General features: G+C 38.9%; 2 protein-coding genes and 3 long non-coding RNA genes across 9 annotated transcripts in view; 3 read left to right on the forward strand and 2 right to left on the reverse strand.

Moving 5' to 3' along the window:
* mid2 (midline 2) overlaps positions 1 to 4,436 on the reverse strand; it is a 123,529-nt gene extending 119,093 nt beyond the window's left edge. For both annotated transcript variants that reach the window (XM_058396682.1, XM_058396681.1), the window contains exon 1: positions 4,159 to 4,436. The gene's annotated coding sequence lies outside the window, so the exon portion shown is untranslated. The remainder of the gene's footprint in view (positions 1 to 4,158) is intronic.
* A 32,978-nt stretch (positions 4,437 to 37,414) lies between these two features.
* Positions 37,415 to 68,529, forward strand: tsc22d3 (TSC22 domain family, member 3). 2 transcript variants are annotated; one of them, XM_058396534.1, is made up of 3 exons: positions 37,415 to 38,108; positions 66,793 to 66,844; positions 67,197 to 68,529. In XM_058396534.1, exons 1-3 carry the CDS (start codon positions 37,795 to 37,797, stop codon positions 67,443 to 67,445), a joined length of 615 nt encoding a protein of 204 aa, XP_058252517.1. In that variant the 5' UTR covers positions 37,415 to 37,794; the 3' UTR covers positions 67,446 to 68,529. The 2 variants fall into 2 exon arrangements, with proteins under 2 accessions (XP_058252517.1, XP_058252518.1); XM_058396535.1 differs by lacking the exon at positions 37,415 to 38,108 and adding an exon at positions 66,225 to 66,519.
* A 13,024-nt stretch (positions 68,530 to 81,553) lies between these two features.
* LOC131357515 (uncharacterized) lies at positions 81,554 to 94,787 on the reverse strand. The gene is made up of 3 exons (XR_009205283.1): positions 94,684 to 94,787; positions 85,200 to 85,284; positions 81,554 to 81,573 (listed from the first exon to the last, which is right to left on the reverse strand). It is a non-coding gene; the product is annotated as an uncharacterized LOC131357515 (long non-coding RNA).
* Positions 88,786 to 94,252, forward strand: LOC131357514 (uncharacterized). The gene is made up of 3 exons (XR_009205282.1): positions 88,786 to 89,929; positions 90,429 to 90,546; positions 90,636 to 94,252. It is a non-coding gene; the product is annotated as an uncharacterized LOC131357514 (long non-coding RNA).
* A 4,017-nt stretch (positions 94,788 to 98,804) lies between the features above and the next one.
* LOC131357343 (uncharacterized) lies at positions 98,805 to 105,454 on the forward strand. 3 transcript variants are annotated; one of them, XR_009205252.1, is made up of 6 exons: positions 98,805 to 99,357; positions 100,301 to 100,441; positions 101,087 to 101,197; positions 103,723 to 104,472; positions 104,552 to 104,736; positions 105,363 to 105,454. It is a non-coding gene; the product is annotated as an uncharacterized LOC131357343 (long non-coding RNA). The 3 variants fall into 3 exon arrangements; XR_009205253.1 differs by having other exon boundaries at positions 98,840 to 99,357; positions 103,723 to 103,778; XR_009205251.1 differs by lacking the exon at positions 103,723 to 104,472 and having other exon boundaries at positions 98,872 to 99,357.
* Positions 105,455 to 144,179: the final 38,725 nt, after the last annotated feature.

The following is a 144,179-nucleotide window of genomic DNA, read 5'->3' on the forward strand; positions in this document are numbered from 1 at the left end:
GTGATGTGTATTGTAGTGTAGTGTAATGTTGTGTAGTGTAGTGTAGTGTAGTGTTGTGTAGTGGTGTGTATAGTAGAGTAGTGTAATGCTGTGTAGTGTAGTGGTGTGTAGTGGTGTGTATAGTAGTGTAGTGTAATGTTGTGTAGTGTAGTGTAGTGTAGTGTAGTGTTGTGTAGTGGTGTGTATAGTAGAGTAGTGTAATGTTGTGTAGTGTAGTGTAGTGTAGTGTTGTGTAGTGGTGTGTATAGTAGAGTAGTGTAATGTGTAGTGTAGTGTAGTGTAGTGTAGTGTAGTGTTGTGTAGTGGTGTGTATAGTAGAGTAGTGTAATGCTGTGTAGTGTAGTGGTGTGTAGTGGTGTGTATTGTAGTGTAGTGTAGTGTAGTGTAGTGGTGTGTAGTGTAGTGTAGTGTAGTGTTGTGTAGTGGTGTGTATTGTAGTGTAGTGTAGTGTAGTGGTGTGTAGTGTAGTGTAGTGTAGTGGTGTGTAGTGGTGTGTATTGTAGTGTAGTGTAGTGTAGTGGTGTGTAGTGTAGTGTAGTGTAGTGTTGTGTAGTGGTGTGTATTGTAGTGTAGTGTAGTGTAGTGTAGTGTAGTGGTGTGTAGTGGTGTGTATTGTAGTGTAGTGTAGTGTAGTGTAGTGGTGTGTAGTGTAGTGTAGTGTAGTGTAGTGTAGTGTAGTGTAGTGTAGTGTAGTGGTGTGTAGTGTAGTGTAGTGTAGTGTAGTGTAGTGTAGTGTAGTGTAGTGGTGTGTAGTGTAGTGTAGTGTATTGTAGTGTAGTGTAGTGTAGTGTAGTGTAGTGTAGTGGTGTGTAGTGGTGTGTATTGTAGTGTAGTGTAGTGTAGTGTAGTGGTGTGTAGTGTAGTGTAGTGTAGTGTAGTGTAGTGTAGTGTAGTGGTGTGTAGTGTAGTGTAGTGTAGTGTAGTGTAGTGTAGTGGTGTGTATAGTAGAGTAGTGTAATGCTGTGTAGTGTAGTGGTGTGTAGTGGTGTGTATTGTAGTGTAGTGTAGTGTAGTGTAGTGGTGTGTAGTGGTGTGTATTGTAGTGTAGTGTAGTGTAGTGTAGTGTAGTGGTGTGTAGTGTAGTGTAGTGTAGTGCAGTGTAGTGGTGTGTATAGTAGAGTAGTGTAATGCTGTGTAGTGTAGTGGTGTGTATTGTAGTGTTGTGTAGTGTAGTGGTATGTAGTGTAGTGTAGTGTAGTGTAGTGTAGTGTTGTGTAGTGTAGTGTAGTGTAGTGTTGTGTAGTGGTGTGTATAGTAGAGTAGTGTAATGCTGTGTAGTGTAGTGGTGTGTATTGTAGTGTTGTGTAGTGTAGTGGTATGTAGTGTAGTGTAGTGTAGTGTAGTGTAGTGTTGTGTAGTGTAGTGTAGTGTAGTGTTGTGTAGTGGTGTGTATAGTAGAGTAGTGTAATGCTGTGTAGTGTAGTGGTGTGTAGTGTAGTGTAGTGTAGTGTAGTGTTGTGTAGTGTAGTGGTATGTAGTGTAGTGTAGTGTAGTGTTGTGTAGTGTAGTGTAGTGTAGTGTAGTGTAGTGGTGTGTAGTGTAGTGTAGTGTAGTGGTGTGTAGTGGTGTGTAGTGTAGTGTAGTGTAGTGGTGTGTAGTGTAGTGTAGTGTAGTGTAGTGTTGTGTAGTGGTGTGTATAGTAGAGTAGTGTAATGCTGTGTAGTGTAGTGTAGTGGTGTGTAGTGGTGTGTAGTGTAGTGTAGTGTAGTGTAGTGTTGTGTAGTGGTGTGTATAGTAGAGTAGTGTTGTGTAGTGTAGTGTTGTGTAGTGTAGTGGTGTGTAGTGGTGTGTAGTGTAGTGTAGTGTAGTGGTGTGTAGTGTAGTGTAGTGTAGTGTAGTGTAGTGGTGTGTAGTGGTGTGTAGTGTAGTGTAGTGTAGTGGTGTGTAGTGGTGTGTAGTGTAGTGTAGTGTAGTGGTGTGTAGTGTAGTGTAGTGTAGTGTAGTGTTGTGTAGTGGTGTGTATAGTAGAGTAGTGTAATGCTGTGTAGTGTAGTGGTGTGTAGTGTAGTGTAGTGGTGTGTAGTGTTGTGTAGTGTAGTGGTATGTAGTGTAGTGTAGTGTAGTGTTGTGTAGTGTAGTGTAGTGTAGTGTAGTGTAGTGGTGTGTAGTGGTGTGTAGTGGTGTGTAGTGTAGTGTAGTGTAGTGTTGTGTAGTGTAGTGTAGTGTAGTGTAGTGTAGTGTAGTGTAGTGGTGTGTAGTGGTGTGTAGTGTAGTGTAGTGTAGTGGTGTGTAGTGTAGTGTAGTGTAGTGTAGTGTTGTGTAGTGGTGTGTATAGTAGAGTAGTGTAATGCTGTGTAGTGTAGTGTAGTGGTGTGTAGTGGTGTGTAGTGTAGTGTAGTGTAGTGGTGTGTAGTGGTGTGTAGTGTAGTGGTGTGTATTGTAGTGTAGTGTTGTGTAGTGTAGTGTTGTGTAGTGTAGTGGTGTGTAGTGGTGTGTAGTGTAGTGTAGTGTAGTGGTGTGTATTGTAGTGTAGTGTTGTGTAGTGTAGTGTTGTGTAGTGGTGTGTAGTGTAGTGTAGTGTAGTGTAGTGGTGTGTAGTGGTGTGTAGTGTAGTGTAGTGGTGTGTATTGTAGTGTAGTGTTGTGTAGTGTAGTGTTGTGTAGTGGTGTGTAGTGTAGTGTAGTGTAGTGTAGTGTAGTGGTGTGTAGTGGTGTGTAGTGTAGTGTAGTGTAGTGTAGTGGTGTGTAGTGGTGTGTAGTGTAGTGTAGTGGTGTGTATTGTAGTGTAGTGTTGTGTAGTGTAGTGTTGTGTAGTGGTGTGTAGTGTAGTGTAGTGTAGTGTAGTGTAGTGGTGTGTAGTGGTGTGTAGTGTAGTGTAGTGTAGTGGTGTGTATTGTAGTGTAGTGTTGTGTAGTGTAGTGTTGTGTAGTGGTGTGTAGTGTAGTGTAGTGTAGTGTAGTGGTGTGTAGTGGTGTGTAGTGTAGTGTAGTGGTGTGTATTGTAGTGTAGTGTTGTGTAGTGTAGTGTTGTGTAGTGGTGTGTAGTGTAGTGTAGTGTAGTGTAGTGTAGTGGTGTGTAGTGGTGTGTAGTGTAGTGTAGTGTAGTGTAGTGTAGTGGTGTGTAGTGGTGTGTAGTGTAGTGTAGTGTAGTGGTGTGTATTGTAGTGTAGTGTTGTGTAGTGTAGTGTTGTGTAGTGGTGTGTAGTGTAGTGTAGTGTTGTGTAGTGTAGTGTTGTGTAGTGGTGTGTAGTGTAGTGTAGTGTAGTGTAGTGGTGTGTAGTGTAGTGTAGTGGTGTGTAGTGTAGTGTAGTGTAGTGGTGTGTATTGTAGTGTAGTGTTGTGTAGTGTAGTGTTGTGTAGTGGTGTGTAGTGTAGTGTAGTGTAGTGTAGTGGTGTGTAGTGTAGTGTAGTGGTGTGTAGTGTAGTGTAGTGTAGTGGTGTGTATTGTAGTGTAGTGTTGTGTAGTGTAGTGTTGTGTAGTGGTGTGTAGTGTAGTGTAGTGTAGTGTAGTGGTGTGTAGTGTAGTGTAGTGGTGTGTAGTGTAGTGTAGTGTAGTGGTGTGTATTGTAGTGTAGTGTTGTGTAGTGTAGTGTTGTGTAGTGGTGTGTAGTGTAGTGTAGTGGTGTGTAGTGGTGTGTAGTGTAGTGTAGTGGTGTGTATTGTAGTGTAGTGTTGTGTAGTGTAGTGTTGTGTAGTGGTGTGTAGTGTAGTGTAGTGTAGTGTAGTGTAGTGGTGTGTAGTGGTGTGTAGTGTAGTGTAGTGTAGTGGTGTGTATTGTAGTGTAGTGTTGTGTAGTGTATTGTAGTGTAGTGTAGTGTAGTGTAGTGGTGTGTAGTGGTGTGTAGTGTAGTGTAGTGGTGTGTATTGTAGTGTAGTGTTGTGTAGTGTAGTGTTGTGTAGTGGTGTGTAGTGTAGTGTAGTGTAGTGTAGTGTAGTGGTGTGTAGTGGTGTGTAGTGTAGTGTAGTGTAGTGGTGTGTATTGTAGTGTAGTGTTGTGTAGTGTATTGTAGTGTAGTTGAACCTACAACAAATGCTTATAGTAGATGAACCCCAGATACAACTACAGTGCTTTCTCTCTCTCTCTCTCTCTCTCTCTCTCTCTCTCTCTCTATCTCTCTCACTCTCTCTCACACACACACACACACACACACACACACACGGTGACGTAGAAACATCAATGTTATCGTTTTCGCGTCTAAACGCATATAAGAGTCTCCTACCTTCTTCCCTCGCCGCCTGCGAAGTACACTTGTCTCGTATCTGTAGAGTAACGTGTGAGGTTACAGTGGCGCTCCTCCGCTCAGAAGTTTACTGAAAACGCTTTCCTTGACTTGAGCAGGGAACTCGAGCGCTCATTTTCCCTCGCCGTCCTCTAAAAACACACACACTGAAACTAAGCTGAAAATGAGCCCGTGCCTGAACCGCCCCCTCGCGAAGGAGCTTTCAAGTCACCTCGACGCAGTTGACGTTATTCCCCAGTCGACAAACTCCCACACTCTGAGCTCCCTGCGGGCACGTGACCCTCCGGCGGGAATAAAACTGTGCGCGCCACGCTCTCTCTCGTCTCTCTCTCGCGCGCGCCTTTGGAAATTACTGCGCTGTGGCGCAGCTGTGCATCATCTGCGATGCTTTACTGTTATACGGTTACACCGTGATGTTTCACACTTACATTGTTACACATTACAGTTACACCATTATAATGTTACACACTTACACTGTTACACATTACAGTTACACCATTATAATGTTACACACTTACATTGTTACACATTACAGTTACACCATTATAATGTTACACACTTACAATGTTACACATTACAGTTACACCATTACAATGTTACACACTTACATTGTTACACATTACAGTTACACCATTATAATGTTACACACTTACACTGTTACACATTACAGTTACACCATTATAATGTTACACACTTACACTGTTACACATTACAGTTACACCATTATAATGTTACACACTTACATTGTTACACATTACAGTTACACCATTATAATGTTACACACTTACACTGTTACACATTACAGTTACACCATTATAATGTTACACACTTACAATGTTACACATTACAGTTACACCATTATTATGTTACACACTTACATTGTTACACATTACAGTTACACCATTATAATGTTACACACTTACAATGTTACACATTACAGTTACACCATTATAATGTTACACACTTACACTGTTACACATTACAGTTACACCATTATAATGTTACACACTTACACTGTTACACATTACAGTTACACCATTATAATTTTACACACTTACACTGTTACACATTACAGTTACACCATTATAATGTTACACACTTACACTGTTACACATTACAGTTACACCATTATAATGTTACACACTTACACTGTTACACATTACAGTTACACCATTATAATTTTACACACTTACACTGTTACACATTACAGTTACACCATTATAATGTTACACACTTACACTGTTACACATTACAGTTACACCATTATAATGTTACACACTTACACTGTTACACATTACAGTTACACCATTATAATGTTACACACTTACACTGTTACACATTACAGTTACACCATTATAATGTTACACACTTACACTGTTACACATTACAGTTACACCATTATAATGTTACACACTTACACTGTTACACATTACAGTTACACCATTATAATTTTACACACTTACACTGTTACACATTACAGTTACACCATTATAATGTTACACACTTACATTGTTACACATTACAGTTACACCATTATAATTTTACACATTTACATTGTTACACATTACAGTTACACCATTATAATTTTACACACTTACACTGTTACACATTACAGTTACACCATTATAATTTTACACATTTACACTGTTACACATTACAGTTACACCATTATAATGTTACACACTTACACTGTTACACATTACAGTTACACCATTATAATTTTACACATTTACATTGTTACACATTACAGTTACACCATTATAATTTTACACACTTACACTGTTACACATTACAGTTACACCATTATAATGTTACACACTTACACTGTTACACATTACAGTTACACCATTATAATGTTACACACTTACATTGTTACACATTACAGTTACACCATTATAATTTTACACATTTACATTGTTACACATTACAGTTACACCATTATAATTTTACACATTTACATTGTTACACATTACAGTTACACCATTATAATGTTACACACTTACACTGTTACACATTACAGTTACACCATTATAATTTTACACACTTACACTGTTACACATTACAGTTACACCATTATAATTTTACACATTTACACTGTTACACATTACAGTTACACCATTATAATGTTACACACTTACACTGTTACACACTACAGTTACACCATTATAATGTTACACACATACACTGTTACACATTACAGTTACACCATTATAATTTTACACACTTACACTGTTACACATTACAGTTACACCATTATAATTTTACACATTTACGTTGTTACACATTACAGTTACACCATTATAATTTTACACATTTACACTGTTACACATTACAGTTACACCATTATAATTTTACACACTTACACTGTTACACATTAGTTACACCGTGATAATGTTACACACTTACACTGTTACACATTACAGTTACACCATTATAATATTACACACTTACACTGTTACATATTATAGTTACACCATTATTATGTTACACACTTACATTGTTACACATTACAGTTACACCATTATAATTTTACACATTTACATTGTTACACATTACAGTTACACCATTATAATTTTACACATTTACATTGTTACACATTACAGTTACACCATTATAACGTTACATACTTAACTTATACTTAACTTAACAGTTACAGCAATACATTTCTAAAACTATTTGCCTTCCAATACATGCAGAAATACCAGGAGTGAGAGCAACATTCCTGGAGCATTACATTGGGCCCTTTCCATCACAAACAGCTTTCGAAGTGGAAAATTTCTCCTTGGAAGATTCATGAAGCATGTACTTGGAAATGTACTCACTGTTTCCTATTATATAACTAGTGAGAGAGGACAAATATTGCACAAGTTTGTTTATAACCCAATCTGAAAAAATTAGAAACTATGTGGGAATAAACAACTTGTGCAATCATTTGTGCCCTTGGAATGCCACAAGGCAGGCATGAAAAAACCTTTCAAGCTGAATTCGTTCCGGAGTGTAAAGTGCATCACTCGCTGACACAGCACTGTTTGTTTGGGAAACTCTTGTGCAGCTGAGGGTGTTTAACTTCTCACTCAATAAATTCTAAAGACAGTACAGAGTGCATGCAAATTGGCCACAGTAATTACTGCAGGCAGTAGTTTCAAGCCTAAGGGAGAGTAACTTCACACTCTGTGCTGCGCATTAAAGGTAAAACCCTTCAAGATCTGTCCCTACTGTCTAAAGCAAACCTAATATTTAATCTAAACTACAGCTTTCAGCATTACATGATTGCATCAGCATAAAGACTCAACCACTCACTTAATTCCCACATTGTCTGATCACATGCCTGATGCAGTGCAATGTAAACAGAGGCGCTGCAAAAATAGAGAAAGGATTATGTTTAAGCTACATTAAAAAGTATAAGAAAGGTTTACATAGTGTATCCCTTGAGGGGATCTTGTTTCTCAGTGCAGTCACTGGGGACTCTTAAGGCTAGAGTGGGTGCATATTCTGCATAATCTCCAAATTTGCTCCAATACACCATATACATGTAATTAAATGTGTCTGAATAATCTCTGCTTTTCTATGGAGCAATGACACCTACAAACGTCAGTACCAGTCTTACCCTGACAGTCAAGTGTACAGGCAGAAGGCTGGAAGACAGTAAATATACAGTACCAACAGCATATGAGTCATTTACAGCTGAAACCCCCAGTGAATAGAGATTGGCTAACTGTGAGCTGTGAAAACAATAAAAACGGAACAAGTGGCAGAGGCTCTTCCTTTTCCAAGCTGCAGACAGAAGGAAAAGCCAAGGGTTGGACATTAAAGATGGCAGGAATTTCTCTCTGCTTCCTTGTGCAGAATGCTAAATAAGTAGCCCTAATTCCTGGAAAACAAGCCACAAAACCTCATTGTTTTCTGGCTCCTGCATCTGTACATTGTGAAAGCAAAACCATGATACAGCCCTGCACCACTTCACTCTCTATATAAATAGTAATGGTTTGTGTATGTACCGGTTTGTAATTGTTAGTGCCTGCTTTAGAACAGCAGCAGTAGTTTCAGATGAGCCAACAGCAACGCTTTCCCATGATGCTCATTAGTGCTCAGCTGTTGCTAGTAGAGCATGGGAAGTCTAGAAGTCATGCATCAAAAAGTCCATCACGTTTGGAGTTCATTCAGGGACAGTGAGACCATCAGGTTTTCAGCTAGAACCAGATTTGCTAGTTTTCAATAGTTGATGTAGTTGCTAAGAGCCTGTGTTCAGAATTTGCATTGACTGTTACTAAGAAAAGTAAAAATGGATCTTATCCAAATTCAGTAAAGTATTAGGTTTAGAGTGCTGCAAGCCTGTGGTCATGGCTTCTATTCAAATTTCTGCCAGTCATATCAAAAGATTTTAATTGCATATGAACTCCTTTAAGTCAACTATAGGAACGGAAATGGAATGGGTTATGTCAACAGACCAATGTCATTCAACTCTTTATTCAAATCCTTATTTTACCCTTTGGAAGTTATTACCAAAGGCCCTCTAATTTTCCTCTGTTTGGGTTGGGAAATTGCATATTTGGACTAGAGTTGGAATAAAAGCAAGAACCTCAGTGCATCTCAAGCAAATGTATAGGCAATGTAACTAGAGTGTCCAAGGATGAGACGATCTGATAAACGACATCAATTTACATAGCGATTAGGTTATCGTGAATCATTAAAGGGTTATAAATAGTTCATTGGGCAGATCCAGTAAGGTCTGTAAAATAATTGATGAAGTGGACCACAGAGGAGACATAATGGCTAATTAAGTCCTGATAAGCTCCGTTCTTTATTTATGGCTTAAGACACATTTAAAAGCATATTACTGACTTCACTAGATAGAGAAATATAAAGTGGAAGGGTTACTGTGTGTATATTCATTAGCGTTAAGACTCTTTCGAACGCTTACTCAGGTATCAGCATGAAGGATATGAGGGGTGGTCACTTGCTGTGTAAGCTGAAGAGTGTTAATTTGCGAGGTCCATCTGTTAGAAGATTTACAGTGGGGATATTGAATGAGTCGAAGAATGCCAGCTGCCTTCCCCCCTTCTTCCATATTTAATACAGGACTTCACAACATTCTGATCCCTCATACTCTCTTATAATCACCTCTGCATAGAAAACAGGTTTCAGGAAAAACTCCAACCCGTTATGAGAATTGCACAATGACTTGAAATTTATATTGAGCTCAGTGATAAGAGAAAGAAATAAAAGGATTACTTTTAACATAAGGTCTAGACTGCTGGATATCTAAAAATCCAAATAATAAAAGGAACACAAGGGTATTTTAGATAAGGAAAATGCTTTCAAAGATGCAAATGAACCTTTTTTTTGTTGCTTTTATCACTTCTGTGCAAGAAAATCCGAAGATCAGTAAAATGAGAAAAGTACGAAAATGAGACTACTATATTCATATATGGAATACAGGTGGTACTTTTTGATTTTATGTATTGATTTATATTTTCTAGACATACCGCCTTGGCTCACTCATTAATTCGTAAAATCAAGAATAACCCTGTTCTTTCATAGCATTATTCAACAGAGTGTGTGGAGACAGGATTATTATTTTATGACTTATACCCAAAAGGCTTTTGAGACATGGAAGTCCTAGACAGCAAGGTCAGGCCATACAATCACTTCTAATTATGTACTAAACTGCCTTTTGAGCAAAAGCAAGATGTAAAATAAGCATTTTCACATAGCAGTATTTAAAAATCCCTGATGGAATAGTTAATCTAGTAGCTAGCCAGTCTAATTAGTGTGACATTGTGACTAATGTGTCATTGGGATTAATGCAGTTTTACCAGAGGAATGGTTTTAGTTCTTATTTTTTTTTCTTGGGGAAAGGCATACTCTTGATTTTCCAATCAAATTGAGCCCGGTTATAAGACAAGATAATGTTAATAGGATTATTGAGTTTGTCTAATGTTTGGACCAGGCTACATAATGGTGACTAAAATGACAAGGTCGAATATAAATCTGCTGAAGCTTTCCATAATGTGTTAAGTTCACGTGTTGAGCTAGATGCATCCGGGAGATACACAGGAACTAATAAACAGACTGCTTTAGTCTCTTGGTACTAATAAATACCAAGGAAATGCATCCTCTTTACTTTGGCCTTGAGTCTAAATGCTGACTGTCTGGTCTGAATGCTGTCTTTTCGCGAACGTCTGAAAAACTCGTCTAGTTTTATGTGCCACACTTTTCCTCCTGTAAAGACATTTTACAAAAATAAAGGCACTGGTTACATCTCTGGAACACTGGGGGTGGGGTGAGAAGACATCCTGGAATGGATGGCAGTTTATCTCAGGGCATGTTCACACATGTTTACACACTCATTCCCGCCCAGGGGTAATTTAGAGTAGCCAATCCACCTACATGTTTTGGGGAGGTGGGAGGGAGAGGAAAATTCAGACGAAGCCCACTCTGTCATAGGTAGAACACTGGACAGACCTTGGAGCTGTGGACACTAAAGATGTGAGGTGGTAATACTGTTATTATGATATTTCTACATAAAATACGACAGTGTTATTCATCTAAAGCTAAAGCATTGAAGTGTGTGTTAGCTGTCTGGACCTTTTGATATTTGTGCTGTTATTAGGTTGTCTAATTAATCCTGCTGCTAAATTGCTTCTCAGATGGTATTTTAGACACACACACACACACACACACACAGGTTTTTCATTGAAAATATGATAATAATGATGTGCTGTAATAGCTGGAGGGATGCAGGATTTAAGTTCACTGCATCATTATAATGACCTGGAAAAAAAACCCTAATGTTCAGGAAATAACAGTCTTGTAGGGTATCCTGTTGGCGTGCTGCACTTATCATGCAAATATGCAATAATAATTACAATACATGCAGACAACTTCCTCCACCCCTTGAGGGTTAGGAGGAAAAATCCAACGTCTAGAAAATATTGGCAGTTATCTACTCAGGTTTGAAATTGAGGTCCTGGCAGCATTGAAATGAAATTGGGCTATATCATAACCAAATCTATCTCCCAAACATAGTGACAAAATCAGATGAGGGTGGAAGTGACAGGCTTGGCATCCAGTTTGGACACAGTTAAAGCAGACAGATGGTAAGCGGTCACCTAGCTCATTTACTACGGCTTTTCAAGGTCACTTTCCTAATGACTGCAAATCCCACTGGTCTCAAAAACTCAAGCAAAAAATGATCAGCACTTGCTTTTTTTTTGGCTCAGATATACCTGTGTCATGTCACAGCAAAAGCTTATATCAAAGATAAATTAATACTGTATGTGAAAAGATATAGAAATACAATAATTTGATGAAAAACTGAAAGGGTATAGCAAAAGGAAAACAAACAATTGATCAAACTTTTGAAGGAAATTCATTTCCTTGTAAAATTATAGCACAACACTTGAACACTTATCTTTTATTGTGCTATTATCCATGGTCATATATTTATTTAGGAATAAAACAATTAAAAGATTTTTATGTTTTGTTTTGATAGCGATGCTTTACACATAAACATATGTTTTTGTCCAAGTTGTTCGTCGACATCAAGCCATGTTTTGGGTTTGCTAATCAGACCTAAAGAGATCTTTTGTCAAATCTAATGTCTTTAGCCGTGTACCTGCTCTCTGGTCTGGTGCCTTTAGCTAGATAATCTACATAAATGCATGCAGATGTTTTCCTGACAGAGATCTGCTACAGAAATTGAGCTGAGTCATTTTTTCCCAAGGTTCATCCCATTAGACTCCATTTCCGGATCCACATCTGGACTGTGGTCTGCCTATCTGACAATACCTGCACTAGACCAGACTTTAAGATTTTATGTATATTTGTAAAACTGTAGAGAAATATATAACATTCAAATCCCAGATTACAGTATCAACCATAAACGAACATGCTGTGATGCTTCATCATTGTCAAGCACCATATGTTTTATACTAAGAGTTTAGTCAAAAGCTTTTAACAATATGTCAAAGCGTTCAAGAGCTTGCAACTGATATCATCCACCAGTTTAATTGGAGAACACTATAATTAGTCAGAAAGAATCACGTCTTCTACATTTCAGCAGTAGAAATCCTAATGAATATTCAGTGTCGCAAAACCGAATGATGAAATTCAGATAAAATGAGATCTGATTTGCACATTTTGTTTGTGCCTCCGGAGGAACGGAGTTTGGAAGCTAAACTTAATTTCAGCCTGAATCATTACTGCTCCATCACTGTGTATAATCGTCCCACTTAGAAAACAAAAGCTGATGTAGAAAAATGAATTGCTGGGGCTGAGGAAAACATGAGAAACAATGAAGCCCTCCTTCCTGATAGAAATCCTGTGAAATAATGATACCCCAACGGTAAGGTACCCAGAGGCTGATGAAGCTTCGATGATGAAGAATAAATCTCTTAGATGTAGTGTGCTAGTCTGAAAAGGAAATGGTTGGTTGACTGCCTTCTGTAGTTTGAAATGAGGGGCAATTATGTGATATCGTTTCTCTGGTGTGTGAAATGCAGCTTCAAGGGAGAGCATCTGTCAAGGAAACAAAAGACAAAGAAAAAAAAACTAGAAGATAATGATAAAAATATATCACTAGAAAGTGTTGCGATGTATGCATCAAGTGGGTGTGAGTTACAAAGGATCCGAGAAATCTAAATGAAGCATAATGAAGGTTTTCTGGTCATTAGTGATCAGACTAAACGAAATACTGAACATATCTCCAGTAGGTAGCCTGGGAAGACCTTTCACTTGTGAAATTTGAGGCATTGAAGTTGATTAATGGGACAAAAACTCAATTCTGGCTGTAGGCCAATGACATTTCCCAGATGCTGACATTTATATGACCAATGAAATTCAACTAACAGTGAGTAATTGCGATAGAATTTCTTTATAAATGGCAAAAAAACAACAACCAACAACCAAACAAAAACATTTCTCATATAACAAAGTGAAAGATGTCACATACAGTGGCCATTCAGAGTCTTCTATACTTTTCAAAGAGTAAACAAATCAGCACTATTAATAGCCCGAGAGAAGGAAGCAGTCTGCCAAATATAATCAATTGTACAATCTGCCGTCATTTCCCACAAACACCCGAGGCAGGAGGAAAAAAGGGCTGTGCGAAGAAACAAACTAAAAGACTCTTTGTTGTGGTGATCTGGGGATTTAGGGAAGCGTTCACAACTTTTAGAAGTGGTGCGAAGACTCAGGTACATGAATAGTGGGCTAACCCTTTACCACAGTCTGCTTTTATCATTGTTGGCTAATCCTAGCCAATGGACCCCTCGGGCAAATCGTAGCACCAACCAAAATAGATCTTCTCTCACCTCCAGCACTCCAGCACCATATACACTTTATATGTGTTGGCATGCACATGAACAAGTGCCTCTGAGCAAGGGCAACACAGCCTTCATGGATTTGTGTGGATTTTAAGGCTTGCTATATCAGAGGAAAAAGGTAATTCTGTGAAAGCACTTGCTCTCACAGCAGAAGCAGATAAATGGACCTCCTCACTATATTCTGAACCGATCCCCAGGGAGCAGTCTGAAATATCTCATCAAGCAGAGCAAGGAATAAGATAGACAGCGTTTGTGTTGAAAACTGACATGACCCAAGGTTTCCAGAGAATTGCTACTGCGAGAGCCGTGTGAGTTGAAATAAGGCTGTAGTTTGCCTGCAGTCAGGTTAAAAGCAAAGCTACAGAACAAATTCCCCCAAAACCACAGCAGATGTTCAGACCTCCCAGTCTCTTAGCTTCAATCTTCCTGCTCCTTCAGATAGGCCTGTCTAAGGGAAAGGCAAGACAAACACAAGAGGGATGTGTGGATGCAGGAAGCAGATATTTTCAATTGGTAAATGTTTTGAAAGTGGGAGGTAAGGGCTGAATACATATTCACTAATAAGCACTTATTACTGAGTACCTCTTCAAAATTCCAGTCAAATAGAAATACCTTCTGGGAAATTCCGTCCCTATATGTGTACTTTCAGTAATAATTCTTACCTAGACACACTTTTAAACACTTTTAAAGTCTTTGCAAATACTAAAAACAGGTTTTCTAGGTGTGGTATAATTATACTGGAGGTACACAAAGTTACTATATATATATATATATATATAAATGTAGTGTAGTGCACTAGTTTCAGCAGTAAACATCTTACTAATTCAATAGAAATGATTCCAAGAAAATATTCCCTTTAAAATTCCATTGAGGAGGCTTATGCAACAAAGTCCTGGATTTGATTCACTTCATTTGAAGAAGTTTTACTTTCCACTGTGGGTTTTCTTTTTTGTTTCAAAAAGTAAAAACCGAGAATGACCTAAAAATACTCACCAAATAAAACCCCCCCAGTCTCCCTTTTAAAATCATCTAGGCCTCAAAAGACAAATATTTGCCTTCCAAAATAATTTCTGTCTCACATTCTGCGGTCGAATCTTCCTGTTTCTTAAACCTGTTAAATGAAAAGCAAGAAGAAAAAAAAAAACACAAGATATAGAGGCATAACATTTATTTTAAAACTCTTTTCCTCTCTGTAGGATCAGGTAAAGGCTGACTAAATGTTCACTTATTAAACCGTATAAATAAAAATAACGAGTGGGATGAAGCAGGATCAAATTCTAATCAAGTGCTTTCTGAGAAATTTCAGTCTCAGTAATGTGTAATTTTCACTATTAATCAGTCTTACTTCTCTAGTGGCATGTAAACACTTCATTTCAGACGAGTATATTTCAGACATTTCAGCCACATGGGGGAAAATCATTAGAAAGACAGCTTACTAAGATTCCAGAAAGCGAATGCGAGAGAGTAGAAACAGATGGTTTTAGGAGAAGAGACTGATTTACACACCAGACCTGAGATAATGTGCACTTTTTAAGAGGTTGGCCACTAAGGAGATGAAAGGGAACCTTTGGCCTACAGTAAGAAGCACATTTGTTAACTGTCAGCCAACATGAAGGGTTGGCTCACACCCTGTGTGTTTAACAACGATCAAATATTCACATACTAAAAAACCGAGAGCAAATACACCGAGGTAGTTCAGAAACAGCGTGTCAGATCTAATTTACATTCTGTCCGTAGCTAATCCTCAGGCGTAATGTTGATGACTCTTCACTGGGTATGAAGGAGGGCAGGATCCTTATGGCCCTCTTGTAAGCAAAGGATGTTCTAGTTTGTTTGAGCATCTGCTTGTACATGTTGACACAGTTGGAGCTTATCATTGATGGGGCTAACAAAAAAAAACAACAAAAAAAAATCAGTGGTAGGCTGCATGCAAGTGGTGAATGTATACAAAAATCCAAAAAATAATAAGAGGTTAGTTGAATATTTAGGAATGAAACTGACATCATTACATAAAATTCTGTTCAAACAGGTCTTACTGGCCTGCTTAGGGCAGCACTTTCATTGTTGACATTTTAAAATAAAAAAGACTATCACCCTCACTCACACATACGTGCCTGGAATGCACATAAAGCACAGGCTCTGATACCCACCTGTCCTGTCTTTAAACTCTCTCTAGAATTTCAGTTATGGTAATGATGGAGCCCACCCTCAGCAGGGAGCCATAGAGGTCAGTCTAACAGCAGTCGCATGGTGGCTCTGGGTAACGCGCATTGAGAAAGAGTTACTTATCAAAGCACACAGGCGTCTTTGATACAATCAGTGCTAGCTCAACACTCCTGACAGTGTCCTAGAGCCGGCCAGCAGCAATTATCCTTCTGGGTCATAGTCTGCCATGTGTGTCTGTGAGACATCAAATATAGTCACAAAGCACATGCATGTTAGAAACTCGCTCTTTGACAAAAAGGTTGTAGTCTTCTGGCATTATCCAGCACTGACTACAATGCTAATTGTTTCTGAACCTTCTGCTGTGCCCGAAATCTCAAGAAGTTCCAAGTTAAACTATCAGTCATTTCTTTCCACTGTAAAAAAAAAAGTTAAAACCAACATAGACCTACAATACTCAATAAGTCTGTCTTTTTAATCACAACCAGCCGCCAAAAGGCAAATAGTAATGAATTAACTTTGCCTTTCAAAATAATATCTCAGATGTTCTATCTTGTTTTATTTCCTTTCAGGGAAGCACTTTAGCTCATTACTATTTATTTCCTTTCAGGAAGCACTTTAGCTCATTACTTGGGGTTGTTGTAGCTCAGTGGTTAAGGTGTTGGTCTGCTGATCAAAAGGTTGTGAGTTTGAGCTGCTGGCCCCCCCCGCTGGGCCCCTGAGCAAGGCCCTTAACCCTCAGTTGCTCAGTTTATTAAAAAAATGAGATGATTGTAAGTTGCTCTGAATTAATGTATCTAATGTACCCTCCCATTTAATCCAGGTCTTGGGACTGACACTGAGAGTTCAGTGGCTGGGTTAGCTCCCTGCCTGGGGATCGATCCTGGGCTGCAGCAATGAGAGATTGAACCATTTTACAATCCCTTTCCAAAATCCCTTTCCACATAAACTGTACATGTTTTTTTCTGCAGCAAAATTAAACAGAAAAGTTAAACGTAAACCTCATAATATAATGTTAACATAATATAAAGGTTTAGGAATGATTAAAAAAAGGACAATGTTGCACTATAAATATATATATATATATATATATATATATATATATATATATATATATATATATATATATATATATATATATATAAAAATCATCAACATAAAAACTAAAAATATGAGGAACCACTAATTGCATAATTACACAATTATGCATTTATTCTTTTTGTGCAGCATGGACTAAAGTAAAGGAAAATATGATGGAAAAAAATGAATGTGAAATCACCATTTTATTGAAATAGAAAATGGCCTAAACTTTCAGCTCAGACCAGACCATTGAACATCTCATCTTACAAATGTGTTAAAACCAATATAAATCTGTAACTAAAAAACAGAGTAGTTTGTTTTTGGCTGCTTGCTTTCTTTCACGGCTAAAAGCGTACGGATGTGAGGTTCCGTTTTTAATCCGGCGTACTGGTGTATGTGAACAACAGGCGACTGAGTCATACTTTAAATACATAGATACTGTAGTCAAGATAAACATTTCAGAGTGGAAGAGCGATGCACAACCAAAATATGACATATCGCATCAATGATTCATTCATTCCATTTTCTTTCGACTAACAGAACCAACTAGCCTAGAGTCACTTTGGGACCTTACTGTTTTGCTTATGCAACCAGTTTCTGTCATGTTATTTGTAACCGTCGACAGTCGTACCACTTTGTGTCAAAATGTATTCATCTTTATGTGAAGGGAAAACTGGTGTTTGTTTATATGGCCGTCGCGGTGCCACTTTCGTTTTCCTCTGAGAGAATAGCAATAGACAGAACCGCGCTATAAAATACAGTGCAATGGGAAGAATGCTATGCATAATTCCTGCTATGAATAATACAACCCGCTCTGAGCCTGGGAAAATGATGAGTGAAAAAATATAACCTTATTGAAATGCAACCTGAGCTGGATGATTTTCTGTGAGATCCATTACAGAGATCCTTCAGAGATCCACAGTAGGTGCTTTATCCTGGTCTGGGATGCTGGAAATTGGAAATTTTCAACTGGAAATATGGAGGAAATTGAATCACACGGGGAATTCACACACACACACACACACACACACACACACACACACACACATACACATTTTATAGATATCACAGTATTATGGGTTTTCCCCTTCACAAGGTGACTAATGTTAATGGAATAAGTCCACAGGACTAAATATTTGACTCATATGTCGGTGCATAGATACACTACTAAAATATTTATTTATTAACACCTATTTCTTTAACTTTAGCTTCATTTTTATCTTTATTAAGAGTAGCACTGGTGCTGCAAGGTTCGATCCTGTGTTCATGTAGGTTTTCTCTGAGATTTAATCTTTTCTCCAACCTTCAACTATAACAACAAACTATACACTATAGCTACTCTTAATTTGTTCTAGGTGTGAATGTGTATGTGTGTGTGTGTGTGTGTGTACATGGTGCCATGTTTCCCATCTCACATCTAGTATTCCCGGAATAGGTTCCAGATTCATTTTTAACCCTGACCATGATAAAGCACTTACTGCAGATGAATAAATGAATGATGCCATGATGACATCCTGTGACATCTTAATGGCTTGGAGGAATGCTGATGATGTGGAAGCTGCTGTATCTCCACAGGATGCATCATTCTTAATTACGCAGAATGCCACTTGCTTTTAAAGACTTCACCTTAAAGACCTCTGGAATAAAACATCTTAAAATCTTGTCTATTTCGGTAGATGGTGTTACCAAAAAAAAAACAAAAAAAACAAAACATTTGGGAAATGTTTCCCTCGATGCCATAGCCATCCATGAAGAGAGAACACATTAATTGGCCCGTCTGTGTAGGTGGAGAGTCATCATTCATTTCTCTCCCTGTCAGTCAGAGTAACACTAAACAATCGTGGGCGTTTGCTGGGTCATGTATACCAAAAAGGGCATTTGGCTTCCGTTCAAGTGTGTTGGCTTTCATTCAAACTGTGATGTGATGTTGCATGAGCAGCAGTTATAAGATACACTGGGAAAGCTACGTGTTGGAGGAAGCATGTGTTAGACCGATAGGGAAGAGCTAATAAGAAATAGAAACGAAACTCCCAGTAAACATAGATACAAACAAATAGGATTTAATAAACATTCTGCAAAAAAAAGTATGACTGAATAAAGGTTTAAAGACCAAATAGCTATTAAAAACTATTTCTTTCAAAAGTCTCAACCCCCAAGGACGTATCTAGGTTTGCTGCAAAAGTTTTCAAGCCTTTGCGACTCCTCAGCATGACGAGTGCATGTTGGTTGTGCTCTAGATTTAGATCAGTCGCTTTTAGATCTGTCACGATGCATCACGAACCCCCAACATCTCCCACTTAAAGTAAACCACCTCAGGCTTCTGATTTGAGCTCAGATTAGACAGAATCATAAATCTGACATCGGCTCTGACACCTAAGTCAAGCAGCTTCACAGCGTCCTTGGCTTTGAGATGCTTGGTTCTTCTCAAGGATTCATGCTGGTGGAACTAAATCAGTCATATCGTCTGTGCCCTGGAGGCCCCCTTTTCACATTATTAAGGTGGTGAGGCTGGGAGGTCATAACACTTCGCCTTTGGCTCAGAATAACGTCAGAAGGCTAGACAGTATCAATAAACCCTGTTTGAACCCAGGCAATACAGAGTCTGGGCATGAGCTGGACTTCATGAGGGGAAAGTGGCAAAGCTAGCAAATGGCAAAGGTCTTTCTCTCCATATCCTGGAGTAAACAGTGTCCTCTCAACATGCTCAGCATATTGATTTTACTTTCCGTAGAATAGAGATCAGTGTTGAATTTGGTTTAGGGAAATGTTCACATTAGATAAGGCAAGGAAATTATTAATTCCTCTTCAGATATTTGCATTCAGGGCTACAGGCACTAGAGAAAAGTAAACAAAGGATTTATTGTCTCTGTAATTAGATAGCTGGTGAACTGTCAGGCTAAATGTAGGTTTTAGGCTTTTAAATGAAGGAAAACATGACATTTAAATCTTCTTCCCGTACGATATGCAAAAGTCATTAGTCTTTAAAATATCTCCCGGACCACTAGCTAGATGAAAAGCATCAAGCATCACTCATTCCAGGTACTGAGTGGTTTTCCTTGTAAGCAAGCAAGCAAGCAAACAAACAAACAATTTTATGAAGGATGCCAATAATATAACTGTGTAAATATTAGATAAATGAAGCATTATTTTATTTTTTTATGTCAATCAAGCAAATATATTTTGTTTAGTGCAAATATTCATGACTACATCCTGTATAGAGATCTTCTGCAGTCTCCAAGAAATTCACAGCTCTGTTTCAGCGATAAAATATCAGGGAGTCACGTCTGAGATATTAATAAATAGTTTATGACTTGATGACTGACTTAACTATCCTCATTTATCAGCTGTACAGTTGATGGATAGGATAGTCAATACACCGGTAGTGAGGCAGCTTTATGGGCTCATAGTGACCTCTGCTGTCCAGCCTCGGGATTGTTGGTCACAGCAGGAGCCATTTATTTTTCTTTACACCCATTCATCTTACAGCATGTTATTAAAAACCTACTATAAATTATTCAAAAAATTCGAATGAGACTCATAGAAACAGCTATGAAGGTCTTAGAATGAGGATCTCGGGGAAGTAATGGAGTTTTTCATCTATTGAAAGCTCAAGGGGTGTTGAAAGAAGAAAATGTATATATAGGATGAGCACTGGTTATATATATATATATATATATGTACACAAAACGACCTGGCATATCATTATGACCACCTGCCTAATTATGTGTAGGCCCCCCATTTGCTGCCAAAACAGCCCTGCACTTTGTATTCTGGCAGTGGATCACACTCCCCATGTGCATCAATGAGCCTTGGCTGCCCATGACTCTTTTACCGGTTCACCACTATTTCTTTCTTGGACCACTTTTGATAGATACTGACCACTGCAGACCGGGAACACCCCACAAGAGCTGCAGTTTTGGAGATGCTCTGATCCAGTCGTCTATCCATCACAATTTGGCCTTTTGTCAAACTCGCTCAAATCCTTAATGTTCACTTGATGCCTAATATATCCCACCCACTATATCAGCCATATATGTTCATACAGATCAGTTTTGAGCAACCATAATAGATCATATCATATCAACTATTTGATAGATATAAGTCGATGTTCCACTGTATTGCTGGGCAGTATTGGGACAATGTGCTCCCCACCCACTTTAGCTCAGTAGACTTTTTCATTTCACCGAATGGTCAAAAATAGTAAATGCAAACCAACCAACGAACAAAAACCCCATGTTAATAAGTGCACTGCACTAAGAATCATGCTGCACAATACTTGCTCTACATTTTCAGTCGAGTTGCAGCAGGCAAGACATGGCTGTGATGGAAATGATATTAAACATAGCAAGCCATCCGGAATGTCATAGGAAGCACACTTGTTGTATCAAACAAAACAGTTAAACAAAGGTATGTCTAAAACTGCTAAGAATGAGGTGCTAGACTGTATGCTGTTGACTCTCAACTGCCTATTTTATCTAAAAATTCTCTACTTATTGATTACATTATTCAAGTGTGACAGCCTCCCAACTTCATTTTAATTGAGGTTGTGGTCATGAGCCTCTACTGCATTCATTCATTCATTCATTCATTCTTAATGCATTTTTTTGGTGTGAATAGATGATAAGAGTTAAGGGAAAATATCTTTTGATTGATTGCACCATAACTGAGTCTAGCCTAAAATGGGACCCACAATTTTTCCTCAGAATCTTAGCCGTGTCCATTTTTGGCCCACATGAGCATGAGATATGAGCAGCCAGCCTGAGTCTGAGAGGACATATTGAAATCATCCATCACACATAATTTTCTTATAATGGAGGTGTCTGGCTTTAAAGAACAGATCCATAAAATTGCCAAATATCAGAGGCCAGGTAGAACAGGACTCTTCCTATTAGCAGTGGAGAGGTTATAGTCGATTTTTACTAGGTAACTTCACACTTTCTTCAGCAGGGAAGCCAATAATAATGACGGACACTAAACATCATGCTTCTGAGCTTTCTCTTAAAGACACAGCAAATGCATATTTGTATGAAAAAGGTTATAAAATTCATAATATTAGAAAAGAACAGCATAAACCTTTTTTAAAAAATTGAATACAATGTTTATTCATAGTCTAGGTTAAAAAGATCCGGCAGAACCTCCTTTAGCAGCAGAAAGCTTCAGCAAACAGTTTCTGTTGCAGCTGATCTGACATGCACAACAATGAAGAGAAATTGATTTTCAGACCAAAGGTTCTGATACAAACCTATCTCAGTTAATCAATATTTCTGGAATTTACTGAAAGGGCAGCCTTCTACAACATGGACTACGATCTATCAACTAGATTAAAGTCTGGACTCTGACCTGGCCGATTATCTTTTTATTGTTGAAAAAATTCTGTTGTTAATTTCATTGTGCCTTGTTGCAATGTGTCATCCATTAACACATTGCTGGATGTCTCAATTTCACAAAATCTTGGCTAATGCTTGGAGAGATAAGACAAAACTTTTTCCTCTAAATGCACAATGCAAGGTTTGGAAAGAAAAAAGACTGTGTATTCTGACACCTTTCTATCAGAACCAGCATTAACTTCTTCAGCAATTTGAGCAACAGTAGCTCGTCTGTTGGATCGGATCACACGGACCAGCCTTCGCTCCTCACATGCATCAATGAGCCTTGGCCACCCATGACCCTGTCACCGGTTCACCACTGTTCCTTCCTTGGACCACTTTTGATAGATACTGACCACTGCAGACCGGGAACACCCCACAAGAGTTGCAGATTTGGAGATGCTCTGATCCAGTGGTCTAGCCATCACAATTTGGTCCTTGTTATTATCTAATATGTTTTCAGAGAGAAAGATTGTAATCCAGAGCCCATGTGGTATTAAGCATTTGTTTCCTCTGGATTCTCTGGTTTTCTCCCACTTCTGAAAAACATGTAAATATGATAGAAATGTTATAATAAATTGCCCGTAGTTGTGAATGTGTGTACCCTGTACCATCCAGGGTGTTTTCCTGGGAAAAAGCTTGAGAATGTTTTATTTGATGAAGGCAGCTACAGGAAGCCAGTGGACAGAGAGAGTAGCAATGCTATGGTGTGCAACAGGTTGAAAACAATCCACTCAGCTGGATCTCCTGCAGAAGTTGAATGACACTCAGAGGCAGACCTGCAAGGACCAAGTTGCAGTAGTGGAGCTGAACCAGCACCTGAGTGACCTGTGTGGTTAGAAATGGATGAATTCTTCCGATATCATGAAGCAGAAATCAAAATAAGCGTGTCAGGTTAATAATGTGAGAGGAAAAGGACAGCTGATTGTCCATGGCTACCCCAAGGTCACGTGCAGTGCTTTCATCCTCAATCGTTGTGGCATTGTTGCACACAGTGATCATCAAACCAGTTCCTGTTCTGTACAGTCCTTCCTTCAGATTTTTAAGACCCAATACTTAGGCTATAAAAACACTCTTACCTCTACCATTAAATGATGGGAGCATCGCCTCCCTCTCAGCATGGACACCATCAGTTTCTTCTTAATTTAATATATTTCTTATAATATAAATTTTCTTGCCTGTGTATTTTTTTCCTTCCATTTTCAGTGATTACAGGTTGTGTCATTATTTCCAGTAAATGTCTTTAGTTAGAAAAATGCTGATATAGAGTAAAGCAGTATAAAATACTCTGTAAAATGATGAAATGTTTAACAGCAAGACTATAAAAAACAAAGTGTGCTGTTAATTTGTTAATGTAAAAAGTTGTTGTTGATTTTTCAGCAAAAATAAATGTCACTCGATTTATGATATTGCCATTTCTTTAATTATTTTTGTAAATTACTGCTATTTCACCACAAAATACAGTATGAGCTACAGTATTTCAATAAACAGTACCATACCTTTTTACAATAATTGTTTTAGCAATCACACGGATCATTTGGTCTGCATATTTCAATTTAGCACAGGTTTTACACCAGAATCCCTTCCTGATGCAACCCTCCCATTTTTCATCCAGGCTTTGGTTCGGTACTGAGATTTAACTCTTCAGTGGCTGGGTTAGGATCCTGCCCAGGAATCGAATACAGGGCCATGGCAATGAGAGCACGGGATCCTGCCATTGGACCATCAGGAGGACATTCCCACATCTGACAGTTTTTAAGAAGCATAATTGAAGCAGACTTTTTGTTTATAATGCATAATCTAAACCGTTAATCTACCCACAGCATCTCTCTAACCTTTCCTCCATATTGAAGAGTGATGCTACTTAAAAATCTCTTTCTTCCTCATGGTGCGTTAGTTCCCCGTTTTGTAAACTACTCTGGCTAACATGCTGCAAAGAATGAACTAAACATATAACAGTAAAACTGCTCCTTGAGATTCACCTGTTATCAGTTTAGCCATTACTACAGTTAGGCCTAATTCTACAGATACACTGCAGTTATATGTGAAACCAATGAACAATACATATGTGTTATAAGAAAGAGTCACTTGAGACCCATGAGATTTATAATAAAGAGACTTTATTGAAAAATAAATAATTTATTAATTAAAAGCAATCATAAACCTATCATACTGTACATTTATTACAGATATCAGTATTTTTATACCACAGTGATTGCTCGAATCTAATTAAAAGAAGGTAAGTATTATTTGAATATATTTCAGTACTTTTATTTTAGTATTATTTTAATGCCATAATGTCGGATAATATTTAATGTTAACATTTATTACAGCACTATATTCTGACACTGTTAATGAACGGATATAAAAACAGATTTTTAACAAAGTTATTTGTTGTTGTTTTTAAGGAAATTAACATTAATGTTTAATAAATTAAACATCGTTATCGTTGATAAATCATTGTGGTATAAGATAAAGTTAGAAGGGGGTTTAGGGGGTATTTAGGGTTGATCTAAAGAAAATCATATATACATATTTACAACGATACATAAATTTATATTCATAATACTATGTAATAAATTTTTACTTTTTTCTTGTCCCTGGGAAATAAGTGTTATTTCCATATTCTTTGTAACCCAGATCAAGAGAAAAGCCATGAAAGTTTGGGTTAGTTTTGGGCAGTTTCTTTAGTAAAAAGCTAATTTTGAGGTTTTTGTTCTCTTAAAAGCCCAAACCCAATCTTCAAGGAGCTTAATGGGTATTTGTTTTTTATCATTTTCCATCAAGAGTAATTGGAAAATATCATTCACCACCCAGGAACAAAAATCATGTTCCATAGTGTAATAGATAATATACTATAGTAATAATATAACAAACAACATAGACATTAAATACTCTAGTGGTAATATAATAAACTGTATATACATAATATACTATAGTGCTAATATGCATAGCCTTACATTTTATAAATAGAAATTTGATTTCTATAAAAAACATGAATTCAGTACACTACACTGTAACATCATACTGTAAACATACTAGACATTAAACACTAAGCAGATGTATATAAACAGACTCATTTTAATAAATATTTGCTATAACTACTTTAACCTATTTGTAAACACTATAATTACATTAAAGACGCAATTATAAAAATGGTTTAAAGTGGATCGTTAATGCTAGAGATGGTGGTAAGAATTCCCTGGATACCTGCGTACGAATGCTGAGAGTTTAAAGCCATAACGTGACTGTGTGAAGTAATTTAGCATCGCTATAGGCTTGTAAAGGGGTGTTATTAAAATACAATAGTACAAGTGTACATGCACAGTCTGACATGTACAAGGCCAAGCAGTAGGAGGGAGAGAGGGGGAACGACGACCTAATGACAATAAAACAGACTAAAAGGTATCAAGCTGATTCTCACCATGATTAAATGGATAAAATACTTCACATAAATAAATAAATAAATAAATAAATAAATAAATAAATAAAGACTACAACCCATTGCAAAAAGTATGGAATCACCACTCTTGGAAGATTCAATTGTTGGTTGTTCCCAGTCAGCTGTGTCTAAAATCTGAACCAAGTACAAATCAAATGGGAAGGTTGTAAAAGCAAAGCATACTGGTAGACCAAGGAAGACATCAAAGCATCAAGATAGAAAACTTAAAGCAATATGCCTTGAAAACAGAAAATGCACAGCAAAACAAATGAGGAACAAATGGGCAGAAAGTGGAGTCAATGTCTGTGACCAAACTGTAAGAAATCGCCTAAAAGTAATGGGATTTACATCCAGAAAAGCCAAACGAAACCCATCATTAACATCTAAACAGAAAAAAACAAGGTTTCAGTGGGCTAAAGAAAAGCAATCATGGACTGTGGATGACTGGATGAAATTGATATTCAGTGATGAATCATGAATCTGCATTGGGCATGAAATTTATAAAGACAACTGCCTGAAGAAAACAGGCAAATTTCCACAATCATGAATGATATGGGGTTGTATGTCAGGTAAAGGTATGGAAGAGATGACAGTCATTACATCCTCAATAAATGCACAAATTTATATTGAGATTTTGGACACTTTTCTTATTCCATCAATTGAAAGGATGTTTGGTGATGATTTGGTGATCATTTTTCAGGATGATAATGCATCGTGCCATGGGGCAAAAGCTGTGAAAACGTTCCTTCAAGAAAGACATATAATGTCAATGGCATGGCCTGCAAATAGTCCAGACCTCAATCCAATTGAAAATCTATGGTGGAAATGAAAGAAAATGGTCCACAACAAGGCTCCAACCTGCAAAGCTAATCTGGCAACTGCGATAAGAGAAAGTTGGAGCCGGATTGATGAATACTGTTTGTCGATAGTTAAATCCATGCCTCAGAGAATTCAAGCTGTTATAAAAGCCAGAGGTGGTGCAGCAAAGTACTAGTGGTGTTTTTGTTTGGTGATTCCATAATATTTTCCTCAGAACTGAGTGATTCCATATTTCTTTCCTCTGTTTGATCTGTAAAAACAGTTGCAATTGACTACAGTTTTCTTTCTTTTTTATTTTTGTAAGTGTTTCATAAAGCCAGAAGGTTGGAATTTTAAATGAAAATAGTTTTGTGGCATGTCAACGATTGTTTTTTTTTCTACACAATTAAACAATTGAATGAACATCTTCCAAGAGTGGTGATTCCATACTTTTTGCCAGGGGTTGTAATACTAAAGCCTAACGGACAAATACTTACCACACATACCTACCAAATACCTAAATAAGAATGCCGAGCACTAGGAGGAGCTTCCTCAAGATCGTCCTCTTCATCCCTCTTTGTCTTTATCCCCTGGCACCGGAGAGGAGCCATGATATACCCTTTAAGAAAAGGGTGACCAAACACCGTGACTTTCAGGTTGAAATGTACACGATGCCGGGAAGCAGGAGGCGCAGAAGGGGATGAGCTTCTTGAAGAGGATGGTCTCTTCATAGGGGCTCGGCTCTGCGAATTGGATGAGCTCCTCGAGAACAATGGGCCCCATATAGGGGACAGGCCCCTCATAGGTGGTGATGGGCTTCTGTCACAGGATGGGCTCCACATTTCAACATCCTCACCTCCATCTTGTGCCTCCTCCTGCTGACCAGATGTGTGGTCATCATCCTCGTAATCGCTGAGCTCTGTGCTGTAAAAGAGCTCGCTCTGGGGAAACAGGTCCAATGAGGATCGCACTCTCCCTCTCCCTGTATCAGAAGAGATGAACAATGAGACAACATTTACATATCTCATAAAAGGAAGCAGAAACCTTTAGTTTAATAGCACAGTGTATGTTTTGTACAGCAGGAAAACCTCACTCTTAAGAAAATAAAGTATTTATACAAGTTATATTATTGTCACCTTGCTATAACAGCGCACACATCCTCAGTATTTACTGTTTAGCTGCATGAGTAGGAGTAGGGAACTTGAGCTATCTCGGCTTTACAGCTAGTAACAGACCTCATTTTTGTCCATATGTTTCCTTTTTTATTTCCTTTTGCGAGGTATAACAACAACAATAAGAACAACAATAACAACAATAATAATAAACAATTTTGTACAAAGAATAAATATTTCCTTGAATTTTCACCACCGGCTTTTTAAAGCAGATCAAATTACGACTACCGAGTTTATTATAATACCATGAATATTTCTTATAATGTTTTACTAAATGCTTTAAGGCTTTTAACTATTGAAATATTGTTTATAAAATCATTTATGTCCACTTTATCACATTTTTCTTTCCTGAAAACTGAACATTGAAAAGCGGTTACTTAGCAACATTAGTGATGCTAACTAGCCGTCTTGCTAATCTTCGCTAATATTAGTAAGAATATAATCCCAGTGTATGATCCTGGTGTAGGAATAGTAGTTGGGGGGGGCGCTGTTCCTACAGGACTCCACTATCACTGTCCATGATATTTACTACTACTACTACAAACTAATAATAATAAATTATTATTATTATCTATTTATCTCTGTGAAAACACACACATACACACACACACACACACACATATGTATGTATCCTGATTCTAACACATCAACTCTGAGGACAAAATGTTCACTTGCTGCCTAATGTGTCCCACTCACTAACCTGGTGCCATGATGAGATCATCAGTGTTATTCAATTCACCAGTCAGAGGTCATAATGTTATGGCTGATTGGTGTATGTTTTGTAATAGCTAAATCCTATTCCAGACTTTAACTTGCTGTGAAATGGTCTTAAAATGTCTGTTCTTGCAAGTATCCTAGAACTATTTTTGAAATTATTGTTAAAAACATATTTGTCAGGAGAAATGGTGTACAATTTCTCCTCACTGTTATGTAAGTTTGATTAGTCACTGGTAAAGGTTATTACAGCTAATAGAGATTCTCCCTAAGTCTAAGTGTTATGTTATTTGTATTTTATTAGTATAGGCAGAATGTGGTGGTCTATTATTATGGCTGGGATTAAGAACAGGCCACAATTTATGAGCAATTAAAGCAGAAATCATTTCTTAAGCTTTTTCTTCAAATAAAGTGTTCTTGAGAAACCACTTATGGTGTTTTAATGTGTGCTCCTGGCTTTTACACCCCGCAAGAATGCTCATACTTTTAAGGTGTATTCAATTATTGCACTGAAATGATATTGACCTTTATAACAGGGAGCATGAAAGTGTACAGATAGAGTCTTCAATTATGCTGAAGTTTTTATTCCTTTTTTCAGTTATCTGTTAAAATCATATTACATTACAGTGCTGTACATGATTATATAAACATAAGTCTATATTATATTTGGAAGCAGTACGTTTGGGTTAATTAACATCGTGCTGAATAAGACTGTTACTATTTGGATAACAGCATGGACAGTTTCATCCATCCATCCATGCATGCATCCATGCACCCATCCATCTAACTATCCATCCATCCATCCTTCCATGCATCCATCCATCCATCCATGCATCCATCCATCCTTCCATGCATCCATCCATCCTTCCATCCATCCATCCATCCATCCATCCATCCTTCCACGCACCCATCCATCCTTCCATCCATCCATCCATCCATCCATTTATCCATAAAACCCACCCATCCATAAAACCCACCCACCAATCCATGCATCCATCCATCCATTCACACATCCATCCATCCATCCATCCATCCATTCACGCATCCATCCATCCATCCATTAATCCATAAAACCCACCCATCCATAAACCCACCCACCAATCCATCCATGAATCCATCCATCCATCCATCCATCCATCAAATCATCCATCCATCCATCCATCCACTTTTTTTTCCCAACTTATCATACACAGGGTCATTGGGAACCTGTGGTCTTTCCCAGGAGAGCAAGGGAACCCTGTATGGGGTGCCAACTCACCCCTCCATACACAATTAATGCTATTGAGCCTACTTTTTTTTTTAAATCCCAGAAGATTTGAGAGAATATGTAAACTCCACACACACAGGGACAGAGGCGGGAATCAGACCCTCAACCCCGGATATGTGAAGCAAACATGCCAACCACTAAATGCTGTCAAATACACACAACTCTGAGTTAAGCCTTAACAACTATCTCTACAGTATGTTGAGTTAGGTTCATTTAGAAAAGTGTCAGTATATTTAAAGCGTTTTGAAATGATATAGTAATGTAATAAAAGACAACACAGTCAAACCACTAACCATTAAACCATTTCATTGGTGTGATGCTATAAAAATGGCTGTGGTTCTGCTAACTTTGAGAGCAAATGCATCCATTCAAGCAAGTACTCTACAACGTATGCCAAGAAAAGCAAATAACAACAGTAAAGAGGAATTCAATTTCAGACCAAAGGTTCTGATACAAACCTATTTCAGTTGATCAATATTTCCGAAATTCTTTGAAAGGACACCCCTCTACACCATGTGGACTCAAGGTCTGGACTCTGACCTGGCCAGTTAAAAAGCATACATTATATTTTCCAGTTTAAATGTTAATGCCTAATCCTAGAATTGTGCAAAAAAAGTGACTTTATGACACTGTATGTAAACTAAAGTTTGGGGAAAAAATGACACAAAATCGCAAGAAATTGCCTGACTATCCAACTAGACTTTTCATAATTGACATAAAATGTAATGTTAATTAAGAGAAAGATATAAAGTACTATCAGTTAAACTACAATCCTGATATATATCTATCTATCTATATATATATATACACTATATTGCCAAAAGTATTCGCTCACCTGCCTTGACTCGCATATGAACTTAAGTGACATCCCATTCCTAATCCATAGGGTTCAATATGACGTCGGTCCACCCTTTGCAGCTATAACAGCTTCAACTCTTCTGGGAAGGCTGTCCACAAGGTTTAGGAGTGTGTTTATGGGAATTTTTGACCATTCTTCCAGAAGCACATTTGTGAGGTCACACACTGATGTTGGACGAGAAGGCCTGGCTCTCAGTCTCCGCTCTAATTCATCCCAAAGGTGTTCTATCGGGTTGAGGTCAGGACTCTGTGCAGGCCAGTCAAGTTCATCCACACCAGACTCTGTCATCCATGTCTTTATGGACCTTGCTTTGTGCACTGGTCCACAGTCATGTTGGAAGAGGAAGGGGCCAGCTCCAAACTGTTCCCACAAAGTTGGGAGCATGGAATTGTCCAAAATGTCTTGGTATGCTGAAGCATTCAGAGTTCCTTTCACTGGAACTAAGGGGCCAAGCCCAGCTCCTGAAAAACAACCCCACACCATAATCCCCCCTCCACCAAACTTTACACTTGGCACAATGCAGTCAGACAAGTACCGTTCTCCTGGCAACCGCCAAACCCAGACTCGTCCATCAGATTGCCAGATGGAGAAGCGCGATTCGTCACTCCAGAGAACGCGTCTCCACTGCTCTAGAGTCCAGTGGCGGCGTGCTTTACACCACTGCATCCGACGCTTTGCATTGCACTTGGTGATGTATGGCTTGGATGCAGCTGCTCGGCCATGGAAACCCATTCCATGAAGCTCTCTGCGCACTGTTCTTGAGCTAATCTGAAGGCCACATGAAGTTTGGAGGTCTGTAGTGATTGACTCTGCAGAAAGTTGGTGACCTCTTCACACTATGCGCCTCAGCATCCGCTGACCCCGCTCCGTCAGTTTACGTGGCCTACCACTTCGTGGCTGAGTTGCTGTCGTTCCCAAACACTTCCACGTTCTTATAATACAGCTGACAGTTGACTGTGGAATATTTAGGAGCGAGGAAATTTCACAACTGGATTTGTTGCACAGGTGGCATCCTATCACAGTTCCACGCTGGAATTCACTGAGCTCCTGAGAGCGACCCATTCTTTCACAAATGTTTGTAAAAACAGTCTGCATGCCTAGGTGCTTGATTTTATACACCTGTGGCCATGGAAGTGATTGGAACACCTGATTCTGATTATTTGGATGGGTGAGCCAATACTTTTGGCAATATAGTGTATCTATATATATATATATATATATAGATATATATATATATATATATATATATATATATATAGATATATATATATATATATATATACACTATATTGCCAAAAGTATTCGCTCACCTGCCTTGACTCGCATATGAACTTAAGTGACATCCCATTCCTAATCCATAGGGTTCAATATGACGTCGGTCCACCCTTTGCAGCTATAACAGCTTCAACTCTTCTGGGAAGGCTGTCCACAAGGTTTAGGAGTGTGTTTATGGGAATTTTTGACCATTCTTCCAGAAGCACATTTGTGAGGTCACACACTGATGTTGGACGAGAAGGCCTGGCTCTCAGTCTCCGCTCTAATTCATCCCAAAGGTGTTCTATCGGGTTGAGGTCAGGACTCTGTGCAGGCCAGTCAAGTTCATCCACACCAGACTCTGTCATCCATGTCTTTATGGACCTTGCTTTGTGCACTGGTCCACAGTCATGTTGGAAGAGGAAGGGGCCAGCTCCAAACTGTTCCCACAAAGTTGGGAGCATGGAATTGTCCAAAATGTCTTGGTATGCTGAAGCATTCAGAGTTCCTTTCACTGGAACTAAGGGGCCAAGCCCAGCTCCTGAAAAACAACCCCACACCATAATCCCCCCTCCACCAAACTTTACACTTGGCACAATGCAGTCAGACAAGTACCGTTCTCCTGGCAACCGCCAAACCCAGACTCGTCCATCAGATTGCCAGATGGAGAAGCGCGATTCGTCACTCCAGAGAACGCGTCTCCACTGCTCTAGAGTCCAGTGGCGGCGTGCTTTACACCACTGCATCCGACGCTTTGCATTGCACTTGGTGATGTATGGCTTGGATGCAGCTGCTCGGCCATGGAAACCCATTCCATGAAGCTCTCTGCGCACTGTTCTTGAGCTAATCTGAAGGCCACATGAAGTTTGGAGGTCTGTAGTGATTGACTCTGCAGAAAGTTGGTGACCTCTTCACACTATGCGCCTCAGCATCCGCTGACCCCGCTCCGTCAGTTTACGTGGCCTACCACTTCGTGGCTGAGTTGCTGTCGTTCCCAAACACTTCCACGTTCTTATAATACAGCTGACAGTTGACTGTGGAATATTTAGGAGCGAGGAAATTTCACAACTGGATTTGTTGCACAGGTGGCATCCTATCACAGTTCCACGCTGGAATTCACTGAGCTCCTGAGAGCGACCCATTCTTTCACAAATGTTTGTAAAAACAGTCTGCATGCCTAGGTGCTTGATTTTATACACCTGTGGCCATGGAAGTGATTGGAACACCTGATTCTGATTATTTGGATGGGTGAGCCAATACTTTTGGCAATATAGTGTATGTGTGTGTTGTCTAGTTGCTGTATTACCTCCACAACAGAGTGTTAGACTGATGTCATTCTCAGCCTGTGACCTAGATGGCTATTCATATGTAACTCATTTGGATGTCAGTGTATGCGCCTCATTATTTCTGACTGCTCTAAGGTTTAGTACATGTGTCATTACATCATTACAAAAGCCTGAGTAAAGAGTTATCAACTATCTATTAACTGGAAGATCAAAATAAATAATGACAACAATTCCCCTCAAGAGGGCAGCAATGCTTTAATTACGCATTACCTTGAGCTACTCTATGCTTCAGTACTGCTTATATTTTGTACAATTCTTATGCTCACTGATTAGACCTTATGTGTATAACTTAAGCGAGCCCAAATGAATTTGTTTTGTTAAATTATACACAACCTCATATTTGAGAAGTTGAGTTTGGATAAGATATACGTATTTTCTCATATCAGAGCTAACAGTAGTAGTGAAATCAGTTAATCATTAATACTTTCTATTGTTTCCCTGTTGTTCTGCTTGAATAACACCATTTAATCTCATGTTTGTGAACAGAGGTGATGGTGATTGCTGCCCCTGCAATAAACTTTGGCATCCTAATTTCCAGCCCAGTCTCTTCCTTGTTGTTATTGTATCTGTGAAAAGTCTATTATTCCTATTTAGTTCAAAGTCATTTATGCAATCAATCTCCATATCGTCGATTTTCTTCACACTTATTTCTCAGGTGACTGAGGTCTAGAGGTCTTAGGGAGACTCTAACACACCTACACTAAATGCAGTGATGCCACTGAGGGTGAGTTAGATCATTCCTGGGATGTACGATTGTGCATGATCACATATTTTAATCTACAGTAATAAAACATATTTCATTTTTTTTTAACTGCAAAATGCTGAGCACTGTTTCTTTCTCTATTTTTGTTGATTATTGAGCTGTTCAGTGTTGACCTAAATTGTGAAAGACACTCTTTCGAAAATAGACCAAAGTACTCTTCTGATCAAGGCTGTTTGTGTAGATTCTGAACAGTCTCAGGATTCAAATTAATTCCAGAGGTTAAACAAAAACAATGTTCTGTCCCCCCTGGTTACTGATCACACAGTTTATTAAATAATAGTTATTTATCATGACCAATTTACATATAGATCTGGTTTTCTTATGATATGTTATTGAATTTTTTCACCCTAGTGTGTGCTTTTTTTTAGAGTGTAGCCTGTAAAATAAAGGCACTATATACATGCAGAGAAAAAAAATGGCACTAAACTATAAAACTCCTTGTCACTGTATCTTTTGTACTTGTACTGTGTATATTTGACCTGAAAAGGTGCAGGTAATACTCTAAAAACGAATTGAAATACAAAGAGTGTGGTCTAATTCTGTCTCATAAATCATTTTAAAGGTAATACAAATTACAATTTCCATGAAATAGATAAGGAAACCTATCGTCTTTACTGAGAGTGAATATATTTTAGACGGATCTGAGGCCGAAGCCGAGATTCAGACTGGACAACATGAGAATTTAGCCAAAGAAGGCCAGAAGGAATGGATGAGGGAAGGAATGAAGTTCATCATGACATTCAAATCTGCAAATGCAAAACAGATGCAGTGTCTGTGGAACAGACAGATTTCTATTGGAACATCCAGTTTATGTGTCTCTTGATTGCTAGCTGAATGACTGTCGAAAGGGTAGAAAGGGAGGTGGCTTTAATAGATGGATAAATAATCCTAGAGGCTGAGGACTGGGAATTATGTATGTGAACGGAGCGGGAACGAAAAACAGATTCACATCGACTCGATTATGTAACATTCGTGAGGAACACTATGTACTGTTTTTTTATATACACTGCTGCAAAAATTAAAGGAAAACTTAATCATCATAGCGTAACTGCATCTCAGTTAAACTTTAGGGGTGTCAATCTGTCCGGTTAGGAAGCATCAGTGATAAGTAAATCAGCTTCAATTGCTTTGGTGCAAATAAAAGTGACGACAGGTGCACTGGAGAGACAACAGCAAGACTCCCCTCAAAAGGTTTATAGGTTGTGGCCACAGACAGTTGCTCTCTCCTTATCCTTCCTGACTGACTTGTCTGTAGTTTTGTGCTGTGTTGGGATCCATGTCACTACTTGTAGCATGAGGTGCAACCCAGTCAGGTTACACAGGTAGTCCAGTTTCTCCAGGATGACACATCCATATGTACCATCTCAAGGAGGTTTAATGTGTCTCCTAGCAAAGTTTCAAGTGCATGGAGGAGATACTGGGGGAGCAGTTACATAAGGAGAGCTGGATAGGGCTGTAGAAAAGCAACAATCCAGCAGTAGTACTGGTATCTGTTCCTTTGTGCCAGAGCCCGACAAAAATGACCTCTAGAATGCAAATAGTAGACTCCTTTAGGGCAACATAAGGGTCCAACATCTTCTAGTGGAATCTGTGCTCACAGCCTAGCACTCTGCAGCTCGAGCCGCACCCTGAACACGTGTGACAGACGTGAAAGAGTCTAGAGATGCCGTGGGGAACATTATACTGCCTGCAACCTCATCCAGCATGACCAGTTTGGCTGTAGGTCAGTGATTGTCTAGGGAAGACAGGTACTATTAGGTACTGGGATGAAATCCTCCTCGCATTTGTCAGACCTTATGCTGGTGCAGTGGGCTCTTGGTTCTTCCTGGTGCATGACAATGCTGACTTGTATCTAACTGAGAATCTCTGGGACATTATATATTCAAAAAGCCTCCAAGGAGCACCACAGACTGCCGTCCTCAGTGATGCTGTGTCCTGGGAAGAAATCCCCCAGGACACAATCCACCATCTCAACATGCCCAGACATGAGTGCATACAGGCTTGTAAGGACCACATACTGTCCTCACTTACATTATGAGTCACTGTGATGATATTTATGAAAGTTGGATCAGCCTGTAATTTTTTATGTTGATTTTTGTGCATCTCGTGCATCAAGATATATATATATATATATATATATATATATATATATATATATATATCCGTCATGCACTGTGTATTCTGACACCTTTCTATTAGAATCAGCATTAACTTCTTCAGCAATTTGAGCAACAGTAGCTCGCCTGTTGGATCTGATCACACGGGCCAGCCTTCGCTCCCCACGTGCATCAATGAGCCTTGGCCGCCCATGACCCTGTCGCCGGTTCACCACTGTTCCTTCCTTGGACCACTTTTGATAGATACTGACCACTGCAGACCGGGAACACCCCACAAGAGCTGCAGTTTTGGAGATGCTCTGATCCAGTGGTCTAGCCATCACAATTTGGCCCTTGTCAAACTCGCTTAAATCCCTACACTTGCCCATTTTTCCTGCTTCTAACACATCAACAGTGCATTATATTACTGTATAAAACAGCAAAAACTTTTTTACTGGTGAAAGTATGACTCTCAGGGCTCCATTTCATCACACTTTATATAACAGTACACATTATTTCAGTCTGTTTTTACTTCACACACATTGTGCAATGTTTTTTTTTTGATATTCACTAGACAGAATAATGTTTTTGCCTGCAAATGTCATGAAATTTCTCCAGATAATCTCTAAAAAAAACCCACCCATTGCCATGGCTTTGCTTTCCTAATCCAGAGACTGCGTTCTTGAATTAAAGTTTAAAACAAACAGTGGTGTGTTCCATAAGGCAAACACGAATCATTTTCTATACCGAAAGACTGATCTGACGAAAATCTGTTCAGTGGCAAAGATACGCACCATTTAATGATCTTTGAATGCAATTCCATGAAGGAACTAAAGGATTTTTCCATTTACTAAAAAAGAAAACAAAAACAAGAAAAACAAGAAGAATGCTGCTTGTGCAAGGAATGTCCTCTCATATAAACATACCTGCTCTTTAAAAAAGTTTATGTATTTATATATTTATGTATTTATTACACACCCATTCAAACACAGGCGTCAAGGACAACAAATGGACTTTAAGCAGACGTTCTTACATAGACTTTGCTCTGTAGTCTGTTCTCACACACACACACACACACACACACAATCTTTGAAGGTTGAGCCGTTAATTGCTAGTACTCTAAGAATTTTACAACAATCAGCTGTCATGCAGCATTGCTTAAAGGTGCTGCATGTCAACTGGAATGGAAAGCCAGACAAGAGACTTTAAATAAACCCCTAAGACACAAAATACATGTGCTCACTGTAAGCATTTGTGTTTAAAAATTAGTGGAATACAATGAAGGTAAGGAGCACCAGTTCCAGTGTGAATACTCCGTGTGTGCGTGTGTGTGTTTGTTATTCTCTCTCGTGTCCCTTTCTGTTGTCCACCTCAGCACATGCAAACTGTTTTTTTCTCCATAGCTGACTGAGGTCCTCCCCTAATTTGTGATGTGAGTGTGTGTGAACAGAAAAGGGAGGGCCCTGTGCGTGCACTGAGAATCTCTTACCAATCACAGGAGTTTCCCCACCCTTTGTCGCTCTCTCTCTCTCTCTCTCTCTCTCTCTCTCTCTCTCTCGCAATCCTGCTTGTGAGCTGCTGTACTCACGCACATGGGCAGGGAAAAAAGTACAGGGTGAGAGGAGGAGGGGACAGAAAAGCTTAGACAGCTTCTGGTTTTGCTTTCAAACACTCGCTGCATGCCATATCACCTCCCCGTGCATACAAAACTGGCGTGGCACAGACACTCTCATTCAAACACATTCAGAGAGCAATCCCATCTACACAAACACACAAACACACAGCTTGTGTCCAGCCACCCACTCGGACGACTGGGACTCTGACGGAGAGCACCTGCAGGGAATTCTACACACTCACAGCCAAAACAGACATACGCCTGCTTCGCTGGAGTTTCAGAGCTGCCAGCACTACTGATTGGACGTGTGTAAGCGCATGTGAGAGGAACTGGATCTTCCCTGAATTTGGCCCAATGTCAAACGAAGACTGTCGTTCCCCCATTGGCCTGGACTGCTGCAGCTGCTGCTTGGATCTGGCCAATGAATGTGAGACAGAACCAGGGAGATCTGGACTTCCAAGCCTGGGAAGCCCGACCTCCATCAGTAACTTTAGACAGCTCCGGGACCAGCTGATCTTCCAGAACCTGAACACAGACAAGCTAAACACCATCATGAGACAGGACTCGCTGGAGTCGGTGGTGCGTGACCCCTGCTACCTGCTCAACGAGGGCATCTGCAACAGCAACATTGACCAGACCATGCTGTCAATTCTGCTCTTCTTCCACAGGTACACACACACACACACACACACTTTCCACACAAGGCCAAGGGCAGGAAATCAGTCACATTATCTCATGATGCTTTGATTGGCAGATTACAGAAGAGTTTATGAAAAGTCACGGAAATGAGATAAATTCAACACCATTTCTTTATTGTTTAATGAATGTTGAAACCCGACTCCTTGACAAAAGAATGAATTAAACACACCAAAGCAAATCAAACCAAATCTATAATCTCATTTCTGAGTTACAAGAACAAGCTAACTCAGTAATTAAACCTTCTAAAGAACTCTACTTTACTTCTTGAGGATATAAGTGTGTGGATATTAAACAAATAGTAGCAAAGTTAAATCCTTTACAGTCGATGCAGTCTGATAGCACTGTCATGACAAAATGTAATTGCAAATCTCATTATCATCTTCATCTGAGAAGCATACAGGCTTAATTACCGAGTCATTTACATAGTACAGCACACTAAGTATATAATAATTGGGTCTAAGGGTGTGAGTCTGGGCTTTGGGCATCCTTCCTCTTTATCCAGCAGTGTGTCTTTTGTATGAATGATGTTTGCTTGTGCTTCTTAACTACAGACTACAGTGAAAAGGTAATATAATGTAATTAGCAGAATGGTACAGAGAAGAAGTAATTACAAGGAATTACCAGTGAGGATTGGCACATATGTAATCACTGGCTGCATTTTTGTTTTTCCAGAAGCACACTTCCAAAATGAGTGTGAACTCCTTATTAAATCTGCTCCAGTCTGAAATGTTTAGTCTGCAAAAGGAAGGACTAATGGAGGTGTGAAACATGTTTTGACACTTGTTGAATAACTGATACAAGTGTCTGTCAGGATAATAATGACTCATGGCATTAGCTGCTGTCAGTGTACATTGTACCATTTGGCCTTCATATGTCTGTGCTTTTATGTCAGTTTGACAAATGCATAGGTGAAACTTTTAAAACACACCCTGCAGACAAAGCTTCCTTGAGGAGACATTTGGCAGGTCATTACATAGCGAACTAGAGTCTTTTTTGTATCTTTCCCCACTGAGTGACAATTGATATCACAGTGTACCTTCATTCAGCAGCAAACCTGAACAAGGCACATGTTAGATTTTCAGCAACAGATTTCTCAATCGTGTTTATTACCGATTTAGGAATTAACATGTAGCAAATTACTTATAGCTTGTAAAATGATTAATGGTTAATGTCGTGTGCTAGCTTATCACTTAATTCATACCACAAAACCTCCAGGCTAAAAGCAATCATAAATTCCATGATAGTTGGCTGATGAGAATCAGGGAGGAGTCAGATAAGGTGCACAGTCTTCCCAGGTCACTGATCCCCCTTTTATAGTGTTTGTATCGCTAAAAACATTTCACAATAACAACGATATTGATTTATGCAGGGAATAAAACACGACGTGGCGTGCAACATTGTTATCTGTTACCACCTGAAAGTTGATTATTTTCCAGCAACAAGCACGTTATAGCACGATTCATATTAAAGAATTACATAAATCAGATTCATTTATAGCTACGTTCATTGTTATACAACATCCGTGGAAAAATGTTTGTGTTATCATGTATAGTAAAACATCTATAAACACAATACAACAACCTCTCTTTATTTCTCTACCTAGGAAAAAACAATGCAGCTTGTCTGGTTACTGAGAAACCGCAACAACCTCTGGCCTAAAAATGCCTAAAAAAAAGTTTTCTGGCAGAAAACTTAACCATATCAACAATTAATCGCTGTTTTTAAATGGTTACTGACCCCTGAAGGGAAATTTGGGACATACCATACAAATCCCTGAGTAAGTTGTTACTATAGAAATTGTTGTTAATGTATTATGCGTTAATACAAACCTGGTAACTTGCACAAAAATTTAACCAACACCTTCTGACCAATCAGAATCAAGCACTCTGTGGTATTTCCTGATGAATCTCATAAAGAATCACTTCATTAGAGAAATATTTTAATAGCTCATGTTCATCAGTAATAAAAAAAAAGTGCAGTTATTTCAATTCATCGCCATTCTAACATACAGTGCTTTAAGATCTTTAAATTATTGCATAATAAAGACGCCTTTTTTCATTTTTCTTTTTCATTTATCATGAATTCCTCCCCTTCACATGTAGCACTGAAAGACTACAGTCAAACATGCATAATTGATTTTTTTCTCATGAGTTATGTATGAGAAATATGGAGGGTATATAAGACCAGAAACATGTTGCTTTCACATCATATCTCTATCGTTTTTCATGCATGCATCAGCAGTCGTTCCCAGTATTAGAATCAATTAGCCAATGTTAATATATACCCCAGTGCTTTTAGTCACCGTGTGACCAGAAAAGCAATTGCACCACAGCCGTGTTGTGCTTTAGAAGCAATGCCTGTTTTTGTCCACAATGTCATATTTTACACAGTCAAGCAGAAATATTTCATACAATAAGCCTATATAATAGGTCACATGTTTCCCAAGATGTAAACCCTTGATATTTTGTTAAAGGAGCACAGTGCTATTGATATAGCTGAGATAAAGGGGGTGTGTCTGTCTAAAAGTGTTTAGGACATGGAGTAACTGGGATTTTTGGCAGGACAGTTTTCTGGTGTCCTGTACAGGGAAGAACTCTGTGACCTATTTGTTAAAAACCAAACAATCCTGATGAGTTTATTTAATTTGCTGAAATCCATGTAAAGGATTTCACCAGAGATTTGGACTAGGGTGTTGTCATCTCTATGGCTGCACTATTATATTCCATGTAGTCTTTAAGTTGCTTCATTCCAGCCATCCCTTTGAGGATTATGTCTGGGTGGAGGTATATAAAACCTAAGCCTAAACGTTAAGATGGAGTCTATTATAAATGCTAATGCAGGATTAAGGTTAATACAAGCAGGAAAACACTTCTTGTATGCATACAGGTTACGCCTGTTCACTGAGACTGAGCCTCAGCTAACATCCTCAGATAACATCTCACTCACAAACAACCACCGTATTAAATGGATTTTCTATGTTACTATGTTGCTGAGAAAAGTCAATCATTATTAATATAATAGATTTCCATAACTTGGCGTTTATTTAATATTTATGGAAGGAGTCTTAGTCTTAGTCTTATTTATGGAAGGAGTTTAGTATCAGTGCATTGTAAGCATAAAATTGTCTTTCACAGGCTTTTTCCTTTTCACTTTTCAGCAACATGACACTCTGTTTTAAGAGTTATTAACTTAAAATAATAACTTATTTTACTTATTATTACTTATTTTAGTTAACATAAAATAATAATTCACATAGATTAGTGAAGAAATTACTATTCAAATCTACTGTAATGTGAATGCTAGCAGTCTCGCAGACCATCCACAACATGAAATGAAACTATAAATGGTATAAAAAGTAAAAAGTATGACGTTTATTAATACTCCACCCTGTTGTTATTTATTTATGTCCCACCGTGTATTTTTCCTTCCTTCAAATAGAAAAAGAAACAGCAGATATCATTCTTCCAGTTTTGTGAAGTTACTAAGAATCTGAAAAGCACAGAACGCAGCCACACCTGAACACAGCAAAACATTGTGTTCTCAGGCTTGGGTCTCAAGAGTAATTTTCTGGACTTCCTTATGTTCATGGTATCATTCTTTTCCAGTAGTTAACACAAAAATATGTCAGGCAGCCGCTAAGAAAGCACACATGGTCACTCATATACAAGGATAAAGGAAATCTGTCTATAGTACGAGTCAGACGTAAACAGGACAGATGCGGTTGTGTCTACAACACAAGCGAAACAAAAACAACCCTGGCACAGTGGCCTGCTTGGGGACATAAACTTTGTCTCCAGAGTAGGAGGGAGGGGACTGTGTAGGGTCATAAACAACATGCCAGACATGTAGAAAGACGACGTGAAAAGCCCAAACAAGAGGGCAAACAATTAACGACTGCAACACACGGTGTCTCTGTTTTTTTCTCATAATTTAACAACTAAGAGGTGGAACATGGAGTTGTGCAACGCCCATCAGTTTCTGTGTATATTGTTTTCTTTTCTCAAATTTATCTAGCCGAAACAGACTGAATTTGTGGTTGTATCAAAATGCTGGTGCTGCAATAGCCTATAAGACAGAAATTACCGAAGGATGAAACACATTTTCATGGATTCCTTTTAAGCCTGCGGGATATTTCTTGAAAGGAATATGGGCCAGACTACTTACGTAAATACTTCTGGGGTCAGGCAAGGCGCTTGAGGTTTTGGCTGAAGAGCTTCCCTTTGAAAGTTGTTTTGAGAAAGCAAGCCTGATCCTACAAGATAGGATAAGGCAGAGGAAATCTGGGCTTTGAGGACCCCAAGCATCGAGAATAAAGTACTTCCTACCTCTCCAATGTCCCTTAACCTGCTTGTATGCTATAGCCATCTCTTGGAAGGAGATCAAGTGAATTCATTTCACAAGTCACAGTGGCTGCTCCCAGCTGTGCAAGATCACACACAAAAAACGATGGGCAAGGGAAAAGCATAGTGTGAACAGAAGCACTACTTCAGGGAGGCTTCTCCTCTGAGAAATACACAAAGCTGAGACAAAGTTTTCAAACCTTCCTGTATGACCTCATACAAAATCAGAGAATGAATTAATTTTTGGATATTGAGCTATTTCCAGGAAAGGTTTCGTAAACTACACTTGCCAAATATGTCCCATTTTACCCATTAAATCACAAGATGCTACTGAAATAGAAAATTTAGCACTGAGACAGAGAAGAAATTGTGTGACTGGTTTCTTTATGCTAGTCTAAAAAAGCTAGTCTGGAAGCTACCAATTGAAATGTTAGTGACATATATATATATATATATATATATATATATATATATATATATATATATATATATATATATATATATATATATGATGAGGTAATCATTTAAATCTGGTCATTGCATTTAGACATAAAACAATTTGCTTGCATATTGGTTTCTACTAGTGTTGTGTGAATGAGAGTAGAAGTTTTGAATGGATGAATTGAAATACACGATGAAAAAATGGACATTTCCTAGCTGCATTTATGAAATGTAGACATAAACTAGCAAATTACTAAGGCTAACAATTACTAAAGCTATCTAGCACACTTTATCATTGATTGGACTTCAGTAACTGCTTTATCCTGGTCAGGATCATGATAGATTGGAAGCGATATCCCTAAAACACTGGAGATGTTGGGAGGTGGGAACGGCAAACCAGAGAACCTGGTAATGGGAAGAACATGTACAGAAACACCACACAGTGAGTAACTGTGAGGATCATATCAGAATGCCTGGAAGGTGTGAGGTGGCAATGTTTCCTGCTGCGCAAGCATGATGCCCCTAGCAAGAAATAACGCAAAACTGCCAGGAATATCAACATTCCTGCAAAATGTGTCGGTAAATGACTAAGAAAAGTACACTGAAATCACTTGGCATGGATTAAAAAACATACTGGCAAAGCATTGACATCAATGTCACAACCCAGAATTTGGTAATTTTACAACATGAGTGGAAGACTTATCTGGTATAATCTTGTAAATGCAGTTAAAGACAGCCCACTTGATCACATAATTGCTTTCAAAATAGGGATTATGATTTAACTCAAACGTTGACTATAGTGGGCGTAAGTAGTGGATTCGCATAAACTTGAACAGAGGTGTATGATATCGTTTTAATTGATAGGTTGAATAGAAGCATTGTTAATGACTCAGTCAGGGGCAGGGGCCAACTGCTTGGTACATGCTGCTCTTCTTCACAAAAGCAGTGCAATGGGTACTAAAAGCCATTGCTTACTAGGCACACCCTGTCCTGGTATTTGCAAAACCACCCAAAACATCTGACTCAATGGAATCAAGCAGATAATGCCAAGCTATTCAGTATCAATGCAATAGTTGCTGTAAGTGTGAATCAAACCATGTCAAATACCAAAACATATAGCTTCTGGGCCTGTGTGGTTAACAAATAATAGAGTAATAAAAGAGACAGTAGGAAAAGATTGACTTTTCTCAGTAAAGAAAAGTAAAACCATTTATGTATTGGGAACAAAACAAACCCATAAAACTTATCTATATACTGTATGCTTAATCAGATTAGCCATGAGGTAACAGCAATGCTAAGCTAATGTAAAGAGCCTAGCACTGCTAGCTTGTGAAACAGGTCAAGGATTTTTTTTTTTTGGCTTGAGAATACACAACGCAATCTCTCTGTTGGATGGGCTCAATGTTGATCACGGAACTAGTCAAAGCCTGATTATACTCAACGAATTGCCTTGAGACATGGCTGCCTTTGAATGCAAACATGTAGAAATCTGTAGAGAGCCATTGCAATCCTTTTCCGGTTGAATTCATTTTGCAAGACATTGCAAGATGAGAAATCTAGTGGCATATGCAGGTGTGTGTGTGTGGGGGGGTATATATGTGATCTTGTGAGTCTACTGAGCAAAGTTGCGAAGCCAGAAATTCAACAAGTTCAGAATACTATTCCCAGGGCAGCTAAGGAGGACTAAAGTGAGTTAAAACGTATCCCGAAATTTTCTTCATGCCCACAGAGAGTGCTGGCAGGAACAGCTGTGGACTGAAATAGCTCACCTTTGGGTTCAGACCTGGCCCAATGCCCTAAAAAGGCCAAAATAACTCGGCAAAAATCTGCACAGCTTCTCCACTAGCTTCTCCACTCTCCTCAAACCAAGTCAATACTGAATCAACCTTCTGACAGAATCTGAGCCCATCAGAAAATACAGTGCATCTCTCTCTCTCTCTCTCTCTCTTTTTCTCTCTTTGGGGTAATAATAATGGCAATGCGTTTATATTGTAATTTAGTCAAGTAAAGATGTGTTATGGTGCCACACCCAAGCAGAGTTTATGGAAAGTTTGGTCAAATCTGAGATACCTAAGGATTTGTTGATATTATCACCTCCCTGTTGCTAGTTTGACCAGTTCTTAGCCAACACCAACTTCTCAGAATGAAGCTGCTCAACATTTTCCATAGTGTTATAGCATTGACAATCTGCAGCACTGTTAACAATATTATGGCATTGAAAATGCCCAGTAGGATTATTCATTATTTTGTAAATTATGCTACAATAAACACTAGTGATTAGACATGCTAGCATGCAATATATAAAAGAATTAGAGTTAACAGAAGTGCAAAGCATAGGGAGGCTTCTCCTCTGAGAAATACACAAAGGTTGAAAAATCCCAGCATCCCTAATTCCATCCCCACCCTATGCCCATGGTCTCTGTCCACAATTTTCCACCACACCACATCTATCTACACACCACATCTTTGTCATGTATCCTGTAGAATTTTACTTTTATACATGTTGAGCACTTTGTTGGACAGTACTGAGCAAAGTATTTCAGATATTATTAATTTTTTTTAACTATAATTAATAAGGAATAATTATTCCTTTTTGGTTGATTGAACGGTTTATGTTTTTACATTTTTGTGAATCTACCTCAGGTGTATCCTTTATTGTATCCTCTAGCTTTGTTGTTAGAGTTAGTGAGTCATTTAAAAGGTGGTGCTTTACTGCTTTGCACGCAAATATATACGACAAGTCTCATCTCGCATATTTTGGATCTAATACATTTTAAAATTATTAGTACATTTAAATGACTAAATTCTTCAGGTATTGTTTCTCTGATATGATATTTTACATTTTGCATTTTATAACTATTTATGTGGTAATATGTTATAGCAGAGCCCTGTCACTATCCTCATTGTGGGAATATTTTTTTATATTTTGACCTCATATCCACTGAAGACTGATATTAGACTCTTAATAGGAATGGGAAATAGGAATATAAAATAAGTAAATAAATAAACAAATAAATAACAACAACAACAACAACAACAATAATAATAATAATTATTATTATTATATACAAATTTAGAAAATAGCAAATTCAAACACAGTATTTGATATAAATTTATTTCAAATAAATAATTAATATTTATTATTATTATATAATTATTAAATCTTTTATTTATTTTAAAACAGAAAGATTTTGTTACAAAAAAATTGTATGTAGTTTTGATAACTGTAAAGCTCCTTCCATTTTTATTATTTCACAAATTAAATAAACTATTTGATCTTTTCTAAAATATGCCATTCATAAACATGTCATTTTAAAGCACTTCACAGCTTTATCTACATATAGATCACATTCCAATAAGTAATGGCACTGATTTCACCTTAAGCATTCAATATTTTTAATATACAAAGTTCATAGCTCTTCATGGGTTCTACATAGAACTTTTTTTTTTTTTTTGAGATTGTACCGCAATCCTTATTCCTATTCCACTTTGTCAGCCAGTGGCACAATGGAAATTTGGATATTAATTTGTATTTCCAAATCACCATAACCAGATTTGTTTGTCTATTTGTTTGTGCTTTGTCAAAAAAAAAGAGAAGAAAAACCTACAAGGTTCATGATTTGACAATGCAAATAAAAAGTCTGAGAAGAGAAAGGAGAACTATTTGACCAACATGCAGACTGGTTTTTATATATAGCTCATAAACAAGCTGTTTTTTTTTTTTGTTTTTTTTACATTGATTTGAAGGCTGTTGCTGATTTTTGTTCTGCCTCTGAAGGAGTGCCACCTCTGCACTGCCACTCTTCCTCAGATATTTGCCTAGCTCATTTGTGGCCACCACGCCATCGGGAGTGGCTGTCAGCCGAGTGACTTACATAAGAGATAGTGGATGACAGCGAGTGCAGAGTGGTGAGCCGTGGTAAGGTGCTGCTCTGAATTAGTCCTATCTACTCACATTCAGGCAATGACATCTATTACGATAATGAGAGAGACTGTCAACAGCAGCCATCCCCCTTCATGGCCAAGCATAACCCAACTCCTGCAATCAGATTCTGTCCACCATGACCTAGATCCTGGTGCAAATGTGATCTGAGTGGCATTGTTAACAAGGCTAATGCAAATAACCCAATAATAAAAAGGCTGTATTTTTTAAAATAAAAATCTGAAATCCAGTGGTACCGTTATATTGCACACACGCAAGCCTAGCTAAAGATGAAGGATTGTTGGTGTCATGTTTACACTGTTCTAAGATTAATCCAGACAAGGCCCTAGCTTAGAATCGTTGTGTCCTGTCTGCATATACAGAGGGAGAAATGAATCATCCAGATATCACAGCTTATCCTTTGTTCGACTGGAGAGTTCCAAATAATGCCTCTCCTCAGGCGTGTTGTTTGGCAGTCAGAGCACTGTACCCCTACACAAGCACGTTACACAGTACTGAAACTTGCCAGTAAAACAGTAGGATCTTGCTCTGTACCTTTACACCGATGTCCAGGTCACTGCGTGTGCGCCGACTGCAGTTGTACTGTTGAGTCTGGCAAGCGAGATTTTCTTTTCTCCAAAACAGCCTTTCCTTGGTAAACAACTCTAAACTCTCTGTTTTGGTTTTGTGGCCCCTGATGGGTAATTACAGGAGCTTTTTTGTTTTATAAAATGCCACTCTCACGCAAAGGGTTGAGGCCATATGACAAGCACTGTGATTTTCTAGACTGCGTATTTTAGTTCATTTTCAGGTGGCAAGGGGTCATTTCTACACTATGGCAAACATCAGTTTGTCTAATAAAGCAATACACATGGCAATTTGATTTGAATTACCAGCATGTGGATTTGCATTTATACAAATCCGTATTTACAAAATAATAAAAAAAAAAAACCCTTCAAAATATAGATTTTAGAAACTTTAACAAAGACTTCACCTGTGTGTAGCGGAGCATTTTCATCGAAACATAAGCAGAGATCAATTTCCCAGTGAGTCATATGGGGTGATAGTACTACTGCTGCAACTCAGGCCTTACTTAATCAGTTTCTTACTCAGTGTTGCAACCCTTGATTACATTAGTGTGATGAAAACAAGAAGATGGGAAAGTATTTTTTTTTGCTTCCACTTGTTCAAGCATATACAAGATAGGTCCAGGCTAGGTGTGTCAGTGTGTATTTCTATATCTTTGTTTGTATATTTTGTATATATAAGAATGATATATGCTACCGAAACATCCTCATTCTCACTGTGGGTGCATCATTTGATATTTTCTGATCAATGAACATAAACAGTTACAGTTCCAGTGATTTAGAAATCTCTGATTTGGTTTTGTCCTTTTCAATAATCCATGCAATGCTTGGGCATGTAAGAATCTGTCCTTTCCTTTGCACACATATCTTCCATTGTGTTTACCACGGCTGTGGGAGAATAACGGGGAAGGCAGTTTTAGTTAAGCAACCTTTATGTGGCTTTACAGGAAACTATCAGCTTGTCCTGGAAACACCCTGTTTCATGCCTGAGCCAATCTCCTTTTGTGTTTGAAAAATGAAAACAGTTTACATCCCAATTTGTCTGCCTCTAAGTGTTAGACCCCACTAGACCTCTCACCTTTAGGTCTTTTTCTTGTAAGTTAGGATTTGGTTAATTGTTTTGTAAATACCGGATTGCTTTCAGACTCCTCAGACAGGGTCGTATGGAGCAGGCTGCTGGATTAAGAGCACCCTCTGCCAAATACAAGGGCTGATTTGATTTGTCTTTAGGCCTTACCCAGGTGAAAAAAATCTGAGCAAGATTCTGTCTGAGCCTCACTTTCTATGATTTATTTACTAAAACTGCTGTGCCACAGCTGCACTAGCACTAATCCTTCTACATGCCCTAGCACCTCTGCTGTTATAGAGGGACACTAAGTGCCATTTACCCAGTTTGTGGTGGCATTCTTTCCACTGAGATGTCATAGAGCAAATCATGAGTGAGGTACAAGTCCGCCTGCTAACATGGCAGCTAATAGGCAAATGACTCAGCAGAGCAAAGCAGTCTGGAAAACAGAGAAGAGCAAAAGAACACAGCTTACACGTCCTGCCAAAGAAACCCACATAGACTGCCAAGAAACCCAAGAGAATGAGGCCTGGAACGTGAAAGATTTTGCTCTCTGCCTCGTCCAAAGGGTTGAATGGATTCCACAGAGCAGGGCTCTTTCAAGATTGACTAGAGATAAAAGTCTTGTTTGTTGAGCGACTTCATTCACTTGCAGTGTCCTAATCCTAGGAGGATGTACTTAATGGTCATTTAATAGTATTTGTGCACTCAAAAAAAAAAAAACCCCAGAAAAACCTCGGAATGATTAGCATAATTTTACTAGTAACATTCTAACAATGAATATATTGAACCTCGCATTTCAAACAATTTAGCATCTGCTTCTTCTCTCTACTAATTCTGCATTCTCAGTGCCTGCAAGTGATTGGCTCGGGAAACGTCATCCCATGAGTTTGCCATTCATTTGCCGAAGAATTTTGTCCTCTGAGCAAATAACAAACAGCACCTTCATTTCTGGATCACTCCTATTTCCAAACAGTTCTTCTATTCTTCTTGTTAGTTAGACCTTCTTCTCTCCTACTGATTCTACAAAAATGAAAAATGATCAAATAAATACATTTCACAGTAATGTACTTGCTTTTCTTCACATATGAGCTCTCTTGATAATTTACCAAAAAAATTACACTAGTTGCCAGCTACTAAGTGCCAGCAAAATCTTCCCATGATTTCAACTCCATCATATATCTTATGTCAATATAAATTAATCTACATCGGTCTGTATAAGGTCATCTTAAAAATCCCTTTTACTTCAACAAATTGAACTCAACAATTTCTCATTGTCTAAGCTCAACACAATGCACTGTTGTATTTGCACAAAAGAAAGCAAATTGTGGTTAGTTACTTTCACCACCCCAAAGTTAATAATATCCCAGTATCAAGTTGTACTGCTTTTCTACCACAGCAATATGTTAAAGGTAACACAACATACCTTTAATCCATGTATAATTATGTTTAATCTTGAATGAACGGCCAGAGAAGAAGCACTTACAGGGCATTATAACTGTAATCACGGTCATCTTTCTTTCTTGTGTTTATGTTAATAAGGCTGAAAACAAAACTAAACCAAAAAAAAAAAAAAACCTTCATTTCAGGGAAACTGCAAAGCACTGACACTGGAGACTCCTCCCCTGAGCTTAAAATTAACATCGCTGTACAGAACCTTTCACCAGACTTTTAGTTAAATAACAGCACTTGAATGCCATACAAGTCCCCGTGATGTAGCTGTTACTATAGAACTAAAGAGCAAGTAAATATTATTACCCAGTAATTGTAATTGCTGTCATTAGAGCTGCTGTTACAGAAAATTAATCCACACCTTCCAAACAGACAGATTCAGCCGTTCTGTGGTATAAGTTAGATATAGTGCTTAGTTGATGTGGCGCTGAATAAAATCAATAGGCTTCTCACACAGCTTTCACTTGATGTCCTTTTCCTGTGCTTAATATCTTTTGTTAGGAAGCTTATGTTTATTGTCCTCCTCTCTAGAGAATTCCAATCCCCAAAATTCATTAAGTCAAGTGCGGAAGTGGTAACGAATTTCATATCTAAGCCACTCTAGACCCAAAGCTTATTAGCACCTGATTCTGGGTGCATTTCTTTAGAGATTCCTTCGTTGTTCCTTCTTGCCCAGTATGACATGTATGAAGGGCAAACTGTGAAGAACAGATTAAGGAATTAAAGTCTGGTCTATCAGCTGATCCAGTAATAAGAAGCTCATGATTTTCCATATGTCAGCATGTTCGTTCATGTGACGTGTGATGACTGTAATAAGGGATCAACACAGATTTCATGGGTACATGAAAACAAAGAACAATGCTCATCAAGTGGCGGACTCTAGTCTGGATGCAGAACCAAGCGAAATATTTCAGACGAGTTCTTGCGACTAAAAAAGGGGGGAAAAATGCTGACTACAGTTCAATTCAGCGGCTCTAGTTTTCTAAACATTAACCAGCTCGCGTTCTGTAGAAGATCAGTAGTGAAATGGCAACAGGGCTTATTTAAAAAGACAGAAAAAAACAAAACAAATGTGTAGCAGCAATGGAAAAAAAAAAAAAAACTTATATGATTATAAAAATTATAAAAAATTATAAAAATATAATTTTCTTAAAACCATAAAATTCATCAGGTTGTTGTCTAACATTCAATCGTGATTGTTGCTTCTGATATAGGAAGATTTAATGCACATGCTTTAGGGTGCAAGATCTGTTGAATATGTGCATGACAAAAATAGTTCAAGGAAGATTGAGATTAAGAAAGCTAAAGCGATAAGAATAATGTGCAGAATAAAATATTTACAATACACATAAGAAGTGGTCAGGCACCCATAATGCAAGATCACTGCATGTCTGGAAAATAATGACATTAATAAAATGCATCTAGTGTAGATTTGCTTCCCCTTTCAATTAATGTTTTCTGCAGTTTGCCTAAAGAACTGGGAGTACTGCCAAGTACACTATCAGAGGAAGCACAGCAGAACAACAGCTGTGAGCACCCTCGCTCCCCACCTCTTTCTCTTCCTTATTTTTTTTTATTTCCCTCTTTCGCTGTTCTCTCACACATGCAATGAAACACACACGCACACACACACAGACACAGACACACACACACATAAACACACACGCCCGTCAGACAGTGACACAGCACACCCTTCTCACGAACATTCACAAAATACAAGTGTCTGGAGCCTAAACGATGCGTGTTAATGACAGTAGTATTAGTGCTACACCCATTTTCAGTTGAAGACCTAACACCTCCTCAGGAAAATACGTCAAATTGATCCCATTTGTCACCAAAATAAATAAGCAGGTGCAGAAGAAATATTTTTGACTTGGAAATATTATAGCTATCAAAACAATCCACCGCACCCCCAAACATTGTGTTCAGGCGAATCAGTGTGCTGTGTGCTTTGGATCAACTTCACTCATGAAGGAAAAGAATCAACAGAGAATGCTCAGCAGCTTGAAAGCACAGAGCCTTAACTGCCACTTCCAATCCCATGTCTCAGGGGATCTGTCTAATAATAGGGCTTTTCTGTGTCTGCTTTCCATGCTGTCCTCATGTGAGGGTCATGCAGAGGCTCGTCCTATGCTTTGTTTACTTCCCACGTTGCCAGGAAACTCTTAGTTACCAAGTTTGTATATGGTCCGAAGTGCAGCGGTGATTGAGTCCACCTAATCTCAGAGTATATACTAAAGCTCAATGCTGGCAGCATTAGAAACATAAAATATAAATAGGCACAGTTGCAATACAATCCTGTATGTGATTTGCAACATAGAGGCAAAGGTGTGGATTTGTTTGCGATCACCTCATGTTGTGGTGTGTAAATGAATCAAAACAATATAAGACCACTCCTTTCAAGCCTATGATGCACCTGCATTGAAAAAAAAACCAAACAATTGGCTCATTTATTAATGAAATAATTAGTGTCACAGTATTAATATGTGCTGACAGGAATTTAGCCAGTGGTACACAAGGGTACACAAACACAGCATGTGTGTATGAAGACTGACAGAAGGATCAGGTGGTTGGGTTATAGACAAGTCAACACCCTCGATCAGTAGAGCATGCAAAAGCCAAAAGGCTGGAGACAGTGCAAACTTCACTTTGCCACAAGCAAACACACGGTTCAAGGCAATCTCTCCAGAGCTCCGGGGGGCATTCTGAATGTCAGTGCTAGAAGCCTAACACCTCTGCTCATGCCAGGAATAGCAGAGAACTAGACAAGCAGTCAAGCACTCGCGCACACGTGAAAGGCACGCTAATTACCTGGCTAGGCCAGACGGCAGCACACTCCTGTGCTTCAGGCTAGAGGAGCTTTGCATGTTGACACAGTATCATGATCAGCACAAAAAAACATGCACAGGGATGAGTGAACTCATTTAGTGGCTTAGGAACATCATTCGACTGGTGCACTGGGTGGGACGGCGGAGTTAGAACAGGGAGATAGGTGTTTTCATCACTATTATCCCAAAAGATAACTTTACCTCACAGAGTCTGTGCGGCTGGAAACCGGAGCTCAGGAGTGGAATGAGGAACAGTTCTCTTGTGTGCTCCTCTAAGATAAGGTGTTAGAATTTTGCTGTTGTTTGCTGGTGTTGGCTGATTTGTTTGACAAGGTCATTAAAAATAGACTATGTAAATACACTGGAACACTTTGGATGTGGCAAGTAGGAATTTCCGACATTGTATCTGGTTCATTAGGAGCCTCTTATTAATCTGTAAAAAATAAAAAACATATATAGTGGCTAAACATCGGCACAGTGGCTTAGTGGTTTTTAGTGGTCAGATTTGCTTCGCACTTCCTGGGTTGGGGTTTAAATTCCAGTCTCCGCCCTGCATGTGGGGAGTTTGCATGTTCTCCCCATGCTCCAGGTAATCAGGTTTCCACCACCAGTCCACAGACATGCGTTGTAGGCTGATTTGCATCTCTAAATTGTCCACAATGTGTGTGGGCTCAGTTGTGCTCTGTGTCTGGCCGGAACCTCATCCAGGGTGTTCCCCTGCCATGTATCCTGAGTCCCCTGGGATAGACTCCAAGCTTCATGTGACCCTGTGTAGAAGAAGAAAATACAGAAAATGGATGGATGGATGGATGGACACACTGGTTGACAGAAAATGTCAGTTTTACTTCCCCTTGTATCTGTTTCACCTCATAATGCTTCGGATTGTTAAAATGCATTATACCACAGCACTGCCGACCCCTCCAGTTTGACTGGACCAAAAAAAAATTAAAAAATCCATATGTAAACAGCGTTGATGGTGAAGTTTTGAATAACAGAAGATATTTATTTTGCATTCTAAATGTTGTTCCCAGTGCCACTGCTTTGTAACAGTTGTAAAGCTGTTAATTAGAAAAAAGCTGTGAATTTATGTGTTCCGCTTTAAGTCTTTGCAGGATCATGGGAACATGACAAGCTGCATTTTTGTGCCTTGTAAACTTCAAGAGAGAGTCAAACAGCTGGTAAGAAAATGACAATAACAGCAGCAACAACAAAAACAGCAATAATAATAATAATAATGTCGTATTTACGGAATATACGTCTGCTACAGTGCAAGTAATAACTTGTGGATGCTTGACAAGGTGAAATGTAGTTAAAAATGGACAAAAAGCATTGTTAATGTTGGGAAATTATTTCTAAAGTGCAAAGGAATGGAACTTTAACCTATAAGTTTCTTTCTTCTCAACTTCCTGGGTAACTGCTGAGCCTTATCACACCTCTCACCCACCCATGTTGATTATTTTTCTGTAACAGCATGCACTGTTGTGTTTTATTGCTTTCGTATTACTCGATAAGGACCTGTTACTGTCGAAGAAGACTTTTTTTTGCATTTAGTTTAAAACTCTATACGTTTGTTCATCATGATACATGTAGCTTTGGGCGGCTGTTCATTTTAAAGCTCTTTTAAAATGTCTGTGCACTGCTGTATTTCCTGGGGAAAAACAAACAAACAAACAAACAAATACTAAATAATACACAATATGATAAATATCATTCGATCTTAACCTCAATGACCTTGTGTACATTATATGTTTTTCGAGCGCTGGGAGTGTGCCAGCATTACCATTTCACCACATTTGTGTGAACTATCTTCAGTTTTGCAGCAAGTTCCAGATTGTTCGGTAGATAAAAATGACAGCTTGTTGGCTCCAAACTCTCTGCCTACGTGGACAAATCCTACAAATCAGCTACCTCCATCTCTGTTCTGCTCCATTTACCTGAACACTTCACTCGGGCTGGATGAGAGTGAAATGCGATGAGAGTGTGTACGTCACGTGCATTGTCAAACCTGTATTTGTGGCACGTTTTAACCAAACTGAAATTTAGGAAGCAAATATATTTTCTGCACACAAATGCACACACTGATTCATGTGCTGGCTAACATACCTGCGCACGCTGCTCACTAAAGCAAGCCTGCACTAGCGAGACGCAGCTTGTGTTTGGCTCTAGCCTGGCTTTTTCTTGGAATTTTCTTTCGACCTCAGATCTGGGCTTAAAGACAGAGTACATAAGAAAAGGCGATGAGGAATAAGTGCACTAAATCTGCCCTGCCTACAGCCTGGCATCCAAATTCTTAGCCTGAACATGTAGCCATGAACATTCTTACTTAATGCACTCACAGATTATTTGATTTCTTTAACCTATTCTGTGTGTGCATGTAGTGTATTGTCTGTGCTAACAATAAATAACATCTTTAGACCTGTGTTGTATAAAGAATAGATAAATAACAACTGTAGAAGTAATTGCTGTGGTTTAGAATGTAATAGACACAAAGTGTAATAATATTCGAAGCACAAAGACGACATACGACATAATGCATCCACTTCATTCAAGACTCCGATGTATCAAGAGTGTGTTGAAAAGTAATGGAAGTAATAAAAGCTCTGATGCGACTAATTAGAGGATGGATGTATCAGCAGTAGTCCCCCCCCAAAAAAAAACCCCACCACACTATCTTGGGGCTTTCCGTTTTCTGAGAGGTTAATTATTCCTTGCGCACATGAGGTAATGAATTCCTTGAATTGTCATTGTCTAGAGGCACCACAGGAAGCAATGTTGAATTTCAATACATTTACCCTTATTTTCAGGCCTCATTGCCTGCAACAAACAAAGCAACTCTCTGCCAGCCCTGTACCTGAGCAAATAAATGAGACACAGCGGGTGTGCGCCTGGCTCTGCTTGCAGAAGAGGCGTGCACTAATGAGTTGATTTGGGCACAGACTCTGTGCTGTGCTGTTGATGCCATCCGATCCACATGAGAGTGGATTCTCGGAAGAGTCGCATCCTCTGCTCTTGGCACTGTTTCCTTCTGCTAGGGCCAAAATAACACTGCTGCTTTTCAAGGCAGGAAAGGCAGTGGCTTTGTGATCACCCAAACAATAACCCCAAGACATGAACCATGTCTGCTTTAGTCTGGTTCTGATGTCATTCAGTTCAGGGTGAAATGAGGGAAAACTAGTATCTGAATGGCTCAATTTGTAGATTCTTTTCTTAAAAGAGAGAGAGAGAGAGAGAGAGAGAGAGAGAAAATATATCTTAGCAGATATCAGATATCTTGCATCCATGTAGAGCTAGGGTCATGGGGAGAGTGGAGTTTAGCCTAGAGGACTTGGGGCAGAAGGCAGGGGTCACCCTGAACCGGGTGTCAAACCATCGCAGAGTACAATAATACACACACACACACACACACACACACACACAAACTCTACAGACAATGCCAATCAGCCTACAATGCCTTAAGAGAGTTAATAATCTTATAATAATATAGTATTTAAAAAAATAAAGTATTTTCAGACTTATTTATTAGTAGAACAGACAGATTCAATCTACAGATCTCGAATTGCACCTCATAATCTTCATGTTTTAGGGCCGATTTACACTCTATGATTTTTTTTTTTTGTTATACACAAAAGTCCCACACATCACATCCTAAAAGATTTCTTCGGTCATGAGTTATGATCCGTGGTCCTTTGAAAACATAATGTGACATTAAGTGCCATTGTAAAAAAAAAAAAAGCTTTCACACAGTCAGAATTTTTATTTATTAAAATTTCAAGACTTGAGCACAGCTGTAATGCATTTCTTGAAGCCACCAATAGGATTCAGGCTTAGGCAAAACTCATAGGACAGCGTTACAGGGGAAATGTAAATGGCTTACTCACATGAATCAATATATCAATATATCAGCGTTGCCGAACATCATGCCTGACCTCTTGTACACTGAGTTTCAAAGGGACCATGCATGCTAATATACTGAAAAATATCCTTATTATCTCCTTAAAGGTCATTCTGCAAAATAGACTTCTTGTACCATGTTGCCTTTTTATAACTCACCCATGAACAGACCGCTCCAAATTCGCTTTTTAAAAATGTGCTTTCTCCAGGCATTGGATATTACACGTCTGCAAAACATTGCTAAGAGCTTGTTTTTGTTTATGTGAGACAATTTTCCGGAAGAGCCTGGATCACACTGCTTGATGACATTAACAGAATTTAGTTCTAGCCTTAGACCATTTTAATATTATTGCCTGGCAGTGAGAAAGCTTGTTATGTCCCCATCTATTATAGAATTTAATTTGAATGATAAAGGGTAAACAAAAAAGCACAGAGTAAACCTGGCTTAAGTTAAAAAAAAGTTAAACAGGACATTTCAGCTGTACCTTCCTAGCAGCTGGTGGATATAAATATGCACTAACATGGTTTAATGTATGTTCTGGCCATGCATGTTGTATGATCTCGCTAAGGAAAAATAGCCCTCTGCAGAAGTAACTGCTGGGTTTACAGCTTCCTCAGGCACTGCAGATGAGACTGGTTATATAAACCTGCCGTGACAATGGAGCCCACTTTCTTGAGAAGCAGCTAAAGCCCACAGGAGGCCGTTGTGTAACAAGAAACATGGATTAGTGCATTCGCTGAGCGGTCATGCGTGGGAGAGTCACTCTGGCATTTCTGCGCCTCTGCAGAAAGCCATGCATTATTAATTGTGCCCATTTAGGGCGGCATGGACACTGCTGCACAGCTGCACTTACATCTGGAACACTCTGTCTTCATACCTGAACATGGAGAGCTAGTTTATTCACCATGGATATGAAAGTCAGTAGACTCTTTCAACCACAAAAAACATCTTACTGTGAGCTGAGATGCTGATGGTGGGATCGATGACAATGACTGATATTATTGCCTGCACATAAGCACACCAGTTCAGTCAAAGAGTCACACCAGGCTGTGAAGCAGAACTCGCTCTGGGACACTAGGCAGATTGTGATCATGCAGATAGTGGCTAATCAGATTGGAAAAGCTCAGTGCGGTGCATCTTCATGCATTTTTGTTCTGGCTTTAAGCCTAAGGAGAAATCTTTTCACTAAAGGCGTGACAATGACGCAAAACTGTAGAACTGTGCAACAACAAACAGAGCCAAACTCAGAACAGAGGGTACAATCTGGAACATTTCTCCTACATGGTTTCATTCAGTCTGCAAAGATTATGTTTAGAGTTAGAAGCCATTAAATCACACAAATCAAACTGACGATGGTTTGTTTTCCGGATTCTTATACAGGTTGCATGGTTTACATGATTTTAAAAGAGCATTGCATGAAGAGAACTGCATTTTTAAAAATTCCAATTTACCATAATCTCATAGCATTTAACTACATTGTCCCTTATATCATGAATTTAGACACAAGCAGGTTTTGCTGTTGGCTATACCAGAAGAGACAAAAAACAAAAAACAAAAAATCAACGTCAAATCACTCAAATATATGGTAAGGCATTTAACAACTCGTTTTACAGGCATAAGTTCTTGGAATCATAATGATCCTTCCATGAAAGGAAGTAACTGTGACTTCAGCTTTTAAATATGACAGAACAGGAGCTTTGCAGGCTAAGGTAAGTCCAAAGATTCACTGCATATTGTCATATGACATGGTAACAAATATGTCCACACCTGGAATTCAGAACCAAAAGAATCTGAAGCATTTACACTGTATCCCCACCCTAGAGATCTGCCTTGAACTGTCTGCCTGTGAACAAGGGTAAGAAGACTCTTCTAAGGACTTGTCCTTCTCTAGTGTTTGGTATGTCTGTAATAAGGTGAGACCAGACACCGGCTAGCAATGGGATTCCCCTGGCTCATCAAGTGAAGAGATTTGGTTTATGTTGCTCATATCGCCATTGATTTAGGAAAGAGAGCTGGCTGCCTCTCAATCGCCCACTGTTTAACCTCGCAGTCTGTATTAACGAGCACTATCAGCCAGCCAGGTCTGTACTAGAGCTAGATGCGGGCTCAAAAAGCACAAAAGAGGGAGAGAAACACCCATGTACATAGATACAAAATTGAAAAGTTTTTCAGGTAAAATGAAAAAGGAAATTGTCTTTCTTTATGGTTCTCATAAGCAACTGCTTCCTCTTATCCATGCCCTGGAGATAAAGGAGCAAAATTGGCCATGCTGTCTGTGTGGGTGAGATGGTATTCACTCTTTCCTCTGTTAATCACGGTGACACTAGTATGTACACACTCATGTATGCGGAAGAGGGCAGATAGAAAAAACGAGGCTGACTGCGTTTACGTATCAGAAGAAGCACGTGTTAAGCAATTTTAATGTTTTAGTTGCTGATGGGTGGGAATTGGCAGGTGACCAAGTTGGGAAGGAAATTCAAAAGAATGAAAGAACGAACGAAAGAAAGAAAGAAAGAAAGAAAGAAAGAAAGAAAGAAAGAAAGAAAGAAAGAAAGAAAGAAAGAAAGAAAGAAAGAAAAAAAGGTATTGGATAGGCCTATGCTCCAAACCATTTGTGAATCGGACAAAAATAGTGTAGTGTTTTACATATAAACATTAAAGGTTCCCCCATGGAGACAAATTAAAGAACATTTGTTTAGGTAATAGTTTAAAACTTTTCCCTAAGATACTGTATTTAATATTTTAGCAATGTCTATGACAAAGTACTGCCTGTACACTATTTTGTAGCTGGAGTGTATAAACTTCATGTCTGAAGAAAGAGATATGTTGGAGCAGATATTAGAGAAGTAGCCATATGCTTCCTAAAGCTGAAGAAAACCGGTGTACTTGTTGTATGTGTCCATATGTATATGTTGTATGTCTCCATGTGTATGTGTTGTATGTGTAAATGTGTACGGGTTGTACGGGCTGTACGTGTGGTACATGTACACGTATATGTGTTGTATGTGACAGTCAATTCATTAAATACAGCCTTATAGAAATGTCCTCTACATCATCCAATAATGGTGCTATATAGAGCTATATCAATCCTGTAACCGTGGCGTATCACATGATCAGAGTTGAGAATTACCCGTGTGGGCGTGCAGGTGAAAGAGCTGGAAAATTACCTTATTAGTTCCTAATGATGGCCATGCAGAGACATACAGAGCACTTTCAGCATGTCTGTCAAGGCCAAATAAAGCTGCTTTCTGAACGATGTAAAGTCTGTTTACAGTGCACACAATAAACATACTGCTCATATATAAAGTATAAAGTGCAATAGAAATTAGCAGAGGAAACGTTTGTGCCCTTTTTTTTTCGCACATTAAAGCCTTTGCAATCTGGCAACCCACTTGTTTTTTTTTACTCTGTGTACAGGTTAAGCATACAAAAGAACAAAAAAACACATCTTTGGAATATCTGAATACATGATTTCGTCTGCAGCGTGTGCGATATTTTAAAGCTCGACTTATTACATCAGCCAGGCATTACATAAGATGCTTTGTTTATTTACTGAATTCTAAAACAAACACTAGGACAGTGAATGAAACGTTGCTGCAGATTGTGGAAATATTTGATAGGTTAGTATACAGTATCTGTATAATAGACAATTACGTTGATAGGCCATTTCGGGATGAAGAAAGCACTTTAAGCAGACATTATCCAGGTAAATCCCAGCTCTCTCGGCCCATCCCAATCGAACTAATAACCATACTCAATGGATTGAAAAAGACTTTTAATCCCCTGACTTGAATAGAGAGCACCTGTTTGCACATGTTTGTACATAGTCCATTAATTCTGGACATAGAACTATATTGGCCTCAGCAACAACCTTCTTTAGAGTATTATCAGGCTTTTTTTTCCGTTTCTGTTGTCTGGATTTTGCCTATTCATCCGTAACAATACTGTCTGGGGGCTGAGTTGAACATTAGACTTGAAAAAGTTGAAGCACGTCGTCTGGACACCTTGAAGGAAGGTATAATTATCCTGCACAAGAAGAGTAAACAGCTAAGATTTATGGAAACTTCAAGATAGGTATGACAAGATCTTCTTTCAAAGAAGAAGAAAAAAAAATCCCACAGTACAGGGGATTGCATCAGGCATGTATCAGCTTCTTAGTTACAGGAAATGAGGGCAGAAAACATACCTGGACTACTTCTGTAACCTTATGTGACCTTGTCATATAATCATCTGCTCAATTAGAATGATTAACTTGACATCCTGTCATTTGCTTATTTGCTGATTGCTCATGTCCGAAACCCTTCTGAATAGTTTTATTGATCCATTATATGAAGGAGTAGAGCGAAGGAGAGAAAGCATCATTGTCTGTTTTCTCTCCTCCCATTTAGCTGAGACAATGAGACACTTTCAGTCCTATCCTGACTGTTCCAAAGATCCTGCACAATACTGCCAGTGCCTGGCACCAAGATAGCATACAAAAATTTGACAACACGCATGTAGCCATGAGCTACAAGCCCCCTTTTTCACCTAGCCTATTCAACAGGAGGGACAGGCGGTAAGTGGTTGTAGATCATTCCTGCTGACAGCTGATTGATTGGTTGTGTAGGTGTGCAGCGAGGGTGGAAAAATGAGCGCTTGTCTGACTGCTCCCAGCTCAGGGTTGCAAAAGTGTTTGTCAGGGCTGTCGTTACCAGGTTTATTACCTGCTTAACCTCATTGCTGAAATCCGTGATGGATTGATCATGTGTTGATTAATCTTTATTTGTTCTATGTTTATTAAAGTGATGATAATTGGACAAATGGTACAAATATAACCTACAACTTGCTTTTAAGGTTGCGACAGATCACTTTTATGCACTCTAACATTAGAAAAGTGCTTACCGATGACAGTCATAACATCAGTACGTGTATTCATGCTCTAATGGCCTGCAATGTTTCAACAGACTACAGCTTCTTTTCAGTGTTGCCTTTTCTTTTTTTAACAACATCTATATTAGTCTTCAATAGTCTTGGAAGCTGCTACAGCAGCAGAGAGCATTTGTGTATTAGAGGGAATTGGAGACATCTCCACTATCCCATGGTGACAGGAAAGAGACACACTGTACTCTGTCCCACTTTAAACTTTACAGAGTGTCTTATTGTGCATCCATACAATTAACATTAGAAGGTGTTACACAATAGGGTCCAAATGTTGTTTCATATGTTTTTCCATATACTAATACACATTTTTACTGAGTTGATACTTACTATTCAACATTCATAACTTAAAAAAACATTTTTTAAAGCTGAAAATCTCAGTTTGTGTATCTTTAAGAAAATGTGACAAAAATTCTAGCCCATTTTTCTTATATGGCGTGGAATATGCTAATTCTGATTGATTACAGCAAAGGATCGGGGAACATAAAGACAGAATTTAACTTAAAAAAAATAAAAACATTTTTAAAAACAAATGAATCATTGAAAAATAATACTAAATTAAAATAAATTACATGGAAAAAAAAAAATTCTACCCACATTTGCATTGTTCTTATTTTCTGGTAAATAATGGACACTAATGAATTACAGCAACGTACATGAACAAGGTAATAAAAAAATTGCCAGAATTTAGCCACAGTTATATCTGCCACCATGCATATGATATCATCACCTCCATTTCAATAACTGACAAAATCATTTGACTTTTCTTTTCTCCTTACGTCCATGTGGATTTCCTTCTCTGGGTCTCTGGTTTAAGTGGATCGATTTGTCTAAACTGCTTCTAGATATAAATGAATTTTACGTGTGTATGTGTGTGGGTACATGGTGCCCTGGAATGGCCTGGTGTCCCTGGCATAGACTTCAGATCCACCGCAACCCTCACCAGAAAAAAAAAGCAGTTTCTGAAAGTGAGTGAGTGTATTAGGAAAAGATAAAAAAAAATAAAAACAATTCCAGTCCGGCTGTATGTAATGGTATATGCATTAAGCAGAAGCTGTTAGAGCGCTGCCTCAGCACATGACTACACCACAGCGGAGTGAGTTCTGTAATTATGGAACCATCACTCTCTAATTTTTTTTTTTTTTGTATTTATTCATATGAAGCTAATAAGTACACCAGTCCCTTTGAAGAAAGTTACATAATGTTGAGCTCACCACTAGTTGAAGATTTGTTCCTTGGCTCCTGCCGGGTTCGCACTGTGATGCATAACCTTACATCTCTTCTCATTTCATACGCTACACAGTCATCAACCCTCACCAATTAGCTTGACTGGAGCACTGCCGGGGTCCACAGTCCAGGAGAGGAGATACAAATCAAGCTGTATTGCTTTAAAATCCACCCGGACAGCCTCACGTGCACAGCTTCAAATTAAACATGACAGCCGGTTCATATTGCCACTAATAGGTTCTCCGACTTGTTTTGTTCGTTCTCTCTACATGGGATGGGTGCTGAGCCTTTAGCTGTCTTACTGTTCTCTGAGTTCACTTAATTAATTTGCTGATTCCTTAAGAAAACATTTTACCATCATATTGTACATCTAGGAATTAAGGTGCAGTCAGCTGAAGCGTCAATTTGGTTAGATGTACTATTTCAGTAGTCACACTCATTTTATTCTTAACGGAACATTGACCAAAGGATTTGACATGTTGGGAACACTGGTGGGCGAGGTGGGGGTATGTAAGGTCAGTCCATTGCCAGGCACCATGCACACACACATTCACACCTAGGGATCATTTAATAGCATGCATGTTTTAGGGAGATGGGAGGAAACTCAGAGGAAACCAATGTGGACATGGGGTGAAGAAGTGAAACTCCTAATTCTCTCTAGAGACCATGTAATGCAACAATGCTTTGAGCAATTCTTATTTAACATAACTGACAATATACACTTGCCTAAAGGACCAAGAGTTTGACAAGGCACAGCCATTTATATTGTCTGAATCGGTGAACTTGTAAGTGAAGGAATGCTTAATGCTATTGCCACGGGCGGAACTGAAGGTTAATCTTTAATCCGAATTCATCATTTCTCATGGGAAATGATCCAGCCGAATACTCAGAAAAACACCCACATACAAAGCTAATAAATTACACCTGTACCATCTTGATTGCCTTCTGATGAAATCCTGCTTACAGTCTTTCGTTTTGAATGTTATTGGCACCATTTTATGCGGTTCAAGTGGTTCCGGAAAACCGATGATGTGAATAAACTCCTTGTTTTCGCCTAGAACTATCCATCAATGACTGTTTCTCCAAAAGTCCAACCTACTACCAGCAAAACCTAGATTCCTTTAAAATATGTCATTGCTGATTGCTGAACATGGTTAATTGGTGCTATTTCATACAAAGTAATTCAGATACTTCCTCAATCCGGCCTTTAATGAATAACTTTCTATTTATCTACCTTCATTTATGCAGTATTCATTGTGACACAACAGAACTTTACACAATGGACACGCAGCTCCTTGGGCTCATACTTGGGAAATACTGTATTTAAATATGTTAGATGGTCTGAAGGAATGCCTCTAGATGAAGCGAACATATATTTTGCATCTTCAAGATATGGGAATGAAATGTATATTAAAAAATAGTACTTTTGCACAGTACCTGGGAAATTTGTGGTAGTTGAGACACACACACACACACACACACACACACATGTCTTTTCAGAGTCTATACAAACCATATGATGTATTCCTACTTTAGTAATAAAAAAAATTACAGAACATAAACATAACATAAATATATCAATGATTACATTACAGTGTATTGTATGAGTGAGTGCTTTGTCTACTAAAGATTTAATCATTGGTTAATATTTTTCTTTCCTTACATTTCTTTATTTGTTTGGACACTACTTTTATCCAAAGTGTCCTAGAAAGAAGATAAAGCTTCGATCTATAATCATTACACAAGGGCTTCAGAAAGACAGATGTTTCCACAAACTGACCAAAAAGCCAAGTGCAAACTAATTGTAGGAAGAAGAAAAAGAGCCACAAGTAAACACATGGGTTGGGGTGAGGGCTAGTATTCAGGAATGCTTACACACGAGACTGAGAGCAGCCAAAGTACAAATGGTACAATCCTTATATGTAATAACACGCAGTAATAATTCAATAACAGGCGGTTCTGAAAGTTTCTATACATAGGTGAAATGACCACTTTTTTTCTTCTTCTTCTTTTTTTTTATAGCAAATTTCATATTTTTTACTTTCATACTTAATTTATAATATACAAATATTTTTTTTCAGTTAGCCTTTTGAAGAATGCTTTTGACCGGAGAAGGAGGTATTAGTGTAGAAAAGAAAACTAGAAAGCAACACAGCTCAAAGTTCATTTAAAGGCATGCATTTTAAGTGTAATTACATGCATAAAAGCAGATGTGTTAACGCAAGATGGTCATGAGTAGGCGTGATGACTCTGTTTGTGTTTACAAAAAAATGCTAATTATATAGAGGATGTTTTGTGAATAAAGGAACATTTTGCTAAAATGTAGGGAGACTTTTGAGACACATTGTAGAGTAATATAGCTAAGTCACAGCCAGAGACTCTCTCTCTCTCTCTCTCTCTCTCTAGATAGATAGATAGATAGATAGATAGATAGATAGATTTCAAGAGAGTTGTAAGAGAGTTGCTGATATAAGGGTAATATTCATGTGATTTATCTTATTATACATTATGCATTAAGCAGTTAGACACAAGTGACTGGTGACATGGATATGTGACTGTTTCAGCATAGTGTGTGAGTAACATTATGGTGTTTATGTGCTGCAAAGCTTTGGGTATATCTTGTGTCTGATCTCTTTTTTTTTCCGGTTGTTGGGGTGGTACCGTAAATCTTTTGTACCTTTACCTTAGAAAGTGCCCCTTAAATGAATTTTCTGGAGTACTTAAAGTCCAATGTTGTGTTTATTATGAATTTAGAATCGTTTTGCAAATGATTTTTCCAAGGTATACCATATTCACTAGGTGAACGATGCATAACAAAAGTCCAAAAGTCAAGGATGCAGTCTGTTTTGGTTTATTTCATTTGTGAGAGCGTGTAATTTACAATAAAGCCACTAGATGCCGAGAACGAGCCAATAAACAGTCAATAACGGAGGCAGAAGACTGGGCAGATAGAAATGCATGGAAAATGTATTCTGGGAAAAATGCAGCGAATACATATGCATAAAATTAAATGCAAATAAACTTTTATTGGAGGCAAATCCTGCAAAACATAACGTGGCAAAATGTGGACCTATAAGATAGAAATATTATATATATATATATATATATATATATATATATATATATATATATATAAAACTACAAATTTGATATAGTTTGATAAGAAGTAGTTCAGGTAATATACATGTTGATTAATTGTGTTTTCGAGTTAGTCAGAGAGTTATTTATCTCTATAATGCACGCTTGACTTGTTTGTGGTTTTGTGTTCTTGTTTTTGACCCGTGGCTTCTCGCTGCCTGCGGTGTTCCTTGCACGGGTTCAGGGAGGGGTCAAAACCCGCCTGGCTCATTTACATAATTTATTCATGCGTCCCACTTGACGTCACTGCCTGCTAGTATAAAAGCGAGTTGCGGCAGAAATAGCAGCAGTCTGCCGACGGCGTTTCGCTGAAACGGAGTAGTGTAGAAGTAGCAGCCCGGCTTCTCGGGTAGCGTGCGAGCAAAACAGCCGCGAAACTTCACTTAGCCTAGTGACAAAAGTCGCAAAAGTGGCGACAAGCATTATCCAAAGCGGGTTAATCCTGAATATGAACGCGGAGATGTTCAAAACGCCAATGGAGGTGGCTGTTTATCAGCTGCACAACTTTTCCATCTCCTTCTTCTCGTCGTTCTTGGGAGGGGATGTAGTATCCGTCAAACTTGACAACAGGTAAATAATAACATGTCTTTCAACCAAGCGTTCATTGCTGTGCAGTATCGCTTTAGTCTGAAACATGCCTTTTAGTTCATTTTGGAGAACCGGTCAGTGTGATGGTCGTTCAGTTTCTCAGTATGAGCTCTCTGTTCTTATAGCCGTTTTATCCCATAGCACATATCATCCCAGCCTTTTGCTGATTTGCACACTTGTTTGCATCGCACACAGACCCTATGTTTACCCCCTGAGTACTGAGTGCTTAATTTTTTACTTTCTTTTCGTTTACAGTGCCTCTGGTGCTAGCGTTGTGGCCATAGACAACAAGATCGAGCAAGCAATGGTAAGGAGAAATTCCCCTGTGAGCATGAATGCAAAATAAATTCCTTTCCCAGGCTTGGCCATGAAAACAATGCATACAATCCATTATTTGATAACAATATGTAAGACTAGAACAGTCTCTCTCTCACACACACACACACACACATTGCACCTTGACCATCACATGATAGTGAAACTTGAATAGAAATCAGATCAACTGATAAAATTACATTCTTTCATTTTGTAAGATCCAGTTCCCTAAAGTACATTTCGTTTTGCGTTTTAAACACGAGAGATTTGCATTTCCTGTATGGTGATATCTGAATGACAGGAATTCTTCAAACTAAATCTTCTCCCCTCTTCTTTTTGTCCAGGATCTTGTGAAGAACCACCTGATGTATGCAGTCAGGGAGGAAGTGGAGATCTTGAAAGAGCAGATCAAGGAGCTGGCTGAAAAGAACAACCAGCTGGAGCGCGAGAACAGCCTGCTGAAGAACTTGGCGAGCCCAGAGCAGCTGGAGAAGTTCCAGTCACGTCTTCCATCAGAGTCCCAGCTTCCGCTGGAAACGCAAGGGATGGAGACGTCCGAGCACCGCAGCCAGTACAAAGGCTCGGCTGTATAAGTGGCTCTGCATTGGGGCGGGCAGAGCCATGACTCCCACCTGAAATGGACCTCACAAAGTTGTCGTCGTTGTTGATGTGCAGCTTCCAAACGAAGCTGGCTGTACAGACGGGGAAGAACCTCGACCCAAATGAAAGCCTCCGACGTTTCCAGGGCCTTTGCCTCTTCTGTAATACCCGACAATCTCTTCGGACTTATGCGGAAAAAGAGAGAGTGATGTAGGTTACAGTAAGACCAGACGACCGGCCGCGTGGAGGGCGAACCCGGCCTAGCTTTTCTCTCGCTGCCTATTGAGGACGAGAGGGGCTTGTCTGACAGTGCTGGTCCTGAAAAAAAGCACCAAGGGAACGTTCCCTTAGAGACTTGCTTTCAGAGTCACAAGAGCCCCATGTGGAGTTCTCAATGCTACAAGCTACCTGGGATTGCACATAGTCAAGCCTGTTGACTGTGCTTATAAGCTCACATTAGTGGTTTCACATGCACACATCCACAAGAGCTTATGTAGTTGAGCTGGACTTTTTGGTCCATGCTATTACATTTGGTGATTTTTAGTCACATGCTTCATAAGAATCTTTTGTATTCTTTGCAGACGGGGCTTGCTGCTTGTAAGGGATGTTCTGCTTTGGTTTTTCTTTTGAAACTGAACAAAATCGACTCTTGTAAACTGTTGATTCTTTTGTGGGGGTAGTGATGTGTATAAATTTGCTTAGATCTGTAAATTAGCACGATGTAAAGAAACGTGATGGATTGATGGAGCGGAGCAGTATCTGCTCTTTTTTTTTTTTGTTTTTGTTTTTTTGCATATGCACTCTTGATCTTGCCAGCTTGCTCACTGGCAGGACTTGTCTGTGTATTCATGTTGTCAGAAGAAGACAGCATGCTCTTGAGCTAACATTTCTAACTACCAAAGTCTCACTTCATACTCGCGTCACTCATGACCATGTTCATGTGGCGAAGGTTGTTTTTTGTTTTTATCTGTTTTTATGACATGAGTGTTGTTGCTTTCACTGTGTCCATTGAACAATGTTTTTAACAATGTATGGATACAAAATGCACATAGCAATAAACCTTATGTTTACACTAAATCTTTCTTGACTCTTGCTGCAATTTCTTAAAATTATTGTTAATGCAGTAAATTGTAACGTATGAATTTTATAGCTGGCAGCTTGAACAGTGACAATAACTCATACAGCATTGGTCATTAGCTTACATGGGTTAATATGTCTTCAGATATACTGTATCATGGACCTGTAATATTTAAGGTTGAATCAGTGAGCGCTTATAATTCGTAAATGTTGCATGTTTAAGAATTTCTAATGTTAAATGTTAAGAATGTTAAAGAAAGTCTAATAAGGACACCATGTTGATTCCTGTATTTAGATAGATCCAAAACCACCAGCTTGAGTGACTTACTAGCTTGAGAGATATACTATTATTTGAAATATGAATATTGGGCATGATCATTGATAGCAGTAATTCATTCTATGCCCTTTAGACACACTTCCTGCACACCATGATTCAGGCAAATGCTTAATATTTACCTCTATCAGTCTATCGTTTAGGACCTTATGCAATATGCTTGTGTAATAAGATCTGGATTGAAGTTGTAAAGTGTATATATACATATAAATTGCAAGAGCATCTGGTAGAGGTTTTCAGGAAATCAGCAGTAGGAGCCTAATATGACCTCTAGTGTGCGAGAGTCTCGCATCGCTCTGTTCAAAGCCGAGAAAATCTCAACACTGGCACATTTAGTGAAACTGGAGCAGTCTCGGGTTCCCAGGTGGCAATCTTCCAATCTTCCATGTACGATACAGAGCTTAACATTTCAGTGCAACTCCTTACAAGGAACACTATCCAAAAAAGGGGATTATAAAGAAGGTTATGGAGTTCAGCTATCTCTCGAGGAATGGCCACTGGGTGACTTTTCGTGCATGCAGACTTCAAATGAAATTCAAGTGAAATCTTCACTCTAGCAGTGTTGTGTATGGCGTTTGTCTCGCCATTTAGTATTGTTTAGTGTTGTAATAGTGCAACGTTTTCTCGGTTGCTAGCTCTGAAAGCAATACACATCCTTAAACCATTTCACGCTAGAAGTGCTAGAAGAATCCTTTATGTCCTCGTCGCTCTGTCCAATAATTCTTGTGATTAGTGCTTCTGGTCTAAATGGCCTAAATAAAACTGTCTGAAATTGGAAGACTTTCTCTTCGCCATATTTGTTCGGAATGTGACGGCTCTTTGGAGCGGCTGATGGCTTCTGGCCTGGGTGCTGTACCTCTACTTTAGCCAAGGAAAAAAAAAAGCAGCTTAAGTGTCTTATGCAACTCTCCAACATCTGGATGAGTATGATGTGGTGGAGAAAAGAAGAAAAGACTGCATGCATGCAAATAAAAGAGTTTTTTTTTGCTGCTAGACCGTTTAAATAGCTATAAAAGACATGTCAATAATAATAATAATAATAATAATAATAATAATAATAATAATAATAATAATAATAATAATGCCTAGTCCTGGGAAGAGAGAAAAATGCAGGAAACAGTAAAAGACATAACACGCTACATATTCGACAGAGTCATTTTGCAAATCGCTTATGCAACATCTCTTGTAGTATGCATGAAAATGGTTTCACGCAACCCAATGTTTTCACTTTTGGTCACCTCATGGACAGTATGAAAGTCTCTTTGCTGTGTGGAACAGGAGAGCAAAGGAAACAATTCACGTTCTCATTAGTGTCACTCACACCAGCGTCCTCTATACCCTATAGTCGGGTTTGCTCTAATTTTTGTTTGTCTTTTGCCTAAATATAGCCCTGAAGCAGGCCAAAGGCTCAATGCTGTGTAATGCTTGACATCAATGCATTGTAGTAAATGATGGGTGGTATACAATGAGTAAACCATGTTAGATCTTTCATGCTTGGTTCAGGCAGGTGCATCCTGTAGTGAAAAAAGAGGCATTTACATCAGGAAGGGGCTAATGTCAATGAGTGTATACACTGTACAAGTGATTGGCTCATGAAGCCCTGAAAAGCATAAAAGTTTTCTTTTTCTTTTTTTTTATTGCACAGTGACTTAAATCAAGAATTGCGGAGAAGCATCAAATAAATCTCCTTCGCGGCGGGATAAAAGTAAGAACATGCAAGGTTGCAAGTACCATGCTGTGCAAACACACAGAGTCAGGCGAGTCCGTCTCTATTTAGTGTTGAGAAATTCAACAAAGCACAGCTCCTTTCTACCTAACTGCAAACACACAGTCCTGTATTATTCTCGCTTCTGCTTTTCTGTGACTTTCATACACCTTCACGTGCGATTCACATGGCTGATAACATTCAGAAATCTGGTTTAAGCAAATATTTGGTGATAGATATCATCCTTCTATTTTATGCTCACAAGAGACTATTTTTCGGTTAGAAACAGAATTATTAGAACTGACCTTACCAATGCTTTTATATTTTTCTGCATTAAAATGCTTGTTTTAGCAAGTGTGGATGTGTTAATGAGGAAATAAAGATTTCCTATGAATTATACACTTGCCGAACTAGCAATTCCAGGTAGCTCATTATAACCAGTTCTAAATGTTACATAGGGAACTGTTAGAAATTTGCATTTGATATTAACATCCATGCATTTTCTGTACTGCTTATCCTACACAAGACTCTGGAGCCTGACCCAGAAGATTCTGAGTACAGGGTGCAGGACTCATCACAGGGCACACACTCACACACCCATCAGTCTTTGGACTGGGGGAGGAAACCGGAGAATCCATGGTAACCCCGAAGCATGTGGAGAACATGCGAACTCTGCACACACAGGGCAGATGCAGGAATCAGACCCCCAACCCCAGATGGTGCAAGGCAGGAGGTGCTGGCCACTAAGCTTCCGTGCATAACAATAACAATTTTAGGTAAAACTTTACCGAGCTAGTAGCAAAATGCCTAGCTACACCAAAACTACGAACATTTAGTTTGTGGAAAAACTGTGAAAAATTAACCATAGTAGTTTAAGTGTGGAATAAAATGGAAAATAAAATGTTTTTATAAGGAAAACAATCAATGCTAAGGTGGAGTGAAGTGGCCTGGTGAAAGACCCAAAAGTTGACCACTGTCTAAAAACAGTGTTCTCCATTCTATCGATTTTACATCACAGTGAACTGGCAGTGATTACAGGTTTTCATTTATTAATGAACAACGTGTTAGACTTGCTAACAATTCATACATTGACTGATTACAGTCATTGCTTTGCAATATTTGGAAGTTCCTGTTAACATGTAAGTTATGACATCAACAATAAAAACAGATTTTCATGTTACTGAGGAAATGGAAAGCACAAGACACACTCTGTCCAGAATACTTGCCGGTGATAGAAAACTGTTCCAAAGGGCTGACAGTGGAGACTTCTTCCATCTTATATAACTTTATATGAATAATTAATCAAATCAGTTGTCTCATGAAGTTTTTCATTGTCACCATTGCCTCTGGCTTGCTTATAAACATAAATGACAGCTTTTAACTTTGTCATTTTTATTCACATATTTAGTCTTTAGTAGTCTTCATTTGTCACATATACATTACTGCACAGTGAAATTCCTTCTTTGCAAATCCCATCCTTGCAGGGTTCGGGTTCTGATGATGAGAGGTGGGGATTGGGGGCCTTGCAAAAGGGCCCAATGGTGGAAGCTTGGCAGTGCTGTGGCTTGAACCCTGATCTTCCTATCAACAGCCCAGAGCCTTAACCACTTGTGAACAAGTTACTATAGGAATGGCATGTTAGAAATTTTGCTTTAATGCACACACTACTGCTGTTTTTATTCTAATGTGCTAATATTCTGTCCACGAACATTGTTGAACATTTAACTGCTGAGTCGATTGTCCTGCATTTTCTCTTTGTCATAATATCAAAGGATTCCTCAGCAGAAGGTGTTGGAAGGAGTGTAAATGTTTGTCATATTTTTTGTATGATAAGAGCCCTGTGTAGTCGGGAACCTCCCTAGTTTTGTTCTCTCCTGTTTGTGGTATTAGCTATGTCAGGAATGTAGCTAACCAAGAACATCTCTTGCTAAATACATGAGGCAGAATAAAGGCCGACAGCGTGAGCTGTAGGATTTAATTTAAAGCTGTAAAGTTCATGGTTCCACCACGAGACATGCACAGGCTGAGATTTAACCCAGAATGTAGTGCGAGTGACCTAGTGGTGGGTGAGGGAGGGTCAAGAATTACATAATACATTTGAGGGGGAGCAGGGTTTATTTCTGGACATCTCCCACTGTGTAACACACCTGTTTCTAACAATTAGACATTTTGCTTATCTGGGTGAGGCGTGCGTTCAGCTCTGAAGCAAAACTATGCAGTCTTTTAATCCAGTGTGTTGTAAGACAGTGACATGAACCCAAGAAAATTTCAGACACATGTATGAAATCCGAAGAATGCTTATGGATGGAAACATGCCTTTAATGATTACTGTCTTGCCACTGTGAGCCGAAGATATCTAACCTAACCTGTTCATAAAGGCAAACAATCAATGCAGTTTTTTTAATTAGTTTGTGTTGTTGTGATTCATAAGTGCAGAATATGAAGGCTTTCTGGCTTATTGAAAGCAAAGCATTTTTGTACTAAACAGAGGCAGGTTCAATATATCCACAGGTCAAACATTTAAAATGATCGGCAAGATTAGCTTTGAGAGCGGTGAGCAAAACGGTCAGAAGCTACAAGAGTTATCAGTACTTGTACTGTATAACATACATAATTAATGGTGCTCCAATATCTTTAGTTACAGTTATGTCACACCAGTGTTCCCAATATAAAATCCAGATTCACTTTGTAAAGCAATTACTGAAGATGAATGAAAAGAAAATGACTAATTTGACTAATCTTAGACTAATCTTATTTGACTTTACTGACTAGGATTATTTAAGATTCACAAATAAAATCTGGTCACGGTTGATCCAGAACCTCTCCCATGAACACTTGGTGTAAGTCTGGAATAAGTCCAGATGCACCACCAACCACCCACACACACACAGAGAGAGAGAGAGATTCATTCACACCTAGGAGCAATATTGAGTACCTACCAGTATGTTTTTGGGAGATATGAGGAAATTTGAGAATCTGAAGGTATGAGAAGAACATGCAAAACTCTAAACAGACATTAACCCTCGTTGAACTCAGGGCTACACTGGGGACAATGGATCTGTGAGGCAGAATCCATTTCATTCTTATAGTACACACTCAGGTCTGGTCTTCATTCACCTTCCTAAGACCTGGTGCACCAATGGAAAAAAAGAAAACAAACATAACACCAGCATAATACAAAGAACTACCTGCTGACAGTCTGTTTTCAAATCAGAGACTTGGGAAATGAGGGCCTTTGTCGTGACAGCTAATCCCTGTAAAAGAAATTCCTGCACGCAGTAGCTGCTTAGTGGGTCTGTATTACATACACCACACAAACACCAAGCTAGGAGAGGACAAATGCAGGTCAATCTCAGCAGCCTACACCTGACCTCCACAGATTGAAAAAGTGATATATTGTGACTAAAGACATGAATAATATTTGAAGAATGTCGTGGTTTCACAAATCTAGAGTGCAGATTGTGAGTAAGTGGAATAGAGTAGTCAGTAACTTAATGATTTTGGTCTTGCATCATGAAACCTTGACTACATTTTCAAGTACTGAATGTTCTAGAAACTTTTTATACACATTCTATTCTTTCCAATTTAGTGGACCAATGGTAATGAAATGATATAAAAAAAAAAAGTAAAGTTGAAACACATGTTGCTATTTGTTTCATTAGCAAACAGCAATGTCTGGTTTGCGTCTGGTCTCCGGTTATTGAGTAGAGTGTAGATTTTGGTATGGTCCCCCCATGTCCATGTGAGGTTTCTCTTAATTATCAGGTTTCCTCCCACCTTCCAAAAACATGCTAATACTGTAGGTATATTGCCTGCGCTAAATTCCTCTAGCTGTATGTAAGTCTGTCAGGGTGTGTATGGTACCCTGTAATGATGGACTGGTGTCTCATTTATGGTATATCCTGTCTCTCCAATGGTCAGGAATAGGTTCTTGAATAGGACCCGGGTTCCACCGACAAACCCTGACCATAAACAAAAAGTTGAATGAACAAAAGTTTGTTGGTGTCTAAACCTATATAAAAAAAAGTTTTTTGAGTGATTGAGAGTTGTATGTGGAATAGCTTCTGATAAACATACATTGTTGTAGGGCTATAAGTAGAACCCTGGATTTAGAAGGAAGCGAGCACAATGGGGAATAAAATTTGAGGTACTTTGAGGTACTTCCTTTTTAGTTCTCTCAGAGGAATTTAAATATCTCTCGGGAATTTCTAATGTGTTACTCTGGGATTACAATTTGTACACATTTTTCGAATGCCAGAACAAACTACACCAAGAATAAAAGTGTAAACATTTGATTCAGTACAAGGACAATACAAATGATTCAGTCTTGGTTTTAGATACTGAAGGCTGGAGGGATATTGAATGTTGAGAATGGTTGAAGTTCTATAAACACTGTTTTCCCACCACGAGCCTCAGAAGTTTACAGCTTTCATAACATTTTGTGATAATAGCAGCGTGGTACATTTCCATGGGAATCATCTGAAACCTATTTTCTAAGTCGCTGACGCCAGAGGAGATGATGGTGTTGGGAAATTTAATAACAACTCTAGCAGGTTGTTTTGGGTGGTGTGAGGTCTGAAAAACGTGGTTGATAAAATTGACCTCAGCTCTTCAATAATGACACTCATACACCACAGTAAAGGTTTGGTTACGAGGACGATTCAAGTGACATTATTTTCCAGTGGTTAGCCCATTCTTAAGAAAAACATCTAGCATTCAATTTGTGCCAAGATGCATGGTTATGTAATTGTGTTTATTACAGTTTGTGTATGGTGTTTGTGGTTATTTGGTCATCACAGCCGACGCATTTCCCTTATCTAGTAGTCCTGCAGTCGTCACTTTCCCACTGTTGTCTACACACCTCAGGAAACGTATGGTCATAAACAGGCCAGGATATGACCTCGAGGACAAGCTGTTAATAGCATATATTTTCAAAACAGCGGATGTTTCTCCTGCTACACCGTGTTTGGTGTTTTGTCTGTCTACTATCTGATATAGCTGTATAAATGGATGGATCGCTTTTTTAAGGACTGCACCAAATGTATGCACTTAAATGCGTAATGCTAATCTTATAAGGTAGATTTCAACACTAATACTAATGGCATAATTCCTTTTAAAGCAAGAACATTTTCTGTGTGTGTGTGTGTGTTTTAAGATATGTCTTATATAATAACTCTGAGCGTAGTTGCTGAGTAGTTTTAATAGACAGCTCTCTCAATCACTGTTTCCTAGCTAAAACAGAAAATAGTGGCTTCTATGGCTATTTATATTCGGCGAGACTGCTGAGTTCCTTGTCTTTACTCTGATCAGGAACTCAGCTTTGCCCAGCCAGTGGCTATTTAAGGGAACTCTGCCTGAGAGGGAAAATCCAGGGAACTGCTTCTAAACAATACCGAAAGTTAAGTGTAAAGTCATCTGGCACAGCTTATCTAGGAACCTCACAGAAGTCTATTTTCAAAACCTCTAGACTGGAAATAGGTACTCTAGCTCTTGTTTACTAAGTCTGATGATTTTCTGACTTTCCACTGGGCCAGTAAGTCACACATATTGCAACAGATCATCTTGTGTAGCATGGGCGGCTTGAGAAATATGGTGAAATCAGCTTGGGGTGTGAACAGGATTGACAAATCTTGGAAGGTTTCACTTGGGAGATCTTGAGCATTTCACATGACATTTGTAAAAGTAGTGGCTTATTATATTAGTGCCTATTATAGGTACCAAGAAGATGCAAATTGTAAACCAATCGCTCATCACAAATAATTAAAAATCTTAGTAAAGCACCACAAAAGTCTGGACCATTTCTCAACTGTAAGTATCTAGGTTAAAAGGCTGTGTGAATTAGATAGCTTGGTGTTTAATAGAAATGAGGCCTATGAATTCATTATGCATTAACCAAACAAGGTCACCTCTCTCGTTTAGTTTAATTCATACGACTCATGTTGTAGTTAAGTTTAGCTCTTCATTAGTTTGTGAAGTTCATATTTAAGTACTAATTCACATATTAGTACAAGATTATTCATCTACTGTTACTGTAAAGTGCCTGCATATGTATGTTAATATGTATAAAAAAAAACAACAATGCTGTAACCTGAGCTGTAATAAAGATTGGATTCGTGAAAATTTGAGAACTTAACTAGAAATCATTCATCCGAATGTGATATTCAAATAGAATGTGCCTGGGTGTACTGAGATGTGCTTCACAGTACAAAATATGCAAAGTGATAACGCACCACTTTATAACACAACACATTTGATTACAACGTGTCAAAGTTTCCACGCCCAGAAGGCTGGGGAGTGCTCTTTAAAACGGGTTACAGCCTGCCATTACGCTAACATCATGCTGTAATGAAAAATGTAAAAGAAAAAAAAAAGAAAAGTTAATCGCTTTGCGCTAACACACCTGTGTAACGTCATAGGAGTCGAGGCCTGAACCGAGCAGGTGTAGTTTACCGCCTCTATCACTGTGAATCATATAATTAGACATCACAATTATCACGTGCATTTGGAAGACATGTTTTTCCAGCGTGAGCAAGTACACAGTGTACTCAATAGATTTTATGACTTGTGGTATAGAGACAGTTGTAGAGTACATTGTGAGCGTGCATGCGCTATATAATGTGCAGGCATGCAGTTGCACACAATATTACTTATGCACCCTTTTCTGTACAAAAATCTTCACAAAAATCTTCATATTTACTTATGTCCTTCGCTCAATTTATTTAAGAAAATATTTATGCATGTAAATACAAAATACAAACAACAAGCAAAACCATCAACCTATAAAACTTTCAGTCTTCGCTCCCTCTAAGTTTGGAAGGTGTTTAATAAGGTGAATAAACACATTAGCGCAGCTGTTTTGCGCCAAGCGTGCAGTCGAGCTATTTATAATATGTCAACTCATGTCATTTAGTTTGATTATTTTCATTTCTTAAAAAGCCGAATAAATTTCCTAAACATGATCTGGTGTTTCCGTGGTGTTAAATGAGGTAGTGTGGCATGGCAAAACAAGCTGAAATGTTGTAAACAGCAGCTACAGAGAAACAGAACGTTCCAGATGTTGCACATGTTCCTTGGTTTAAAGACGTAATAGCTCAAGTTGTCATGTAATGCAAACAAACAAGTTCAAATCAGAAGGTTTGGTGAAAAGCTCTTGAAAGCTTTGCCAGTTGCAGACGGAATAATTAAAGTGTCTCCTACTGGATTTTGACAGATGAAGGAAATTTTGACAGGCCAAATATTTTACTGACTTTTTGACTTGCTGCCATAGTGCATGATGGACCTATTAAAGCACTCATTTGTGCACCTTTTATGTCAACTTTTGCAGAAAGGCAGGGACACCTGCTTATGTAATTACAGCCAGGCCCTACACTATGGAGAAATAAGACCAACAAAGGAAAGGAAAGAAAATGTCAAATTAATTGTAAAATGTAAAAATGTATTTTATTTATATATATATTACTTCATCAGGAATTCTTATTGATTTAAAAACATGCCGCATGAATGGGTTGGCTGTGATAAAATTGTGTGTGTGTGTGTGTGTGTAGTGCCCTCCAATGAACAGCATGTGTCACATCCAGCAGACCATAATAGCTAAATGAATGAATGAATGAATGAATGAATGAATGAATGAATGAATATATTGATTCATTAATAGATGAAAAGACATTAATTCTCATAAATAGTAAAGTAAAAGGACTGTAACAACAACAACAACATTATCAACAACAGCAGTAACAACAACAGCAACCCCATCAGCAATGACAGCAACAACATTAGCAATGATAACAACAGCAGCAGCAACAGGAAAAACATCAGCAATGACAACAATAACAAGAGCAGCAACAACAGCAACATCAGGGATGACAACATCAACAGCAACAATGACACCAACAGCATTAGCAATGATAACAACAATAACAACAAAAATCTCAACAATGACAACAGTAACAGCACCAACATCAGCAATGACAACAACAACAACTAGAGTAACATCATCATCAAAAATGTCAACAATAACAACAGCAGTACCATCAAAACAGCAAAACCATCAGCAATTACAACAACAGCGCTAACATTAACAACAACAACATCAGCAATGAGAACATTAACAAGAACAATACAAAAAAATAAGATATTACATATATTACTACTACAACTTCCACTACCGCTAACATAACTACTACTACTACTAGTGATACAGGTAGTAATATTGTATATACTGTAAATTGTCTATTACTTTTCGCTTCCCGTAATTAGCCAAAAAAAAAAAAGCACTGGGAAAATGACTTCAGAATGAAGCAAACACATTTATTTACACCAGGACCACCAAGGTATGCTGCAGTTTTACAGTTAAAATGAAAATTATTATGGTTGCTGTGTTTAAATGTGGCTGGGAATACACCACTGCTTGAGGTTTCAAAGCAACTTTAACAGTCCAGGATGACTGTTTTATTTGATTACAGCATATGTGCCCCTCTAAGTTTCACTCAAAAAACAGCTACTCATTAAATTTCTGTAGAATAATAAAGCGCATGGCTCGGGTGTACAGACTGCAGAGACTTGTTTTGGAAAAGGGTTGTAAAATTCCCAGCTGTTACTGACGACCAAGCTGACTTTATACAGGAACTCGTGTGCAGACACACACACACACACACACAAATAAATATATACATACATATATATATATATATATATTTATATGCACACACACCTTTGGCCACTCGTGAAAACAAACAGATACACATACAACCCTTTTGTGTTTATATTCAGTAATAAAATCATTCATCAGAAGTGCAGACACATAAATCTACTGCTCCACACAGTGTCAAGACAAATACTCTGGAACAAGGTTTAAGTAAATACAATGAAAAGAAGACTGGCCCTCTGTAACCCATGAACTCTCACCTACTTATCCCAGGACACTGCATTTAAAAAACAGTGCAGACTTTAAAACGTAACACCAAACAGCTGTTTATATTTTATCCATAGTCCATTTTAAACATTGTCATGAGCATAAGTCACAACCACAATGCTGAATCATTAAATGTGTCTGTTTATGTTCATCATTCACTTTACCGGTGGCTCGAGGGTCATGTTGACTTACATGAGCCTCAGAACATTATGTTTAACTTGCTAGGGTTTGCAAGCAGACAGCACTGAAGCAATGCAGACTGATAAGGTTAGGAAATGATCATGGTAGGGCTTTGAGGCTGTTGACTCTCCTGTAATAGAGACAGTGCAGAAATGTATATCTGCTGGAATGAACAAACACAGGCAGAAGTGCTTGGAGGGATCATATATGACACAGTTTAATCTACAGGAGAGCATCGTACAATCCTGCATTAGAGAACACAATAAAATATTGTTATTATAATAATTATTATTAATAATAATAGTAATTAGTACTCTTTATTTATTTAATCGATTGATCTATCAATTGATTGATCAGTGTGACAGCATTATATCAATACAATATCTCACCCTATTGTAGGGAGAGCACAAGCTCTGCTCTAAAGGTCATTCGTGGTCTATGGTCATGAGAACGTAATTGCTGCGCTTTCTTGGTGGAAGGGACGTCCTGCTGTCTCTCTACTAGCCATCAGCGACAAATGTGAGCTCATGTATGTAGAAGAGGGCAGCATTTCCTCAGAACATGTTACACAGCCCTGAACATGCTGAATTTGGCGTTTGGTATTGGGGGGGGGAAACAAAAAGATTAGAAATATTAATGATTAAAAGTTCCAGTGAGGAAAAATACAATATGAGTGAACACACTGAGACAGCATTTTGATAAACTCTTATTATTATGAAAAGGTTGAATGCAACAGGTTTGTCTTCAGAAAAGGGTAAATTCTGGGTTTTTTTCTGCTTTTCTGTTGTAGTAATTTACACACTCGTTATTCACTGAGATATTTTTCAGGCATTGGGAGTCTGGGAGTCTAGAAACTTTGAGCAATCATACAAATGTCAGTGAGTTTTAAGAAAGTCATGCAAAGACTGGCATGTGGCAGGAGCAGAACTGTCACACTGTGATTAATATTTGATGCTTAATATTTGTGATTAATAACTAGTGGCATCTAAATAACTAATAAAATTAAATGAATGTTAATTACAGTAATTGTTTTAAGTAAGTGCAGAAATTGGGCAGAAATAATGCATGCTATGTTAAGTTTTAAGGAACTAAAGTGCAGTAGACTAAACTAAAGTAGTATGCTTATTGCTTTGTAGAACACATCGTTGTATAATGTCTGTGAAGCCCAGAATCGAGATTAGAGCAACACACGTTCTCAAATTTCATCTTTCAGCCTGTCTGGATGCAACTTGAAACTGAAACAGAACAATCTGTATACAGTTAGGATGTCGGACAGGTTGTCCCCATAACCGGTCATAACACACACAGTAAATGGTGACACCTTGAACACACATTGATGAACGATCAGCGGTGACAGCTGTGTGCACATTTGGCCATGTGAAAATCTGAACCGATCAACCCGCGCAGTACATTCTCACTTGCCTACTTTCTCTTCAGCGTGGGATGCTTCCAAACTCTCTGCTTTGCTTCTGCATCACGCTTCAGATCATTTCTGTATAAACACAGCCCGGGTGATGCTGCTAGCGTAATTAAGGACGTCAACGAGGATAGCTACAATTAAGGAAATAGGGCACACACAGTAAAAAGTGTGTACTGACAGGTTAAACTTTAAACAAGTCAGAATTCAGGAAGTCAGAAGAGCCTGAGGGTGATGAACTCGAGAGATGAAACGCTTCACTGCTATGCTGCTGTACTGCTCTTTAAAGATTGTTGTCCCAACAGGTAAAAGAGGTATGGAACATAGTTTATCTATATCTATCTCATATCTATTTCAATGTGCTCATCCAAATAAGTATATCAGACACTCCATATAAACATATCAGAAATGATTTATTATAATTGTTGATATTGTGACGTTTTCTGTGATGAATCCTTTTTCAGTCTTCAGAAATCGTCCTGCACATTTCAGCTTTCCTAAAAACAAACATGTACAGCTTCTATAAGGTAAGTGATAAATAAACAAAGAGTAAAGATAACACAAGGGTTAAGACAAATTGCAAGACAAATATACATCATTTACAGCATTTACATGGGATTCTGTTGGTAAGCCCTGTTCCTGGTTGTGAGTATGAAAGCAAGTTACATTACATCCAGTAATTTCTTTACAAGACCGGATTAAGTGTGATGTAAACAGCTTACTTGGCTGGTAGCATGATAAACAGAATAAAGCTCTGTGTTAACACCCCGAAAGGAAAATGCTTAATCCCTTGCCTGCTTTCTAACAGAGCTTCATTGATTTTTTTTTTTTGTCATTATCCATGTTTTATTCAATATTGTGTTCTTCTTCTCTTCTTCTTAGACATCAGAAGACTATTCTTGATTAATCACTTACAACAAGCAGCCTGTTCTATTAAAGACCCATGTTTTCAACTCTAAATATATCTAAAATGCAGTGTTTTATTTCTTTTTTCAGTGAAATTCACTGAGGGCACTTTATCCCTGGGATCATGTTACACACAGACAGTTGGCGGTACACATCCCTTGCCCCTGATGCAGTCAGCAATGAGTGTGTACACACTCTGAGGCGTTGGTGTTTAGTGTACTGTGTCCTCAATCCATCATTCCATGTCAAAACTTTGCACGACACAAAGCAGGCACAGAACTGGACTGCCGGGATGAGCACAGTGACTTCTTTTAAGCTTTTGTTGTCAACAGAAGCATTATTTTTTTAAAGATATATAAGCATGGAGCGCTTGATCTGTGTGAGGCCTAATATTGTAATGCACCTATATGCTTACAACATGGCTTTAAAAGCAGTTCATCACTCAAAAGTGAAAAACATTCATCTGGCAACGCTGGTGGTTCGTAGGCTTTAAACGTTATTATGTTAAAGACCAAGGGAAAAGGGAATGTAAAGTGAATTTCTGGCTTCAAGAGAGCTCTATATTTCATTTTTATAGGAAAACACAATGACCTCTTACTTTTAACTTTACAACTTACATAAAAGGCTGATATTTTAGCAAAAGATGGCACAAAAACAACTATAAGCTTTCAAAGCTTTCTTCTCAACATGAATAATTTTCACTTATTACTTTTTTTTTGTGAAGTTCTGAGGCAGTAATCTTAGACTTGGGAGTGGCTTTCAGCCAAAACTGAACTCAAGCCTGTTATCAATCTGAGTCTTTATGCAAATATTCAGGAAAAAGAGCGTTGGGTTAGAAAATAGATGAAGGAGGTGCAAAAAATGGACTGGCATAGAGCAGCAGATATCTGTAAAATGCACACGAGCCAAACTTCGGTTTATTAAAAAGAAACGATGAGAATGTACAGTACAGTACAGTACACTTTATTTCTTTTTTATTTCATAACCTAAATCAGCCCAGTGGTTTAGCTTGTAAAGAAGTGCAGTAATAATGCTTTACCACTACTTCCTTCATCATTAATACGTGACTCATACCTTGTATTTATTCTATTGATGGGGTTTTATTACTAGTAGAAAACTAGTAAGCAAAAGATTGAGAGTGAGAATGGTTAAAAAGGAAGACTTGCACGAGCAGAGGATTGCATGTGGGTTAGAATTTCTACCACTTCATTTGAATGACATGAAATTAAATCCAACTTCACTGGCTTTGAATATTCACATTTGTAAACGTTCAGTAAAATGAGGTAAAAAAAAACCCAAAACAAAACAATGGAGGTATCTTCTGCACTTCTGTGTAGCTTGTGAAGATGTTACTGTGTCTGGGGTTAATTTGAAAAAAATTGATAGTGAATTAGTAAAAACAGCTGGAAAAGTAACATTTGTCAGCAGTTTGACCAGACATCTTGCCATATAAGGAAACGGAATTCACCAATCACACTGTAAGTTTCAGTTTTTTAATATTTATATAAATTCACATGCTGTTTCCTTGTTCCTCCTCTGCACCAAACATCCCGCCATAGGGGCTCTTCCGTGAATATGCTTTTTTTTGGTATGAAAGGGAATTTCCAGAAAACTTCCAGGTCCTTTTTTTCAAGGTTCGTCAACTCTTACTCATGATTCAGAGCAACATGCTATTTTTACTCCTATTTTAAGTGTTGAGTGTGTAACGATTCCCTTGTTGCACGTTGCAAATTCACACCTCCTCAACCAGCTCAGCAGTCGAAGCTGCAATTTGGTAGCAGTTTCCTCTTATTAATAAACTACAGAGGTTATAAACACCTATTTTTCTGTTGGAAATAACATGGCAGACCCTCCCAGTGTGACTGTATGGCTAATAGGAAACACTTTTTTTTCTTTCCAAGCTGCAGTATGATGGCTAGTTTCAGAAGGGCAGATTATTCCCATGCCACGGTGTTCTATTAAAGTGGTACAGCGCATTGGCCGTGGGGAAGAGGTGTAATGCACGTACATCCTGTCTGGACCTTATTTCCTCTCAAATAACCTCCCTTCACATCCATTTTATTTATTTATTTTTTCTTTCAGTGATGCAATGACCATATTAGGTGAACTTTTTTTGTAATGCATTTATAGGAAAATCCAATAGGAAGCATATTTAACTTTTACCTTTCTTTATACCTTTTGATATGTTATATACTGTATATAATTTAGAGTTTGCACATGTGTGGCACATATAATTATAAGCACAAGTGTCCTGCTGCAAATCTCTGATGTACAGCCTGTCATGCAGGTCTGTTCAGCTTCCAAAAACAACATATCTGAAGCAGGGAAGCCTCTACAAAGACTTCCTTGTAGCTCTGTATTAGCTGATACTGTGATATGAGTTAATAAATGAGGGTGCATGCTCTCAGGGAGTTGCCACTCATTAACAGACTGGACATATTTATGGTACAAGGCATGAAACAATTGGAGAGTCTTCTGAGAATGCTGTAATATATTATAGAGTAATATTTATGTTGCAACAGAGGATATTTTTCTTCCTATCTCTAAAGTAGTTCATCTTTGAATTTCAAATGATACTGAAGTATGGCTCATGTGTTGTTTGTTATTTTTATCCAACCCTGGCCTCATGAACTGCCCAGTGAATACAGATTTCAAATAATATATAATACTGTGCAAAGGTCAGAGATCAACATTTGTTTTCAATCAATTGGCTTGTTATTGAATTGTACGTCCAAAGCTCAATAACGTGTGTGTGCAATTCCAGTTCCAGAGAAGGACTAACTCACTTTGGACTCTGCTCTCTCCACTCTTGGCAAGTTACTTGTCTGCCATGTTCTCCTGTTTATATTGGCAGCAGCTGGTAGCTGATAATTTCTCCTGATGCAGTGATAACTCCTTGCTGATTTTGCGTAAGCCCTGACAAGTCAAATTGTGTTTATGAAAAGAGAATGGGATTTTTATTTATTTATCAGCAATGGGCTTGAGTCATGTGCCTAAAGATGGAAACACGGTCAGCACTGAGAGACCTGAGTGGATGTATCTTTCAAGAGCAAATATATGCTTTGCTTTAGAGATTAGAATTAGTGCAGTAGAATTGTTTTGTTCTCGGGGGGTGGTGTAGAACCAAAAATATCGCATAAGTGACAGATATCTGTTGATAAAGGCTACGAGTTCCCGTTTAAACTGAACCCGAGCTACGTCACATTCATTTACTCACCTTCAGTAACTGCTTATTCCTGATCTGGGAGCTTCCTGGACCTGGAGCTTTAAACAGGAACACAGGAAGTGCGGTGGAATACACCCTGGAAAGCACACCAGAATAGGAAATACACATTCACACACTCAGTCAGCCCTGTAAGGAAACCTGAGAACAGAGAACACCCACACCATACTCTGCACAGGCTAGACAGTAGCTCTGGATTGAAGGACTGAGGGTTGAGAGGTGAATCGATTGAGCTGTGAGGACACTGCTTACCCATCATGCTGCTGCCTACTACATTGTTCCTAATGATTAGAGATATTAAATAATAATATTCCTCATTACTGAGCATGAGAATGAAAGTTTGGCAAAGACTGGTGGTTTGAGGCAGGGATTTGAGATCTTTGACCCATCATGGTCAGAACGATTGATGTAAAGGGAGGATTTAATCACTATTCTGTTACTCACTGGAAAGCAAGTGTAAACACCCCTCAGTAGTTTTGCCTCTTTTTTTATAATGGTATTTCCCTAAAGTCAATGCACCCACTCTCACTGTCAGTGTCACTGCATTTACTGAATAATTCATAGAAGGAACTTCATTCGCACTTTAGTTACATTTTGAGATATCAACTGCAATTAGGGACTCTTTTAATAATGATAAAAAAAAATACATGTACTGTGCACTTCTGTCTGACAAACAAACAAAAAGTCACATCAGCATTTGGATGAATTTGTATAAAAGATTTCTCACACTTTTAAAAAGCAGCAGATGTGCACCTGACATCAGGGGGTTGCTTTAATTTGCTTTTATTATCTGCTTGAACATGCTGACCATTGATTCTGACCCCTTTAAAGTTCATGGGAGAGGTGAATCTTGCAGTGTTTGTCCGTAGGTGCAGAGCAACAGGATAACAACTGTGATGCCACTTAAGGTGACAGACAGAGGATATATCCTCTACGGCTCTTCAAGACATGCCAAGATTTGGTTTTTATAGAAAGTGGCACAAAGCCTCATTAAATCTGACGTGAGTGGTGGGATATGGGTGTGTGGGAAAAATCATCTCATGGGTATAAACAAAATGAAGCAGTTTTCCATGACTGGCCCAATGTCTATTTTATCAGCTGTGAGGTGCCTTTTTATAAATTTTACACTGTGATTAACTATATTAACTAATTCAATCTTTGCGCAGCTGTTGCAAAAGTTTATTTTTAGTTTTAAAACAACTATCTTTAGGTTAGGAACATATATCTGAAAGATGCTAAAGCCACCTGCTGTTTTTTCCCAGGACTCAAGGGAGGCAACCTGTGGCTTGATGCTAAGCCAAAAGTGTACATCCTCCTGTGATACACATCTGCGCCTAGCTGGATTGACCTCTCTGGCCACAGGCTGATACACTTCGCCCCAGGAGAGAGGCTGGGAAAAAGTCTTTTTTTTAAAAGAAAAAAGTCAAAGCTTGCTTCACACTTTCTCCATCAGCTCAACTGATGAAACCTAGCTTTCATCAGCCTCCTCTCGCCTCCCTGACTAAGGGCTCACTCCTCTGTTTACTTTCCTGTGGCTGCTGTTGCCGTGGTGACAGTGACGAGAAATCTTTATGTAAATAGCAAGTAAGGCAGGGAGCTGGAAACAGGGAGACATTAAGAGTCAGCACTCACTGAGTCATCTTGGCCTGCACTGATGTGTCTATAATTGGGCCTGTCTGATGTCTGTATGTGTGCTGTGGGATTAATGACTGTCACACATTTCACGTTATCCCTAATTCAATCTTTCCCTTGCTTTTGTCATTTTTGTTCCCTGGGGGAAATCATCATCATCATCATTATTATTATTATTATTATTATTATTATTATTATTATTATTATTATTATTATTATTATTATTATTTTATTTATTAATATTATTGTTCAGAGTTACAACAGTTGTTGGTTAGTGACAAAGCCTTTTAGCTGTTGATTCGTAGCTTGAGTCAGAGTATAAACACAGTCACTTGCTCTTTAGATTTCCAGAACATAGCGAGGCCCTGATCCAGGGACTTGAGCAGCTTAATGTACGGGAACGGCTGCTGATAGATGATCCTAATTCCTTTTGAGAAACAAAGCCACATAGCTCTTTAGCCAGAGCATAAACATACTATTCCCTATGGGCTCTAGAGGAACTGAGAGTACTTTTATGGTACTGTGCTAATGGGGTGATCTAAGGAGTACAGCGAGAGCCATTTTTAAGATGCCGGCAGTATGGGAGAATTTGATTACCGCATTGTTAGAGAGTTTTCTAATGCTGTTTCCTCCCATTGGCACAGCTATTAATATAGCAGACACTGCCAGCGGCTACTTGCTGAAACACGGTGCATACTATTGTCTCCGATTAAGAATAACAGGAATCATCTGAATGGAAAAAGGCATGCAGCTTATGTTGTTGTGTTTTGTTTTATATGTTACATGCAACAGATGGGCCCAAATGGAAAACTGACGGAAAAATAATCAACAACAACACATTACTTATTGAAAAGGAGGACACAAATTCTATGCCCTAGACTAGATATGATATGTGCCTGTTGAATTTTCCACTTGTGAGGACACCACACATACACACTGTACCTTATGTGTTTTATTTTTGTTGAAAAATATGTTCACAACATGTCCAGTTGTCTATTCTCTATAACAGTATGTCTGTACTTACTTAATTAATTTACGTCTCTTGAAGTAGTTCGCTTAAGCGTTCTTTAGCTACAACATTTTTCTCAAGAAAGACTTCAGAACAATTAACTGTTATCTAATCTTACTTGAACCCAAAGAAACTGTGGCATGTTTTCACTTCCTGAATGTAGATTGTGATTACAGGTGGCTCCGACTCAAACAAGAAGCAAACCCAATGTTAATTTGACTCATTATCATTTGGATCAGATCAGCTGAGTAAGCTTAAGCAGACCATGAAGGATCCTTATAGACTCAGCGGCCTTATCTGTATCTGTGTGTGTTCAGGAGACAGTTAGACTAAACAATGTAGTCCTTAATGATGTTTCTATTTTAGAAGTCAGCTATCAATTAAGGACACATGCACATTGGTTTAATAAGGTTGATGGTTTAACACTTATATATAATATAATAATGTAGCATGAATGCTGAAGTCCGGGACAGAACGTTCATCTCAAATACATTCTCACTACAACTTAGCTCACAATGCCGTGCCACGCATACCATCACTTACATAAACACAGAACATGATGTTTTTAGCTTGGGAACTTCATACTGTAGAGGAGGGATCTATCAAAGACAGGAAAGGCCAGAGGATGATAAACAGCCATCCCAACTTCTAGACACAAATCAGCATCAACTCTTATCAGTTAAGAAAATAATTTTACTGCAAATGACCTTTGCACCAGATTGAACTTTGATTATATTTTGGTAGGTTGTGGGATTGTGGACACAAACATCTAGCTGTATAGAGTATATACTATAATACATAAGTTATATTTACTGAGCTAGTCAGACTACTAACAGCATAATTAAATATCAAGAACATTTCCCACACATGCTGGTTAATGCTGGTTATCGTAACTGTTTTTCAAACCTGCTATCATATCTTCATGTTGTGTTTGATTTTTAAAGGTTAAAACTGCTGAGTGCTGGGTTGTGAAACACTTCCCTTGAGAACTGATAAAAAGCATGCACTTCTGCACAACCTCTTCCTACACATGTGGCCTAGAGTGAAAAAATACATCCAAGACAGCTCAACTGAGATGGAATTAAAATAATGATTTAAAAAAAAAAAAAAAAAGATCCATCCAAAGGAGGTGAAAATGAGGAATGTTAGTTTATACAAGCAATATTTTAAATTTGCATGCTGGTTATAAACATGAGTAATTCGATGCAACGGCTTGTTTTGATGTCAACAAGGCCGATCGGATAAAAAGTGACCCGCTGAGATGTCTGATTAATGGTGGTAGGGTCGCAGAGCAGACGCCAATATGCAATGCCATATGGATGAGATCACATGGTCAGGTGTCTTAAACTATGGCTAGCAATTATCAGTGTCAGCAGGGTCTCTGCTGGCTCGAGTGGATGCCACACTGACTCATAAACACATGTGCAGGCGGTTTGGCGCTAATAGTGTATGGTGTGTTCACTCATCTGTGTAAGAGGCCCTTTAGCACAGCTTGTCTCGTTCTAATTCAAGAGCTTAAGCTCGCTTTTTATGCCAGAAGCCATGACTGTACACTGTTACACTTTACACAGACTGAAGAACATATCACATCTTGCTCCATTTGCTCTAACACTCACTGAGTTTGTTCAGCAGCCTATAAATGTTAAATAAAAGGCCACTATTTGAATAGCGTGTGATGTCATGTTCAGTATTGCATATTGCATTCCACACTTTTCACATCTGATTTGCCCGATCTGAGAGTGTGATCTGAGTCACGAAGCATTAAGCGAGCTGACATACTTGTATTATTCATTAGTGTGGCACACATAACTGGCGTTGTCATTGACAACCGCTTGACAACAGAGTTTGTACACAGCGGTACATTAAGCAACGAGGCCAAATGCACTGAGGCAAGAATGTTTCCTGATCACAAGCTCATTGGTGCATGAAACACTTTCTGTTTCTCTTAAATGCATGTTTTTGGAAGAAATAAGGAATTTGGTTTGTGAGCCTAGACGGCTGAATAGACCTGCTGTACAAATTTGGGACTTTCCAGAAAACAATGAGGATCACATGAACATGTTGAGGAGCACATTATGAAAAGGTATATTTACAGCATTAACAGATTTTACATTCCTGCTATTATAAGCTGCTTTGAGTTTGTCCAAATAATACTGAATCGAATGTAACTGAATTAAACACACTATAGCACTGATATATGGAATGGCTTGTAAATTAAAGATAAAATCCCCGAAAATCCCCTTAAAAGGCACGGGACAAAAAAAATGTACATGCATGCATATGTACGTCTAGTCTAATCAGCTGAATCGTCATCTAGCTGGCAGAAGGACAGACGGATCTGCTGTTGCCATTATATGGATCGATTCTAACACAGAGAAGGCTGAATCCACCTTCAACCTATTGATCTTACAATAGAATATAATAAAAGGGTTTAAGCATTTAATACATGCTGTTTTACATTATAAACTCAGTGTCAAGGACAGGCTAAATCCATCCTAAGGGCTGTCTGAAATCTAACACACATGTTATTTTCCAATATCTGTCACAAAATCAAACAAAACAAAACACTGTTTGTGCACCAGTTACAGGATCATGCTGCAGGCAGGTTGTGAATGTTATTTCATCTTCACTCTGAAGAACACTTCTGGTGTTTCCTCGAAAACCTGCACGAGTATACCACAAACATCAATCTGTATGCAGGTATACATGGCAACCTCTTGTTTTACACTGCTTGTGGTGTTCTGTTAACACGCAAGCAGAAATAATTAACATGCTCATGTGTCATACAGGACTTATGCAGAAAGCATCACCACCTGACACTTACCCAAGCCTGGAAAACCAATTAAAAGTAAAAGAAAACACCAAAAAACAGCTACCAATAGCACGTTTACAGCCGATTGGAGAAACAGCAGTGATGGAAGGCTTCTTTTTTTTATTGCCCAGACAAGTGTCTAGACCTTCCCTTACATTCTGAACATTAAAATAAATAAATAAATAAATAAATAAAAGATTTGTCCCTTTTTTCTACATTTGCAGCTTGATTTACTACATGCCTGGCAATCAAGAGAGCAACTGAGCTCTGGAGAATGCTTTTTGAAGTGTAAGGAAATTCATTGCAGGTCGAAGGGCCAGTTCTGTACAGCAAGCCTCATTTGAATTATTTCCACACACCTGAACAGCACTACAGGAAGCTAATATTACAAAATCACCCAGTGGGAATGACAGCTGAAAACTGGTTCAGTCTGGCATAAACAAGGACATGTCAATGACACAAAGACGACTGTCAATTAAACATAATCACAGAGTATAAAGTCTGCATTAAACCAGATTACATCTTGATACCATCTAGTGTTGCTTGCTATCAAGACTGTCTGAAGGCCTGAACAGCATGTAAGACATGTAAAGCCAAGGGGATTTTCCAACCAAGTAGTGAAAGTGAAAGCACACAGTTACTTTTATTGTAAGCTGTTTTACAGTTTCATTTAAACTCTTCCCTGAAGTTTCACAAGGTGACAAGCTGTTTTTCAAAATAATTATTTTTCATATATTTGTCTGCTGGTTGTCCAGCGGCGGGATCCCGAGCTCTCCCTGACGTGGCCCCGGTTTGCTTCCCGGGCAGGGAGCTAACCCAGCCACTGAAGAATTAACTCTCAGTTATGGTCCCAAGCCCGGATTAAATGGGAGAGTTGCGTCAGAAGGGCATCCGGCGTAAAACCTGTGCCAAATCGAAACTTGCTGACCAAATGATCTGCTGTGGCAACCCCAAACAGGGAGCAGCTGAAAGAACAACAACATTTATCATATCTTCACCTTCCTTATAAGGTAGCAAGCTAATCCCTTCTGAGCACATGTCAAATTAATATAAAAAACCTTGCTTTGTGTCACACAATTCAGGTTTTTATACCATGCAACTTCATTTAACATCTAGATTTCTCATTCTTGAGTCTGATGATAGCATACAGAAATGTTGCATCATATTTGTTACTTGACTACCATCATATCATCTTCCTCCAATAGGTGTGTTATACAGGTTAAATTTATTTTGTAGGCGAAGTCCATCTACTGTATACAAAGCAATGACTAAGACATCCTTTCTATCCAACCCACTTTGAGTAGGTGGTACATTCAGTGACTGTATAAAGTGTGTATAACCTGTAGGAGGACATATTCTATAAACAGTAGCATGCTATGAGAAGCACATGCCGTCACCCGTGACATGATTGTGTAGTGGATAAACTTGGGTCTTTCATCAGAGCTTCCTCACATCCTCCACCAAACACTCCTAACAAGTGTTCAGTGGATCCACATAATGAGGACATCAGTAACTTCATCTCCATCTGCTAACAACCATCCTGAGGAAATACTCAGCACATCCAATTAATCTACTAACATCCATCCTGAGTGGCTATCCATGCTTCCATACCCTGGAGATCAGGGCTTTCAAACAGGCTCCTACAAGCCGTACAGATGAGATCATCATTGCTTTCACTCAGTCCCTTTCACACCCATCCTGATGTGGTTGTTTCGGTGGAAATTTAGGGTGTGGGGAGAGCCTTGCAATCTTACAAGATCTAGAGTTTAGCTGAACAGTATAACAGTATACTCTGGGGAAAAACCCAGTATAGATGAATAGTGTACTTCGGAGAAAAATATCCATTCTAAATGAACAGCGTACTTTCAGAAAAGACCTACAGTCTAGATGAAGAGTGTACTTCAAATAAATATCTTCATTCTAGATGAACAAAGATCTCCATTCTAGGTGACCAGTGTATGTTGAAGAAAGTTCTCCACTAAGTTGTAAAAATATCTTCAGTCTAGATTAATAGTGCACTTTGGGGAAAGACCTACATTCCGGATGAACAGTGTACATTGGGAAATGATTTATAGTGTAGTTAAACAGTGTACTTTAGGAAAAACTCTACAGTCTAGTTGAACAGTATTCAATGGGGAAACCCTTGAGTCATAGCAGGAAAGAAAGCCAACCATGATGACCAACCTCCTAAACTTAGTAGTAGCAACTACTGCTGAGTATAAGTTGAGGTTAAACAGCAACATCTCCATGGTTACTGATGCCTACCATTTTATCAATGGTTCCTGATGTGAGACTCCCAGGAGTCTTTGATATGCACATATGAAGTCTGTTACAGGAGACTTAAGGCACAAGAAGGTGGACAGGGTGTATTATTATACAATACAAGAAACTGTGTTTCATTTGGGAAGCTCATTAACTTGAAAAGAAACATAAATAATGTCAAATTAAAATAAGTAAGCAATAACCAAAACAACACAAATAAAATCTAACTGCAATTGCAAGTCAAAGACTGCAAAAATTTTAATATCCTCCACTTTGTCTATGTAAATTCTTGAATGTGGCTGCGCATTGATTCTCTTGAGAGACTTTCCGCTGTTCTTTAAAACAAAGGGCTTGCTTGAGGTCAATATCAGCGCCGCTATACGTAATGACTGTCTATCAGATTGTGTCTGTTGGTGTGGTCATATCAAAACACCGTTCTTTCTTTGTTGGCTAGGACACTGTTCCCATGGTGACAGGCTGTAGCTATAAACAGAGAGAGGAGGAAGTGGAGGAGGAAGTGGCTCAGCACAGATGACGCAAGCAGCCCGAGCTCTTATGTAGACCCACACGTAATCGGTCTACATGTGTTTTCCAGGTGTTGCAGAGTTTAAATTTTTAGAATGGATGGCTGACTACATTCATGCATAGAAGAATCTTGTGTATAGATGCATTTGGAAAAGGTTGCAAGAACCGAATTGCTTACAGTCGATTCATTTGAACTCACTTTACAGTTGATTCGTTTAAAGTGTTTTGTTTGCCGTGCCCTGGATTTTGCTCCTAGAGAGCCACAAGTTTCCAAAATGATCCAGACGTGCATGGAAATTATCCATAGCAAACACACACTCCTCAGTGTGTTAAACGGTCTCCCTCCTCCCTAAGCCCAGCTTCCTGTGTCAAAACGACCACATCACACCCAAATGCTGCGAGGAACATTTACTAAAGCCTACTCTCATGCAACCACTGGTTAGTTTAGGTAGAGAAGTCATGAGTTCGAGAAGCTGATTGGCTTCTTAGAATGTCATACCATTGCTACCCACACCCATTTTTGGAGTCAGACCCACACATAAGAGGATTATGTCATGCTTCTTTGTTATTTTGGGTAGGGTGATGGAGCTCACAGTGAAATCATTCATATTCACACCTACTTTCAATGGCTTATTTCATATGTTCTCTGAACAGGGCTGTAATAGTTAGGCTGAAAAAAACAACAACTAAGGTTATAGTTCAGCTAAACTTGGACACTGTTTAAACCAAGTTTGCATTTTTCAACCATGAATCACTTGCCAGTGAAACCCACCCAAATAATGGTGGAAAAATAAAGCCTGGTGTAAACCATCCTCAACCAAGTTTATTTTATTTTTAATTTTTTAATTTATATTTTTTTAATTTCACAGATCAAATATTTTTCCATAGTGTTTAAATATAAAAACCAAAACTATGTAGGATAAATTAAATAACCTAAATCAATGAAACAGAAAAGCTGCATTACATATATGTGAGCTGGAGCTTCATTACTTCAGCGTTAGCTGGTTCTCTATAAGTGCACATAAACATCTAGACTAGCCAAAACCAGCTAGATCTGGTTTTTCCTTCCCTTTGTGCCTTTGCTGAGCGAAACTGAAATCTGTAAACTGCCGCTAGTGAGTCAGAGCTACGTTACCAAGGCCTTTGTTTCCCAACAAGAAAAACATGCATGGCTAAGTGTGTCTGCGTTTGTAGTTGAGGGAATCCCTTATAATGGAAAAACACACATCATGTCTTACTTTTTCACTGTGCACTTGGCTCCTTTCCCACTAGCTCTGCCCAATAAACTCCACCCATGCTTAATATATCTCCTTCTGCGGCACACTCTGAGACACAACTGATGCTCAGAAGGGGAAAGAAATAAATCTGCTCTAATAAAGCAGCTCTGCTGTAGGGGAAAACAAACAGTCTGCGTTCAACAAAGGCTCTCTTTTAGACAAAAAATTGATTTGCATTAAGTTAATGTGTAACCATGCCAGCTGGACTTAAATGGAACTGAAAGATTAGGAGGATTTCAGAGAACAGAGTTAAAGTTATAACTAGAAATCCAATTACTGCACAAGGGCTTGAGATGTGCTGCATGTCTGAAATAAAAGACAGCAGCTCCAGGAAGTGCAGAAATATGAATAAGCGAAGCTTCAATATAATCCAGGCAGAAATGCCTCTGCTTGCTGACAAGCCTGTATAGATTACTGTACACAATAAAAACAAACTCATTAAAGGTAGGTGTTAGATTACACGCAAGCCCTGATGTCATGTCAAATACCTGGTACTCAGTTAATATGTCAACTGGACAGTACTGACTGAATTGCTCCTCATAAAAAAATGTCAAAAGACAGCTACCCCAGAAAAAGAGCATGCACTAAAACCATTGAGAAACATCTTGCACACTGAGTCAGTCAATTAGACCTGGACACAACACACTCCGTCCCCTTCAGACTGCACATTTTACCCCCAGTAATACTCTGTAGTCGCTTTCTCTCTTGTGCCACCACATGAAACTGTGTTACACACATCTTCCAGATGAACACACCCAACCATGTATGAATGAACGTCCTGTTTTTCACGTGCGAAGTCAGTCCCTATTAATCAGAAACAGAGCTCCATCTAAAATTAGCCTCCTAAAACCCAAACAGGTAGGAAGCCAAAAATAGTAGTGCTTATTTTCAGTGCCAGAGGATTTTCATCTTTAGTGATGGTCCACATATAGCCTTAATAGTGTAATTGCTGTAAATGTCAAGTGTGTGCCGGAAAAGATGTGTTAAAGTGTTGCTGCAAGTGTGGAGCACATTCCCACAAATTTAGTTCACAACATTGTGGTAAACTGCTCGGGCCAAACAAACAAACAAACAAACATCTCTAAATTATTAAATTATTTAGATTTAGAGTCCAGCAGCTTTGTTGTTACAACTAACAAACTAACCTAAATAATCTAAATAAAACGTTACATTTTCTTGTTCACACACACACAATTTTACCTTTGTGTCTATAAACAAACAAACAAGCAAACAACTAACTAATCTAAATAAATAAATAAAAGCCATTTTACATTTATTTGGATAAATAAAAACGCAATTTATTTGTCTATAACTAACTAACTGGCTAAATAGCTAACTTACTACAAACAATTAAATAAACAATTTAAAAGGTACTTTTCTTTTTAAACAAAGACAACTTTACCTTATGTGTCAGTACACAAACAAACAATGAATGATTGAAATTTTAATAGTTCTCCGGAGAACAATGCTTGTGTGAGAACGTCCTCAACAGAAACATTTAAAGTCACCTTAGTTTAACCAGTGGCACAAAACAAATCTGGACAAACCTGCAGGAAAACAACACCACGGACTGCAGCTCATTTTAAAACCAGTTATATCTCGAAGATCCTGATTGCTGACATGGCAAAGATAATGTACTTATTGATTTGCTAACAGTTGCCAAATTGTTAATAATTCACAGTGTTGTGTCCGATATATTGGCCTTACACAAATGAAAGACAACACTGCATTCGTTTTTCACCTATATAAGAACTAATGAAGCTTGAGAAGTAGTGTCCGCTTCTTTTAACAGCCGAGTCTCCTCTATTTTAGCTGAAATATTTCTGCTGATGCCTCACTGTTTTTCCTTCCTATGAGACCACAAGGCAGTTTCTTACGGCTGTTTTTTTCATTTCCACTCTCCAAGTGATGACGTAAATAACTGGCAATGTGAGGGGATTGAGATGTGGAAAAAGCCAATCTGTGTCTTATTTGCAGTTCTCTCCCAATGGGAAATGAAGCTCTATATTTAGTGCAAAATTACTGGGCAGTAAAAACACCCATGTAGCCCAGCAAATCAAGTTCCCATATTGCAGATTAAAATATAAAAACACATATAAATAAAGAAATGGCAACAATTTTCTCTCTAGATTGGCTTATGCATTAAATTCAAACAGTAAACAAATAAAGGGTTTTTATTCTCATACTAGAATTTGCAGGCTTGCAGATTTCTCTGTCTCAACCTGTTGAAACTGATAACAGATTTTCAGTGTAAAAATGGAGGAAAACACTGTTTGGCAATAATTGCAGCTTGAAAACTTGGCTTGGAGTGCATCAAGCTTGGCAAAAAAAAGAGTCAAAAAAACACTTAAGCAAACTTAGACTGTGTTGTTTGCTCCAGATGGAAGTTCAAAGGACGGTCACTGGCCCAAGCCCAAGCAAAGGCTGGGAAAAAAAACAAAATGTATTAGTGTGTATATTCAGATAGCATTTTGATTAGATGATTTGCTAACTGATCAGCTGAGGGACCTGAGTCTTAAAACTACTGAGCAATGCTATGTTCAAGCAGCTTTTACAAAAAACTATTGCTGCAAAGCTATTGTTCAGATATTCTGCCCATTAAACAATAAAGATTATGTTAACACCTTTTGCTCAAATGAATGCAGTTCATTCTCTTTTTATGAGCCTTCCTTAATCTGCTTCTGCATCAGCATAATATACATAATACCCGCTTTTTATGTAGTCTCACAAATGTTTACTTTTTTTATGATCTGGATGTGTGTAGTACACATTGATTAATAAATGAAAGTGAAAGGAAAAGGCTAGATTATACTATCTCTACCTCATCCTGTGTTTGACAGATGAGCTGATCTCAGCATCCTGAGAGGCCACGTTTCTCCATCTGCTTCATCCGGACTGTTTCCCATCCTCCCAGTATGAGTGCTGAGAGTTCACAATCCAGCTCATACTACCTCATACTACTACCACAGTGTAGAGAAGCAGTAAGAGCGAAATATTGCAGATACATTGCATATGAGAAGATTTCATATGGTGCATAAGGTTAAGGTGAAGACAAGCAGTCTTGGAAATGCAGAATGCATTCTCCTAATAGAAGCCTCCTCAATTTTGTAATTTGCCCGTTTCCTCCCACCAGCCAGTTCTTCCCTATCATACATCAGATATCAACCAGGAAGGGTCAAAGCTAACATATGCTTCCTCCGAGGCATGTCAAGGCCTTCAGTTGCATCTTTTCAACCCATAGCTCATGCTGCATCACAGCGAAACACAATTGGAAGAAAACATTATCTACCATCTTCCTCATACGAGCTCACAAACGCCCTGATTAGTTAGTGTCACTGTGATTGACGGGGGAAAGTGAGTATAACATCCCTCCCACCAAATAGAGCTCGGCCACTCTCAGTCTCCCAGTGATAGTGTGAATGATTTTCTGCACCATTTGGGAGCCATAAAGACCAAAAAAGATACTTTAAAGTACATCTTTTTTTTAAAAAAACACTTTACCATTACATTATAGAGTTCATTAGAGTGGAAAGTTGGAAATACCTGCCTGTGACAATGCATGCTTTTGAATATTTATAATTTGAATATTTTATCATTTTTTTCTGCAGCAATAAAACATTGGTCTGTATTTTGCTAATGGCTGCAGGCACCTCTTCTGAAATGTTTTTTCACCTCAGAGGCATCTCAGTGACGTCTTCTCTCACCACCTTTGAGATATATATATATATAATTTTACAATTTAGACTGTAGCAATACTACAGGCTAGGCTTAGATAAAGGAGATAGACTTGTGTGATGAAACTGGCTCAAACTGGCTTTGAGTAAAACAGAACAGGCTTGGAGGAAGAAACCTGGTGGAGCTGTACTATCTCATTTAACCAGGACATGAAGATTCTTATTATTCACATGACAGAAAAACCACTGATGATTAGCATATATTAAAGCATGTGCATATCATCTAGATCAGTTAGGAGTGTGCAGTTGGAAAAGAAGTTATAATTGGGAAACTAGCAGACAGCGTTTAAAAATTCATGCCATTCTCTTTAAAGGCTTATTCCAGTGTGGAACAGTTCAAGATATTCCAATTCACAAGAATAGAACAGAACATTGCATGGTCTCCCACTTAACTGAATATTTTCCACTGAAACCACTGGCAATCATGTGCTAGGCTGTTACAGAAACATCCAAAACCATTTATTGTGGTGGATGGCTAAGTTGAGCAGTTAGTCTCTTTTCAATTGTTTACTGGCTTCAGACCTGGATTTTTGAGATAATCCATAGCCTACCACCCAGAGCCGAAGCAGGTATTTCAGCCAGCTGGACCTTGTGTTTTGACGGTACAGGTGACCCTTGAACAAGCACATCAAACAAAACTACTTCAGCCAACTGTTTAAAACAGTTGGAATTAGTGGGGAAAAAAGAAGAAGTGTGTGCTGTGTAGGGAACTCCTGATGTAGGAGTTCAGCAGACACAAAGCCAGAAATGTTTAGAGTTAATCGTGTGATGTCAGCAGTTAGATATCCTAGTCATACTGATCAGGGTTTGATAAGGCTGCTGTTCTCTGTCACTTATCTGGATGTGATATCTAAGTTTGGAGAGAAGTGCAAATATGAAGTTGCTGCGCAACCCCTGATATGTGAGTAAATAAAATGAAGCATTATTGTGAAAGATGTTGTGTGGGGACAGGGTCTATGTAGATGCATTGGTTTTGTCTTCTTATGTCTTATGAATTCACCCCGTAACAGCTTTTACTAAAAAAAAACACACATTATGTTTCTGTGAGCAGTAATTACTCTGTGATTGGGTATCATTAAATCTTTCTGTTCAGAGAAACAGTGGAGTAGATTGCTTTTCAACTTTTCTGAACAACGTTTCAGACAACGGTTCATAAATGCGTGTATGTGATATACAGTGAGCAAGTCCTGTGTGAAGTTCAAAATGGGCATTTGCGTCACAGCATCTGTTTAGTAACCTATGCAGAACACAGTTTCAGTTACATTACTATTACTGGATTTAGTCACTGTTTCATCAGGTACAGCTATCAGGTCTGGCATCCTCTGACAGGCAGCAGCTCTGATCTTAGATGTTATTTACTACATACAGTACATATAGTCCATGGCTAAGGTAATTACACAGTGTGGAATTTGAGGGGAAATGCAGGTCATTTCTTGTCTTCAGATCAAATCAAAACCTAAAGAAAGGACATTTATCTTCTTTCTTGACCATGTGCCTTTCTGTTTAGTCTAGTCGATATCTTCCCAAAACAAGTCAAAAGTCAATTAGTCTATTCAATCCCTCATATAAACATCTATAATACACTGATATAATCAACCTTGCAATGCGCCATTCAGAATTTGCCGATTGGTGTCTTGTTTGATTTACATACATACATAATGCTGATCTACATATCAGCCACAACATTAAAACCACCTGCCTAATATTGTGTAGGTCCCCTTGTGCCAATAAAACAGCTCTGATACATGAAAGCAGAGTGTGACATGATGCTTTATTCTGCTGAAAGAGGTTTAAGGCATTTAGGGAATACTGTTGGCTTAAAGGGGTGTACTGGGTCTGTTTAGGTAGCTGATACGGGTCACAGTAACAACCCACATGATTGTCTGAACCTGAAGTTTCCCAGCAGAACATTGCTCAGACCTTCACACTGCCTCTACCTGCTTGCCTTCTTCCCATAGTGCATCCTAGTGCCATGTCTTCCTCTGGTAAGTGGCACACATGCACCACTTCCAAAGAAAATGTGATTCATCAGACCAGACCACTTTTTTTTTCCCACAGTCTAGTTCTGATGCTTACATACAACGGGTAGGTACTTTTTGTGATTTACTGGGGATCACCTACACACACACACACACACACACGCACACACGCACACCTGTGTCTGAGAAACTCATTTAGCGGGCAAGGAATCCAGAGATAATATCTGCAATGTTTAACAAAGCCCGAAAGCCACATCTGTCACTGCCTGCTCTGTACGAAAGTTCATTTTCGTGTATGTTAAACTCCTAAAGTTGCATGTTTTACACATTCAGAGTGTTGAGATTGCAGTTGAGAAAAGAGAGAGACCTATTTAATCTGTGTAGAAGGATTAGCAGGTAAGAGCTCACCTACTGGTCATAGAGGTAATTGCACATCATGGTAAAGAAGCCAAGCAGGGTGGAAACACTTTGCAAATCATTTGGTTTGCTCCATAGTTATTTATTTATTTATTTTTAAATCAGATTTATTGGTTTATATATATATATATATATATATATATATATATATATATATATATATATATGAAATAACAATAACTGTTATTATTAAATAACTGTGCGTTTTCTCATATTTATTTTTCTTTTACTTAGGAATGTCTGAGCTGGGGATAATGAAACTGTGGCTGTGTACTTTTAAGAAGGAAGCACTATCTGACACCCAACCCTTCCTCTTCCTGCAGTAGGGCACAATCCTTTCACATGGTGTGCTTACTGTTGTACCTGCTTAATGGCACTAAGCTGTTTGTTACACTACTGTTTATGATCAACTGAACTGATTAGATGTTCATATAATGTTGTGATTATGTTACATGTAATATTAGTTTCTGCACGCTGATATGTCACCAGTACTAATTTTCAGAATGTTCCAATAAGAATTTCTAATCAATTCCACTGAAATTACCAACTGCTCATATTTTCAAATTTGGCTCCTGGTGCTTTATTAGTTATATCATACATCGTAGGTGGAAATAGTAAACACTGATAAAGGAAACACTATCTAACACCCAGCCCTACCCCTTCCTGCAGTAGGGCACAACCTTGGTGTACATGGTGGACCTACTTAATTGCAATAAAACAGTTATGACTATATGAATATATAGAAGCTTGTACTCATAATATATGAGTATAAATAAGCTGTGAGTTGCCTAGGAATTTAAACCTTACTAGTTCATTCATTTGTCTACATTAACCACTTTATCCTGGTCAGGGTCAAGGTGAATCTGAATCCTATGACATATAAATATGAATAAATGTGAACATTAAGGTACCATTCCATATTTTGTGTCTTTTTGGGCCAAGCTAACATGTTACTTAACTGCCATACATATTGGGGTTCCCCAGCATCCAAATGCAAATGAATTTGTGTGTCTAAGAAACTCAATCACATAGCACTGAGGCCATGTCCTTCCTCACATCACGACAGAACTCCTGAGAGAGCATATGAATTTTGTAACAAGGCCTCAAAGACACAACTGTCATTGTGTGCTCTGTATGATCTACACAGTATTCAGGCAGGTGCGCCTGCATGTGAAGCAGTCAGACAAGCAGGATGTGTTAATCCAAAAGAAGTGAGTACAGCTGACAAGATTAGTGACTGCATGCTGGCAGAACAAAGGGGAGAAAGGTGAAAGGCAGGAAGGGGCTTTTTCCATGCAGCTGGTGGCAACCTCATATGCAGAGGACAGCCCCATGTTGGAGACGGTCACGTTGTGACCTTTCCTGCTCCCTTGAACGGAAAATGCTGGCCAACGCCTGCAGGGAAAGTAACTCTGCAGGTGCACCTAGGAGGCCCATTTCTCTCTTCGGGTCACTCACACATTCACACACGTGCTTTTGACAACATGCTGGCTGATCTCTTATTATGCTAAGAAATCAAAACAAAGTCATGGAACAAACTAGTCATAAGCCATAATTGAGTAGTGGCATGTTGAGAATGCCTTCGGACATAGAGTCACTCATCCTAAGCAGACAAATCAAGCAACAGGTAATTTGTTGATGGCATGCATGCTGTTTTTTCCATTGCGCAACAAAAAACAAGAATAAACCCCAGGGTTTGAACCATATTTGATTATCCAACGACCCGAGGGAAGACTTTAACTGGAATTGTTAAACTTATGACAATAACTGACTCAATCATTATTGTTATTTTGCATACAGAGTGCAGCCTCCGTTAAGTTCATTGAGGGCAATTTTTTTTTAAATGTTTTTTTCTGGATCAGCAGTGAACCTGCTTCAATTTTCTGTAATAAAAGGGACAAAAATGATTATTTGATTTTTATAAACATGTCAGAAAACCCTGAAACATTCACAGCTCTTAATATGTTGTGCTGCTCTATCCTGAAAAACAATGTGGTTGTAGGGGTGTGGAGAAAAACACTTAATTTGCACAGACAGTAGCATTAAAGGCTAACACTTGTTTTGCTCATTCAATTCCCAGGAACACTCTGCTTCAATATGAGAGAATGCATTTTATTTATTTAGTTAATTAATTGATTCAAAATAGTTAAATAGCGTTTCCCTGTTGAACTTACTTCAGGATCCCATGTCAATGCAGTCAGCAATTTTTGGGTGTAAATATATCTGTTTGTGCATTCAATCAGCCCATCCCTGTTTGTAGAAATAAAGGAACATTCAGCCGTTGCATATTGTGCGGTTTGTGTTGTAAATGTCATGCATTTCTTAAATGTTCCAGACGCCGTTAAAGTTTATAGCTCTGCTTTCTGTCTCTTGTCTGGCCTGAGTGCCCTAAAATTAGCGTCGGAAGTCAACTCTTGTTTTGCTCAGAGGTCAAGGAACGTTCTGTTTCTAAATAAGATGTAAATACAGGGACGCATGTTATTGTCAGTTACCTTTTTCAATATAAAAGAATGGATGCTCAGTTTTCCTGCTTTGCCATCAGGCAAACAGATTAATGTAGGGTTTTACAAGAATTCTAATGGACAGTCCGACCGTTCTGACCTGAGGCTATTTGTGCATATTTCGAGAACTAGACTTTGAGAAGGCAAAGAGATTACATAATACCATCGATTTTGAATTCACAGAAAATATAGCATTTAATATACGCTTACAAGTTAGTCCGATAGCAAGAACTGCTAACAATGATTGAGAACAGCGATATGAAAAGGCTACTGAACTACTGAAAGTTGAATCAGGCAGCAGCAGCCGCTGTGTCGTCAGGCACTGTACTACCGTTTAAAAATAACTCTCTCGCTTTTATACCTCCTCAGAATGCAGAAATTTATCACATGACAAAGTTTTCCCATCCCACCCAAGATGTGACTGAGTAGGTAACAGCATTGAAATCATTTTTGCTTAACCACAACTTCCCCCTATCACCGGTCGCAACTTCTGCTGAAACCATCTTGCAACTACGGGTGACAGCATTTCCTGTTGGAGTTTATTTTTGCCCATTTACCATAATGTAGGCACCGTAATCAGATGGCATCAAAAAATAGTATGAATGAGTCAAACGGAAAAAAGAGGTTTCTGCTGTGGGAATGAACAGGTCCAGGGCCAATGACCATGATGTTGATTTTTATTTCAAAAAATTAAGCAAACCAAGCATCTAGTTACACAGCAGCAGAGGAATTTACTCTGGTCTATGATACCATGATTACAAGAGTAAGAGTTTTCTCGCTGGGTGGTTTCACCCTGACATTGACCCAACCACTGGGTGTGATCCTTTTCTCAGCAAACACACAACTGTCACAGAAGAAGTACAGAAGCTCTACTTAAGAGAGCTTTTATTATGTATTTATTTATATAGTAGATGATATATACAAAGGAATAAATATTGACATGTGAAAGCTGTACAAATCGGTAGAGAGCTGTTATTTAATTCCCATATTGTATGTTTAACGAGAATTACTGAAAATCTTATATAATGATTGTACCTCAAGGTATTATGATTTTTCTCACAAGTAAGCCTCTGTGTTTAGAATGAAATCATCAGTAGACTGGGTTTGGTGATAAACAAGGTATTTTGATCTGTCTGGTTTATAATGAAACCATCTACACACTGGTAAACAAGTTAACACCTGCTGTTTCTCCATGTAGGAAGAGAAGGGAATATCTAATGAATATCTGATGACGAAAAGGGAATATCTGAGGAATATCTGATGACGAAAAGGGAATATCTGAGGAATATCTGATGAAGAAAAGGGAATATCTGATGAATATCTGATGAAGAAAAGGCAATATCTGATGAATCTAATATTCCAACTAACTTGTCAGATGTAATGGTATGTGTGTCTATTTAGTTACTTTCTAGTGTAAGTAGTCCTAAAAACTCCAGGGTTTTCAGCATTGAAATGTGTTTTGCTTTTTGATAAAGGGAGAAATTTGTATTTCGAGATTCATGTCCACTTCAGCCGAAAGACGGCCAAACTCTCCATTTAGAACCTAATCTGCGTACGTCGCTGCAAAACTTTTAAAGAATTATACCAGAGTCTCAGTCTCAGTCAAAACAGCAGAGAAAAAAGTTACTCACAACATTTAAACCAGAGCCTCATCGTGTTTTTCACTCCACTGATCTCGGATCAGGCGAACGTTAGTGAGAAAGCCGTCGCTGATTAATTCAGACCGTTCTGTTCTGTTGGCTAAATTTGCATGTTGTTTCTATCAGATCGGTGGAACTTTTTGTCCATAATAGTCTCTATCGCATGTCTAAGCGCTTTTCTCTGCTTTGATGATGATGTGAAAGTGCAAGAGCACTGCAAATGAACAGCATGACAACTAGTATCTGATCACAAAGTGCCAAATAGGTATCAGTCTAAATAAAAACATAACTATGTTTTTTTTTGGTCTCTAATTCATAAAGTAGAGACATCAGTGTATACTATTGCATATTATTATTTGTTTTTGTCAGAATTTGGCTAAAACCACAGCTGATGGGATTTCCCCAGACAACAATGTGACAGGTCCATCCATGACACGGTTATTGCACACGCTAATGTCGCCTTTGAAGAAGACAATATTTCCTGGATTGACAGATGTTAACTGCAGGCAGTTTCTTCATTTGGAAAACTCTTACGCATGGTCTGTTCTGCACTGTGATTCAGCTACTGGATATCAGACAGACATGTTCCCTGAGTCACTGGATTACGAATTATGAACACGCTATCCACGTTCACATTGATGCTTTGACCAAACCAAACAGACTGTATACTGGTCTTGTTATTTTATGTATCTGTCTTGTAGTGTATTGTGTTGTCTGTTTGCACTGTCTCTTGTTTTGCACTGTTTGCACACATGCACTTTATGTGAATAGGTCAATTTACATTTTAGCCCTTTGTCCTGTGTTGTCTTATGTATCTCTGTGTCCTTATGTAGCACCGTGGTCCTCCTGGAAGAACATTGTTTTGTTTCACTATGTACTGCATCTATATGTGATTGACAATTCTTGACAGGACTTGATTAAAACCCAGTCGCACAGTCCATGCTGGTCAGACTCTTACACGTGTGAAAAAATCTACAGAGAGCAGTACTTGTGCATTCCAGTACACTTTCAGGAGAATTGGTCCCTCTGATGAAGCATGCCATCTGTGGGTAGTATTCTGGTAGTGCAGCTCGGACCATGAATCCTCATGTGACCCTGGTGCATGCATCCACACATTCCCATGCACAACCTTTAATCTTGCACAATTTTGCACTGTACTCAGCTGGACTGACAGCTCATGAGAAAATGTTCTTCTGCTGTAGTGAGTTTAGTACTGAGAGAAACAGACCTACATGTGACTTTTGTTTTGATGAAAGCAATTGATCAGCATGTGCATTCCACCCCCAAAAAAAAGCAACAAAAACTAATTAACCTCGTAACTTTTACCCAGTGTTACACAATACAGATAACTTCAGGCTGTTTCCCATTTACATATAACACCTGGGTGTGCTTGTCTGAGTCTAAATGTTTTGGGTATTCTGTATTTCGATGATTCAAAGAACATGCTGTACATAACCTGTTTGTGCACTACATTTATTACATTAGCCCTGGCACGTAGCCCAGAGAGGTTGCGTGCCATCCCTTTTGAAAAGATTATTATCTCTATTTGTGGTATAGTGAGTGAAGCATACAGCTGAGCCTCAGACATGATAATCAGGCAATTGAACTTTTCCGTACTCTTCTGCTTGGCTGTATGTCAAGCCGCAATGTGGAAGCTGGAAAAGTTACAACAACAACAAAAACAACAACAACAACAACAACATCACCCCTATTCTCCCAGCCCTTAAATCCAGGATACTAACTGATTATTTAAACAAACCAGTGGCATATTGGTTTTCTGAGTGACACATTATGAACAGAAGGGGTTAAAACATGTAGGACTTCTGGCATACAACAGAATAAATGCAGTATCTTGGTCAAAACATTATTTTTCGAAGGAAACCGGTGACATGTCCAATCATATTCATAGGCTGGCGGGAAAAAGCAAACCCACATGCAGCCTAATTCCAATTTTCCTTGCAGCTACTATTATGGAAAAGTTGTAAGGAGGTGAAGAGGAAATGACTAAAAGTCATGATTTTTTTTTTTCTCCTATTGTTTATGAATGTGCCGTCATAGAACTTTTAAAAAGCTTTTAAAAAAGTGACCTTCAGGAATAACAACCAGAGCTAAATCTAGCTCTAAGTGGTATAAAAAGGCCTTGTAATAATGGAGAATTATCAGGAATTTCTTTTAAAAAATACAGGCTATTGCTTTTCTGCAAGGTTTTAGATATAGCCCCCTTTCCAGGACAAACAAAACTCACACAAGACAAATCCACAACAATTTCACACTATGTTACACATACACCTTTATTGTACTGTATTATACCTTAATATACTCATTGAAATTTTCCATACAGTACTTTTCCATATATAGCTATTCAATACCAATGGAAATTGCTACAGTAACTGCACTTTATTACTATACTTAAATTTTATTGCAGGGGATTGCAACATCCATAAGCTACTATCTTGGCATGTAGACTCATAGACTCCTTCCATCATAGGGCTTTTCCTTTCACTGAACTGAATTGCTTTGACACCCCTTCCCTTGAGTGTGTGTGAGTGTGTGTGTGTGTGTGTGTGTGTGTGTGGTTGATAATGTTGTATATACCATTTATCATGGATTAAAGAGTTAAATTAAGATTAAGGATTAAGAATAAAGAAAAGTTATGACATGATTATGTTATATATTACATATTCTGTAATATCATTTTTAATACTAGAAATGTAATTATACACTTTATGTTATGTTATATATTAAATATTTTTCTTATGCTAATCTTACGATAATCTTATGTAATTTTTTGTTTATTTGTTTCTGTGCTTTATCACATTTCTGACTGACTGGTCATTCATTTTCTATAAAAGCATGGCCTGCAGGACAAATCACAGTTTTATGTCGATGCTCATTCTCATTTTAATACAGTCGTGTTTCTATATTAGATTCCTAAAAGTCAGGACATTTTGCACCAAGACAGAGCACTTCTTGTTCCTTCGGTAATACAACAAGCAGCATTTTTCTTATATTTGGTAGTAAGACAGAAGAGAAGAGAGGCTAGGAAAGAGAAAAGAGGCTGTTGATTGGACAACTGTTTATAACTGTTACGACATAAGTGATTAAATGCAACTATAAACTGATGTGTTATTCTTTAATGACTAGAATTACTCATTGTTGGGGAATTGCTGTGGGATTAGATGAACCAAGGGAAATTGCGAATGCTATTCTTATAGCCGCATTCCTGGTCATGTTCACATATGGCAGCCATATACATTGGCACAGATTTGATTGGATCTTTAAAATCTAGTTAATAAGAAAGGAATGCTTTGGATGTGCTGTTATAGGAAAATTCTAAACTATACTAGTATCACATCTGTACTTATACCAATTTGTATGGCTACAACAACCAGTTATTGCTGTGTACAAGTACTACAGATCTAATATATATATATATATATTGTGGATTATTCATGGATGGGATTATTATTGGATTTAGCATTTCGATCAAATTAATAAGTATTAAAAACATCCATCTTAAGTGTTTTTTTTATGACTGTTTTTTGATGGTAGTGTGTTATACTGTTTACACCACTGCCAAAGATTTGCCGAAGACTGCAATGTTTAATGTATTAATGAATGACACATTTATGTCAAAGTTAGATTAGCTATTGAGTTCAAATTCAAAGAAGCAGACTGAAATGATGTGATTTATGTTAGATTTTGTTTGATTTCATATGAATAAAGCATCCATCCTAACCCTAACCTTAGTGCTTGTAACTTGTCTTATTATTTGAATCATGCAAATCTCTACACATTTGCCTCTAATGCTGACTTCTAACTGCAGTAGAATTCAGTAAAATCTGTCTATATATGTTTTGGCTAGGTTGCTATGGAAGATTAGGATTTTTGAGTTTATCACAATCCTCACACTTTGACATAATTGACCAATTAAGTATAATTTATCTGTTCTTTTCACAGCCCTGTGGTTAAGTATACAGTACATGACCCTTAGCAGAGGAATTAGTTCAGATCCCTTGCATGCATACACTCCTCATTAACTGTCACCTCAAGAAAGGTGCCTGTGCTTGTGTTAAATGCCAAGATAGCATGATGAAAATATTGATGCCGTTCTTGATAACATGTTTAAAAGCCTTACATATCTCAGTAAACACTGCAAGTGTACCATGGAGGCTTGGTGAGCCACAAACACACGCTACATAGGCAAAGATCTTGCAAAATGTGCATTTCTTTTCTACTCTTGTGACCTTGAGATTAAGGGCATGCTGTTCCCTGCATAACAAGCCTGTGCTGTATCAAGATCTTGACGGCATATGCCTGTCCTCACAAACGTGCAGACACAATTGTCTCCGTTTCAGATTGGCAAACAGAGCCTGGAGGTTATTTGAGTCTGCCCCGGCTCGTCTCGACAGCACAGAGTAAACACGTGACGCTTGGTTTGTTAGGATATAGAACACCATAAATGTGGTTGCTCTGCATGCATTTCTGATGCCTAATTATAGGATGTGAAAGCGTATCATCTTGGCATCTGTTACAAAGTATGTTCCCATCGTTAAATCCAACAGTGGAAACTGTGAAAATTGCTCGCTGAAAACGAGCTCTAAGGCCAGGTGTTTATTTCAGCACAGGCATGCTGGAAGTGTCATAAGCCAAACTTGGATCTGAGGGCGTACCTCAGTTCTCTAAGGACGTTAATCTAACCTACAAAAGTAATAGCTACAAGTGGTTCAACGTGTAATGCTAAATAGAGTGAGCAACATGAGACAAGTCATGGACCAGATTTACATAATATACTTTGGTGGAGAGAATAGAGTGAGCAGATTTACAGAGGAATCTTAGTTAATAATGCTTTGACTGTCCTAGCTATATCTATTCATAGTCTTGCTGTGAGACTGATGGTTCCTGGCTCAGATACTCTGGGTATTCACATCATATAGCTGGTCATTGTGTCTGTGCTTCATTAACAACTGTTCAGCTGAAAAACATCCACTGGTCTTTAAAGGTCCAGGTTCAATAAAACCTATGCAAATTGTAGCTTTTGATTCATTTACATTTACAGATTTTGGCATACACTCTTATCTAGAGCGACTTACATTTTTATTTCATTTTATTCAAGTGAGCATTTAAGGGTTAAGGGCCTTGCTCAGGGACCCAACAGTGGCAGCTTGGTGAACCTGGAACTCACAACCTTCTGATTAATAATCCAGCACCTTAACCACCAAGCTACCCCAGATACCAGATTCTAGTTCGTGGCTGATCAGAGTGCGACCTGATGGATTCTTCTGGCGTTATAAAACAAGATCTGATGCATTGTGCATTTTATGATGCATTTCTGCTCACCATGGTTGTATAGAGAGTTTATTTAAGTTACCATCGCCTTCGTCTTAGCTTCAACCATTCTCTTCTGACCTTTCTCAACCGTGAGGCACCGGACAGCTACTTGTTCATGACCTGTTCCTGACCTACAATAGTGGGGTGATCTGATACCACCCTGTTTTGTTTAATCGAGTGCCAAAGACTACAATGTACAATCATTTATTAATGATTGACATGTTAATAGTTCAAAATTAGATACAATGCTTTGGAACAAGTTTAAAAACAAGTTTAGTTCCTGTAATCACCGACATTATAACAACAATTAAACAGTTATTCCCTCACCAGCCTCTCTCTCTCTCTCTCTCTCTCTCACTTTCTCTCTCTCTCTCACACGCACACACACTGAGCCAAACACCAGAAGAAAAAAAAACTTCATGACTTTCCTGTGTTGGAAAACTTTGTAAAGCATTGTGACTGTTATAAGGCACTGACACGCAAGACTTCTTCCATAAACATTAAATAATTGTCTTGTAACAAAAACTTCCACATCGAGAATGAACCCATGCTATAATATAAATGTTCAAACACTTTGGAAAATGATAAGCTGTACAGTACTGTTGAAATAAGCTAAATTATCAATTATTAGTGTGCAGTCTAATACACTATTAAATACATTTATGTATATATTTTTTCCTGTGTAGTAAGTGTAGCCCTAATTGCTTACATCAACGGTAGAGAAAATGGGCATTTCTTTCATATACAGTCATCATATTTTGAAATGTTGTAAATATATTTATTTTATTTTATTTTATTTTCTATACCCTTGTGGTATAAGCAATTGTGTTTATGGACAAAAATTGTGTCACACTGTTATTTATAGCAAAGTTTAACTTCTTTCAATGTAAAGTGAGCAATTTTAAATAGTTTCCACCTTCATCATTCCATAATTCATCATCAGTGTTAAACAGCAGAAAATTCGGTTTAACTAGGATAACTGTTCTATGGTTTGATATCCGAGGCCTTAAGGCTAAAGCTGCCCAACCCTGGCTGTCATACAGCTCTGGAGGCAGTTATGTAAACAGGTGGCGTTTTGTGTGCCAGAAGCTGGTCATGGTCATGTTTGTTTGGGCTCAGAGTTAAGCCTAAACTTTCTGAGAACATTAACATGTGAGCATGCTTCAGACCAGCCATGCTTTGAGTAAACAGAACTGATGCAATGACTCTCATGTATCTGCGAGAACAGATTCATGGTCAGATGTGTTTCCATCAGTGTCTTTAAGATGTTCTTCTTGACTTGTCCAAATCCAAACTCAAATAACTACAGTTCCCCACACACACCATGTTTATGGATTTAACTGTCAGTGATCTTGTCATGTGCTGAAGGCCGTCAGTGTATGACAGCATGCATGAAATTGAGCCACAGAAATAGATGAAGTGACTACGAGTCATTTAATGGTCATTTATTGATATATCATGCGATACATGATATATATACACAAGTATATATTCATGTGATTTGACTGTCAGAGCAGGTGCCGTATTAGCTATCCAAAGAACCCTTGAGAAATTTTCCTTAAGTGTGTAATAAATGAAAACCTGTACGAAGACAAAGACTTCCTCAATAGACAAGCATTGTCTCAGGGGTAAAACCCAAGGCTGTAGACTTCACCTTTAAATGTAGGAAAATTTGCATTACTATTTAGTCTCAAAAGTGTTTATAGCTTTTTTTATTTTTGTATGTAAAAATATTTTCCTTTAAATGAATATGAAATGAAGAATTTCACAAGATTCACAAGAAAACACCCTAAATGTTTGTTGTGCTCTAAAACCTTTTCATACTGTAGATGTGTTGAGATGAAATCTCCCTTGCTGTAAATGTTCATGTTAACAAAACTGTCAGTGCTTCAGTTCTTAACCTCAGTTAGGCCCGCAATAGAAATCTGATAGTGCTCATGTGATTCCACTTCCTCTTAAATGTACAGAGCAGAAGATGTTTTTGTGTGAATTATGAAAGAAAACATGTTGAGGGGTTACTACCCAGCACATCACCTTTCTATGCCCTTTTCTAGATTGTTTAGAAATGTTGGGTGTATTTTAATGTATCTCCCTGTGTCTTTAGAAACCAATTCACCATGACAGATATAGAACAACTTCTAAACAACAATAATACAGCAAACCAGTGAAATGTGTAATGAATGGGATGAGTATGAATATCATAGAGAATTAGGCTAGTATACTAATGAGTTTAATAGGTTAGACTGATTGACAGCTGTTGAATTATTACACTTATTATATTTTAACCATTATATTTATTTCCAGGAAGTGCTTTATCCTGGTCTCAGTCATGGTGGATCTGGATAAGTATGAGGCAGGAATACACCCTGGATGGACTGCTGTTCCAGCTCAGGGCACCATGCACACACATCCCTTCTCCAAAAAGTGCTACTTAATGGATTTTGGACAATCTTATTGTATTTTATAGGAAACAATGTCTTGTTAATGGAAATTACAGAGGGTACACACACACACACACATATATTACATTATACAGGTTAGAATATATTAGTATAATCGTATAATTAGTATAATTATATCTTGTACTATAAGACAATTCCTATAGGAATCTTATAGGAAAGGATCCAAAATATGATGTAAAAGTTTCTTATTGGAATTCTTTAGGAATTTTTTGGACAAGTGATTCATGCACACATTCACTCCTATGTGCGATTTATAGTCACCAGTTCACCTACTGGCATGGGTTTTCTGAACAGAGGGAAAAAACCCAAATGGAAACTCTGCATAGACAGTGACCCAATCTCAGAAACACAGAGGACTGAGGCGGCATGTTAGCACCCACACCCACACCCACACCCACACCCACTGCAAGGTGAAATGTGAATTCGTCTTAAAAAATACAAGAAAGCTACATCATGTACTTTTCATGCTGACTCTTAAACCCTTATCATATCAAAACCTGCTTCGGTGCGCTAACCTTGGCAAACATTAGTACACTTTGGATTGCTTAAAGTTTGTACCTCATAAATGTGCTCTAAACGAGTTTCAACCATGCCACGTGTTTTTATTTTGACGGCGGTGGAGAGTTACTTCCTCCTCTCTGTGGTGTAGTAGAGACACAGTGTACCGAACACGAGCGCTGTTGTTTCGAATACAGAAACAGGAATCTGCAAATGATGCCATGCTTCTTGATCTAGACTGAGCATGCCATCAATTATCTGTTAATGTCTGTTTGCTTAATTGCAAATTTGATAAGTGTCAAATATAGTAAACAAGCAGACTTTAACCAAAAGTACGAATGGGGAAGTCACAGACATACAGGCACTCATTAAACTGTTTCTATAAATGACTAGATCTGTAATAAATGGGTGAACACTGTCTGATCAGCAGGAATGACTGTTTGACCTGTCTCTTGTTTACTTGTGGTTAGTTGGTTTGAATACATGTGTTGCTTTGTGTAACTGCAGGAATGCCCAGCATGGTCAGATATTGCTACTTTACAGGAAGATTTGGATCTACTCTTTTGTGGAATCAGCATCCATAAAAGACCACACACACAGACACACATATACACATGCGTACATACCCACACACACACATATACATGCACACACACCCGCACCTACACACTGGTTTCAGTCTGATTGTTTGACGAGGATGAAACACTACACTGCTGTTCCGTGTACGTGTTTCAAGAAATGCACTTGTACCCACATCCCCTCACCCACACCCGCCACAATGTAGTCAAACACAAGGTTCTGTGTACACCACACATTCAGTCTCTGAGATGCAAACACACTGCTTTGCACGTCTCTACTGTCATACGGACCATCACACACACATGAAGACTGGATGTCCAATGATAGCCTGTATTGCAGATTTGGAAAGGATTTTACAAAAAGTTGGATTTGGATTTGCCTAGCTATGATTTTGATGAGATTAAAACTCGAATGCATATCATTAAGTAAACAAAAGATTCTGTTCAAAACTCCAGTGCCTTCATGATATACCTAAGGCTTGCATGGGATGTGGATTTCATTCTGCCGATTCTAAAATCTGAACATGTTCACACACTTATGTCAGGATTTGGTGGTGAACTTGGCTCCATTGTGTGCCCTCTTGAATGAGTGGGAAGTATCTAAGAGTACAAAATGTTCCAGACAGAGAAAACAGAAACTAGGTCATGCTGCTTTTATGAAGTCTTATGCTTCCCCCAGTCGGACTTACGCGACACTGCAGCCACATGCTGACACTCAGGAAAAAAAATCAATTCATTCAATTATATAAACATTATGCAGGCGGACTGAAGGAAAACCGGGTACATAATTGAATTAGGTTTACAATGGCGGTGAGGAATAAAAAACAATACTGATACAATATGATATTATGCTACAGTCTGGAGGAATGATTGCTGAAAAGCTGAAAGCTGAAGAAACTGCATGCCATATCTGCATTTATTATTTCTGTAGAATAGGATCACCCTCCATATACCATTTATTATGTTCAGAATTACATTATTTTATTGCATAACACACACACACACACCCACAGATTTAGCATTCTTACACCAAGCCATAACTCAACCCAGGCTACACGCACAGGGAGCTGAACTCTTGTCATTCTTAACATCACCACATGATGGAGACAAAGAGCAACATTCGTTAATTAAATTGATTCAACGATAGCTCGTCTCTTAAAGGAAATATCACTGAACGTTGCATCCAACATTTATTTTAAAATGAATTTCTCATTTTGATGCTTCTTTCACTGACGTGTACTTTTACTTTGGTGAACCAGTTTCATTGCCTTCATTACCCACAATGCCAAATTGACTAGCCACTGATGCCAGTAGCATTTAGCCTTTGCTTCATTTCGGCCTTAAACGAGCAATGCAGCAGTGCTTTATTCCTTTAATCTGTCCAGCTCTCTTACTTCGTCATGGGAAAATGGTAAGTGGTTTTGTTTTCTGAGCGAAACCTAATACCGTTATCCCTCATGTTTGTTGTTGAAATTGTTTCTGCTGTTAAATGTCACTGTAACTGCACTAGCACTGTCTCATCAGCGCAGCACACAACTGCCAACCTCTCATGGGTATGATGAAAATACAGCCCTCAGCCAACAAATTATCACCAGAATTGCTGAGCCAACACTGATTTTTAAATGGAAACATACTTAATGTGTTTCATGATAGACTTTGCGTTAGAAAAAAAATGTTTCTGAGAGCATATTTTAACACCTTTAACTTCCAGGAGAAAAACTTAAACCCAATACCTACATTTCTCTTCAGTTCGTTTAACTCTGTTAGTGAATAATTAGGAGAAGTTACCAAATAATATGCACTAAGTTAAATAGCTGAAACTGAAAAACAGTGCTTTAAAAGGTTAATGCACTACAGTAGTTTCTCCCCGAGAAACATGAACTGTCTATATTGTTCCATCAGACTATTATAAACATGCCTTACTACATTTACATTTCTGGCATTTGGCAGGCGCTCATATCCAGAGCGATGTACAAGAGTGCTTTGAAGTCTCTATCAGTGAATACATTAGCACTGGTTCAACAAGTCACAGACTCGGGATACCGTCAGCTTAAAAACTGAGTTGATATTATTTTATTTCTTTTATCAACATACAACAATACATAAAACAAACAGGTTAACAGTTAAAGAAGTTAAAGGTTCACTGAAGCATTATAACTGCTGCTCATGACACCCAACATGCCTATATGATCAAAAATGTTAAATGTTAGCGAAAATTAGCTCGACAAAGAAAGTGTGTGCGAGGCTGCTTACTGCATGTCAGGTTTAAAAAGAAGCATTAAAGTTGAACCAGTTATAACGCTTCAATAAGCATTTGACTTTTAATTTCTTTTTAGTGCTCCAATGCCTCGCACTTAAAACCCAATATGCAGAAAGCAGCTTTGCCCACACTGACTTTGTCGAGCTAATAAACATTTTTGATCATATACATTAGTAAGGCATGTTGGGTGTCAATGAGCAGCAGTTATAATGCTTCAATGAACCTTTAACTTCTTTAACTATTAACCGCTTCAGCGGCTCAAATTTAAGCACATCAAAACAAAGACACGAGCGAATCAACTGGCTGTTTTATACAGAACAGCGAAATGCTTTCTGCCATTAAGACTTTTATTGAGGGTGCAAACATAAGGGGCTTTATAAAGTTGTGATTAGGCCTCAGTAGAGATGTAACTGAAGAACGAAGCGGTAATGTGTGCTAACAGATACAAATATAGATGCAAATAGGAGGCGCACTTTTTGTTTGGCAGAAAGGTTCACAAGGCATCTGTTTGAGAATAGAGTTGTACTTGGGACTACGACAAAACACACAAGTGGGCGTTTTTTTTTTTTTTTTAACATTTATGAGCATGAACAAGCTCAGAGCTCAGATATACAAAGAAAGAACTCTCATTAATTAAAACTCTCATTAATATGAACATGATTCGTTTACTGTGTTGCTTCATTCACCTTCAGACCTCGTCCGGGTCATGGTGGAATAAAGTAGTTTGTCTATAAATTCAGCCATTTTCTGTGCTGCTTATCCTACACAGGGTCAAAGGGAGCCTGGAATCTAGGGGACTCGGGGTACAAGGCGAGGGACGGGGTGGCAACCCATTACAGGGGGCACACACAGTCATTCACACACAGTGGTCAATTTAGAGATGTTAATCAGCCTACAGCACATGCATTAGGACTTTAGGAGAAAACTGGAGTACATCAAGGAAGTTGAACCCTAACCCATGAGGAGTGGTGGATACGTGCTAATCACCAAGCCACTATGCCCTTCAGCTTGTTTATTTTATGGGAAATTAAAATGAACTACATTATTAGAAGATGTCAGAGCCTCCTGGTAGTCCAGCGACAGGATCCCACGCTCTCATTGCTGTGGCTGGGGTTTGATTCCTGGGCAGAGTGCTAACCCAGCCACTGAAAAGTTAACTCTCAGTGCTGGTCCCAAGCCCGGATAAAATGGGAGGAAGGGCATCCAGCGTAAAACCTGTGCCAAATCAAAACATGCGGAGCAAATTATCTGCTGTGGCGATCCCAAACAGGGACCAGCCGAAAAAACAACAACATTAGAAAATATGAGATACAAAAAAACAGTCCTGGACATACACTATATTGCCAAAAGTATTCGCTCACCCATCCAAATAATCAGAATCAGGTGTTCCAATCACTTCCATGGCCACAGGTGTATAAAATCAAGCACCTAGGCATGCAGACTGTTTTTACAAACATTTGTGAAAGAATGGGTCGCTCTCAGGAGCTCAGTGAATTCCAGCGTGGAACTGTGATAGGATGCCACCTGTGCAACAAATCCAGTCGTGAAATTTCCTCGCTCCTAAATATTCCACAGTCAACTGTCAGCTGTATTATAAGAACGTGGAAGTGTTTGGGAACGACAGCAACTCAGCCACGAAGTGGTAGGCCACGTAAACTGACGGAGCGGGGTCAGCGGATGCTGAGGCGCATAGTGCGAAGAGGTCGCCAACTTTCTGCAGAGTCAATCGCTACAGACCTCCAAACTTCATGTGGCCTTCAGATTAGCTCAAGAACAGTGCGCAGAGAGCTTCATGGAATGGGTTTCCATGGCCGAGCAGCTGCATCCAAGCCATACATCACCAAGTGCAATGCAAAGCGTCGGATGCAGTGGTGTAAAGCACGCCGCCACTGGACTCTAGAGCAGTGGAGACGCGTTCTCTGGAGTGACGAATCGCGCTTCTCCATCTGGCAATCTGATGGACGAGTCTGGGTTTGGTGGTTGCCAGGAGAACGGTACTTGTCTGACTGCATTGTGCCAAGTGTAAAGTTTGGTGGAGGGGGGATTATGGTGTGGGGTTGTTTTTCAGGAGCTGGGCTTGGCCCCTTAGTTCCAGTGAAAGGAACTATGAAAGCTTCAGCATACCAAGACATTTTGGACAATTCCATGCTCCCAACTTTGTGGGAACAGTTTGGAGCTGGCCCCGTTCCTCTTCCAACATGACTGTGGACCAGTGCACAAAGCAAGGTCCATAAAGACATGGATGACAGAGTCTGGTGTGGAGGAACTTGACTGGCCTGTGAGTCCTGACCTCAACCCGATAGAACACCTTTGGGATGAATTAGAGCGGAGACTTAGAGCCAGGCCTTCTCGTCCAACATCAGTGTGTGACCTCACAAATGCGCTTCTGGAAGAATGGTCAAAAATTCCCATAAACCCACTCCTAAACCTTGTGGACAGCCTTCCCAGAAGAGTTGAAGCTGTTATAGCTGCAAAGGGTGGACCGACGTCATATTGAACCCTATGGATTAGGAATGGGATGTCACTTAAGTTCATATGCGAGTCAAGGCAGGTGAGCGAATACTTTTGGCAATATAGTGTATATCTATTTGAGTTATGAACATGAGTGACATAGCTGAGGTTGAGGAACTCTCAGAGGCAGAATTCACACACTCGTGCTGACAGAACCGGCATTTATACCACTTTTTTAAAATTAAAAACAGACAAAACATCCTGGATTAAGCCATGTCCGCTTGTTTACATTTGAATAAACATTCAGATATTTAAAGCAGTACACAAATACAGATACAAATAGTGCTATTGCATTACATTCTCGGAGTGCTGAAAATGCACATCTCAGTATAGCATCTCCTGGCAAATAAATAACATGGTGCATCTTTGTGTGGTTGACCTGTTTCTGCAGTGGCTAGTGATGCAGATCGTGATTGAACATAAGGGTGTGACAACAGGACAAAGGGCTCCTGGTGTTGCAGAGCGAGACACGGTTTGTATTATTATGGGCCGTACAAGCATTGGCCAGTGTATTCATTAATCTGATGCTGTTTTAGATTTTGCCATCAGATTTCCCACTGATTCTTCACTCCTTCTGAAAATGCACGTTAGGTAAAGTTAGAAGATTAATCTAGGTGGACACTATAGAAGCACAAAGTGGTGCCTGTGTAGCACTCTGGTTTCTTTCAATATTCACGAGGTTTCATTTTATATTCTGAAGTATCATTCAATATTCATTCAAGACCAAACCCTTAGACATGTATATATACCCTTAAAAATTCAAATGGCTCGTAACCTACAGTCTTGGATGTTTTTCCGAAGCTAAGACCCTTTTTACAAAGACCCTGTGTGTTGTAATTGTGTCTCCAAGTTAGCAGTAATAATAGATATTCCAATAATCTTGTCATATTTCGGTCGTTTCTGGGTCAGAATTTGACAGGGAGAAATTCATAGCAAAACTATAATGAATTCAGAAATTACGATTACTGATCAGAAGTTGCTCAAAAGCTGCTGGTTACTTAATTGCAGTTGACTGTCTAGGATACAGTAGAAGGGAAATGATTTATAATCGAACTATCCAATATCACCCAAATGATTGGTTCCCCTTTTAAATCTGGTTCTCTCAAGGTTTCTTTCTTATGTATTTTCAGGGAGTTGTTCATTGCTTGCTCATTGGGGATATATTTAAAATGTATAATTATATGTATAATTTCTATCCTAAATATCCTAAAGATATTTCAGTAAAGCTGCTTTGTGACAACATCTGACATTTTAAGTGCTATAAATATAAAAATGAAATGAATTGTACAGTTTCCACCGTACCAAGTCCCTGAGAATGAGCTGTTACTATAGATAAGTTTTTAATATGAGTATTAATATAAACCAATCATCTTATCTCTCTCTCTCAGATAAGAAGAGTGAAGATACCGTTGAGAATATCACAGAAAACCTGTCAGTTGTCTTGTTTCATTTATTAATCATCTATACCAAAGTGCAACAGGTTGAGGTTATTACTGTACAGGATTTTTATAACAACAGAGATGTTTCTAAGCAATTAAGTTCTAAATTGTTAAGCAGTTAACATGCTTTATTGGCTCTCGAGTTCTCTCTCTCACTCTTTTTTATTTTCATATACAACGCTTTTCTGTCAGTTCAGTGTGACCTTCCTACCATGCACTTGTCAGTTTGAGTAGCTGTGGATTTACACTATGCTTGCTCGCTCTATTTTTACTTCATGCACTCGATACTCCGCACTGCAGAAAATTAATGAGTTCCAGTTTCATCTATTAGCAAATCTTCAGCTGTTCCATGTCCTACACGATGCCAGAGCAATTGATTGCTAATTCAAGCTCTGACCGACATTAATCCTTCAGCAAATTGGAAGCCCAGGGGCACTAATTCACCACAAAGGCAGTGGCTATTTGCATCTCCAAACAGAACCTGCAGTGATCTATGGTGGCTACATGACATCCTGGAGCATGATTAATTCCCCCCCACCGGAGGACACAGTGAGCGAAATAAAGCAGCGAAATCAATAGTGCCTTTATTGATAGATTTTGCCAAATAAATCTGACATTTAACTGTTATCACAGGGAGGAAAATATAACTCTCCAACAACCCGGTTATGCTTTCAGAAAGGATGGGGGAAGAGCAGGAAAATAAAGAGGAAGAGGTCTGTCAAATTACCAAATGCTGCGTTCCCTGTTGTAGCATTCTATTTGCTGAGCTGAAAAGTGTCTGAAATCAGGTTTGTCCAGGAGAAAGGGCTAGTCTTCCTATCGTGGCAGTAATGTCTTCTAGGGAACATTAAGCCATCACATCGGTGGCTGCGGCACACTGCTTTGTTGAGAAAGAAGCTCACTGCGTGGGCTGGTGATTTGGCCTTGGCTTAACAAGGGAGAAAAGTGGGCCCGCAGCTCTCGGCTTTTAGCTGCTGACAACGGTCTCACGTAAATGGAGGCTCTCTTGTCCAGTTTGCAAACAGTGCAGTGTTCATCAGGCAGATAATGTCTCCTTTCCCCTGACTTGCTCTGCAGGCTCTTTTCTTACCTCTACTTCCCAACCAACTCAGTGTATTCCCATCAGTAACATGCTGTACGACTGGACAGCAAGCTATGGAGGACATGTTGCGCCAGAATGGATCAATATGCAGGATTCCATACACAAAGCTAAGCTGACAGGTAAGACTCCTAGAAAGCAGTGCGTGACCTTTGAGAATACAACCTGAAACATCTCCTAACTCTGCCAAGTTAATGCTGACAACCCACTGTGCCTGCACTCATGGATCATTTATTTTCCTGGACAGTACCAATTGGAGAAAAGGGGTTGTACTAGTAAACAAAGTCAGGTCCATCAATTCCAAAAACCCCCCTGGGTCACCCTGATGAGTTCTCTCCATTCTGCCTTCTCCACTTACTTTCACATCTGTGGTATCATGGTCTATCAGTGGCTAACCAAAGGTTATTCAAAGAACACCGAGGATGTCTCCTTGGATTGCTGTCTTGCTTAAAATCACTTTTCCAGAGTGCTCTCTAGCGTCTTGCATTAGCCAGCTTTCAATTACAGCCAATGGCTCATCTACATACTGCACAGGGCAAGGATCTGCTCTCTCAGCCTGTGCTATTACACAGCAGCCCTGACAGGAAATCCATATGTGTCCGCTGCAGCCATTTAGCTCCCACTTCTCTATTTGCAGCGTGAACTTGTGTGTCGTTTCTTTTGTGAAACCCATGATAAATAATTTAAAGAAGAAAGCCTTATCTGGTGGCAAGGTTACTGTCAAAACATTCAAAAACACAACCACTGGTGCTGGATCGATTTCTAAATCAGCCATTGGGCAACCTGCCTATTATTTTTGTACTGTTTACCTTGCGTTAGCCTCATTTGTGGCCAAATGCACTCAGCTTATTATGCCGTGTCTCCATATTTCTGACGACTCGCACAGCCTTTTGAAATCAGACGTTTCAAGTCAGAGACACTTTTTATTTTTAATGCCTACACATGCAGCTAATGGTCAACAGGGGGCAATGTGACCTACAAAATTGAGTGTCTTTTTGTCCTCCAACAGGCTCAGTCGTCTTGTTCGAAGCAAAAAGAAAAAAAAAAGACTGCATTGCATTTAGGGCAATTGTGTAGCAACAGCAGGATGAAATGCCTGTGGATTTACAGCAGTTTCTGGCAGTCTGCATTGTATGCCTCAATTTTGTTTGGACAACCTGCTCTCCATGTATAATTAACGCTGATACAATTACTATTCTTTATGTCTGTGGACATGCATAAATATAAACTGGGGCAGGCTTTGTGTTTAGAGAGTATTTGTGCAAACTGTCTGCATTAATACCAGTCTGTAATGAATAGCTCTCATTGCTCACTTCAAGGACAATCAAATTTATATTCGTGCTTATTTTTACTCCTTTTACCGTGTGCTTGATTTGGCAGATAATTAGCACTATGAAGACTTCTGGCGGGCTGCTCTTCACTAATTCTTGCACTAAATTATCAGCCCCCCAAAAAAAGGAGGATTTAACAGATTACCACTTGTCATTATGCAGAGCAATAATATTTCGCCTACAAGCAACCTAAACTATATATTGGAGAGATTTACTTTAAGAAATGAGTTCTAAATTTTTGCTAGTTCAATGCACAGTAATTTAATTGTAAAAGATTTAAACCATTTAAACAATTAAGGCATTGATTTTTCAGATCTTTAAACATCTCTCAGAGGTATCTATATAGAGTGTGTATATCTAAGTAATGTCTCACCTTGTGGGATAGAGCTGGTCCCTATGATGTGAGCTACAGCTTTTATTTAAAGAAATACAGGTTAAGGTTAGGGTTGGGTTTGATTTAGTTCTAGTGAAGCAATGATTTGTGGCATTAATAATTGGTTTCCGTAAGGATAGCAAGACAAAAATATGTGTGTGTGTTACCTTTAGTTTGGTCAGCAGTCACACAAAAAGACACTTCCTACCAAGATATTACATTCTCCCTTGTGACGGCCAGAGTACAAAGGAACTCCATTTGAGTTTCTGAGAGTCGAGATGCAATTAGCGTCTGGTTTTTGCATGCAAATTGAATTACTTGTTTCTCTGGGACCTTAAGACCTCACAGACATAGGCTATTCCCTGCTTGTCCCTGAAGCAATGTGGGTCTGGCAGCATTAACATTTGATAAGAGGAGTCGTTTACAAGTCCCAGCTGCCTGCGAGACGCAGACGGTGACCTTTCAAACCACTGTAAATCTCAGACCTTTAAGACGTACGCTGTTCTTGTCTATGCCATCTGAAAGTTTCCTTTATTCAACCACCAAAAGCACAGAGGATTTTTTTTTTTTTGGTTGTTTTGTTCGCCTTTGTTTAGATAAGTCTTGCCATAATAGAATTACTTCCTGGACAAATCCAAAGAAACTCCTGCTGCACAAAAATGTTACTAATGTGCTATTATTTCTTGTATGATAAATTTGTTGTTGATACGTTATTAGGTTACATCTTGCGAAGGCATTTGTTTGCCTTTGTACTGTTGCCATGGAATCTGTCTCTTGTCAAAAAGAGGGCTCACCTAGTAGATCTTATAAGGAACATTAGGAAGCTCATTGTGGTGATTGATTTTCATAACTGGCCAGTTGTAGATCATCCTCCAGCAAATCCTGTTTAATCTAATTGGAGTACATTGTAAAACACTCTGCTCTCACAGAGAGAGAGAGAGAGAGAGAGAGAGAGAGAGAGAGCATGTAAGAGGAAATAGAGTCTGAGCCCATGGCAAAAACTCTGAATTTGAATAAGCAAATAATAGCAGCTAACCAAGAAGGTGAAAAGAACATCGCAGCAGCAAACCATAAAGGTGTGACTGATACCATTTACAACATGATGACTTCATGAGTTTATTAGGAATATAAGCAGTCACATGCTGATTCTGAGAATGTGCTAGATCCAATTTGAAAAATAGCACCATGCAAGCGATAAGGTGATTGTTGCCATAGGAATATGTAGGTGTGTTAATTGGTACATTAGTGAACTGGAGATGCCACATGCCCTTTACAGCACATGCCATGATGAAAACTCCATAAATACTTTTCGTTCAGCATCATACATGACGGAGCTACAGTTCATGTATATTTACAATTCCTGTACTTGCAGGAAAAAGACATGCTGAGAACTCCAATATTCCTGCTGTCCACAGGATGAACCTGTATCCTACTTTTGCAGTTCTCTCTCTCTGTCTCTCGCTCGCTCTTGCTTTGCCTGTACTGTGCTGAATCAATGTGTGGTAAAAATGCTGGAGCCAAACGTGTGAATTTCACACACTCTGTGCGTCAGACAAATAACACCCAGGTTATGACATCAGCAGTTTCCCTCCTATTGAAACTGTCAGTGTTGAGAGATGCTCCGTCTTTTCCTTTCCCTGCACACCTCTGGCAAAATGGAAATATTTATATGACTGTTCAAGATATGGAGAGTGTTCTGTATCTAGTAGGAATGGATCAATTGTCCCTCTAGTTGTTAGGAAAGGAAAGCATCCTCTTCAGTAATTAGATTCGTTCAGTTACAGTGTTTAATTTCTTTACCAATTTCATTTAGGTGTTGCTTCTTATTATTATGTCATAAACCATAAACACTTCATTAGTGTACTGTAATCTCTGGAGTCTTCAACTACAAAATAGGGAAGGTGATCTGGCAACAAAGGCTGGTTTTTGCACTCATTAGGCATATTATTAAGATGTACTGCACGATATCAACTTGTAGGTAGACAGTCGCTGGCTGTAGCCTTTCAATTAATTAATTCATTCATTTGTAACTGCTATATCTTGATCAGCGTCATAGTGGATCCAGTGTCTATCCTGGGAACCCTGGGAATGAGGCATTCATACAGCCTGGATGGTATTCCAGTCTATTGCATGGTACCTCACAGTCACACACTCATTAACACCGAGGGTTAAGTTATTAAGCATAGCCAATCCATCTTCTGCCATGTTTTGGGGAGTTTGGGAGACCGCAGAACACGAATAAAACCCACATAGACGCAGGGAGAACATGTGGAATGGCAATTATTTTCAGTGCAGCAGTAACAGGTGTGATAGTGTGGCCAGCCTAAAACTGAATTTTGGCTAGAATTTAAGCACCAATGAAGGGCTATAGCATAATTAACTTCGATGCATTTGTGCCTGGCTAGCTATACAGTATATCTACAAGGGGGATAAACAAAGTGTGTAATAATGTGGTCAGTAAGAGAGACAGTGTTTAATTACACATGTTACAGTACAACACAACACAACATGCCAGTGGCACTGCTGTGCTGAGAATAACCCAACACCCAAATAATGTCTGGTCTACAGTGGTCTTTTTCCACTTATAGTGAGGGTCAGATAAATTGTACAGAACAAAAAGTTGGCAACAGTCAGTGATCATGTGCCTATATGGTATGTTTTGCTGATAAAATGAAAAGCAGACAATTGAATATTTACACTTCCTGTCTAATATTGGGGAGGCCTAGCTTTTTGAAAGCTTTTACATAAATGTGTCAGTTTCCATTAAGAATATGGAGATCGATTGAATGGAAAAGCACCTTTAAAGACAAACAACATTTGCACATCACATGGTGTGTTTTTGCAATATATATCTTCTTCACCTTCGACTTTATTAAGGACACCTGCACACTTGGTCAATCATGCAATTATCCAATCAACCAGTCATGCAGCAGCAGCAAATAATGCATATAATCATGCAGCCACGAGTCATGTGCTTCAGTTAATGTTCATATCAAACATCAGAATGTGATCTTAGTGCCTTGGTATGGTTGTTAGTGCCAGATGGTTTGGTGCGAGTATTTCAAAAACTGCTGATCTCCTGGGATCTCATGCACAACCGTATCTAGTGTTATAACAGGATGACATCCTGTGAGTGGCAGCTCTACAGGCAGACATGTCATTGATAAGAGAGGTCAGAAGAGAATGGCCAGACTGGTTTGAGCTGACAGGAAGGGTATAGTAACACAAATTCATTCTTTACCACCATGGTGAGCAAAATGGACATGTTTAATTTGGCTACAAAGGTAGAAGAGCACATCAGGTTCTACGCCTGTCAGACAGAAACAGGAATCTGACTAGCGGGCACAGGTTCACCTGAACTGGATAGAAGATTGGAAAAAATATGACTTGGTCTTCAAATATAACTGCATGAATAAGAAGGTTATCCTAATAAATTGGTTAGTGAGTGTGTATTTTATGATATTTACACTATTAATCACATTTATTTCTGCTTGTGCATTTCAGTGGGCTGTAAACTGTCTGGACTTGTGAGTCATTGCTGTGTTTGCTTAGCCATTTTCCGTTTTGTTTTCTTCTTGCTGTTTTACTTGACTGTTGGTTTTACCTTGTCTGATGCCAGACCCACTATTGTACCAAGCTCCTAGAGGAGATTCTTCGGTCTGCTGCCAAACAAATGACTATTACTTTGACATATTTGCTGTTCCTCCTATACTGTTGGAGGTGGTGTTATTGGACTGAGCACCACAAGGACAAAGTAAGAACCAAAGGATTTGTCCAACAAGCTTTGAACACACAGAGAGCTGTAGTGACACTGGAGTCCTAATGTAAAGTAAAATCTGTTTTCAGAACACACAGCTGAGACACAAAGGCTGTCTACAAAATTTATTACAACTACAAAGAGAGCGTGGGGATGCATAATTCATAAAGTACTCTGGATATGCATGTGGTAAAAAAAATGAATGTAGTGTAAGATATTCTATGGACTGCCACAAAAATCCACTGAAAGGATAGTGTTTTTAGGATGCGATAATTCTTTGGCTGGGAGCGTAGTCACGCATTCATTAAGAACGATATATTACCAGTTCCTGGCATGAGACATCCAAGAGAAGGCCTTATCCGAGAGCAGGGAAGATAAGACTAATGGGAATAGTCTGATATATGAGACTCGATAGGTGTGATGAAGGAGGATTTGGAAGGGATATAGCTAGATAGTGACATGACATAATCTGTTCCCCTTCATATTGAGACGGTAGTACTCTAAGCCTGCTCTGATGGGCACAAAGCTCAGACAGCAGAACACGCTGGAGATCTGAACCCCAGCTGCGCGTACAGCATCAGAGACTGCCTGACACGCCATGTGGAGATGAACATAATCACCTTGTCATAAAACAGCAATAAGGGAAGTATGAGCAGTCATCTATAGAGCATTCTGCCTGCAGCTCAGTAAGAGGCTTTGTACATGTGGTTGACTGCATGGCAAATTCGATTGAAAATGAAGAGTAGGAAATATGATAAAAAATAATACAAAATAATCTTAATTTCCTCAATAAAGGGTTGTTGGAAGCATTTCCTCATCGATTTTTTGGCTGCAATATGAATCAATGAGAAATAAATCTACAAGCTTGGCGTTTCTTGAATTCGTTTCTGAAAGTGCTTTATTTTTGGTTCTGGTAAAAACTATCTCAATGTAAAGCCCCCGCATTAATGAGTGGTCAGGTCCCTTGATGGCTGCTATAGTTGGCAAAAAGTGCTGAGTGAGCGAACATAGCTCTCTGAAATATCTCTTACTCGAGCAGGAGGAAGGCTTTGGATGCTCAGCTCCAGCTCCCTGGGCAACTTTGCCTGAGCAACGGCTCAACAAGCCTTTTGTGCCAGCCTCTCTTTGACGTGAAGCATCTCCGACCACAGTGAAGCCAATTAGAGCTGTGTTCTTGAAAGAGCAGCAATTATTCTTTTGCACGACATGCATGGCTCCTCACGTTCCACCCATTATTATCTCCTGGCTCCCCCTCTGCGAGGACCTGGCAAACTGTTCACGCATCCCGACTCCTGCGAGCTTCACTGAGCCTGGCTGTCCAACACTGCAGTCTGATGCTGACAGGGCAGAGCTAAAATAGTGCGCGGAATAAAAGCGTGCGGGCGAGCGCGGCAATGAAAGTGCTGGTTTCAATCATAGCCCCCTGCTTACTCGCCAACGATGTCTCATTCAAATGCATGGTAATTGCTTGTCTAATGTCAGAGCACAAAATCATCAGTGCATTGGTAAGGTCAAGGAACGGGACTCAAATGAGCTGCTGCTGTTCTAATCTGAAGTTGGAGGTGTTTTGTGGTGACCATTAGAAAGGCATGCACTAAGGACTATGTAAATCACCTCTAAAAACTCACAGGAGAAAAGCTATCATTAAAACAAGCCATGAATAGATATTGCAATGAGAGAGGCCATAATAAGCTTTGTCCAGGCTTGCACGTTACTCTGCATGGATAATCGCTGTGGCAATTATAAGTCACTGTAGGAGGTTCTCCAGCACAGCTCTGGGAGCCCTATCCGCCGCAGGAGCTCACTCCCCCGTGGCCCTCGTATTCCATAAACTCTTATAAGCAGACAAATTTGGTGCTGAAGGTCTCCTGTGATACGAGAGTTTTGGGAAATGCAAAGCAGCCTGTTAATGCAGGATACATCCCTGTGAATCAATCAGATTCAGCATTATGGTTCAACTTATTTTTGAACAAATGAGCCAGCCATGTAGAATTCGGTATTCTGGTTCTAATGAAATTTCTCCTTGCTGTCACCCCTGTGCAGCTCTTATTCCATTCTTCATATCCCATCTTCCAATTTCTGCATGGCATTCCTTCAACCATAGTCTGTAGTCATCAATAAAAAATCTCTTTCCTGCCTTCTTGATGTTATGAATGTTAAAAAATCATTGTAGCCCTTGCGTTTTTCAAATCTTTTTCAAAGGAAGCTCTATTCTATGATAATACCAAGACCACATACTGAAAATAAAGGAAATTTCGATGGCGGTAAGAAGCTGCCTTTCTTTTTTTGTGCAGTACAGGAGGAACAAAGTTTCATGACTGAGCAATTCGGTCCTTTCATCTGGGCCCGAGACATCTTGCTGGCTTTAAATTTGTACACGCTACACTCTCCCTCTGGCTGTGCACTAATCCCAGAGAGGCGACGCTGGAGTCTTCGGATTTGTGGATACACACACCCACGCAGTCTCGCCTCTTTGACCTGCCTGAGCCGCTGTTCTATAGAGATGCTTCTCCTCAAAAAGTGAACTGCTCTAGCCAGTGGCTCTGACCCTGAAACCCAATCATAGGCAACACAGAGCAACAAAACATTCCCAGGGCTGTCATCTACAATAGACACACAACCGCAAGACCTTGTTTTACAGCACTGTCGTGATAATCAATAAGAGGCTCGCCAGCTCCAAGGTCCTGCTGCGGCACATTTCCCATTCGCTTGCTTTCTTTCTTTCTCTCTGACGCTTTTTTTGTCTCTCTCTCTCTCTCTCTCTCTCTCTCTCTCTCTCTCTCTCATCCTCACTGACTGCCACTTGCTCTTGAGAGAACAGTCTCAAATAAATTGATTTGATGGTATTGCTGATGTCGGATAACGTGAAAAAGCCCAGTGGAAGCTGTCAAGGCGGACCTAATCAATCACTGTGCCACCAGTGTATTTATCTGTCCCCCACCCTGTTGCAACAGTGCTCTACAGAAATAATTGTTTATTAGAAAGACTAATCTAGTTCAGAGGGCCTGTTCACACGCCGGCCACGGCAGTGTCGGCACAAGGAGATGGAACGCATTCGCCAGCCATAGCTCCACAAGACGGATTGCTTGAAACACTTAGATAAGAGAGACAGTGCGAAATAAGTCCCAGGCAACTCGCTGACACAAAATAGAGTGGCATCAGCCAGGCCTGTCATACCACAGCTCAAATAAATTGATGCTCAGCCTGTCCAATGGGGCTGCTAATTGTGTCTTCTTTTACCTGGAAGGTTTTGTCAGCGTGCATCTGTCATTTATGACATCTGTGAAATGACAGTCTTCCAGGTGTGGAGAGAGGCGGATGCCGGGTCACAGACTCCATGGCATGGTGACAAGGGATGTGCTCGCTCCCAGCCATCACTTCATTAATCTTGAGCTAAGATGTAAATCCCAGTGGCTGTTTGTTTAAGCCTGACTGCTTTCTTGTTTTGCTGAAGTGTGAGTGGGACAGACTTCTTGCTCCCGCAGGGTTTGATCCCACGCCGTCTGCTGATTCAGGGACTTCAACACACTGCTGCTGAAATCCTAGTTTCATAACGTGTCAGCGCCAAACCAAATAAAGCTATTCTAATGCTGCATTCTGCTTTGTTTGCTTGGGAAAGGCTAGGAATACGAAGGAATCAGTGGCTGATGATGGAACGGGACACATAATTGATTTATACGAGGAAGTGAACTGACTAAATAGTAGGACAGAAGATGTAAATGGCATTGGAATTACATCACAAATAAACTCAATGAAAATCATAAAAAACAGAAACTTGATTCTCCTTGCGTTATGAATTTATCTTTCCTTCATTAGTCACACTTTAAGCCAGAGTCCTCAAACATGTAGCATGCAAAGCTTTGTTTTTGCGTTGTTGTTGTCGTATTCTGGTAGTGTGTACTTTAGAATTAACTTATTGCTGCTGAAAGAGTTGCTATATATTACACTGCATGTTTATTGTATTGCATGATGTTCTGTAGCTGTATGCAACCAACTATCTGACAGTAGCACCAAAAATTAATCCTACACAGCAAACTATTACAGCATATTAGGTCTTTTGGGAATGTGGCCGTCTGGAACACTGACAGCGTGTTGCAAGTGCCTGCTGCAATGATACATGACAAATAAATAAGGACTAGGACAAACAATGAGGAGGTCTTTGGTACACTACCTGGACAAATTATTATTAAAAGTAATCTTACAACTTTTTTTTTTTTTTTTATGTCTCATATGTAAGGTGTTACCTTAGAGATGCTTACAGTAATGGAGTTGCGAGAAAAGGCTGGTTAATCTTCCTATCACCTTCACTTGTATTAACATTGTTAAAATAAAGTGCCGATGGAGTTAAGAGAACAAGGTGGTTATTACTTTGCTTCTTATCACCTCTGTGGAAATGTATAAAACATGAATGAACATTAAAATATAGTGCAAATTTGCCTGTATTCTGAATAATACTTCATAACACTTTTAATTCAAGGGATGAACAGAAACGCTCTTCACGATGGTGAAGCACCATTTCCCACAATTTAGTATGCATTAGTTTTAATAGTTAAACCTAAGGGTCATGTTTAAAACCCTGCATGACAACTGATAAAAACCTACATAAATATTTGTAAGACTTTATCCCAACAAACTGCTTGACTGCTTAACTTTTATTTCATAGCAAAGTCAAGATGATGTAGAACACTTTCCAGGCTGCCTTTGTGTTATCTGACTTCTAGTGGAATGACTTAAATAGCTTAGATGGCTTACTAACTTATATACTGTAGCATGTTCAGCAGAGATTGGGTAAAACTTGCAATTAATCACATGATGTTAGGAAAACAGGGGAACCTCCAGTTTACATGTTCTCCCCATGCTTGAGGGGTCTGGGGTGCAAAGACATGCACTATAGACTGATTGGCGTATCTAAACTGTCCATAGTGTGTGAATGGGTGTGTGAGGTTGAGATTGCCCCTGACCTCATGCCCTTATTCCTCTGGGATAGGCTGCAGGTTTGACTTGAGTCTGTATAGGATTAGTGGTGCAGAAATTGAATGGATGTCACAGTCACAGAGCTCTCAGTGTTCTGAGTTTTCAGTGTGACCATTTCTTCTTTCTGGACCTGCCTGATCCATCCAGACACTGTACCCCTGGTTGGAGTCTCATCGTTTGGTAGTGCTAACTGCTGCTGGGGATAGATCTGCATGGACAGCCTGTGACCCAAGGGACTGCTGTGGATTGAACCACTTGGAGACTATCATGCCGTTGCCTCAGTCAGCATTCGGCAGGAAGGAATTAGTGCTAAGTCTATAATAAACTCAGAATCTACACTGACCTATTAGTTACTCAAGAGCTCTTGGTTGCTGTTGAAGAAAGGACATTATCAACATTTATATTAATTACTGTCCAGCGTCACCCAAATGAGGATGGGTTCCCTTCTGAGCCTGGTTCTTCTCAAGGTTTCTTCCTCATATAATCTCAGGGAGTTTTTCCTTGCCACCGTTGTCCTCAGGCTTGCTCATTAGGGATAAATATTAGCGATTATTACCTTTAAACTATATAATTTTGTCTGTGTTTCTATACTTCTGTGAAGCTGCTTTGAGACAATGTCCATTGTTAAGAGCGCTACACAAATTAAAATTGAAATTGAAAATGTCAGCAAAAACCTAGGGGATGAGATCACTATTATGTAATGTAATATTTCGCAATGTAAGACTAGGACAGTATTTGTACCTGAGTCTGTTTATTACTCCACATTTTCATGTCTCTATCTCTATTTGGATTTACACCCAAAGTGGACATTTGTGTGTGTGTGTGTGGTGAGAGGGATCATGCAATATTTTGGTTTGGTCATGATGTCTTCTTACAAATTTGATTTCTGCAAATATAAACAGACTAGTAGTCTAAGGGATAGTTTCACATGTGCAGTTTGGTGTGAAACAGAGCACAGTTTGCATGAAAAATTAATAATGTGAAAGCTGTCATGTAGACCTGGAACTGTGCCATGATTCCCGTGAATGTGAGCACAACTCATACTCGGGTCGGCACTTGTTCAGGAAGTCAAGTACCTTGCATAAGTGTTTTAGATGATGATGACATCATTAGTTTCCTCAACACACATGCACCACGAGTGACACGGGAACTTTGTGCTTCACAGAAGAGATGAGGTTCCTTACTGTGCATACTGTAATACACCAAAATAATATTACTCTGTGTTCCCCATGTGTGTTTGTGATGATTTAAGGTGAATGCAAATGCACAGGTGTGAGTCTGAAACCAAACCCACACTCCAGGGAGCACCAGGAACACTCAGAATCGGATCGCAGCACATGTGCTCAGTGTGAAAAGCATTTAATTTAAACCATGACACTTACCTGACAGATAAGGATGAACGAATGAATGCTGGAAATGCATTGCTCACCTTCACCTTAATGAATGTGCTCTACTTTTTGTCCTGTGAGCCTTTACAATTCACCCACATGAAAGTAAAAACCTGCACCTCTTGCAACTTTTCTGTTGGATCTGTTTGATCCTAGTCGTGATGTTTCAGTCAGACACTGTATGTATCTTCCAGCAAAAAAAGAGAGAAAAGAAACAAAACGAAAAGAAAAGAATAGTGCTCCTCTTAGTAGCAACTGCATTTGTAATCATTTATTATTGATATTGTTATATACATTATCCTACTGTGTTTGTAATCATTATTCATTATTCATATTTTTAGATTACATTACCATTATCTAGGTAATAATTTAGTCAGTGACATGTTAGCTTCTAAAATACATTTCACTGTAGGTTTAAACCCTTTTGTCCCCCAGAACACTGTTCGATTCAGCTAGCTGAATGGAAATCGACTAAATCAGACAAAATCAGTATAAACAAATAAATTATTTTATTATTTAATTTGAATTAATTATTCATTGCAAGCCTGATATAAAATTAGCCAGGACATTAATTGGCCGTTAGCTTTCAGTGTGACACAATTTACCTGTGTGTACACAGGTTGAAGATAACAGCTTCATATCTTAGATGCTTATGAAAAAGCACTTCTCAGAGAGCAGAAATGGGTTTGATATCACTGTTTACTTTGAAGACATAAACATTTAAGTGGAACCGTTCAATGAATATATTGCCCATAGTAGGCTAAGTAGAAACATGAATACTTATGAAAAAATACAAGGCTCAAAGTGTTTACTTTCACCACCACTGTGGAACGTAATATGACAAAAATTTCAACAGTGAACACGAGAACCTCCAAAACAGCCGCAAATTCCATTTTTTTTGGCCTCCGGTAAAAAAGAGTTAAAGAGATAATCTATCTACTGAGCAGATTCATTAGCTTGCTAATTTATCTATAAGTGGCTGTATTATGTCTGAGTAATTTTCTAAGATTAATGATAACTTTGTCTTTTCTGAACTATTGAAATGACCATTATGATGAATCGTGATGTGTGATTGGAATTTGCAGCAAAATATATTCAGTGTTTGTTGTATTGGATCCTGAATACAAGACATAAGAAGGTATGGGAAGCAGATATCCCCGCATCACACATTCCACTTATTTTAAATGTCAGTGCAACTTTTTGCAAGTATAAATTTGAAACATTTAGAGAGAGAGGTCTGCAATGGGATGTGGCCAAGGTTGTACTGACATTTTATATCAGTGCCTGAACAATTATGCTTAATTTTGGTTCGAGTTCACTATAATTGTGTATAATGTTTGAGAGCAGTACTTTTTTTTTTGCATAGAGAGAAGGATAGAGACAGAGGGAGGGAGGGAGGGAGGGAAGGAGGGAAGAGAGATGGAAAGGCAGAGAAGAAAGGAGAGTGAGAGAGACAGAAGGACGAGTGGGAAGGGTGGTGGTAAATGGTGCTTCATTTTGCAGTAATTTACAAATCACAGAGTGGAAACAAAATTAGATTAAGAGGGTGCGTTGAAGTGGACCTGCTAAACATCACTATTAATTATCAGTTTGTCAAAGGGAAAGGGCATTTATTTTCATGGCAGGAGGAGAAACAATGATTGTTCATTTGGTCTGGATGGGGCTCTAGTCATTTCTCAAATGAGTAAAAGTTAAAGGCATAAGTACAAAAAACAAGCATTCTCTGAAGTTCCTTGATATCTACATTAGCAATAAAGGCAATTAAAATTCCCTATGAACAGAGGGTTCAGAGAATGGGCCGAGCCTTCATAACTCATAGCAGACATTAATTAACAAAGGATTATAGAAATCAGTCATTTAAATCATGTAAATGCAGTATATAGTGTAGCAGTATATACTACACATATTTCAGTATTACTGATGTTCTAGTCACAGACGGTGTAAGAGATTATACAGATTTAAAGAAAAAAAATCCTCCTCTGATGTTTTTGTCATCCTGAGATTCTCAGATGCTTCACAGTGCTAAAAGTCACTGAGAAACTCACTGCAGCTGTCAGAGAGATGGAGATTTCATGCTGACAGCGCGGTGAACTTCTCTGCAGTTTAAAAAGCGCAGTGTTGGACCATCCAATTCCAGTATCAGCTCAGCTCATTAAGGCCCAGTAGTGCAGCGAGTTGATGGGGGGTGTGGGGAGAAGAGGGCATCTAGCTATTCCCAAGCGTGGGCATCCGGAGGGGCATCTGGCAGGGTGATGCCCCGGGTCAGGCTATCTGTGGATGGAGCACCACGTGGACGGGATGCTGTCTGCTGCCGACAGCTCATCATTTATCACTGCTGAGCAGCAGACGTCAGGTGGGCGCGTGATTAATTTCGCTTTACCACTTTCAGAAATAAGCACTATAAATCATCTTAAGCTCCCTGCACGAGATATTCGGCTGCGGCCACATGACAAATCTTTACCACCTCTGGTAGCCCATATAATTTTTTGCAACTGCCACATGTTTCTTTTTCTTAAAAAAAAAAAAGAAAAGAAAAGAAAACAAAAAACAAAAAGAAAATGATGGGCAGGCAGACAGAGTGACAGAAACAGGCGCAACGATTAATAAAACATGACGGCTCCAGTTAGAGTAATCAGTAATGTAGAAGGAAAGCATGCACAAAGCATTTGTAAACATTTTTTTCCCACTTATTTTCAACGACGGTTCCATCCATCTGTTTCTAGTGGGTGTGGGAGGGGTCCAGTGCTGAAACGTTGAATGAAGCTAGATGTCAAACAGACTCTGTGAGCTTTACCACGACAAACCTTTCTTTCCAAGTGTTAGAACATTATACTGATTTATTTGGGAACGTGTGGCAGTCTGCCAACCTGTCTGCTGTGTCATTAACAGTTTTTGTAGCACTCTAATTGCACGTGCTGGGCTCTAAGTCACATTTTCCGTTCGTTTCGTCCATGAGGAGAACGCCAAGAGGGGGCTAGAATTTATTTATTTTTTAAAACCGTTGCCCACATCTTAGCTGAAATGAATCATCTCGAGGCCATCCCCCATCCACTTCTTTCACCAGTCTATTTAATTAAGTAATGACTTTCAAATCAAACTTAAATCACTGTAAAATGAAAACACTTAAAGGACTTCTTCATGTGCTAATCGATTCATTTGATGTACATTTCCTTGTGTTGCGCCATATCTAGTTATCTGCTGTCTGTATTAACAGATAAAGCTTGTACACGATAACAGAGTTTGCCGAACATGATGGATTAACATGAAGCACAAATTTTGCCATATAAATCTTAGTAACAGATTCTACTTACTACTCTTGTCCAGTGTTCCTCCCTCTCACTACAAGCTTTGCTGACCCATTGCAATTTTTCTTTCCTGTCTCCTGAGCTATGGACTGTTTCCAAAATCCATGTTCCCAAACAACCCAGCATGTCTGTCTGTCCCTCATGAATGTGACAAATGCTATACAATCAGAGCTCCTTAGCTACTAAAGCGATGTTTTGAATTCTGAATTGAATTCTGAATTGCTGGAATCTAACGTGGACTACCCAAATAAATGTTTGCTCTGTATAAGACTTTTAGTTCCTGTTTGAAGTATTCTAGTTCCTGAAGTATTCATTAGCTTAAATAAATAAATAATTGTTCTCCTCCCCAGCAGATGCGCTCTGAACTTCCTGATGCATAATAATATCTGTGATGTGAATATTCTGGATGTCAGTTATTAAGGCTTTTGAAACATTGAAACGAAGAAGAAGAAGAAGAAGAAGAAGAAGAAGAAGAAGAAATTCTTCTGTAAAAGTAAATTTGTTTTGTTCATCATTTCTGAACTTAGTGCTCTGTGAAAAGTTTATTAAAATCATCCAGATAAAAACTTATAATACCAAGGCCACACATTGTGGACTGTATTTGCATGGAGGGAAAAATACAAAAGCAACAACAGCAACCTTTCTCCCTAGACTCTATTCAGTCTCTACCAATAATAGCAATAGCTGTGGTAAGCTGTGCACAGATACATCTGAGTTTCTGTCGCAGTTTTAATAAAGTGGGTACTTGATGTCAGCCACATTTTATCAGCTGATGCATATTACTCCAGAGAAATCCCATAACCATATGTTTTTAAATCAATTCACCGTTCCAAAACACATTACATTCACACAGATGCTACAAAAAAGTGTCACTTTTAGTGTGCGCATGTGTGAGGGAGTGTGCTGAGGATTTTTGTGCCGAGGATTGCCATTGCCACAGGCAGTGGGCCAAAAGCAGTATCAAGGCACGATGAGGGTGTCCCATAAAAATGCATGGCCACATGCTGCTACCAAAGGTGTTTCATCTTCCCTCTGTCTGCCAACCCCCAAACACCTGGAGCATGGGTGCTTGCGGAGCCTGAGCGCACACAGAGAGCGTCAGAACACACACAGGCACAGTCTAAAACACACACACACACACACGTCCTCTGACAATTCTATTGGTCATCTCATTGATCTGCTTATTAATTTAGAAACATTGGCAACCTCTAGGGAGAGCGAGAGATAAATGCCAGCAGCTGAGACGGGACAGCGGTGAACTCATAAAACCTATTAAAGGAAGCTGTTCATCACCTGCATCAGCAAGCCTGATTATAGCCACGGCTAGCTGTAAAGCTTTGCGGCCCTGTGCACATTCACCCAGCAGTCTTACTGCACTCCAGGGTTGAGTAAAGCTCTGATAACCCACCTTCTGCCCCCATTACTGTGAGAGATGAACACTTTGGCCTGATGACAACATGAAGTAATTACAGACAGACAGGTATCATTATCCCAAATCATTGCTATTTAAATCCATGGAACTTTATAAATTCTGAAACCATCAATTTAAAATACTTTCTGCATTAGCTCCAATTACATATTAGTTATATTTATATATTATATATTAGTTTCAATAATTGACTCAGTCTAATGCTTAGTTAAGTTCTAAAACACGTTCCTGGTTTGTTCAAGTCATGCCAGAATGATTGTATTTACGAGCTGAACACACATGAATGTCACTACACAGTCGTAATTACAAGATATAAACTCTTTTTCTTTCTTTGTGAGTTTTTTGGGAAGTCCGTTTAAGGAAATATGGTGGAATCAGTGGATGTAACGTCTGTTGTGGACTGGAAATTCATTGAAATTGAATGTTTTTTTCATCTCAGAAGCTGATTTTAGTTATTATGTGTTTGGTTTATGCAGCAATTTCTCAGCACCTTTAGGACAGAAATGGTTTGATTTTCAAAGTGATATTGTTTATGGAAAAATATGTACTAAGTGTCTTTTTATTTCTCTGTATTTTTATAGTGTAGAAGTTGAGTAAAAAAAAACAACAACCTTGCTGTATGTTTTGTAGATAATAAAGAGAAGGAACACCTCCATCTTGCTGTGACCAAAGTGACCTGAATGCACCTTACGTCGTAATTACGACTCCCCAACTCGGAAATATGATTTTTCCAGGATGACTTGAATGAAACAGGTACACACATAGAACCAATCAAAAAATGTGACACCAAACTCAGCATGTACAACAAAACCAAAAAATAAAAAATAAAAATAAAAAAATACAGCAAATCATAAACGGAGCAAGAAATTCAGAAACATATCAACAGAAAGAGTCCTTTAAATTCTCTGACTGGACACAGCATGACTATCCCAATAAGGAGTGAGGAGTGATTCTTTCTTCAGAATAATTTCTCCAGCTTGCTTTAGGCAATATTAATGCTGTGTAAAGCTGATACCCTATCTCAATTAACATTACACGAATGACCTTTATAAAAATAAGCATACATAAAAGCATTAGTAGATTCATTTCATCGGAGCTGCCGTATTTCCTCTTACTGTAAACTTCATCCAGCTCTCTGTTTTCCACTCTCACTGCCAATCAGCAACAAGCATGTGGTGATCAATAAGGATTGTGGATGTGTTTGGTTTTGCTGTTTTGTTGACTGATATGCTGTTTAGGTCTGGTTTTTAGGTCTGGTAATGTGTTTTGCGACTCCAAGATAAAAACAATTATTATCCAACCAAGACTATCCAGTGTTCCTTCTTCTGTTTATTTAAGTTGAAAACTAAAAATTGACTATAACATCGATTTTAATTTTAAGGAACTGCTTATTTTCTTGAAGAAATGTCTAGCCTTATATTTTAGTTTGTTTGTGTAGAACTACGCTACCCATCATCTCCTGAACATCAAATGACCTCAAAGTCACATGCTCCCTGGATCACCTGCACCTATATTCTGTTTAACTATCTAAGTTCTTTGTGTCTTATTGTCTCGCTTTGGTCATTGCTGTACTGTAGGTAGTCCACAGTGTGTTCATGTTATTGCCCCTGTGTATAAAGTTTGTTTGTCATCTCTGTTAACAAGTGCATCACGTTCAATTTGCATTTGCAGCTGCCTTCTCTACTAAAATCTGACATGAAGCTAGACCTAAAAATGTATATGGCAGATTTTTTCAAAGGCCATGAAGAAAAGAATGGCCTGATATAAGAGCAACAGGGAAAGAGAGTCGGTGCCAGGCTGGAATGGCTTGAAAATATTGTCTGTCTCCATCTCCCTCCTTTTCTCTGTCCCACTGAGGAAGTCTCTCTGTTCCTCTGGCTTGCAGAGAAAGGCTTTACTGCTCACAGGGCTTCACTCAGTCTCCCTGCACTACCTTAGGATGTCACTACACCACAAGGTGCAGATTTAGATGTCACTCAGCCCTTTCTGCACTGCTAAGGACATCACTCTGTCTCTTTGGTCAGTTGAGGACATCTCTCCTTCCCCTTGCTCTGCTAGAGGACTTCGCTCCCATGTCTTGCTTTGTAGAAGCCGTCACTGCCTCCTTTGGCTTTGCAGAGGATGCTGCCTCCTCCTTGCCTTTGTAAAGGATGTTGCTCCCCTCAGTGGCGCCAAGAAGTGCGGAGGATGTTGCATCTCGTGTCTGCTCCACATCCGGCAATGCCAAAACTGCATACAAAATAGTACACTATATGGCCAAAAGTATTCAGACACCTCACAATCACATCCATATCGTATGTGTTTTTTTCCCAAACTGTTGCCACAAGCAGAAGAAGTATTTATTTTTGTCACATTTACAGCACAGTGAAATTCTTTCTTCACATATCCCAACTTTGGGAGTTGGGGTCAGAGTGCAGGATCAGCCATGATACAGCATCCCTGGAGCAGAGAGGGTTAAGGACCTTGCTCAGGGGCCCAACAGTGGCAGCTTGAACCCCAACCTTCTGATCATTAACCCAGAGCCTTAGCCACTCAATTTATATCAGTATGATTTGCCATTACTAGCACTAACAAGTCTAGCCTAAAATTGTTCCAGGATGAGGGAATGTTTAGTGTTTTTTTTAATATAAATTTGCTATAAATATGTCTTTCTATGTTTATTAGTCTGTATTGCTATTGTCTGTATATTTATTGCATGGTCTTTGCTGCACGCTTACTAGGCATCCTTGTAAGAATTTCATTGTGCTCGGTGTACTGTAATGCACACATGAAAGTAAAGCTTTGAATTATTGAGTGAATGAAGCAAAAACCATGAAGACATGGTTTGCCAAGGTTAGAGTGGAAGAACTCAAGTGGCCTGCACAGAACCCTGTCCTCAACCTTACTGAACACCTTTGGGATGAACTGGAACACTGATTGCACTCCAGGGCTTCTCGTCTGACGTCAGTGCCTGATCTCACTAAGGCTCTTGTGGCTGAATGAGCAAATCCTCACAGCTACGCTCCAAAATCTAGTGGAAAGCTTTCTCAGATAAGTAAAGGATATTATAACAGCAATGGGGAACCAACTCTGTTGGAATGGCCTGTTCAACATGCTCGATGGTCATGGTGTCCACATACTTCTGACCATATAGTGTATGTTATTATACTATGGTACTTTTGAGTTATGCTAATTAGGAAGCAGTGTTTAGCAGCCAGATATCCAGGTAAGTATTTGATAGTTGTACAGCAACATCCATAAATATAAAATATTATATTCAGTATTTTGGTACAGTAGTAATGCAGTAAACTGGTCGTGATTAGAGACTTAATCTGATGACACAGTATGTAATATGTAGCATTGTTCAGATTTCTGGGTGTGGCGAATGGGACAATAAAATATATGTGTATTGTATGTTATAATATTTATTTTAGAAATTGATCACACTTTATACCGCTTTCTATTTTTGTGCATGGCAAGATTTGCACCCAAAACAAAACAAACAAACAAAAAAAACAACCACCAAAACCCAACAGGTTGATAGAAAAAGTATCAACAGATGGATCTTCCTCCACTTGTATTCTGTTCAGCACAGTGTTAGTGGACTCAAAGCCACAATGTTAAGCTGCCTCTTTTGATGAAAAGCCACAGTTAAAGGGCATTAATAGTATTTACTGTCTCTCATTATTGGCAATAGAGATAAGATGGTAATACTCTCTCCCCCATCTCACTTGGTTCTGTCTGAGTCAGCAAGGGAGTGAGTTGGACAGTGAGATTGCACAGACAAGGACCCTCCTACATAGTTTTGCTCTATTAGAATATAATAGGCACCACTTCCCCTCCCCTTCTGTGATATATTTCTCCTCCGTGTGTCTTCTTCACGCATCGGAGCTGCTGTTTAAAAGCTTTTCCCCTCAGAGAGTTAAAAAAAAAAGAAAAAAGAAGCATAAGCTTCACTCAAATCCGCAACCTACTTCACAATCAAACACATTATGAACTCCTGTTAGAATTAGGACACCTTCTGGGGAACTAAAGGGACACAAAATTATCCAAATCCTATTAATCTTTTGTGAAAGTGAAATGCTGACATTTTGTGATCTAATTAAAAATACCACATTATGAATGGCAGAATGGTTACAGTAATTAACTATTATTGAGAAAGTGTGTGAAAGGAAATGGCGACTACATGGTGAACATGTTTGAATCTAGTCCAAATGGAAAATGCATACAAAAATAAAAAGCCAATTTTATGCATTTTATTACAGTCACATTCTTTTCCCCTAAGCTTTAATTATTCAATTAGTGCAAAATGCCATTCCATGCTGTGATTAAATTGGGTAAATGCATCCATTAAATTGTCTGTTGCTTAATCAGCCACTAAACTGCTCTCGTCTTTAAATTTACTCTGAATGCTACATATGTGTGATTGTTTAAACGCAAAACAGCATCTCTGTGTAGCCTGCTCATTTGCATCGCGTCCTCGGCTTTGCTGCCCTGGAATTTCAAATCCTAATGCCTTCATTTAGATCCGAATTCCAGTTCCTTCTTCATCTGAGGCCATCAGGTAATAACGCCCCACAGTGCCTGTCTAGTTCCTTGGTCAGCAACTTATCTTTCTCTGGACACTGGCCCCTACAGGCCTTTAAATCATTGCTTCTTACTCAAAATAACCAAGCCAGTCACGTTGTCTGCTGTCATACTTGGTCATCATAAGAGATAATTACCCGCCTCCGCGGACAGCCACACTGTGCAGCTCTAGCAGCAGCACTCTCTCACAGCGAATCTGTCAGACCTGCAAAAGGACTCGGCGTGAATAACGAGTCCGGAGTGGCAGAGATTCTGTCCCTCATGTCAAAAGCACACACACACACACTAAGGTAATGGCAACCAAAGGTAAGTCAAACTTCAGCAGTGGGAAAAATGATTTTTTCTTTCCATTCAAGAAGAAGATGTATCAATCAATAAAACAGATGAGCACTTAAAAAAGGTTCACAGCAGCCATTCTTCAAACACTGGCAGAGCAGGAACCTGGCAGTGGGTTTGACCAACAGGGGGCAATGTTGCTGTTTGAAATAGAGGAGCTACCAGTTTGCTGCAGTGGGTGAGTGGTCAGAGGAGGAGGGAAAGAAAAAAAACTGCTACTCAGTGAGTGACAGGAGGAAGCTACAGTGATCGGTATTGATCCTTCGGCGTTGTCCCGTCACTTGACCATTGCCCTTGTGCCCACACCAGCCTAGTGCAGCTTTATCAAACTTTGGCCATGATGTTACAGCCAATTCAGAGGCTTCTGGTCAGAGTTGCTGTGTCTGTTTGTCTGTCTATCTGTCATACCCCTGTATGCATAGTAACAACAAAGATAGTCTAGAGAGAACTCAAGAGAGAAACCTCTGTTGTCTTGGGAACCAAACCAAAGATGAGCTACATTCACTCAAGCGTCACAAATATGGTTTGGCAAATCCGAAAGGCACTAGAATATGTTACGTTAGAGCATAGTAAATCACTTTTTTTTTTTTTTTTTGGAACAGAAATTTCTTTTTCAAGAAATGTCAGGTCTTTTTTCAGAAGATGAACATGATACTGTGTGAGTTGCAGATAGCAGTAGCATTGAGGCGATGCTTTTAAATCTGTCTTGTGGTGCTGGTGGTGACTGCTTTAGAACTAGACGTGTCTTTTTTTTTTTCTTTTTCATTCACACACTCAAGCTCACTCTCTCATACACACACAGACATTTCAAACAAAATCTATAATCAAGATCCTGCACTCCACCCCCTCCAGTGAGGCCAATTGGTATTCCAGAATATCCTCTGCCCCCTGTTGCGTCCCCAATCTCTAACCAGAAGAGAGAGAGAAAAGAAACTGCTAAACCCTAGGATGGAAGATGGCTGGCTGTGGATTAATGGCTGCAAGAACAAATGAACTCTAGGAGAGAGTTTATATCCATCGATACAAAGTAGCCAGGAGGACGACTACCTGCATTCCTATATTGATGCACCGTACAGGTTGCTTGGGTTTACTCGCTGCTGGATTGGCGCTGACTTTTAGTGTGGGCTGAATGAATAGGACAGCAGGCTGAGTGGCGCTCTCTGCATCGAAATGAGGCTGTGATGAAAGTCAAATCATCACAAGTCAACAGGTGCTATTGACTTGTGTTATTACAGATAATTGTACCTCGCTATGCCTGTGGTGTGCGGTGGTTACAAACTAAATACAATATTCATGTCTGAACGGAATGTGAATTAAAGTCTGTAATCCTTTACATTGAAATGAAAGAAATGAAAGCCAGTTTGCATTTGTCTGTGCAATTTATCACCCCAGTTCATGCACACAGAGATCGTGTCTTCCTATGGATATTTACATCCGTAAGCCGTCTGAGAACCGCTTGTCCGCTCAGCCTGTAGCCTCTCACATTTGCACTGCGGTTTAATTTGGTTATCTGTTAGGCAAGAGTGAAAAGAAGATGGCGTTATACAAA

The sequence above is a fragment of the Hemibagrus wyckioides genome, linkage group LG08 (genome assembly GCF_019097595.1).
Source record: "Hemibagrus wyckioides isolate EC202008001 linkage group LG08, SWU_Hwy_1.0, whole genome shotgun sequence".
In the NCBI taxonomy this organism is placed as follows: Eukaryota; Metazoa; Chordata; class Actinopteri; order Siluriformes; family Bagridae; genus Hemibagrus; species Hemibagrus wyckioides.

What these genes read in the sequence shown, in the direction of transcription:
- tsc22d3 (XM_058396534.1), top strand. Translation starts at nt 37,795, where the DNA reads ATGTCAAACGAAGACTGTCGTTCCCCCATTGGCCTGGACTGCTGCAGC. An exon ending in ATTCTGCTCTTCTTCCACAG is followed by an intron (nt 38,109 to 66,792) that starts GTACACACACAC and finishes TTTCGTTTACAG; the next exon opens with TGCCTCTGGTGCTAGCGTTG. An exon ending in ACAAGATCGAGCAAGCAATG is followed by an intron (nt 66,845 to 67,196) that starts GTAAGGAGAAAT and finishes CTTTTTGTCCAG; the next exon opens with GATCTTGTGAAGAACCACCT.